Source organism: Thermobia domestica, chromosome 11, assembly GCF_964235325.1.
Source record: "Thermobia domestica chromosome 11, izTheDome1.hap1.1, whole genome shotgun sequence".
Classification (NCBI taxonomy): domain Eukaryota; kingdom Metazoa; phylum Arthropoda; class Insecta; order Zygentoma; family Lepismatidae; genus Thermobia; species Thermobia domestica.
In genome coordinates this window covers 57,744,837-57,889,015 of record NC_137464.1, presented here as the reverse complement: position 1 = coordinate 57,889,015, position 144,179 = coordinate 57,744,837, and the positions used below count along the sequence as shown (strand labels likewise).

The following is a 144,179-nucleotide window of genomic DNA, read 5'->3' as shown; positions in this document are numbered from 1 at the left end:
CAAAATATAAACGTAAGCAATACGTTGTACCACGTGTTTGGTCTTTTGGCCCAATTTATCCTCTTGGATGAGATTCTATTACCTTATATGGTTATATGGTTATGTATAGGGGTCTATTCCCTATCATAAGACATAGGTACATTTGTGCACTCCTTTAAAATTTTTGGGAGGGGTACTTTGGCCCACCCCTTAAATTTTGGAAATTGCTCATTTTATATATTTGGTATTATAGTACCGGACCTTAACATGTATTATTATGATAAATTTGGGTGTTCCACCTCGTTCCCTTTTAGGGGTACGAAATTGCCAAATTTTAGTACAACCATGTGTTTGGTTTTTCGACCTAATTTATTTCCTTGGATGAGGTCCTATTACCTTATATGATTATATGGTCATGTATAGGGGTCCATTACCTATCATAAGACATAGGTACATTTGTGCACTCCTTTAAATTTTTGGGAGGGGTACCTTGGCCCACCCCTTTAATTTTAGAAATTGCCCAATTTAAACATTTGGTATTATAGTACTGGACCCTAACATGTATTATGATAAATTTGGGTGGTCCACCTCGTTCCCTTCTAGGGGTACAAAATTGTCAAAATATAAACGTAAGCATTACGTTGTACCACGTGTTTGGTCTTTTGGCCCAATTTATCCTCTTGGATGAGGTATTATTACCGTATATGTTTATATGGTCATGTATATAGGTTCATTTCATATCATAAGACATGAGTACATTGATGCACCCTTTAAAATTTGGGATGGGTATCTTGACTCATCCATTCAGTTTTAGAAATTGCTTAATATAAGCATTTGGTATCTTCGTACAGGTCTTCAATATGTACCACTATAAATTTGGATGGTCCACATCGTTCCCTTTCATGGGTAAAGAACTACCAAAAATCAAATTTCGGAGGTTATTGACCCCTATTTAATACGTTATATGGTTTATTACATCTATATGTTTATGTTCCCTTTTAAATTTGGGAATTATCAAATAACATAATTTGGTAAACGTTTTCTAGGACCCATTGGTGTTCCTCTTATGACCAAATATTCAAAATTTAAAGGTTATTGACCGGCTTTATTATTGAATAAGTACAGGATTTATTACTTTTTCATAAGACACAGGTGTATTTGTGTACCAATCTTAAATTTTGGGAGGGGGTACATTTCTTATTGTCATATCAATAATTGGTAATTGTTCTTTGGGTAAATCATTATGATCACGTGATCAGTTATTGACCTATGATAGGATTAGGAGTCCAGGACATTGGTACATTTAAACTTTGAAGGATAATTTGAGAATGCGTCATTGGTATTGATTATTACAGCCAAATATAAACGTAAGCAATACGATGTACCACGTGATTGACCTTGATGAAGTAGTGTACAGGGATACATAGCTAACCTTATTGAATCTTATGACTCATAGTCTTAAGGGAATACATGCTACAACACTGGTAAAGTTATTGTTGATGCAATTTGATTGGTTGATCACTATCTTTCGTGCAATCTGATTGGCTGATCACTATCTTTCGTGCAATCTGATTGGTTGATGATTTTCAAATCTTTGCTGCATTCAGTTTTAAGTTTTGTTTAACATTTAAAAATCTTGGTTTCGTTCAACATTTTGCACTCACTGATAAATATGATGAAAACCGTTTATTTGTTAATCGAATAGTTAGAAACCGGATAAAGTTTGACGGTTAACCGTGAAACGTAAATTTTTTTTTAGTTTGAAAATTTTTCGTTTGAAAATTTTTGTTTGAAACTTTGGTTTGAATTTTTTTTAGTTTAAAAATTTTTGTTTCGAAATTTGTTTCAAAATTTTTTGTTTGAAATTTTTTGGTTTGAAAATTTTTGTTGCAAAATTTTGTTTGAAAATTTTTTGTTTAAAACTTTTTGTTCGAAATTTTTGTTTTGAAATTTTTCGTTTCCAATTTTTTTTGTTTAAAATTTTTTTGGTTTCAAATTTTTAAGTTTGTGCACTTATTAGTGAAGAACCGGAACTGCTTAGAAGAAAATTTGGTTTGAAATTTTTTTGTTTGAAAATTTTTGTTTCGAAAGTTTTGTTTCAAAAATTTTGTTTCAAAGTTTGGTTTGACATTTTTAAAAGTTTGTGCACTCATTAGTAAAGAACCGGAACTGTTTAAAACAAAAACCTCTGGTAACACTGTTTATTATGATGCAATAGTACACGTCAGAACATGGGGTTGTACTTGAAATGAAAAAACACAATTCATTGAAATGGATCATTTTATTACACTCCACATACATCCATACCAGATAGTGGTTCTGGATATTGTCGATACAATGTATTTTGAACTTCTTGCACTAGTTTGTCTTTAGCATGTAATTTTAATTCCAGTTGAAGTCTTTTAAGGTCTAATGCAATATCAATTGGTGGAAACTCAATGTCCATTTGATCACAAATAAACTGTTTATCAATACAGTTATGCACCCACGAACGATGTTGACAACCATCACAATATCTAGATACATGTTGTACAATATGCATCACACATTTTTCAAAATAGTACTTTTTCAGGAATATACTTGTTTTGTTGCACACTTCCACTGCATGTTTCACACACGGAAATACGCTGATGAATTTGTTCCATTCTGTTTCCATTAGATACACCATATTGCGAGGGACATGGAATGTACTCTTTTTACGTAACAGCACCATCTTCTCTTCGAGGACTGTACGCAGCACCACTTCATGATTTGAGCCTAATGATTTGACTATGGTCACATTTAGCTCATCATGAAAATAATCGTTCATTTGGTCGATTCGTGAACATAATATTTGCCATTCTTCACAGGTCAGTTGTACACCAAATTGTTCTGCTTTGCCCAATCGTATTACTGGTTCAAATGTTCTAGCACTGATACCAATCATCACATGTTTTGTTTGAAATATATTTATTGGATAATAGCTTGCGAAGATGAACTCTTTATCGTTAGAAGTACACATCTTTCCTCCTGAAAAGCACTTGCTCAAATGATTTCGTGGGATGACACTGTATTTGCTGGTTTATAGTTATTTGCTGACGTCATTGGAAAGGAATGTGCTGACGTTTGAATTCATGATTTCATCACAGTTGCTGACGTCATGCCGCCCAACCAAATTCATACAACTATGTCTGACGTCAAAGGAATGTGCTGACGTTTGAATTCATGATTTCATCACAATGGCTGACGAATCTGGCTGTGTACTAAATTCAAGTTGATGACTTCGACCCAAGAATCCTTTGTAACATAAAGATACAGATCCAGTATTTAAGAAACGTAGCAGTTCTTCTTGTTTTGATGCTTCCATGGGTAAATATCTTGCTGGTAAAATTATATTCTTATCATTTTCAAGCTTCACTACGATTCTTAATCCAAACTTTGTAGGGATCATTTGGCTAGCTAAGATTCTATAAGGTACATTCTGTTGTAAATCAGTAATCTTGGTAAATGATTTCATCACATCACGTGTGTTTAGAAACTGCAGACAAGTAGCCATGATGACGTTATCATGAATACTAACGCGAACGATACTTATATATGATGCAAAACTGATGACGTTGCATTATCATGTTCTGACGTGTACTATTGCACCATAATGTTGCCAGAGGTTTTTGTTCTAAACAGTTCCGGTTAGTGCATAACTGTATTGATAAACAGTTTATTTGTGATCAAATGGACATTGAGTTTCCACCAATTGATATTGCATTAGACCTTAAAAGACTTCAACTGGAATTAAAATTACATGCTAAAGACAAACTAGTGCAAGAAGTTCAAAATACATTGTATCGACAATATCCAGAACCACTATCTGGTATGGATGTATGTGGAGTGTAATAAAATGATCCATTTCAATGAATTGTGTTTTTTCATTTCAAGTACAACCCCATGTTCTGACGTGTACTATTGCATCATAATAAACAGTGTTACCAGAGGTTTTTGTTTTAAACAGTTCCGGTTCTTTACTAATGAGTGCACAAACTTTTAAAAATGTCAAACCAAACTTTGAAACAAAATTTTTGAAACAAAACTTTCGAAACAAAAATTTTCAAACAAAAAAATTTCAAACCAAATTTTCTTCTAAGCAGTTCCGGTTCTTCACTAATAAGTGCACAAACTTAAAAATTTGAAACCAAAAAAATTTTAAACAAAAAAAAATTGGAAACGAAAAATTTCAAAACAAAAATTTCGAACAAAAAGTTTTAAACAAAAAATTTTCAAACAAAATTTTGCAACAAAAATTTTCAAACCAAAAAATTTCAAACAAAAAATTTTGAAACAAATTTCGAAACAAAAATTTTTAAACTAAAAAAATTCAAACCAAAGTTTCAAACAAAAATTTTCAAACGAAAAATTTTCAAACTAAAAAAAAATTTACGTTTCACGGTTAACCGTCAAACTTTATCCGGTTTCTAACTATTCGATTAACAAATAAACGGTTTTCATCATATTTATCAGTGAGTGCAAAATGTTGAACGAAACCAAGATTTTTAAATGTTAAACAAAACTTAAAACTGAATGCAGCAAAGATTTGAAAATCATCAACCAATCAGATTGCACGAAAGATAGTGATCAGCCAATCAGATTGCACGAAAGATAGTGATCAACCAATCAAATTGCATCAACAATAACTTTACCAGTGTTGTAGCATGTATTCCCTTAAGACTATGAGTCATAAGATTCAATAAGGTTAGCTATGTATCCCTGTACACTACTTCATCAAGGTCAATCACGTGGTACATCGTATTGCTTACGTTTATATTTGGCTGTAATAATCAATACCAATGACGCATTCTCAAATTATCCTTCAAAGTTTAAATGTACCAATGTCCTGGACTCCTAATCCTATCATAGGTCAATAACTGATCACGTGATCATAATGATTTACCCAAAGAACAATTACCAATTATTGATATGACAATAAGAAATGTACCCCCTCCCAAAATTTAAGATTGGTACACAAATACACCTGTGTCTTATGAAAAAGTAATAAATCCTGTACTTATTCAATAATAAAGCCGGTCAATAACCTTTAAATTTTGAATATTTGGTCATAAGAGGAACACCAATGGGTCCTAGAAAACGTTTACCAAATTATGTTATTTGATAATTCCCAAATTTAAAAGGGAACATAAACATATAGATGTAATAAACCATATAACGTATTAAATAGGGGTCAATAACCTCCGAAATTTGATTTTTGGTAGTTCTTTACCCATGAAAGGGAACGATGTGGACCATCCAAATTTATAGTGGTACATATTGAAGACCTGTACGAAGATACCAAATGCTTATATTAAGCAATTTCTAAAACTGAATGGATGAGTCAAGATACCCATCCCAAATTTTAAAGGGTGCATCAATGTACTCATGTCTTATGATATGAAATGAACCTATATACATGACCATATAAACATATACGGTAATAATACCTCATCCAAGAGGATAAATTGGGCCAAAAGACCAAACACGTGGTACAACGTAATGCTTACGTTTATATTTTGACAATTTTGTACCCCTAGAAGGGAACGAGGTGGACCACCCAAATTTATCATAATACATGTTAGGGTCCAGTACTATAATACCAAATGTTTAAATTGGGCAATTTCTAAAATTAAAGGGGTGGGCCAAGGTACCCCTCCCAAAAATTTAAAGGAGTGCACAAATGTACCTATGTCTTATGATAGGTAATGGACCCCTATACATGACCATATAATCATATAAGGTAATAGGACCTCATCCAAGGAAATAAATTAGGTCGAAAAACCAAACACATGGTTGTACTAAAATTTGGCAATTTCGTACCCCTAAAAGGGAACGAGGTGGAACACCCAAATTTATCATAATAATACATGTTAAGGTCCGGTACTATAATACCAAATATATAAAATGAGCAATTTCCAAAATTTAAGGGGTGGGCCAAAGTACCCCTCCCAAAAATTTTAAAGGAGTGCACAAATGTACCTATGTCTTATGATAGGGAATAGACCCCTATACATAACCATATAACCATATAAGGTAATAGAATCTCATCCAAGAGGATAAATTGGGCCAAAAGACCAAACACGTGGTACAACGTATTGCTTACGTTTATATTTTGACAATTTTGTACCCCTAAAAGGGAACGAGGTGGACCATCCAAATTTATCATAATAATACATGTTAAGGTCCGGTACTATAATACCAAATGTTTAAATTGGGCAATTTCCAAAATTTAAGGGGTGGGCCAAAGTACCTCTCCCAAATTTTTAAAGGAGTGCACAAATATACCCATATCTTATGAAAGGTACTGGACCCCTATACATGACCATATAACTATATAGGATAATAACACCTCATCAAAGGGGATAAAATCGACCAAAAACCAAACACGTGGTATAACGTATTGCTTACGTTTAAATTTTTGGCAATTTTGTACCCCTAGAAGGAAACAAGGTGGACCGCCCAAATTTATCACGATACATATTAGGGTCCTGTGCTATAATACCCAATGTTTAAATTGGTCAATTTCCAAAATTTAAGGGGTGGGCCAAGGTACCCCTCCCAAATTTTTCAAGGAGTGCACAAATATACCCATATCTTATGAAAGGTAATGGACCACTGTATACGCCCATATAACTATATAAGGTAATAACACATCATCCAAGGGGATAAATTAGGTCAAAAAACCCCGAAATTTGAATTTTTGGCAATTTTTTACCCATGAAAGGGAACGACATAGACACCCAATACTGATAGAGGTACATACTATGGTCCTACCCTACCATACCAAATTTTTAGATTTGGCAATTTCCAAAATTTAAGGGGTGGGCCAAGGTACACCTCCCAAATTTTTCCAGGGGTGCATTAATATACCTATGTCTTATGAAAGGGAATGGACCCCTATACATGACCATATAATCATATAAGGTAATAGGACCTCATCCAAGGAGATAAATTAGGTCGAAAACCAAACACGTGGTATAACGTATTGCTTACGTTTATATTTTTGGCAATTTTGTACCCCTAGAAGGAAACGAGGTGGACCACCCAAATTTATCATGATACATATTAGGGTCCTGTACTATAATACCCAATGTTGAAATTGGGCAATTTCCAAAATTTAAGGGGTGGGCCAAGGTACCCCTCCCAAATTTTTCAAGGGGTGCATTAATATACCCATGTCTTATGAAAGGTAATGGACCCCTGTATACGCCCATATAACTATATACGGTAATAATACATCATCAAAGGGGATAAATTAGGTCAAAAACCCCCGAAATTTGAATTTTTGGCAATTTTTTACCCATGAAAGGGAACGACATAGACACCCAATACTGATAGAGGTACATACTGTGGTCCTAGGCTACCATACCAAATTTTTAGATTTGACAATTTCCAAAATTTAAGGGGGGTGGTCCTATGTACCCCTGCCAAAATTTAGGGGGTGGGCCAAGGTACCCCTGCCAAAATTTAGAGGGGGTGGTCCTAGGTACCCCTCGGTCATTGACCCTGGGCCAAGGTCATTGACCTTTGACCCCGGTCATAAAAGAGAGTGAGGATGAGTCATTCGGGCCAACGCGGGTCCCTACTACTACGACATATGGGCGAGAATTATCGTGCAACGTAAAGATCAGCAATGTATGTTGATCACTGTTATGCTTACAGACATGTTTTCATGCAGTTCAGTGCTATAACGATCTCATTCATGATTTCACCTCACCTGAGAAAGACATCATGGATCACTCCAACCATAGATCACACACTAGCAATAACATTTTTTGCAAGTTTAGTAATCTGTCCTGGACGTTGATCACGATTAAGATTTTATCCTGACTATTTGCAATTGTCGTTGAAAATTCATTTTTCATCTGAAGTGGCAATCCCATGCATGTTGGCCAATTGTTGGTAGGTGCCCATGGCAAGGCTGTGTCACTGGAAGAGAATGTGAAAAACCAATAGCGAATGGTGCGCCCATTTGCCATTTCTGCCCTAAATGGACTATTCATGTGTTTTGCGGGTTGCTGTATAGAATGTGCTAGTTTGAATTCGTTAAAGAAAAAAACATTCGCAAGGGCACTCCAGCCTGTCTGCTGTACTTGTACAGAGTGTGTCGCGTTAGACTGTGACCTTAGAGTATCTCTGTATTGAATTGCTGACATGAGTTTCCTAGCAAACGTCAAAGTAAACATCTCATTCGCACCAATCTAATAGTCTAGTAGAAGTTATTGTTGTGTTAGTAATAATAGGAATAGTAATGTCAAACTTGTTATAACTATCTATCAAACTGATTTGAATGTAGCCACATATTATAAATAAAGGGAATATTACCGTTGGATATTTTTTACTGATAGGCAGTTGAGTAGCGTAGGTATAAGAAGTGGTAGCATCCAGGGAACACGTGTCGGCACCTTCAAAACCAAGATTTGGACAAGCATTCTTATCTTGTCCTCCAAATGACACTCTTCTGCTTCCGAGTATTCCTGTTACTATAGCGGTTACACCCTGAACTTCCTCTTCTGTAAAATATGAAGGGTTAAATTAATTTATGCTAAACATTAATGGGAATAAGTACAGTATTAGCATAAATGATTTATAGACTAATACGTATTTAGGTCTCCAGCTCTCACAACAAGTGGTTTTATTCCTGTAACGGGATACCAAGAACGCAACGTGACTGAAAGAATGTTGCATTGACAGGAGCTTGTTATTGAATATAAGGAACGAACTGGATTGCCGTTTGGACGTACTGTATGTCATGTGATCAAAGGCGCACATATTGAATACCTGTAGTATCTACCTGATACTTGATGAGAGCATGTATTTTGTTTTCATGTGTCGTCCATCTTTGTGATACATACTTTCTAAATACACAGTGTTTTGTAAAATGATGAATCATTTACTCTAAACTTATAAATATAATGCATGGTGGCAACATAGAAAAAAATAATTATCATGAAGAGTTGTTTAATTCGGTACTTAGGATGAGTGGAAGAAGAAAATCAGTGTCTGCTTTTGAGGGAGGTAACATCGGTAAAAATTTAAATTTTTTTTGTTACAAACTGAAGAAGAAAGCTTTATAAAATTTCAAAAACCTGTATAGAAGAAACAGTGCATTATGTTAGCTTTCTTTCCTTAGTTTCTAGCATCAAAATTTAATGATTTTGAGTTTTGACGTCCCGTTCAGCAGCGAGGCTATATGAGACGTGGACCTACTGATTAACGTGGAATCTGAACCACATGAGCTCCGCCGGGAATCGAACAAAGGTTTCCCGTGCCAAAGTTATGAGGTAAAGAGACATGAATTTTTTACGCCCCATTTACACGCATGTAAAAGTGAATATTTTTTAAAACATAATAAGTTATTTACAATATCTGGATATTAATTTTTTAAGCACTAAAAGGAGCTTCAGGTAGAGATCTTAAATACGAAGTATGTCTAAAATGACAAAAGTACACTTGAATCCTTGGCACCACATATATACAAGGGGGGTAATTTTCAGGAATATATTATTTTTTCAAAGTTTTATAATGTTCAAACAATTTGTTCTTCAACTAAAGCCTCTTATCACACAATAAATAAATAAATAAAATGTATAGATTAAAGGTTATTTTGCATCACTATTACTAGAAGTCTTCGGAGTCAAGAGCTACAAACTCCAATCAGTATTCACTTCTCCAGACGATACCATAACTAATTTTTCCGACCCTTTCTTTCCTTTACGATATCCCAACAATCCATCACACATGTCATAGCCCTTTAATCTTTTTCTTTCTCCCCAAAATGACGTTTATGAAATTTTGTGAGCATTATCTAAATACCTTTGCCAACTTCGTAATGCTCCTAAGACACAAGGTTCTACCATACACGAGATTATCGTGCTTCTAGCGCGCAGAAAGTTAATTGTTATCCAGTGTATTAGGGTTAACCAAAGAGCAAAACAGTTTACATATATGATTTTTTTTTATCATGTCATCTATTCCCTTCCCTTCTCTCTTGGTGACTAAAGAACTTAAAAGATTTGATATGCTTGCTGCACAATAGTCATCTGCCATTTCTCTGATCCCTCGATAATTCGAAAGAAGTGAATTCTTTTTTTTCTCCTTCATTGGCTACTCTCAGCGGTGACTGAACAGCCTTTAATGTTCCATGTTCATCTATAAGTTATGCCTTTTGAAGCGTGCACTGTGGGAAGAATCAACCGTCATTCTTGACAGTTATTTAAATTGTCCTATGTATAGTTTGCTTAAGGTTATTCATTACGTCCAAATAGTTTGTGTCTAAAACGGTAGATGGCGCCACCGTCACCAATGTTAACATATACAACTAATAAAATTAAAATAATCAAAAATAAAATGAACAATTCAAAAATTAAGCAAAAACGGATATAATCTGGTTAATGGACGTTACAAAATCTAGGGAATGGTACGTGTCGATTTCACTTATTGTTATTAGTTTGATTGTTAGAGGCCACCATTGTTAAGTAAACAATCAACTTTATCTGCCGTACTTTCTACCAAAAACTGACCAAACTTTACACACCCATTTAAGATTGAAATATCTAGAGAATGGTACGTGTCGATTTCACATATTGTTGTTAGTTTCATTGTTGAAGACCACCATTGTTAAATAAACAATCAACTTTATGTGCCACACTTTCTAAAACAAACTGACCAAACTTGGCACACCCATCCGATTAGCACAGAGACATCTAGCGAATGGTACCTGTCGATTTCACATATTGTAGTTAGTTTCATTGTTCGAGGAAACCACTGTTGAACAAACAATTGCTGGATTTTTCCATTGTTAAATAAACAATCAACTTTATCTGCCATACTTTATACTACAAACTAACCAAACTTGGCACACTCATTTACAATTGAGACATCTATGGAACCGTACGTGTCGATTTCACTTATTGTTCTTAGTTTCATTGTTGGAGGCCACCATTGTTAAATAAAGAATCAACTTTATTTGCTATATTTTGTACCAGAAACTGACCAAACTTTGCACACCCATTTAAAGTTGAAATATCTAGGGAATGCTATGTGTCGATTTCACATATTGTTGTTAGTTTCATTGTTGTAAGACACCATTGTTAAATACATAATCGTTGGATTTCTTCATTATTGAACAAACAATCAACTTTATCTGCCATATTTTCTACCACAAACTGACCAAACTTGCACACTCATTTAAGATTGAAATATCTAGGGAAAGATATGTGTCGATTTCTCATATTGTTGTTAGTTTCATTGTTGTAAGACACCATTGTTAAATACATAATCGTTGGATTTCTTCATTATTAAACAACAATCAACTTTATCTGCCATATTTTCTACCACAAACTGACCAAACTTGCACAATCATTTACGATTGAGATGTCGATGGAACGGTACGTGCCGATTTCACTTATTGTTGTTAGTTTCATTCTTAGAGGCCACCATTGTTAAAAAAACAATCAACATTAATGGCCATACGTTCTACCAGAAACTGACCAAACTTTGCACACCCATTTAAAGTTGAAATATCTAGGGAATGCTATGTGTCGATTTCACATATTGTTGTTAGTTTCATTGTTGTAAGACAGCATTGTTAAATACATAATCGTTGGATTTCTTCATTATTAAACAACAATCAACTTTATCTGCCATATTTTCTACCACAAACTGACCAAACTTGCACAATCATTTACGATTGAGTTGTCGATGGAACGGTACGTGCCGATTTTACTTATTGTTGTTACTTTCATTCTTAGAGGCCATCTTGTTAAAAAAACAATCAACTTTGTCTCCCACATTTTCTACCAGAAAGTAACCAAACTTTGCACACGCATTTAAGATTGAAATATCTAGGGAATGCTATGTGTCGATTTCACATATTGTTGTTAGTTTCATTGTTGTAAGACACCATTGTTAAATACATAATCGTTGGATTTCTTCATTATTAAACAACAATCAACTTTTTCTGCCACACTTTCTACCACAAACTAACCAAAATTTGCAGAATCAATTAAGATTAAGATATCTATCGAATAGTATGGGTCGATTTTACATATTGTTGTTAGTTTCTTTGTTAGAGGCCACCATTGTTAAACAAACAATCAACATTAATGGCCATACGTTCTACCAGAAACTGACCAAACTTTGCACACCCATTTAAAGTTGAAATATCTATGGAATGCTATGTGTCGATTTCACATATTGTTGTTAGTTTCATTGTTGTAAGACACCATTGTTAAATACATAATCGTTGGATTTCTTCATTATTGAACAAACAATCAACTTTATCTGCCATATTTTCTACCACAAACTGACCAAACTTGCACACTCATTTACGATTGAGATATCAATGGAATGGTTCGTGCCGATTGCACATATTGTTGTTAGTTTCATTGTTAGAGGACATCATTTTAAGTAAAGAATCAACTTTTTCTGCCGTACTTTCTACCACAAACTGACCAAACTTTATACATCCATTTAAGATTGAGATATCTAAAGAATGGTACGTGTCGATTCCACATATTCTTGTTAGTTTCAATACTGAAGGCCTACATTGTTAAGTAAACAGTCAACTTTATCTAACACAATTTCTAACACAAACTGATCAAACTTGGCACACCCATCGAATTACCACAGAGATATCTACTGAATGGTACCAATCGATTTCACATGTTGTTAGTTTCACTGTTCGAGGCTACCATTTTAAAACAATCGTTGGATTTCTCCATTACTAAATAAACAATCAACTTTATCTGCCATACTTTATAGTACAAACTAACCAAACATGGTATACTAATTTATGATTGAGATATCTATGGAATGGTGCGTGTCGATTTCATTTATTGTTGTTAGTTTTATTGTTAGATACCGCCATTTTAAAATAAACAATCAACTATATCTTCCATACTTTCTACCAGAAACTGACCAAATTTTGCATACCCCTTGAAAGTTGAAATATCTACGAAATGCTATGTGTCGATTTCACATGTTGTTAGTTTCATTATTGATGGCCACCATTGTTAAATACAGAATGGTTGGATTTCTCCAGTGTTAAGTATACAGTCAACTTTTGTCTGCCATATTTTCTACCACAAACTAACCAAACGTGGCACACTCATTTACGATTGAGATATCAATGAAATGGTTCGTGCCGATTTCACATATTGTTGTTAGTTTCATTGTTAGAGGCCATCGTTGTTAAGTAAACAATCAACTTATCTTTCGTACTTTCTACGATAAAATGAAGAAACTTTGCACACCTATTTAAGATTGCAGTATCTAGGGAATGGTACGTGTGGATTTCACATATTGTTGTTAGTTTCATTGTTGAAGGCCACTATTCTTAAATAAACAATCTACTTTATCTGCCATACTTTCTAAAACAAACTGACCAAATTTGGCACACCCATCGAATTTGCACAGAGATATCTACTTAATGATACTAGTCGATTTCACATATTGGTTGTTTCATTGTTCGAGGCCACCAATATTAAATAAACAATCGTTGGATTTCTCCATGGTTAAATAAACAATCAACTTTATCTGCCATACTTTCAACCACAAACTAACCAAACTTGGCATACTCATTTACGATTGAGGTATCTATGGAATGGTACGTGTCGATTTCACTTATTGTTGCTACTTTCATTGTTGGAGGCCAGCTTTGTTAAATGAACAATCAACTATATGTGCCATACTTTCTACCAGAAATTGGCCAAACCTTGCACACACACTTAAGATTGAAATATCTAGGGAAATATATGTGTCGATTTCTCATATTATTGTTAGTTTCATTGTAAAGATCACCATTGTTAAATAAACATTCGTTGGATTTCTCCATTGTTAAATAAACGATCAACTTTATCTGCCATACTTTCTACCACAAACTAAGCAAACTTTGCACACTCATGAACGATTGAAACATCTATGGAATGGTATGTGTCGATTTCACATATTGTTGTTCTTTCATTGTTGAAGGACACCATTGTTAAATAAACAATCGTTGAATTTCTAAATTTTTACCTAAACAATCAACTTTATCTTACACTCTTTCTACCACAACTAACCAAATTTGGCGCACTCATTTACAATTGAGACGTCTATGGAACGATACGTGTCGATTTCACTTATTGCTGTTAATTTCATTGTTAGAGGCCACCATTATTAAATAAAGAATCAACTTCATCTGCCATACTTTCTAGCAGAAACTGACCAAACCTTACACACTCATTTAAGATTGAAATATCTAGGGAAAGATATGTGTCGATTTCTCATATTGTTGTTAGTTTCATTATTGAACACCACCATTGTTAAATACACAATCCTTGGATTTCTGCATTGTGAAATAAACGATCAACTTTATCTGCCATACTTTCTACCACAGACTAACCAAAGTTTGCACACCCATTTAAGATTGAAATATGTAGGAAATAGTACGTGTTGATTTCACATATTGTTCTTAGTTTCATTGTTGGAGGCCACCATTGTTAAATAAAGAATCAACTTTATTTGCTATATTTTGTACCAGAAACTGACCAAACTTGGCACACCCATCGGATTACCACTGAGATATCTAGGGAATGGTACTTGTCGATTTCACATATTATTGTTAGTTTTATCGTTTAAGGCCACCATTGTTCAATAAATACGTGTTGGATTTCTCCATTGTTAAATAAACAATCAACTTTATCTGCCATACTTTTTAACACAGATTAACCAAACTTAGCACACTCCTTTACGATTTAGATATCTATGAAATGGTACTTATCGTTTTCACTTGTTGTTATTAGTTTCATTGTTAGAGGCCACCATTGTTAAATAAACAATAAACTTTATCTGTCATACTTTCTACCAGAAACTGACCAAACTTTGCGTACCTATGTAAGATTGAAATATACATCCTATGGTTCATGTCGATTTCACATATTGTTTTAGTTACGTTGTTGGAGACTACCATTGTTAAATAAACGATTCACTTTATTTTCCATACTTTTTACCAGAAGCTGACCAAACTTGACATATTTACGATTCAGATATCTAGAGAATGGTACATGTCGATTTCTCATATTGTTGTTAGTTTCATTGTTGGAGGCCTCCATTTTTAAATAAACAGTAAACTATTTTCCATACTTGCTACCAGAAACTAAGCAAACTTTGCTTACCTATTTACGATTGAAATATATATGGAATGATACATGTCGATTATCAAGGGCTAACAAGCCCTAGCCAAATTGTGTGTAATACATCAGTATGCGTTGGGATCAAACGATAATTATTCGTGATCAAACGAGCTGGACAAATTCCGATTGAATTTGTTTTCATGGTGGCTGTGGTGGAGGGGCTAACAGGTCATCGGTAAATGTTATTGTTCGGAAAATGGAATAGTGAAAAAAAAATAAACATATTTCATTCAGAACTTTGTTGCGCTTGTTTTATAACCAGTGTGAACTAGTTGTGTGCCTCCAGATTTTTTTGTCTCAGGTGGAGCGGAATGGCCCCCTACAGCGTTCCTAGAATTACACTCTAAAAGCCCACAGTGTTCCTAGAATTGCACTCTAAAAGCCCCTCCCATACAACTGACCTGTGCTTCCCAGCAGACACCTCACATTTGAACTCTGTTGAAATTCTATGTAAGTTTGTCGGCTGTACGTACAAATTCAGAGAATAAACATGTATTAGGGAATGAGAAGTTCTCGAAATAAAGTTGCAAGCTGAATATTTTTTCGCGACATAAGTGAAGAGTAATTATATACCCCTTGAAGAGTACCCTGGAGAGTAAGAAAGCTCTAAGCAAAATAATCATTGAAATGAAATGAAATGAAATCTTTGAGTTTTACGTCCCACGGTTATGCCGGTTAGGCTAAAGGAGACGGTGATGATGAGTAATGAATGAAATGGTGGAATGAAGAAAGTGGGAGGAAACGGGAGAACCCCGAGAAAACCCACGCACACGGTGTTTGTAAAATAATCATTGAATAAATAGCAATGTAATCACAGTAATGTGTATATATGGCATGTTGTATTTCTACCAGATTGTCAGAGCACTAATTCTCTCATTTTTTGATGTGAGCGATCTCGCTATCGAATTTCCAGAAGAACATTTTTAAAAAAAGTTGTATTTAGGTCTATTTCATTTTAAACAAACGAAATACGTTGCGTAAAAGAACTTTCCATGTTAAAATATTTGATGGATAAAGTAGTTTGTGTGGGATTTGATTGTTATTGCATGTATCTATTGCATGCTGAATAGGTAGCTGGGAAAGCAGCCAGGAGATTCATTCTGACGGTTGGAAGCCCGTGAAAATACAGAGCAACAGTTACTCCAAGGGAGTAGATAATAGATAAAAATTCTTAAAACTACCATGGGGGGGAGAGCCGAAAGAGGGTATAGTGTGAAATTTTGGGCCGGAACTAGGGAAGTTCCGCCAGAAACGCAGGATCACCTGTATACAGCTCTTATTGTTGAGACACTAACATTTTTCAATTACTCGTATACGGAAGATAAACATTACGAAACTATTTTTATTTATTTATTTATTTACTTATTCCTCGGGGGGTAGTCTATCTCAGAAGATTACGATTAGCATAATTCTATGTTTCAGGAGTGCGCTTCGAACCCACCCCCCAGAGGCGGTTTTTTGGGCGGGCGAACTATACCTTGTCCGCAGGTCCACACATTAATTAAAGTATATGTAACACACATGTACGTGTGTGTGTGTATATATATATATATATATATATATATATATATATATATATATATATATATATATATATATATATATATGTATGTATGTATATATGTATGCTAAATGTAAAATATTTTTGAACCAATGTTTCCAATCCAAATAATAGAGCCCCACGGCTCCAACTCGCCAAGGGCTCCATAAGAACAAATTCCGACTGTGTCACCTTCTACACATCAGTGGCTATGCCCATAGTATATTCTATGATAACAATTGACTGAATGTGCTTTTCAAGTTTCACTTTCTTGGAAAGAGAATGCGTAAGACTCTCTTAGTGTTCCAACGAGACGAGACAGGACTCTTTGAAGCGAGACACGATACAATACGAAACGTTTTGTGAAATGTCTCGTCTCGTGTCTCGAAAAATACAAACGCAGTTTCTGAATTTGCTTAAAAATTTATTAACTCGGAATAAATTATTTGCCTTCGAAATGTATACCATCTTTTATTATTTCAAATGATCGAAATGATTCAATGTTTCAAATCCTACAAAGAACAGGGGATACCTAAAGAATTTTTTTAAAAATGATTCTTACAAACAGCTTTCACTTCCATTTTTCAATCGATTCAAGTTTAATTATTTTGTGATAGTGCTCCAGATTCAAATACAAATGTAAAGCGTTCATTGAGATCAGTGTTTCAGAAGATTTTATTCCGGGGGCTGGTGGAGATATCTACGTATAAAAATCCTGTTATAGAAGTACAAGTAGAAGTGGCAATTTTATCAGTAACTAACTATTGTTTCATGGTCTTTCTCGTTCCGAACCAAGACAGAAACGTGTCAGCCTTTCTCGATACTGAGTTTTGAAAAGATGCTGATTTGACAACAAAATTGATCTTTTTTATTGTTTTATGATGTTATTCGAAGCTAAACAATTTTTTAAATGGGAAAGTTACATAGGCCTCCTTATTTGTTGAAGTGGCGCCAGGGGTTCTGAAAAAAGGATATCAGAATAAATGGGGAAATCTTGCCTTTCGACTGTACTGACGGTATTGACAAATGTTCCTATCGAAGTAATTACTGGTTCAGTCGAATCTAAGCAGTCGTTGCTGGAAGATTGCAGTCGTGTTGTGTGTTTTGCTATCAAACAAAACTTGGTTAAAAGTTGTAATTTTATCCACTTGGTATAACAGCTCTTTTTGTGGGCTTCAGCCTTTCTGGTGTTGCCACGAGACGAGACAGAACCATTCGATACGAGACGAGACGGGCACATCTTTTCTAGACGAGACGACACAGCCAGAAGTCTCATCTTGTCTCGTGGCAACACTAGACTCTCTAGATATATCAGTAAAAGGAATGACAACGTTCCTCACGGAGCACGTGTTAGCTCTCAGCCTCTTTCTTTCACTGATGTTTGTTTACATAGTAGATGAATATATAGAGAGTAACAAAATAGTGAGATATGCAGATTCTCCTGAAACCACATTAAAATTGTAGCAGTATTTGGAGCTTGTTATAAATGGATTTACCGGGAACTAAAATAATTCTGGGAATTGATCATATAGTATTGATATAAAAAACATGGAAACAAGTAAAGACAAAGAACTGAAATCGTGAATTTGTTTTCAAAATACAGAAATCTCGAAGGAATATCTGTTTAGCCGACTTTAATGGTAAACGAATTTTGAATAAATTTGCATTCCCTGAATTCTTATACATAAAAAATAGAAATCTTTCTTTTAGCGTACGAATGAGAGGCTTTAGGAAATTAGGCCAAGATAATTAAAATGATACTGTCCTTTACAAAATTTAAGGGGAAGACCATGATCGAAAAAGCATCAGTCAAACTATAAAGGTCAATGGTAGCTTTTGTCATTTCTTACGACCACTATATGTACCTTATTACGAAAAATTTATTCGTATTATAAAACCGCTATCGTTCAATAAATGTCAAATTTAATAGATCTTGAGAGATGAAATTGTCATTACCTCTGTCGCATAATATATTCTAGCTTTGGGACCCATGTCATTATATGACTTTCACGATAAGTGACAAGAAGAATATAAATCCCAAGTTCAAAACGTAAGGAAAGAAACCGGCTGTTCGCCCTTCAAATTATGAAAAATGTACCAAAATGGTTGAAATTATGGTTTTGTATTTCTTTACAAGAAAGAAGAATAAAAATAAAAATTGGGGCAATTATGTATGTATAAGGCCACTATCTTCTTCAAGTTACTAAACTAACTTCAAGTGTTTCAACCATTTTTGACACATATCTCGAAAACTTTTAGTGATATTAGAGGCAAGAATACGTGGTTGGAGATGAGCTTTTTAATTATGTCACAATACTTTTGAACTTTACCTTATGAGAAATGGCATATTCCAAAAATAATTCAGTACCACCCTAACCTGAATTTTACCAAAAGATTAGCGAAAGTGACACGGTGTGCGTCGTCCAGGGTTTAATTCCCGGTGTGGCACTCAAATATTGCTGTGTTGACCAAACATCGAGAGAAAAGTTGGGAAACTAAAAGATAGCGGACTTCAATCTAGACAGCCGGCTACGTTGGGTGTAGTTGTGCTGACCACTAACATAAGCCCGCTGCAGACTCAGATCACAAGGGACTGTTGCGCCAGGAGTTTATATATATATATATATATATATATATATATATATATATATATATATATATATATATATATTGGTGTTATTATTTTACCTTACCTCTCAGTAGCGTAAGTAAGGACGAATGGGCCTCCCCGCAAAAATGTTAAACGGACCCCCTCTATCCACATCCATGAGTCACGTAAAATTTACAGAGAACAGTTTTGACTTTCTATGTTCTATCTAGTGAGTCACAACTTGCTCATATGCAAAAAAATGCACATTATTATTATTATTATTATTATTATTATTATTATTATTATTATTATATTGTACTATAGTTTTCGTCTATTCTGCTGTACCACCCTCGAGAGTGTACGACATCCGAGATTTTTAATGAGGTGTAGTCGCCCCACTTTTTGTTGTTTGGTTCGATGCTGGTTTCACTGTCCTTTTCCCACCTTTGAAATACATAAGCACGGCAGATCGCGAAAACTCGACAAGTCGCGCTGTTTCCGAAATGAAGCTTCCAGCCATTTACTCACCCTGATATATCGTCGTCCTTCCCCATTCAAGACACAAGCACCACACTGACTAATCGAGTGAGATTCTTGTCACGTTTGGCGCGCGGTTGTGTTATGCCTTGTAGCTCTTATCTCTGCACAATGATTTCGTTCAAAAAGTAGCGAGTGGTCATAATGTTTTCGCTGGTCAGTATAAGTTTTGTTGGCATTTAATTTACTAAATAATCACTCAGATGTTACCGTCTTCACAGGTAAAAATGAGATATAGTTGGAACATCACATAATTTTTAACATCCTAACATTATAAAGTTTAACTTCAAACTGAAATGGGCCTCTTTCTGTTCTGGGCCTCTCAATGTTGCGGGCCCTGCAGGCCCTTTAGTTGCGCCACAGCATTCTCTCTACTCAGAAGGATAGGGACAAATAGAAAAGTCAAAATTCATTCTGTCCGTTTTTCAAGCATCATACACTTCAGAAAAAAAAATCATATAATACTGATATGTAAGAAAATATTAGTATTGTTTGTTTTCTGTATACAAAGAACCATTTAGGTTTTTTATCTCATATTCTGGTAATAATCGAAAAAGAAAAAAGAAAAGAGCTTCATGTGATAAACGGACGAAAGAAAATTTGTCAACGCGATGCGAATGGCGTTCTCTGCAACCTAATTCATGTTTTTCGTACAAAAACTCTATTCCTACCTGCAAAAAGAAAAGATTTCTGTTACCCGTCAATGGTTGAGATTTTGCCCTGCGGCTGAACAACACGGCTTGTAAAAATAGACTCTGACTGACTGCAGGTGCACGAAGGAAAAAAAAACTGTTGGATTCCTCTCCCCGGCCACTTCAATTGTGGATATCCTGGACACATTTAAACTGAGCGGTACGATCTTCCAGTTCTTCCCAGTAGAGGTGCCAGCAGTGATTGATAAATGAAAAAGTGAGCATCTGGTGGCGAAAAGGCGAAGTGCTCGGACAAGGGGGTGGGCACAGTAACCTTAAGTTAGTATGTTGATATATTGTGCGGAGAATTTTGATCTGTCTCTCAATCATTTAAGTCGTCCTATGGCCTGATGTATAATGTAGAGGTGGCTGTTTACAACGGTGGGGTGCTGACTGCCACAGCCAATTATTGGTGCTGATTGCCATAACTGGCGCTGATTGCCAATATCAAGGTGCTGACTGCCACGATGGCGTGCTGACTGCCACGAGCCTGAGAGAAAGTTTCTAGACGTAACATTACCGGACGCCAAGAAGCATGAAAGAAACTAGATGAACCTTAGGCTAGTTTTAGACGGAAGCATTTATCGTAGCATTTCTCGTAGCAGATGTGCTGCCAAAAATTTCATATAATATTCTATGGCATCAAAAGTATATGGTGCTTTTAAACGGTAGCATTTTGATAAGCATCTGTCGTGACGTAGCAAACAAATCACTGGAGAAGAGTGCAATTATGGCTCGGAAATTAAGCGTGAGGTAGCTAAAGCTATAGTAATTGTAACAACAGTTCTCGCCGGTCATATTACAAAATGAAAATCACAAAGAAATATGTGGGCAAAGAGCATCCCTACTCCAACTCATTTTTCTTTACTAGAATTCAATTTCCCACACAAAACAAAGAGCATGGATATTTGGCACAAAATCTTTTGCTTCTTTTTAACACACCACGGCGCTGCAATCGGACCAGAAATCCTGGAGAAAATGCTACGAAATAGAGCAGGTTATATCGACAAGAAATGCCATAGGATATGCCATGGCATGGGAAATGCTATAGCATTTGCTACTTTACACGGTAGGATATCGATGATACGATTTTTGCTACGATAAATGCTTCCGTCTAAAGCTAGCCTTAGGATTGTGTTGTTCAGACCAACACCTAACAAAGGTAAACAGGTCTCTGTATGTACACTCATGTCCAAAATTATTGTTACATGATTATAAATATGTTGTTCTAGTAATATAATTTGATAACGAAATCGCCCAGTATTTCTTATAATATTAGCATGTGTATAATCGGCAAAGACAAGTATGTGGTAAATTTCATGTCAAAAGAGCAGTAAATAAGAACAATAAAACGAAAATAAAATTTTCTTGTCCATTTAGTTACATTTTATTTTACTCATTATGATTTTCGTATTTATAATTCTTTTCCTATGAAATTTACCACAAATATACATTTCCTGATTATACACATAATATAAGTATTAAAAGTACTCTGCAAAATTATCAAATTATATTCTTACAAGAAGACAGTTATAGATATGCGACAATGATTTTGGACATGAGAGTACTTTCAGTTTTGTCAGGGAGCGGTGCGTACAAAATTGGTACGATTTATGTATTCTCATTTGAACTCCCTATGTCAGCATGAACTGTGTACAGCTGCGCAAATTGTTTAAAGCAGCTCTTGAAAGTTCCATCAAAAAAGCACTGCTGGCTGTCCCTCACAAGGGAAGTTCAGGAGAAAGCACTCGCCTGCAGAGAAACTAAGCATGTCATTTGAAGCCCCAATTCATGCTGATTACAACAAGCTAATAAAATTCCTGTACGGTTGAGAACGGTTCGAGATATTCAACTTGGAAGTTTATATGAGAAAATGAGGATATGCGCATTTATACGCGTTAAGTACAATCACATACGAATTGAAAGCTATCGGAAGTAACAGAAAAAAAGTGTTTCGCAATAACTAACGGGTTTGTTAGATACAATTAGTCATTACATTGTTCACAATAATCATAGGTTAGAGATGAAAATTGATCACTGTTGTTCTTCTGTTTTATGAAGAAATGACGCAGGCAAAAGACTCCCTTACACCATGAACATTTTATATGTGCAATTGTGTTGCATCCGTCAAGAGAACAGTTCGCAGAACCAAAGCAAAAAGCAAATTCGACAAGTGATTCAAAAGTTATAGGCCTATAATTTGTTCGTAACCTGCCTTGCAGAACGCAAACTGAAACAATCCAATGTATCGCGGTGATCGGATGATTCATATGGACACGAACTTTATTTGATTGTTTCGTTGGTACATTATAACGTCCAGATGAAGAAGATTCATACTATGTACAAATCTAATGCCATAATCTTTGATTGATCGGAATCAAAGCACATCAAATGGTTACACAAATCGTGTGCAATTCTTTGGTATCTTCTCAACCATTAGGTCTTTGCCATCCGTCATGCAACTTGTAATGGACAATTTGTCTGTGAATGGACCCCAGTGATCAAGCAATAGCAAGTTCAAACCATCAGGCTTCGCCATGGGTGAGAATACTTAACGCATTGAAACGTGCATCCACTCATTTTCTCATATAAATTTCCAAGCTGAATATCTCGAACAGTTCTCAACGTACAAGAGTTTTATTACCTGTTGTAATCAGCATGAATTGGTCCTTCAAATGAAATGCTTATTTCTCTGCAGGCGAGTGCTTCTCCCAAACTTCCCTTGTCAGCTGGCTTCAGACCATCATATCCATTAAATAATACAATAAAACAATTAATATAAACAATGAAATGTGCAAATTGTACATATAACAGAAAATATAATCCCTTTATAAACATCCAAGTGTATGTCGTTCCACTTAGTGAGCAACTTTGTAGTTTATAGGATGCCACATAGATTTGCTGTGATGATTACTAAATTAATCCCTACTAAATTAATTAATAATCATAAATTTAGTATGAGGGATTAATTCCTCTCTTTCCAAATACAGTTTCTCCCAGGCTCGTGGCAGTCAGCACGTCGTCGTGGCAGTCAGCACCTTCATATTAGCAATCAGCGACAGTCGTGGCAATCAGCACCAATAATTGACTGTGGCAATCAGCACCTATCCGCTTACAACCAGAGTTGGAAGAGGGAAAGTAGGTTGAGCGAAAAGGAAAATGGAATAGGATGAAATGGAATGTGTTGGGATTGTTCGATTAGCCATGAATCCACGACTAATGTGCGGGGTGCGAGAGTGAATCGAGCGATTCTAAAACCGTTAATATAAGGAAATAAAGAAATTATGTGGGTATAACAAGTCGGAATACAAAAGAGATACGAAAACCTTTAGTTATTTGCGAGTTTAAGTCACCAAACAGAAAACAATGTGACACAAAATCAAGAAAATAATGTTCCACCGAAAACGTAACTGCCCAGAAATGGCATCCATTCCGCTGCAATGCAGATGATCGCCATATCGATGTACACATTCAGTAATTCTCTTGCTAAGGTCACCCTTTACTCTTTGCAGCATATCTAGGGGAATTCTTGAAACTTCGTGAATGCGACGTTAACTGAAACAAGAAAACTCGATCTTTGGAAAACAAATCATTGTGATAATTTTCTTTCGTAGTGCAATACTGTTTCTTTATTATTATTGTTTTGTACAACACTGTTTTGTGTTCCGTGATTTAAATTCACAAATAAATAAATACTTTCATGTCTAGTTTGTATTCCAACTTTTTTGCACTCAAACAAATTTCATCATTTCCTCGTAATAATGTTTTTTTTAAAAAATCGCCCGGTTCACTGCCGCACACTGTACCTGCAAAACCATCGTCCGCACATTATGCGGACCATCGTTTTGCGTGTCACTACTATCTTCTATCACCGTTAAGTATGTTGTCTTTTCCTTTCCCTATGTACGTATCTTACTGAGAATAAGAGCACCAAACTGTGACGTCACAGACCATTGAGTTGGAAATGGCTGCTCTATGCCTGAACTTACACGAAGCATATAATCACCTTCCTTCACTGGCAGGTAATATGGTCCCCCTTTCCAATTACATACTCACCTTAGTACGAGTACGTTTTGAAGCGCAAACTGTACAGAAAATCGTCACCCTTCACTAGTAGTCACTACCTGAATGCAAAATATGTCATTATTTTAAGTCGCAAGTAAAATTTGAGTATATTATCGTTATAGTTTATAGAGAAAATTACTGACGTTCCAAATGAATGTAAACTTTAATCTAAATGTACCGGTCGAAGTGAACCACTTTCATTTACTATTGTCAGATTACACTTCAGGTGGCATATAATGAAATATGCAGAGTAACAAAAGTAAAGATAATATTTTGGAATTACAAATTTTAAGAGACATAAAAAAATGTTGTAATTGTGTCTGATTTTTAAAACTTTTTATATGATTATACAAGTACGTACCCAATGTAAAGCTGAATGATAAACTGGCGTTTTTTCCTTTAATAAGCTTACAACGCGGAGTAGTACAGCCCTCTACGTCCACAGATGACGGTTTAGGTATTCCAGATCCTATAATATAGAAAAAAAATATATAAAATATTATGCTTAGCATTTCTTCATAAATTTTCGTGCATATCAAGAAAATGTGGCTACCCCAGCGTGAATTTATAAGTCAAGTTCTCAAACTTCTGTGCAAAATAAATCCAAATTAATTAGAAATTTTTGTGGGTTTCTTTCTCGTTGGAAAAAATATGTCTGATTGTTGTATTACAATTCATCTTTAAAACGGTAAATTATTTATGTGCAATGCAAGGAAAGTGACATAAAAATCTAAATGACATTTTGTGAGTTCCTTGAAGGTAGGATCTCTTCCATTACGAAAATAAAGACTCTCTTGCAATTTTTGTAACACATATTGACTGATTAATTAATTCGTATTATCTTAGTTAATAGTATTACACTAATTATATGTTTTAGTGCACGAGTATTAGCAAAATTTGCCTACTGCTCTTTTTTTTAAGAAGTAATTTGATTAAAATTAACAAAACTTCATCAGATGAAAGAGCATATTAAGAATTCATTCAAGAGCCCTATTTGTTGGAACAGAAAAACTTTATGATGGTAGATTTATGTAACCGTAAAAGTTCTGTAATTAATGCACATCCAGGAATAAATCGACTAAAAAGCACATAAAGGAAGTAAATGCAGACTATTTATTTTCAAAAATAATTGTAACAGTTTTATTTTCGAGTATTTTTCTAAATATTCGCAACATTGAAAACATTTACGCAATACAAAGATTTATATTTTCTCCCAATTTTTCAAATTTTTCTACTAAGAAACAGGTTCAAAATTTTCGGAAATTTTACTAGTCACGACACACTGTAAAAACTATTGACTTCATTTGATTTTGAATTTAACATCCCTTTCAGCTGCGAGGCTATATGAAACGTGCACTTCAGCTCAAATGTGAGATCCGAACAACATGAGATCCCGCCGGGATTCGAACCCAGCTCTCCCATTCCAAAGGCACGTACGTTAGCCGCTTATCCATAGAGAGAGCTCACTATTGCTAGTATTGTATTGCATACAGTATATGCTTAATTGAGTTACCTTGGAAAACAGAAGTTATTTTTACAATATGACTCATTATAGTTTCCTAATCGATCTAATATTATTTTTTTTACATAAGTGTCAACTAATCTATAGTTCTTTCTGTTGTCTAAAAGTAATAAGTGGATTATTTTGGATATATTCATGTTGATACTAACCACATTCACGAACATCAACTGCCGCTGAGCAGACCAAAACAGCCATAAAAATGAAGAATTCCATGTCCGATTTTTTTTGAAAATCTTCTAACTGTACATCTACAAGGAAGAAAAACGTAAAAATTAAGAGTGTAGAAGAGGTGTAAGAGTAGCGCAGAGATCTCATTTCTTTAAACTCAACCTATTTTAAAATGCGTATGATACGAGGGTCACTACGAAAGTTTTGAAATACGCATTCTTGTGGCACAGTATTTGAATTCCAACAATTGCGTTCGGTAGTGGTATCCAGAGCGAAGAAGCGAAGCAAGTTTCAACTCGCCTCGCTTATCGGCGTGGCCGTATCGCCTTCACTTGTTTGTAGATGTGAGCAGTATTCGGCTGTCTAGAATAGAGCTCGAAAGGGAACATTTTCGGGCAATGATCCTTTACGATTTCAAAAGTGGTGTGAACGAGACACAAAGCCTTGACCGTTTGCAGGGGGCATTTGGCAACCTTGCTCCTTCCCGTGCTAGAATTTTTCGGTGGTTTGGTGATTCAGAAGAGACCGGACATCGCTTAAAGATGAAGAGAGAGCTGGACGTCCGGCAACAGCTGTGTCAGATGAAAACATTGCCGCTGTGGAAAAAATGATTCGAGAAAATCCTCGAACAACTTTCAAGGACATTGAATCTACAGTGAACATTGGATTGCCAGCAGTAACAAAAAATCTTCATGATCATCTTCGGCTCAGTAAAGGTTTCATCTCGTTGGGTGCCTCACACTTTGACTGAACAGCAGAAAGAAGCACATGTGTGTGGAATGGTGTGAAGAAATGCTTACAAGATTTGATGGAGGCAATTCTCGACACGTTTCTGACATTGTTACTGGTGATGAGACTTGGATCTATCAATTTGACCCTGAAAATAAACGCCAGTCTACAGTTTGGATCTTTCCAGATGAAACTCCACCCACGTAAGTGAAGCGACCGCGAAGTGTGGGGAAGAAGATGGTCGCAACTTTCTTCTCCAAATCTGGCCATGTTGCAACTGTTTCACTTGAAGAACAAAGGATTGTTATTGCTCAGTGGTACACCACTGTTTGCCTAACAAAAGTGTTCCAGAAGCTTCGGGAACGGCGTCCAAGAACTGGATTGCGTGGGATCCTGCTTCATCATGACAACGCGTCCACACACACGGCCAACATCACAGTTTTTAGTTTTTAGAATCTACGTAGGTCAAACTTATGACTCATCCGCCGTATAGCCCTGACCTGGCCCCGTGTGATTTTTTTTCTGTTCCCCAGGATCAAAGATCGCATGCGTGGGAAGAGATTTTTCAGCCCTGAAGAAGCTGTAGTGGCTTACGAGAATGAACTTTCGACACTTGAAAAAAAAAAGACTGACAACACTGCTTCCAAAAGTGGTTTTCGAGGATGCAAAAGTGTGTACAGTGTAATGGTGAATACTTTGAGAAAATGTAAGTGTTAAATTGATTTTAAGTATGTAAGTTATTTCACATCTCAAAACTTTCGTAGTGACCCTCGTATACGTAGATACGAGGGATGTTCAATAATGAATCATTTTATTTATGTGCAGTAAATCTGTTGAAAAAATATAACGCTATATTATCTGTGTAGTGCAAGACAATATGTACGCATGGTAAAATTTACACCCCTAGCACATCATTTGTGGTTACACTGAATTTCTCAAGCCGTTTCATATTTACTACGAGATCCAAGAGGGTCATTTGAGGGGGTGAGTCGCTTCCTGGAAGATTAATATAAACTCATATCTTCCCTGCCGGAAGCTCCTATAACCAATAATAGTATATAAACAACACAACAGCAACTTTTCAAAACAAACGCATAAACTTGTCTGATAGGTAATATATAATGTCGCCATACACACTAGAAGTGTGCGACGGATTTTCTTTTGAAGAAGTATTGACAGGTCATTTTGTAATTCATCTGAATCTAAATTTCTGGCATCATAAGTTCTATTTACATTCTATTTCTATCATTTAACCATATAACTTTCATTACACTAAACAACTTGCTCAGCACTTGAATTACTGACTGATAGACTATAGTGAGAATATACTGCATTATTTTGAACAGGTTGGGTGCATCTACTTTCCAGGGGCGGATCCAGGACCGACTTCTGGGGGGGGGGCGATGGGTTGTCATAATGCAACTTTTAAGGGCTCCAAACTCTGGGATAGATTTTATTTATATATATATAAATTAAGAAAGTTTCCTCTTCTGGGGGGGGACGATCGCCCCGATCGCCCCCTCTGGATCCGCCCCTGCTACTTTCTCGAAAAATGCACTCCATAATTTATAATTCTTATTATTTTTCTATAAAGTGTTTAGTTAAAGGAATATCATATGACAGCCTTTTAGAAAAGGACATTTTTAGATTTTATAAAAATATATATATATATTACTCGTCAAACATTTTAATTGATAAAGAAAAAATATTTATACAACTAAACTTCTGCAATACCAATTACGGAAAAATTGTTTCTTTCCTTTGCGCAAAAGGCTGTTGTATATCGTATTTTCTTCGAAATTAAACATCCCAACAATATTAACATCAATAATTATCAGTATTTACAAATAGATATTAGATTGGTGCGAGTAAAATGTCTATGTTGAAGTCTAGTACTAATCTCATTTCAGCAACACAATATAGGAATAGTGTTAAGGTCATGTGTCTAACGTGACAAAGTCTGTACACATACAGTAAACAGACTGAGGTACCCAGTCAGCAGATAGTGTATTCTTGAACATAGTCGTGTGGAAGTGTACCATTCGCCATTGATTTGTAAAATTTCGTTCCGGTGACACACATCATTCCAAAATAAATCCCGTGAGCATAAATTAATATTATGTTCGGATGAGCTTCTCAGGATTATCTTGGAAGAAGTACGCCCTTGAAAAAGTTAGTTTCATTGCAGACGAGTTAGGCATACTACTATCACTCAGTGCTCCATTCAATTGTTAATGTGTGTTCATTTCTGGTGTATGCTGTCCTTGGTTCGATCCCAGCTCGTGCCAAGTGAACTTTGGGGTGAACAAACACCGTGTGCGTGAGTTTCCTCGGGTTTCTTTCGTTTCCTCCCACTTTCTTCATTTCACCATTTCATTCATTTATCATCGTCACTGTCTCCTTTAGCCTTGCCGGCATAAGCGTGGGACGTAAAACTTTAAGATTTCCGTTTCAATTGTTAATGTGAAAAAAATTGGATGCACGAGAGTCACATGAGTTCACAAGAATCGTCGTTTAGACGTGTGCAGTTCTCTGAGTTAAAAATTACCGGGAAAGTTTCCTGAATCGAAATATGGATCTACAATGAAAATTGTAAACGGTCCATATAGTGTTTGGATCTTGATCAAAATCCAGGACGACTTCGAAACCAAACTTGCATTGGTGTTGCTTGTATGGTGGTTTATGATGGGAGTGAAGCATAATATCTTTCGCATCAATACAAATCGTTGTAGTGCTGAGACCTTGTATTTCAAAGTTGTCTGCAAGCGTCCAGCAATAATCAACAATCATTTTGTCTTCGTGTTGCTCGATAATGCTCGTTAACGTGTTGCGTAAGGGACAGCGTATGCTCTGCATAAATTGTAATAAGAAACCCTTCCTCACTCACCATGTACCCCAACATTTCTTTTACTATCACCTTGCTGGGCATCTTGATCTCTTGTAAGGAAAGAAGACCTTTCCTGATAATCGGACGGTGCAACGTACGGTTTAGAATTTCATTGTATGGCACACTCCAGAATTCTTTCGCCACAGAATCCATAGTTGGCTGAGAGTAATGACAAAAGTGTGTAGTTGCAGATGGAGATTATTTAAATTAACCAGATATCGCAGATGTCTTTATCTTCTTTTCTTTTCTTTTAAATACTTCAGAAATGATGCACTTGGGGCGGACACTTAATAATAATGATGCATTTGCGGCAATTTAATACTTTTAGGGCTAAGTAAAGAAACCGCGTCCACGTAAAAGATGTTTTAAAAAAGACGTTTGTTAACAATTAGCATATTATAGATTTCAAAACAGAAAACTCCCTGTATAGTTTATTTCCACTCTCCCACATTTATCAAATCATTAAAAGAAAACAATGTTATGTTTGCCCAATAATTCAACCGTAACAATGAAAAAGATGTGAAACTAATCTTTTGTTACAATGAGAATATACGTAATACTTAAAAATACAAGTGTAAATTACTATATGCACTATAGAGTATAAATGATAAAGATAGTTTATTATTTAGTAACGCAAATTTAGTCCGTAGGCTTTTCGATCCGTAGAATGTACTTCGAGTTGGCGCCTGGAGATCTGACAACCTTACTGACACATCGTTGCACTAAGTCCCATTGGTCTATACATTTCAAATTACTCCCTAAAATGAACTTTGACAACTATCCCCAATGTTTTTTTATTTCATATGGGAGTGGAGTCCCCCTCCCGCACTTCATAAACTGCACCCCAAAAGCTAAGATAAATTTTATTACTATTACATGCTGCTCTTGTGCAGGGAACATCCTATAACAAATTGCACTCCCCTCATATTATGATCTTCGTAATCTGGAATGAAGCTCTACATTGAGTCAAATTTCGATTATTTTTTTTTTTACTGAAAATGGACAGAGAAGGAAGTGGAAAAGATTAAAAATCGCGTTAAATTAATCGTACATTATGACCAAGATTTTCAAATACTATTTTATGTCAGCGAATAGAAGCTAACATAAGATAATTAGGCTTACCAGAAGAGAAAAAGAGCAGGTAGATGTTGACCTATACCATACTTCAGCTGTACTTGTACTAGACAGTTTTTATTTTATGTTGCATCAGCGGAAAAGTTACTTCCAACTAGATGAACAGGTGACGTGACTTTTTCCGTCATATGTCGTGAGAAAAATAAATAATAATAATACTAATAATAAAATCGCAAGGCTAATTCTTGGAACATCACGTATGAAATTACATGTAGACGAAACTAGTTGACATTCCATGATTATATCAAAGATCAGGACTGATTTCCGAGTTACAATGGACTTCGGAAGTGTCATTGTCTAAGGTTCGCTGTATTTCTTTTTATATCAAGTAATATTCGTGTGTTCTTCACATAATATATTGGTTTTGTTAAAAATAAACAATGTGAATACATACAAACTAATAGTGATATAGGACTTAGCAACAAATTTGACTTTTAGACGAAAAAAAAAATATATCACTGGTGCATGGAAGTTCTACAGCTGATGTGCACAATAATCATTTCCGCTCCATACGTTAATAATACTAATAGTAATTTCTATGGACAGCTCATAGACAACAATACACGCCTTTCTTGAAACGATTATATAATACTTTAGGTCGGAGACGGGCGCAAGTTGAAATTTAGTATGTAGACTGAGTAAGACGTGTAGAATCGAATGACGTCAATTTTGAAGTCAAAATATCAAAAGTCCTATAACCCATGTCCGACCGCTTACTCGATGTGATGAACAGTGTTTTTTTTTTTTTTTTTTTTGGATCAAAAGATCCAATATATTTCAATCAAAAATTTTGTTGAACGCCTTATATCTGGAAAACTACATATAGTGTAACCAAATTCAAACTATTAGTTAACTCAGTATGATGTGCTTATTCCATAGAAAATACAGAAACTCGATTTAGGGCCGTTCAAGAATTTTGTGGTTCCTGATCCCAAGACTAATTATTGGAGAAGATCACAATCATCTTTTGATGCATTTTTTTGATCATTCCTAAAATTCTTGTTTCTTTATCTTGTTTCCAGATATTCCTATATTCATCTTAAATAGGTGTAAGACTTTGTCACTCTTTTCAGTATTTCATATATTGAATGTAGTACAACCAATATCGATTGATTCCTTATTTCTGTATTATTTAACACGCTGACTGCCGCATGATCCACTGGCGGGTCAACATAGTTTCGTTCGAGAGGTCGCGTGACCCATTGGTAGATCACTTGACTTCTATGTTTATTGGCACGTACTACTGGTCGTTTATCTTTTCTGCAGTTTTTTAAAGTAATATTTTATTTCCACCGCCCTGTAAATCAGTCTCTCAGTTGGTTTACGAGTTAAACATGCATTTCTTTGTCGATCTTAACATAAATAAACACTCTAAGGCAGTGGTTTCAAACTTGTTGTTACCGCGACCCATATTTACATATTAAAACTATTTTGTGGCCCACCTATTTTTATTTAAATGCACATCGTGGTAAATTCCAAACCAATTAAATTTTGTAAGTCATATTTCTAATTTTTCCCATAGAAAGGTAACTCAGAGCTAACAATATTCCCAACGCAATGCCCTGCCCTGTGACAGATTTTGACTCACCCATTCTCTTTCCATCCTAATCCAGCATCTCTACTGATTTTACTGTACAATCACGAAATAAAATATTCTTCCGTTGATAAAATTTCTTTTCCTAATAACTCAACAAAAAATAACCTATTAGAGTACCGCTTTTGACAAGTTATTAAGTTATAACTAATCTAAGCATTATTAAGTTATAACTAATCTAAGTTATAACTAATCTAAGAAAATTTGTCAATTGTCAAATACTTTCTTTCCCATGTGTACAACAAGGCAGGGCTCTGAGCAATCACTTACTCTTCACCTTATTAACAAACGCTTCGAAATTTCATTTCCTGAATGGTACTTACTTTATAACATATGTTTCTGCATCAAAATAAAATTTTTATACTTATAATATCTCGCGACCCACAAAAGCATGGCCCGCGACCCACACTTTGAGAAACACTGCTCTAAGGTACTGTGGAAGAACCAACTATAAATCAATAATTTATAATGTATAAATCGTAAACTAATTGCATAATTGCGGTTTGCCCATGCAATTCATCCTTGTCAACAGTCACCATTTAAAATACATGTCGATAATCAACATATAATTGTACTAACGTCAATTACCTTCTTCGCTGGGTTAATTAAATAAGAAAACCTAGTAATATGTTCCCTTAGTCAATCACTTTTTACTATTACTAAAGTTATCTCTGATATCGGTCATTTTCGATAATTTTTAAACATCTTCCCCCTCCCCCAAGTTGTCGGGCTGAATTTGGATTTAAACTGTATCTGAATTATCACTGCTCATCCCCGAAAACTATGGATTCGACACTACCTAATATCGGTCATTTTCGATCATTTTTAATATCTCTCCCACCTCCCCTAATCTGCACCGTCAAAGTGAAATGATAAAAGCCATCCCAGGTTAGAACGTCACCGATGTTGAAAATTTGATCGAGATCAGTCGGGTGGTTCAAGAGTTATTAAGTCACAAACATAGTCACTTTCATTTTTGTATAGAGTAATTCAGGGGGAAGTGACCATAGGAGTGAAGTGAATAGAGTTAAGGTTAATGATATGTAGCAACAAAGTATGATCGGCGTTGACCTTGCAAAGCCCCTGTATGTTCATTATTGAGTCTGGGGTTAACGAAGAAGGTAGTGTACAGAGGAAAGAAGCGAACTATCGAATGTAGCGAGCACGGACATCAGGGAAGTTGAGTAGATTTGTAGCCTTTCTTGTTGCTATTGTAATAAGGAACAGTAAGAAACTAGGGCAATTCTTTCCTAAAGTAATCATATTGTACCCAATACTTCCACAGCAGCATAAGTCGATTATTAGGTACGCATGTATATAGATGTGCCTCAATATATTGCGAACATAAAGCTACAAAACATGTTTTGAATAAAAGATGACGATGTGGGGTGAAATGACTAACTTATTTTGGGGTGATATGAACAGTCCTATTAATTATGCCATATTGTGTATATTTATGCCCCTCCGAATATTAACACATACCGAACACTACTTCCCCAGAACATTTTTTTCTGAAAGAAACACTGCTACAAAACACAGTCTCGTATTGGAGAAACCTGGGTTCAAGACCTATTGGGAACAAATATTGTGCTCTTTCTTGTAAGGTCAGACAACTCAATGTCCTGAGACGGTGCTTTGGACACGACGTCAGGTTGGTATGTCTATTTGTTTCTCAAGAATTTCTACAGCAATAACTTATGTACCTTTATTTATTTATTTATTTATTTATTGTCAACACAACAGGCTATAGCCCAATTACAGTGTTGTAAATTACGCAATTACATGTTCGTAACTCTTGATAACATAACTTGAGTTCACAACTCTTGAACACTCATGATAATGGCATTCCGAAATTTCTTAGGCGACATATTACATATATCAAATTCATTGTTATTTGTACACATTCTATTATACAAAGCTGTTGTCCTCCAGATTGGTGATTTCATCATTATATTAGTTCTTGATTTTTTGCAGTAATAAAGACCAGTGTTTCTACGTACTTTTAATGTGGGGACATGAAAATTCAATAAAGAAACTAAATCAGGACAATCCAAAATATTTTGCGTTACTTTTTGAATGAATAATAAATCAATCATATGTCGCCTTTGTTCTAGTGTAGGAAGATTAAAGTTAGCAAGTATAGTTTTACAGCTGTCAAATGTAGGATAAATGTGAGTTTCTTTATATGTTAGAAACTAAAAAAAATTGTTTGTATTCTTTCTAATTGCTTGCAATGTTTTATGTGAGTTGGATTCCAAATAGGAGAGGCATACTCTAACTTTGAGCGAACATATGCATTGTACAACCTCTGTAATGTTGGACAGTTCTTAATTTTTTTTCCCCGTTCTAATTATGAATCCCTATAGCTTGAGTGCTTCACTTGTTATATTTACAATATGATTGTCAAACGTTAACTTAGAATCAAACGTAACACCAGGATCTTTAACTGAATCATGCCTATTTACTATGTATTTATTAATTTCATAATTAAAGTGACGAGGTGATTTGCTCCTAGTGAATGATAATATTTTGCACTTGCTTGCATTGACCCCAAGTTGATTCGAAGAGCACCAGTTACCAATATGATCTAGACCTTCCTGCAGCTTTATGTTGTCGTCCACAGAATTGATTTTAGCATATATTTTTAGATCATCGGCATATAGTAATTTTTCATGGTCAGGAATACAGTTAGGTAAATCATTAATAAACAAGAGAAATAATAATGGTCCTAAATCATGTAAGTGTTCTTCATTAGCTGTATACCCACTATATAGCGATTTATATCTTCTTATTTACATTATGTCGAGGACACTTCTTCTCACCACTTCACCCCATATGTATATTCACTTCACCCCCACGTGTAGGGTGAAGTGAATAATTTAAATTGTATGATTCATTTCTTTCTGTGCACGTTACTTCAGACATGATATGAACCATACTTGTATTTTCAGAATGCAGAAGGTCTGTTCTATTCATATATAATTGTCAATCAACCGTGCTACCATTTCTGTGTAAGATATTTTCAATTTCATGCTTACAAATATTTTCAATTTCATGATAAATAAGAAAAGAAACAAGCACTATTTTTTTTCTTTTCTTAATGGCTATGTTTCATATTGTGTAATATTCAATGGAATAAATTAGAAAATTTCAAATTTGCCTTTTTCAAAGTATAGTACCAGACCTCACTTATGAAAAACTCTTATGAAAAAATAGGCCTAATTGTAACAATGAATCAGAGTGGATTGAAAAATCAGAGTGGTAATCTGCCTAATAAAAAACATTATCTTTCCTATTACCGATCAATATTTTTTTTTTAAATATAACACTACTTGTATAAACCTCCTATTTTCTAGTGACAACAATTTAAATTTATTTAGAAAGCACTTCGTAAGAAATATAGTGTGTTTGGAAACCAAATATTTTATAGGCAGTATATTTCAATAATTTATTTTGAACTTTCTTTATTTGTTGTACTTTGACGCTGATAAAAAGGATCTCAAACTGTAGATGCATATTCTAATTTTGATCGTACAAATGCATTATACAGAACGATCATATAGTTCTAGTATTTTTAAAATAATGACTAGACCTCTTTATAAAACTGAGCATTTTAACCCTTTGGGGATTTTATGGTACAATTTGTACCATACGCGTTTTTCATGGTACATTGCGTTATTTCTCTTCTATTTGAGCTTTTTCGTCTGTTTTTTTTTGTTTGTTTTTTTGTTTTTCAAGTCCAGAGGCATTGTAGAAGACATTACGTATGGTTTCAGACCTTCCTGCGTCCAGACATAGGAGGTGATGACGTCATAAGTCTAAAATTTATTTTTTCATTTATTAAGCCTATGTTCAATATTTTTTGGCGGGCTTATTTTTGCACGTAGAAGATTGAAATTTTGCACAAACATTCAGTCTACCGAGTAGTATTTAACAGATTTTTTCAGATTTCTGCGTTAAAACAGGGAGGTCCAGAGGGGCTAAAAGTTGAAAAAAGGGAAATTTAGACCAAAAAATCCCGTTACCCAAAATTTCCGTTTTTCAGGATTTTCCCGCCTCACATACATGATGGGGACACGTGAGTCATACCGTCTGAAAGGCTGTTCCATTCTGAAGAGAATGACGGTCGAATTATTATTCTAGGGTAATTAGGGACGTTTCAGTGAATTTTTATCAAAATATACTTCTGTATAGGGTAATATGGGGCATTGTAGGTATATATATATATATATATATATATATATATATATATATATATATATATATATATATATATATATTATGGCGGGCTTATTTTTGCACCTAGAAAATTGAAATTGTGCACAAACATTCAGTCCACCGAGTAGTATTTAACAGATTTTTTCAGATTTCTGCGTTAAAACAGGGGGGTCCAGAGGGGCTAAAAGTTGAAAAAAGGGAAATTTAAACCAAAAAATCCCGTTCTTCGGGAATTTCCCGCCTTAGATACATGATGGAGACATGTGAATGGTACCGCCTGAAAGGCAGTTCTATTCTGAAGAGAATGATGGGCGAAACATGACCCTAGGGTAATTAGGGATGTCTCAGGAATTTATTTCCCTGAGATCATAGTGTTTTGTGGTAATTTGGGGCATTGTGGGAATTCTTGATAAAATTTCTCCCGCCCTTAGTATTCAAGATAGAAACTTGAAATTTGGCACACACATTCAGTATACCAAGTACTATTTATCAGATTTTTTAGATGGCTACGTTCACACATGGCCGTTCCAGGGGGGGCCAAAGTGCGAGAAAAAAATTCCCTCCGAAATTTTCCCTTTGACATCATTTTTCCCGCTTTTGGTATATGGTATGAGCATGCAAGTGGTACCATTTGAAAGCCAGCTTTATTCTGAAGAGAATGAGGTATGAACCATGATCCTAGGATAAATAGTGACGATGCAGTAGCTGCTTGACTGAAAGTCTTAAAAAATAGCCCAAAAAGCCGGAATCCGGAAAGGGTTAAAAGCTTCATTAGTTATCATATTTATATGATGTTTGAATTTTAAATTCATGTCTAACCAAACTCCTAGATTTCTTATAATTTCTTTTCTTTTCAACCTCTGATTTCCTATAGTATATTCAAACAATATTTGTTTTTTGTTGAGTGTATAAGTCATTATATAACATTTAGAAATATTTAGTTGGAATTTGTTTTCATACACCTCTCATTTTGTCTATTTATATCCGAGTATAACGTATTACGATCCCTCTCGGTTTGGATTTCATTATCGTTTTGATGTCATCTGCAAATATCAGACATGATGTATGTTTAAAAGCTTCTGGTAGATCATTAAATATTATCAGAAGAAATAAAGGACCTAAATTCGATCCTTGAGGTATCCCAGAATATACCGAATATTGCTTGGATTTAATATTATTAAAGATGACATATTGCATGCTTTCAGTTAAATATGAATAAAACTAGTTAATTAAATCCCTCGATATATCAAACATTCTCAGCTTTCTATGAAATACACCATGACCTACCAAATCAAAAGCTTATTTAAAGTCTGTATATATTACATCTTGCATTCCCTACCTAGATATTAAAAGAGCCATTAATTACTTGATTCATAATCAACAAATTTGAAGCACTTAAAAAGGACTCGGGCGATTTTCTTCATATTTCATAATTGAATATTTTAATTTATAATGTTGCGTAAATTATTTCTTACAAAAAAAAATAATCAAAAGGATTTACTTTACTCTTGAGAATTAGTTTCTTAAGTTTTGTAAAATACGACTCAAATGTTTTTGTTGTTATTTATAAACAAATTTTTCATTGATACCCCTAACAAATACCACAAGTCATTTTTTATAGAAAAATTTACAAAGGGTATTTTACCTTTGGGGATGAGTTTAATTTTGGGCGAAGTTTTATTAAAACTCCTTATGATTTTGTTCGTATTCCAAAACATGTTGCAGTACAACATAATTTAGTTTTAAAAAATTGAAGTGAGAAAGTTCAGTATAGTGGCCCGTTCCTTTCATTATGTTGAAATTCGAACTCGATCGTAGACTATAGGATTATTGACAATAGGACTAGATCGTAGACTACTTGGTATTGATGCTTACAAGTAGGTTATTTCGTCCATTATAACTACTCGTACATTTTCAGCTCCTGATATCCAAGTGCAAGTTGTGTTTCCTATTTCATAACAGTATTTTATATTCACAAAGTTTGATAATCGCAGATTCATTCCTCGTAAAGGCGAATAAAGTTATGATTTATTACTAACATTTATTTGGATTTACTAATATTTAAGGGCTACAGTAAATCCACTCATTGACAGACTTGCTGGCTCATTCATCAACAAATCTGCAAAACTATTAGATGTGGAACTTCCAAATTTTGAACAAATATTAACCTTGATCTATAGGCTGCAAATAAAGCTAGGTTTTGTGAGTTGCAAATGCTAAGGGGAATGGGGTAGAGGTTAAAGTAATTTTGACGTTCGCCAGATCTCCAAAACTATAAGCCGTAGAACTTTAAAATTTTGCATAGATTATCGTTGCACTCTGGGCTACAAAGAAAACAAGATATCCTAAGAGGGGTTTTGCGTATCCTAAGAGGGGATGGGGACTTATTTAAAATAGATTGTTTTGAGGTTTCCAAGGTCTCTGAAACTATCAGGCGTAGAATATTGAAATTTTGTATAAATATTCTCCTTGCAGCGTAGGTTGCAAATAAGACTAGGTTTTGGAAATTGTATATCCTAAGGAGGGAATGGGAAGCTTAAATATTTCCTTTTGGCTTCAATTAAGACGAGGTTATATTGTAAGAGGGTATAGGGGCTTAAATAGGTTCTTTTGGGTTTGCATTATTTTCCTAAAATATAAAGTGTATTTTAGGAATCTTGTATAGATATTTTCCTTGCACCCTAAGCTACAAATAAGACGAAGTTTTAAGAATTGAATATTTTAAGAAGAGATAGGGGGTTAAATAGATTTTCGGATAGGTTGTCAGATCTGCGAAACTATCAGACACATAACCTTGAAATTTTGCATATATGTTCTTCTTAAACCCTAGGTTGAAGATATGGTGAAGCTTTGGAAGGGGAGATTAAATACATTCTTTTGGGGATTCGCAAGATTTCTGAAACTACAAGGCACAGATCCTTGAAATGTATAAATATTCTCCTTGGACCCTAGGGTATACATAACCCGAGATTTTGGGAATTGCATATGCTAAGAGAAAATGAGGGAGGGGTAAGTAGATTTTCTTTCTTTGGCATTTGCAATACCACCAAAACTACTAGACGTAGATTCTTTAAGTACTCCATAAATGCTCTTGAATTCTAATGTTGTAATGTTTGCAATATGTCTGCGCAGTGAATGGCTGTTTTTGAATGTAAATAATAAAATTCAGCCGAAATATATTTGTGACTTCAACAACTGGAGCCAATGTCTAAACACAAATTGGTGTTGCATCGTATTCACATTTATTTATAACATTTCAGCTACTGTCTATCATCTTCATTAATGTAGAAAGCTTTACCACGACATTAATATATTGAACTGCATTCATCACGATATTATCTAGTTTTAAAAATATATTAGCTAAGGAAATGTTTTGTTTATGAGATCATCATGCTTTCCATAATAAATAAAATTACAACATTAAAGTTTTGATAAAATTAATTTTATTTCAAATTTTACAATAGCAAAAATAAAAGAAAACAATTGAAGAGGTTAGAAACATTTTGAATTTTCTTAAAATGTATTCACAAAGGTCGAGATTGTTTTCACAAATAGTTCCTGAAGTTGCAAATGGTTGACCGATAAATTTCATCTAAATTAGTTGTTATGCCCTCACTATTCTCACTGGTATTATCATACAGATGAATGGTTTGTTATCCTGGTTCAAAAGCTTCCATTCTACTTTCAGAGGAAGCTGAAATGAGAAGGAAAAAAAATTCAAGCACAACAGCTAAATTCAAAAACAAGAATATCTTTTTATTAGTGATTATCATATTAAGAGTCTTCGTCCAGGTGAAATTAAAATACTGCTAATTTTACAGTAATTATGTGATATCTTCAAATAGATAAAAGATATTTGAAATATGGAAGAAGAGCGCCCTAGACAATATTATTTTGCGTGAGGTACTATTTTAAATTATAAGTCTACCAACTTTTATACCTCTAACCTCAAAAGATTTCGAAATAAAGCCACATTATTTTAACAATTGAACCCCGACTCTTTTGTCTTTCCGACTTTTTCTACCTTTCTTTCAAAAAATAATTTAAAATTATAATTATTTTAAATGAAAAATCTAAATTGAAAATTTCTTGTTCCTAACCTTTACGAAGTTCAGGATATAGCCATCCAGTTATAACAATTGTAACTCCACCCTTTTTATCCGCTTTTTCCCCTTCTAGGTTCAATATCAAAAAACGATGAAACCTGTGTGTAATTATTTTAAATTTGAAGTCCAAATAACTAATTTCATGTTTCTAATCTTAAAGAGATTCCAAGATATGGATATTTTAAGAAAATAATTTCCAACTCTTTTTCCTCAACTTCTCCGTCAAATTTCAAAAAATCATTTCTTAATACGACCTTATATCACAAATCTTATACCATGTCCAAATTTTATCCTGGGCGTTGATCAGTTAGACAAGGCTTCTTCTTCTTCTTACATATGTAGATCACATGTTTTCAGTGAAAATTTATTCTTAAAAACTCATATGTTTAGAGAACATAGTGTGTACTTTGTTGGAGATTTGAGATTTGCTCGAATAGTCAGGAATTGAAGTTACTCGGAAGAAAGAGAGCACAGTACTAGTAGTTGGCTCATATTTATTGTCAAGATGAGCATTTTATTAGCACTTATACAGTATATTAGAATTTTCTCCAGATTTTTTTTTTTTTTGTCTTGTTTTCTGCGCTGCCAAAATGGAATTGCTACCTTTTTCTCTTAGTGTATTCGCTGCTGGATTCAGGACGAAGGCGGTGGGTGCAAACGCTCCCCCCCAAAACCAATCTATCTTTTCATAGACCTATATATATATATATATATATATATATAATACTTTTCAAAGACGTATAAATTTATTGTGATTTAATGTAAGCTCCTTATTTCAAAACTAAAATAATCACCCAGGAGGCAATCCCCTCTCCCCTTCTGAATTCGCTAATGAATGAGAATTTAGTGATCACACGTGTAACAAGAATATTTGATTTTTATCAATAAATGGCTTTGACCTAAATAAGTTACGACCTTTTCAAGATCTTTTAAATATATCATGTTAGAATATAATACAAATTGTGGATGTTTATTATGAGAAAAGTTGATGGTATGCAGTCACAAAAAACAAAATCCTGGTAAATGGGAAGTTACGTAATGCATCTCATTCATTCGGAAACAAAAATTGTAAAAACATAAATATTTGCACAGAAACTGAGATTATGTCGTAGATTTAATGCACGTCTAACCGGCTGTTCATGTGTATTCATATGTAAATTTAATGGAAGTTATCATGTCAAATGTTAACTAAAATATTTAGCATTCAATGTTTTCTACACGGCGTTTCAAAAATGTGTCTCAGTATTTTGGAAACAGGTTCCTGACATTAAACTGGGAAAAAAGTTCATATGAACCTGTGCTCAAAAGTGGATAGTTTCGGAGTTATAGAGTGAGACGTGAAACAAGTGAACTTTAAAGGTCGATAGTTCCACTAATATAGCATCGATCGTAGTCGGGTCAAGACATCACAGAGGAAATAGTATGTAAACTACCCAAATATCCATGTTTAAGGATGCTCCAGTACTTGCACACCAATTTTTAGAGAGGTAGGTGGAGAGTGATAAAGTGGATAGTTTCAAATATCTAGGATCAGTATTAACAGAGGAAAATCATATTCACGAAGAAATTAAATGTCGACTAAAACCAGGGGATTCGTGTTACTACTCGGTTCAAAATCTCTTGTCGTCGCGAATTCTATCGAGGAATTTGAAGCTTAAAATATACAAAAACGATAATCATGCCTGTTGTTCTGTATGGTTGCGAAACATGGTCACTTACTCTGAGGGAAGAACATAGACTGAAAGTATTTGAGAACAAGATCCTGAGACGAATATTCGGATCCAAGAGGAACGGGAATGGGGAATGGCGGAAACTTCATAACGAGGAACTACATAATTTATACGGTTTACCCAACATTGTTAGGATCGTCAAGTCTAGGAGGCTTAGGTGGGCGGGTCATGTAGCTAGAATGGAAGAAAGTAGAAACGCTTTCAAAGTCTTGACTGGAAGACCAATCGGAAAACGACCATTAGGAAGACCTAGGCGCAGATGAGAGGACAATATTAAGATTGATCTCGCAGAGATTAGAATACAAAGTAGAAACTGAATGCAGTTAGCTAAGGATAGAAGTCAGTGGAGAGCTTTTGTAAACGCGGCATTGAACCTCCGGGTTCCATAGGCCATAGAGTTAGTTAGTTTTAGGTGGACAGTGATCAAGTACTCCCAAACAGCCTCTCTAAAAAATGATTGTGCAAGTACAGGAGGTTCTGAAAGGTGGATATTTGGATAGTTCACATATTAGTTCCTCAGTGATGTCTTGATCCGACTACGATCGATCCTATGTTAGTGGAACTATCGATCTTTAAAGTTCATTTTTCCAGTTTTTGACAGCCTATAATAAAGAAAATATGCACTTCCGACTCTAAGTCCATATGAACTTTTTTTTTCTTATTTTAATCTGAGGAATCTATTCCCAAAATATCGTAACCAATTTTTGTAACACCCTGTATATCTCCTGATGTTAGGTATGGCATGTCCATCTACAATACTCATCTTATGAAAACTTCTAATGCAAATACACACATCACTGTTAATAGAGAAAGCAACCCCTTTTTTCAAGGAGTAAAAAGTGTTTGAAAGAAACAAACAACAGTATCACGTACACACCACGTGAAAAAGTTTGGTTTGCATGGCGTGATATTTTGATAATTAACATTGAAGCCGAAAGTAGTAGACCCAGAGAAAAAAAAAACCTCACTCAGAATGGATAGCCTGGAAAACTACCCTCGTGAACCTTCCCCCCCCACACACACACACCTCTCGGTACAAACGATTTCCGCATATCAATAAAAAGTACTTCGTTTGTACCAATTTGTACCGGAAATATTTTTGTTTGTACTGTACTGCAGTATGACAAATTAAGAAAACAAAGTGCGGGGCCAAGTTCACGCAGCCCCCCCACAATGTCCTAGGATCGATTTAATTGGCTCATTTGAAAGACCTTTGTTTGTACCGGATTGTACTGTAATTTGCTCCTCCCCCCACACTGCAATTTCTCATACTGCAGTACAGTGCAAACAAAAATATTTGCGGTACAAACCGGTACAAACGTAGTACTTTTTATCGATATGCGGAAATCGTTTGTACCGAGAGGTGGAGGGGGGCAGGTTTACAAGGGTTAGAAAACCTGTAAATCAAATTATTTACAAGAAAATTCTTTAATGAGGAGCGCATCTTTATACATTTTCCGCCAACGACTCTAAATTTCGGTGAGCGTATATAGATGTACTTGATAAAAAGAATATTCTTTTTTGGGTGAATGCGTCTATAGATTCAATTCTTTCGAATAAGTCTTCCCCATGATTCTACCATCTAGTTCTTTTTTTTTTTTTTTTTTTTGAACTTGATTTACGTAGAGGTTCCAAAATCGTGAATCAGATGATTACCGAAGTAAATTAATGAAATGAAAATGGGGAAGGAAACGAAAGAACCTCGGAAAAATTCAAAAACACGTCCAGCACAAAGTCACATGCATTGCGATCGAACTAGGGATCCCTTGCTTCAGAGATGAAAACTCAACCACTGACCCACCATGTCCTCATATGCAAGAAGATGATGGGCTGAACATGTATACTAATTCGATGAGTCTTCTGGGGCTGTAGTGGTACTAAGTTAAATTTACTTTAATAATAGTAATAATAATAATAATATCATTTCTGAACACATTAAGCATTACTATTATTATTTTAATATTAGCATCAAATTATTTTACACTTAGTAACATCCTATAATCTATCAAACTGATTCATTGTAACTATAGGCTACGTTATAAATAAAGAGAACATTACCGATGGGTTTCTTTTGCTGACGGGCAATTGAGTTTCATAGGTATAAGTGGTAGTGGAGTCTAAAGAGCAGGTGTCAGCATCTTCAAAACCAAGATTTGGACATGCGTTCTTATCTTGACCTCCGAATGGCACTCTTAGACTTCCCAGCACTCCTATTACTTCTGTGGTTACATTGTGAACTTCCTCGTCTGCACCTATAAAATAAATTGAATAATTGTTTTTTCGTGAAATATACTATATATTAAAAATAGAATATATATAAACAAACCCACGTACTCTTCTAATATAAGTTACTACATGAAGCAGACGACAGGAATCATCGTCATCACTTGGTCAAATGATAGAAGAGGAACACCAGCGCCACCATTATTCAGAAGAAGGTGTAAAACTCTATGCATCGCGTCAGTCGAGATTAATTTCCGCTGGTCAACTCCCCTCTATTAACTTGCCCAGAGCTCTGAGAGATCCTAAACTAAACAAGCATCCTAGCTTGCTTGGAGTTTTGACGCCTCCTTCTCACTCAGCTTGCCTGGAGCTTTGTGAAAGCTCAAACACTCTCCTATCTTGCATGGAGCTCTGAGAGCTTACAAATTGCAACCATCTAGCTTGAGAGGAGCTCTGTGGTTTCCTTTCTCGCATCCAACCTCTCTTTGCTTGTGTGGGGTACTGAGAATCCTAACCCACTTCCACTCAGCTTGCCTGGAGCTTTGTGGAAGCTCAACCACTCTCCTAGCTTGCATGGAGCTCTGAGAGCTTACAAATTGCAACCATCTAGCTTGAGAGGAGCTCTGTGGTTTCCTTTCTCGCCTCTAACCTCTCTTTGCTTGTCTGGAGTACTGAGAATCCTAACCCACTTCCACTCAGCTTGCCTGGAGCTTTGTAGAAGCTCAACCACTCTCTTAGTTTGCATGGAGCTCTGAGAGCTTACAAATCGCAACCATCTAGCTTGAGAGGAGTTCTGTGGTTTCCTTTCTCGCCTCCAACCTCTCTTTGCTTGTCTGGAGTACTGAGAATCCTAACCCACTTCCACACAGCTTGCCTGGAGCTTTGTGGGGATCTTTCCCTTGGCTGCCTACGCCTTGGGACACCTGTTTAGCCTACTTAGACGATTTTGTAATGGTCTTAGGACCACACTTATAATGATTCTATGTTATATTATTTTGTAACATAAACTTTTATAATGAAAGGCTTGAGAGAAATCCGAATCCTGTGTGTAAATTGCTCTACTTCTTACTTTAACAAAGTAATTTTACAGTATAATGCAGAAAAATATTTGGTCTAGGAATTAATTCGTGCGGGTGGACAAGAGATGGCGCAACGAACGGAGCGTCCCACAGTTCCGTGTATTCACACATGTGTTGCAAACCCCTGTCATCGCGTATCGTTCGTAGTATAGGGCAGTGGATTAAAGCGTCAACAACATCAGTTTGTAGTTAAGTGAACATGGCGCAATTTGTGCCTGATAAAGTGTTTTTGCGGGGTGTCCTGCTGCATTACTTTAACATGCAGAAAAGTGCGACTGAAAGTCATCGTATTTTGGTGGAAGTGTATGGTGACCATGCTCTAGCTGAGCGAACGTGTCAGAAGTGGTTTGCACGGTTTAGAAGTGGTGATTTCGGCTTGGCAGACCAAGAGCGAGCTGGACAACCAAAAAAATTTCAAGACGAAGAATTGACAGCATTGCTCGAGCAGGATTCGTGTCAAACGCAGGAACAACTTGCAGCAGCATTAGGCGTTGATCAAACAACAGTCTCCAAACGCTTGAAAGCCATGGGAATGATTCAAAAGATGTCACATTGGGTTCCACATGAATTGAAAGACAGAGACGTTGAAAGACGAAAAACCATTTGCGAATTGCTGCTTCAACGACAGAGCAGAAAGGGGTTTCTGCATCGAATTATTACGGGTGATGAGAAGTGGATCAAATTACGAGAACCCTAAACGAAAAAAGGCCTGGGTGAAACCAGGTGAACCAGGTCCATCACAACCAAAACGAGATATTCACTGTGCAAAGGTTATGCTGTGCATATGGTGGGATATGAAAGGTGTGGTGTACTATGAGCTGCTGCAACCGGGTGAAACTATGAATGGAGAACGTTATCGACGACAATTAATACGTTTGAAGCAAGCTCTGGCCAGAACACGACCAGAATGGGAGAACAGACATGATAAACTTATTGTTCAACATGATAACGCTCGCCCACATGTCGCAAAACCGGTCAAAACCTATTTAGAAAATGTCGGATGGGAAGTTTTACCCCACCCGCCGTATTCACCAGACGTTGCTCCTTCGGACTACTACTTGTTCGATTGCATGAACAACGATTTGATTGGACAGCGGTTTACTTCTTCAGAAGATATCGAAACATGGGTCTCTGACTGGATCGCTTCCAAGGATGAGGACTTCTTTCGCCACGGAATCCGTACATTGCCTGACAGATGGGCGAAAGTGGTGGCTAGCGATGGACAATATTTTTCTTAAGGTATTTATGTATTTTGTGTTTGTACTACAGCTTCAATGTGTGCGTACCAATCGCACGAATTAATTCCTAGACCAAATAAGTAAAATGTTAAGTTGTAGAAGATATTATTCTGTGAACATAATATGTCGTGAAAAATCATATTTCAGAATGAGCACATATAAAAGCAAAACTAGCTATGTTTATGTATTACTGTTCAGTTTTAGCTTTAACCAACGATTGGTATTGTGCAATGGTCTTCCCTGACAAATTTACAGCACACTTCGTTCACAAAGAATAAATTTCAAATTACCATATTGGCCTTAATTAAGCAGCTGGGATTTGAGTTTAATGTCTCATTCAGCAACGAGGCTATATGAGACGTGGACCTACAGCTTAACGTGGGATCCAAACCACATGAGCTCCCACTAAAATCGAACAAAAGGCTCATACGGTAACCATATAGGCACTTGGGAGCTCTGGTATGAATTAAATACCATTTCGAATATTATAAGACTTCAAGTTTCTGAGACGATTTCAACAGGAAAATATTATATAATGGAAAACTTGCAGATGTAAAGTATTTCTTAAGATTTAAATCCCAGGAATTGTTGCATCTTCTTTTCTGGTGGTTATCACTCCGTATTCGGTACTCTGGTGATGCACTGAGATTAGTTTAAATACACCGTACAAATGTACTGAAAATATATTATTAGCAAATTGTATGTGTCAATCAGACAGAACTATAATATGACGCTTTATCATTTCATTAGTTACCAATTTCTTGTATAAGTCTGACTTCGACTAGTCACAGTCGGCATAGTACAGTCTGCACGGTATGAAGTAAACATTTTTGTTTAAATGTAAAGAGCTAGGCCATGATTATATTACGAGTTTATTCGTGACGAAAATATTTTTATACTAAAAATATCATACTATAATCGGACCAACACCGTGTGCTTGTTAGAAACAGCAGTATCCCCTCCTGTCCCCCAGAGGAGCACGTGTTGCCGATCTGTTTGGTTACCTACTTATTCCCGGGATATTTGTCCGTGCTTTATCCGCAATACCGATATTGTTGTCAACTTGACGTCACATTAGAAGCCAAAGTTTTATGTGGACGTATTACAAGGTCTTTCTAGAAAGTAATAAGACTTGTAGTCACGCGGCGCTCCGGTTGCCAGCAGCGCGTTCCCGATAAGGGAATTTGTAGTGGGGATCTAAGCTTAGCAACGCACTGGACATCAGCTGCATCCGAGCTCTGATGCAGTAAGGATCACACGTGGCGCAAAAGCTGTTTTTGAGTTTTGGTCACGACAGAAAACGGAGCATTCGCAAGAAAGTTTGCTTTCACCTGGGCAAAAATGCTTCTGAGACGCTTGCCTTGGTCAAAAAGGCTTACAGAGAAACGCCCTGTCAAGGGGTTCAGGTTTTCCGGTGCTTCAGTAAGTTCAAGAACGGAAGGGAGATCATTGAAGACATGGAGCGACCTGGACGTGATTTGGACAAAAAATGTGGCCAAAGTGAAAAATCTCCTGAATTCTGACCTTAGTTGAGTGTAAGGTTAATCGCCGAAGGCCTCAACATGTGCAAAACAACGGTTCACAGAATTATTTCTGAAAATCTACCATGACAAAAACTTGAAAATAGCTTTTGCGCCACGCGTGATCATTAATGCATCAGAGCTCGGACGCGACTGATGTCCAGTGCGTTGCTTAGCTTAGACCTCCACTACAAATTCGTTTGTCGAGGAGCGCGCTGATGGCGACTGGAGCGCCACACGACGACCAGTCTCATTACTTTCTGAACAGACCCTGTATATCAACATTTCTCTTTTAAGAACTTGCGAAGACTGTATTATTACTTACTTGCTTCTTTGTAGTTTACATCGAAGACAAACACCATTCCAGTATGTATTACGAGTAGCGACGGCGTTAGCTTTACGTTGGAGGGGCAGAGACTTTTTGTGGGGCAGCAGGATAGTTCTATACATCATGTTTGGGAGTATAGCCTAAAGGTCAGGGTTAGCTTCGAAAGGTTCCCTATCCCCTTTTCCCCTTCTGACATCATCATCGGTTACGAGGTTCGTAAGTCTGCCCGTGACTATTGACTGGACCATACAGTAATATAATAGTGGTGCTGCCATCTACCGTCTCGAGCCATTTAACTCACATTTAATCACGTAACTCAAACAAGGATGTACTTAACGTACGCGTCTTCGACGCAGGAGACTCGAGTTCGATTCCCTCCAGGAGCTCATGTGATTGCGGTCCAATATTATACTATAGGTTCACGTCTCCGATAACCTCGGTGTTGAAAGAGACGGTAAACTCCAACAAACCAATAAGCAAGTAGTGGCATTGAAAGTTGAAAGAAGAAATCGGTCGGTTTAATTTAATAAAGAAGTGTTTTCCATATATTGATTTTTATATTAATGAATTTCATGTAAAAGAAAGAATAATACTCTATTAATTTAAGTTGAGCATACAATTTAATGCTGTTCAAGTTGCCATTACGTAGATTTTTGCGCTACCTATGTAGTAATTTAGCTTGATCTAATAAGTAATAAAGAGACTGATTTTAAAATCCCATTTTAGCAATTAATAATTTAATAACTAATTTAGTGGAAACTAGCAGCGTTCACCCTGCTTCGCTGGGGTCACCCCGGAACGCAATAAACTTTGTTACTTAGATAATTTTTACTTTTTCGCTTTCAAGTGATATGATAAAAACCATAGAAGATTGCAGTAAATGTTAACATTATATCGCCTGTCATTTATGTTAACCCGCCGAGTGACACGGTCATGTGGGTTGCATATAAATACGGTTAGATTTAGCTATGATGAACTAACAAAGGATTTGTACGTTATGGACACTTGAATGGTCAATTATCTCAAGACACTGGTAATTGAAAATTAAAGTGATATGATAAAAACCATCTAGGGTCCAAATCTTAATAACCCCCCAAAAATTAAAGAAATTGGTTCAGCCGTATTAGCGTGATGAGCTAACAAAGGATTTGTACGTTCTCTTTTATATATATAGATATAAAATCTACGTATATTTTTAACTTTTACTTTGCTTTCCATTTTTACGTTTAAACCTTTTGCTAAAAAGTACAATAATTTCTTTACGGAAAATCCATTTAATATAAAATACATACTTAATATTTACGAGTTAGACTGTTACAATTACAATGGAATTTGATGTAAATTCATGTATGTGGACTTGTTTTTATTGAAATAAATTCATCTTTTGTGTACAACAAAATGTAAAATGGTTTTATTCTCTTTCTAAAACAGGAAAATTACATTAGTTCTAGCTTCCATTGTAATGCACAGGTATTATCATCTCCTTTAGCTTAGATACAAATTGGTATAGCGCTGTTGAGCAAGGCTAACATTCTAAAATAGATAAACAATGCAAGAAAAAATAATAAATCTTAAAGGTATGAGTATAAATTAAAATAAATAAATAAATAAGCTTTAATGGGCTAGTTTTGTGTTTAATTTGATACATTGGCATGCGGTCGTACTTACCCAATGTAAAATTGAATGACATTGTCACATTTTTGCCTTTGACAAGTTTGCATGGCGGACCGGTGCAGCCTTGTATGGCCACATATGAAGGTTTAGCTATTCCAGGTTCTATGAATAAACAAACAATAAAAATATTAGATGAAAGATTGATAGCATTTCTTCGAAAATCATTACGTACATATATTATAGAAATTATGTACAATGATAATGTTTAGGCTGTTAAAAAAATCATCTATTACTATTTCGATTACCAATATTTGAAACGCAGAAACTACACCATGTAGTATTTTCAAGGTGATATTAACCGTAGAAAGACCAGGGGAGGGGGTAAATTTTGCCTCGAGAGATCTTTTTTATTTGGTTTATATGGATTAAAATGTATTCACGATTCTCTGTTTTCTTGTTATTATTTCTTTTGATGAAAGGTACATTTTCGCTTTTTTCAACTGGAATATACTGCGTTGTTTTTGTAATAATAATAATAATAATAATAATAATAATAATAATAATAATAATAATAATAATAATAATAATAATAATAATAATAATAATAATAATAATAATTCATGTTGAGCTGGCCGACTTGACCCTCCCCCCTTGGTCATAGGTGCTACCCATCTTTGTTTTCCCGAAAACTACTTTCATTTGTATTTTTACTTTTATAACTTCTATTACTTTTTAAAAATGTTAGTTTTCTCCTTTACATAAACACTTCGGCTTTCACGGGACTTGGCGAGTGTTAGTTATAATATTAACTGTATTGTATTATAAGAAATTTAGTATAATATATATGCAGTTTTACGCACTGTATTTAGCCTGTTTTTGACAAATAAAAAAGCAAAATTCCTTGAAAAGTTTCTTTTTTGAAATTTAGTTAAATACGTTAACTCAAATTGAACAAATATAATCGGAAAGTTACTTAAAATCAGCGGGGGCAAATTTGACCCCCCATCCCCTTTTGGTCCTTCACGTAGCAGACGCAAAAATAGTCTTTCTAGGGTTAAATCATTAAATAAACCAGCTAGTAACAAACATTTTTTTTGAAATCCATAAATGTAACGTTGACGTTTATGAAGTCTTGTCGGGTCCTGAGGTCTTTGTCTATAAATCTGCATAGAAAAAAATATTTATTTATTTGGAAATTAATAGGAATTAATGTACATCCTAAAAAATTCAAGAGTTAACTAGTGCAGAAGCAGAAGTCCAAGAGTCCGTTATAATCATGTGCGAAATTAACCAACACATTTTCGGAATTTATGGCAAAAGTAGAATATCTTATTAATTTTTATCCTTACACTTTCCTTAACATGCCATATCCTGAGGAGGAAACGAACTCAAATATTTTTCGTAAATCTATCTCCGTGCAAAAACGTCCAATTGCGCTCATACACGATATATTAGCATTTGATATTTGGGCATGGAAAACGTTAATAACATTGCTAAAAAACATTCAAAAATCGCGACGACATACTGATATCGACAATATATAAAGAGGGGTCACTACTACATAAAGCTCAAAAGATATCCCAAAAATAGAGTATCGTATGGGCTATAGTCACTACACTATGACTAAAATAGTATCGAAGGGTAGGTGTAGTCAATTCAAATTCCTTTCATTAAAAACTATTTAGCCGTGCAAAAACAGAGCATTTCAGCTAGTTATTTATAATAATGTGTTATTTAATTAGGATTATGGCGCAGGTTTCGTTTGAAGTTCACTTACAATCAGTGGTGCTATTCTAACTTTTAACAACCGGTTATATATATATATATATATATATATATATATATATATATATATATATAGAGAGAGAGAGAGAGAGAGAGAGAGTATTTGAATAGATATGTCTCTTAGGAAACAAACCATATAAGGTAGACAAAAGCAAAATTTTTAATGGATAGCAAAAGTGACAAGTAGAAAGCATCCTAATACAAGGTGATGGGATGAAATTAAGTAGTACTGCGAATATCTTGGAAACGAATTATCCAAGATAAATCGTTCCAGCAATGGATCAGCAATTGTTGATAATGGTATGTATGCGTTTCAGATAGGAGTAACCGTTACCACTACAATCATGTGATCCCAGTTCTCATTTTTTATATCTGAGCATTTCAAATTGAGAAATAAACTTATACCTTGTTCTGAGAGATCATTTGACCCTCTAACTGTAAGAATTTGTAAAAGTAAAGGTAGTTAAACTAAAATTTACTGTTCCTAGGTATAACTGGCTAAGCTTTTCTGTTATGTCTGACAAGTAAGGGACCATATGGTTGTCGCGCAAATCAGATGCAGACATACGCCATCTGATTGAGCATGAAAAGATATGGAGAACACGAAAATTTAAGGTGCTAAGGGCCATAGGGAGCGGAGCGAGGAAAGAGGAAACATTGAATGTCGGCAAAATTAAAGAAAGTTAGGAATGACGGGAAAAGATAATTTCGTGCAAACAGGAAAAGAAAGTCAACCCAAAGAAAGCAACAAAACATAACAAGGGCATCAAGGACGAAGAAAGATCATATTAGGGTTGCCATCCGGACCGCAGTGTTGCCAGCGCTGCATAACATTGATATGGAAGATGTAGCACAGTATAGCAATTCATGCACAAGGAAAACTATTAGTAACACAAAAGACAATTCAATAGACTCTGTACACGTGCGTAAAATGGTTTAACGTAGTCGTGGGTGAATATTACACCCGCGTGAATACAAATGGATGAAAATAGGGAACAGTGCGCACCATTTCTGGTTTAATTGCAGATGACGTGAAGATCAGGAATGAATGCGTGGTCAACACACAAACATTTCTCGCAGTGAGCACAGCGGATGAAAGCAAGCTGGTCACACGCGTCTCTGCAGCATTCCTCTGTGAGTCCTTTTTCAAAGTAATATGCGGAAGGTGTTTCAAACTGTCCAGGATGTTCATTGGAGTAGCCACATTTGAAAAATGCAAAGCGTATCATCTTTTGGAATCAATAGCAAACCTCCATGGGTTCATCCAGTCCAGGTACCTTCAGATCAAAACCTGCCTTCGGGCAGAACACCGGTCATCATCATCATCATGGAACGATACTCCCAAACACTTTCGTTTCTGTGTTATCATGTGTACCCCCTTCACTTTCATGTCTATATTTGTCCACCCTCATGTACATTATTCACTCACGACTATCATTAAACCTTTTTACGCACGTGTACAACGTCTATTCAATTGTCTTTTGTGTTACTAGTATCTTTCCTTGTACATGAATTTCTATACTGTGCTATACCTTCCATATCAATGTTATGCAGCGCTGACAACACTGCGGTCCGGATGGCAACCCTGATTATGATCTTTCTTCTTCCTTGATGCCCTTGTTATGTTTAGTTTCGAACTTTTGGTTGACTTTCTTTCCCTCTTTGCAAGAACTTAACTTTTCCCGTCATTCCTGACTTTCTTCAATTTTGCCGACATTCAATGTTTCCTCTTTCCTCGCTGCTCCCCTATGGCCCTTAGCACCTTAAATGTCTGTGTTCTCCATATCTTTTCATGCTCAATCAGATGGCGTAAGTCTGCATCTGATTTGCGCGACAACCATATGGTCCCTTACTTGTGAGTATAACAAACAGTTCTGCAAAGTCGAAATATTTTTAAACCGGTTCTAGCAAACCGACGCGAACCGGCTGAATAGCACCACTCCTTACAATTGCTTTGGGAATTGCATATGACATGATGCTATATTACATGCATATTGTGTGTTTTCTCACGGAGAAATACATAGTAATAACATATTATTTATGTTATTTTATGTATCTTGTTACTCTACACTGAGAAAAAAAAATGTAGGTGGCATACTTAAAAACGTAGGTTACATTCGTAATTCCTGTAGTTTCTGGACTTAACGTACAACCGTATATAACATCCTGCAACAAACGTATAGCTGAAAAAGTATGTATTATACGTACTGTCTGCATAAGTGCAATGACGTCATTCGTGTGACGTCATCTACAGTAACAAGTATATACGGAGGTGATATCTAGCTTTGTGACGTCAGGACCATATACAGCATATTAGTTAACAATGATGACACACACTGACTCTCAGGACGAAGCATAATTTCAAGAAGTATGTATTATACGCTGTGTACCTATGTTTCTTGCGTTCAACCCCGAGACAGCATCTATATTGTACTTATGCCCCATACGTACGACTAGATACAGTATACGTATTGTACGTATGTATTATACAGATTTTCCTTATGTCGCACACAGCTTGTTCAGATACAGCATACAGAATATCCGTATGCACCATACAGAGTGCACATATGTAGCTTACAGACTGTCTGCATGCAGCATATAAATGATACGTACGTCGCGTACAGGTTGGCCGTATGTAATGTATGGATTGGGTGTATGTAGCTTATAGGTTGTTTGTATGAAGTATATGGATTTTACGTATGTCGCATACGTATTGCCTTTTTGTAATATACGGATTGGACGTATGCAGTATATAGATTATACGTATGTTTCTTGCGTTCAACCCCGAGACAGCATCTATATTATACTTATGTCCCGTACGCATGACTAGATACAGTATACGTATTGTACGTATGTATTATACAGATTTTCCTTATGTCGCACACAGCTTATCCGTATGCACCATACAGAGTGCACATATGTAGCTTACAGACTGTTTGCATGCAGCATATAGATTATACTTATGTCGCGTACAGGTTGGCCATATGTTATGTATGGATTGGATGTATGTAGCTAATTGGTTGTCTATATGAAATATACGGATTTTACCTGTATCGCATACGTATTGCCTTCTTGTAATATATGGATTGGACATTTTTAGGATCTAGATTGTGCGTATAGTGCACCATTATTAAAGAGCTGCAACATACTGCAAAATGCATGATACATTCTTACTGTAATGTTGTCAAATATTGTTTTACACTGCATGAAAACAAAAATAGCTTAAAATATGGTTGATCTCCTTTGTGCCAATAATAATAAAATTAACAATACTACACTTTTCAAATTTTAGTTTGGAGCAGTGAAACTGTCCAAGGAAATGTATTTGCCTGCAGGGTGTCCTATAAGTATGGACTTCCTGCTAATTCGTTGGAAAGCTACTGCGAAGCCAAGTGTTGAAAAGTGACGAGCGTTAATTTTAGAAATATTCGCAGAAAGGCGGTTAACCATGTTAAACTAATTTAGTTTTCATACAGAGTAAATCAATATGTGACAATATTAGACCTACTGTAAAAATTTATCATACGTTTTGCAGTAAGTTAGTTGCACCACTTCAATAATAATGCAAAATTCACAACAATGTATAATTCTATATTCAAACTCAAACAAGATTTACGTACAATCATTTATTAAGCTGCTGTTATCCATTGCTTATACTATATAGAGACGACTTCCATATCTTCTTTTCCATAATAGTATCTTCCAAAATACAGAAGTTATTGCCACAAGAAGCCTGAATAGAATTTTTCAGAAAACTTCTCTGTACATTTTAACAGATAAGTTATTTTTTTTAAATATAGATATAATTAAAAATATGAGAGCCACATAACGACATCCCACACCTTAACACTGTGCACCTGTTCAACGTGGCGAAGCAAAATACAGGCGTCATCCAGCTTAGTGCCACGGGCGAGAGAAGTGAATGCGGGCATTGTGATACTGCATACAGAAGCAGGATTCTTTTGGAAAGAAAATATCCAATCTCTTCATAATCAACTCTATTCTAGTATCCCATACCTACGCTCTGTAATCACTCACGCCACACCACCTTTCGCTTACCATTTAAATATGACTGACTGGTTTTCACTTGCTGTCACTATATGACATAACTGGTACTTCTTCGTGGCACTTATACTAATGAACTGTAACCTTCCATGCTCCACGCACTGTAAATTTGGACTTCCAACGATGTCGTCTTAGTGTTGCACTTTTAATGGAGAACAGTAACTTTCTCATACATCCTTAAAGAGTGATGATTCTTAAAGTTACGTGTAAGATACAAGTGTACAGCATATATACGCAAGAATTTAAAACTTACATCAAACTGCATCTTCAAAGTACGAAATAAAGTACAGATTTCAGCAGTAAATGCAACATTGAATTCAGCCAAATGATAAATAGAAAACTCATGCACACTCAGCATTGTTCGTTGTGGATACTGCCTATGACTCAGACAATTGTATCTCATTTCGTGTCGTTTTTCTCACTTGTTTAATACCAAGTACCATGCATAACAGAACGCACGTTAGTCATCAGGCTGCATGAGTGAAATCCTTAAACGCTCCTACTGACCTGCGATGATGGCAGCACTAGAAAAGTTACAAAGTTATGAAACGAACATGGAACACCTGATACAAAGTATAGCGATGTGCAAAGTACCCCATTCTCATGACTTGGATAAAGGATAATTCTGGATGTTGATTTGTTCAGAAAGTAAACGATAATTCTTTATTATTTATTTATATTGTATTATACATTTTGTTACAAATCTTTCCAGTTTACACAACTTTACCGTTAAGATTATTACCAATTTTACAAAGAATCTAACAAAATCTCGTTTCCTTGGGACATTTACATTACTTCAAAAATTAGATCTGAACACATTGCCCCTACCTGGAATTCGAAAATAATTCACATCTGGTGCCAACAAAACAAAAATAACTTAGACATTGACAAACTACACAAGCCAAAATACATTTTCAAATATCCTTGTCCTAAAATTCAAGTATTATACCTGCAAAAGAGTTTCCAAAAAAGATAACCAGGTAAAGAACAAATTAAAGAAATTGTTTATTTCCACAATAATCAGTACTGTGAACAAAGTTTTTTTTTTTTTAATAGGCAGCAAATACAGGGACAATGATTAAAAGGAATCAAAAAACTAAATTAAATCACTGAATAATTTCCAGCAATTGTTCTCTAAATAATGCAAAACTTAATAGATGTTAAAGTAAGAATTCGGTAACCGTAATAAAAATGGTGCTGACTACATATCTAGAGGAAGAATATATTTAACTAAAGTAATATGCAGACACAAGGTAAGCCACTTTTCTTACATATGTGCCCTATAACTTCTACAAGTAGATATGTTTCACTACCTTGTTATTTCTTTTTTCAATAGTTTACCTAATATCGTGTGTTTTGGATTCCATCTTAAGTGCGGTCTATTCCAAGTACCATCGTTCCTATTAGTTACTTAAAAATGAACGGTAACTTTATTCGTTTTGTTCATTATGGTATGTAAACTAGTTTATAGGCGATCTAACAGTTACATAGAGACTATGATCGGACATAACTGTAAATGTGTTTGGTATGTACGTCATCAGATCACTATAACGAAGCCAAACAGATTCATTCTTTTTTGAAACTTTATATGCAAAGAAGTGTAGGTCAAAATCATTAGTTTCGAACAAAGAACATAATAAAAATATTCTTTCATCGTCAGTAACCCATATATCCGTTATTTGGGCAAATATAGGTAAACAGTTTTCAGTGCACAGATCAACAGTAACAACAGAAGAAACATCTAATTTAACACCTTTAATTCTTACCCAGGCTACAGAATATATCACCGGATTCGATGTCAGAAAAAAACTTTTGTTTCAGCAAACTAGTGATGATAGTTTCCACTTTTCGCTTTTTTCCACAAATGAAAGAGCACACAGGTTTATTTTTTAAAATCATGTCGTTCAATATTAGTTGGTTTTTCATTGCAATTGTTTTGCATATGTTCACACGGCTCGAAGACGCCCTGGCAGCAATTTTAGAAATTTTATGTTTGGCCTCAAACCTCATTGTCCACACTTGGGTCAAAGGTCCAAACTTAAGAAGCATACTAGGATAGTGTAAAAGAAAATGGAATTTTGGTTTTAGCGAACTTTTAGTAAGGTTGCAATATGTCTCATTAAGATCTGCTATTAAATATGTCAGTTGCTCAGACGTATCATTATAAACCCTCTTATTTAACAATCTATCCAAAATTCTACGTAACGCTGTATACAAATTACACACTTCATTTTTTCTTGGAACATAATAGCCAAAAAGTAAACCAAAATACCTAACTAATGTAACCATTTCAGAAGCAGACGTTCTAAGTTTCAAGTTGGATCCTTCCACTGTTAATGCATTCACAGGTTTGGACGAAGAATCCGGACCGTAATCAAAATTAAACAATCGAGCTTGTACAATATTCAATGGAACTAGTTTCGTCTCTTGAACTAAATAAGTAATAACAAAATTCATTACGTAACGACAACAACCTTCTAAGTAGTCATGTAAAATATCTACTCCTACATTATCAAAAAGTTTAAATCCATTTAAATTAAGGAAAACACATTTCTCCTTGATACCTGTTCTCGACGTATCATTTAAGAGTAAATGTTGCTCATAATTTTCTATGCTCCTCAATGACGTTTTATCTTCATACAACATACTTTGCATCTGCTGTTTGCTACAAGTACAGATTCTACAGTAATAATTTGCCACAAAGTTCTCCACAAAACCCAATATGCCATTTAAGGCTAAATTATCGCCACATAAACACACAACATGAAACTTAATAGCTCCGCTGAAAACATCGGTGGCCACTGATACACCCGTATGGTTTAATTCATTGAGTATTTCAATTATTTTTTGGAAAACTATGTTGTTTCCAAATTTGTTCCTGTCAGATGAATGGAACAATGCGAGAAGGAAAATGTGATTCAAAAGGGAAGCGTAGTGAGTGGGGAGACAGGGCAACGACAAGTAAATTGCACCTAATTTATGAATAGTAGCATGACTACCAAGAGGATTCCCAATCTCAAAATCGTCGAAATACAGTATCATGGGAAGGTGAAGGTAATTTTCTTCACTTGTGTTCAGTACATCTTTCCAAATTTTCGCCTGCACAATGTTTTCTAAACAGATTGCATCATTTTCTAAATACTTTAAATATTGTAAGGTTTCAAATAAGACTTTATTAATTGAAAAAAATTTTTGAAGAACAACATTGATAGGTATAAGCTGCATTGTACAAGGTATAGATACAAAACCGACACCATCTCCTGAACGTTTGGACTCCATACGTTGCCCAATTGTAATTTCTATGGGAGCAATGTACGTTTCCAAACGTTCAAAGAATTGAAGACGTTTATATTCTGAACGAAGATCCGTTACACATGCAGCATGTGATGACAACACTTTTTCGAAGCATTCTTGAATGTATCTTGGAACATTATCTCTACCAACCATATTATAAAATTCGGTTTCAAGAATATTTTTTGAGGCATGTAAAAAATTATTCAAGTTTTCCACAATGAACTGAATTGTAGAACGAGGAATAAGTGGCATTGCATGCAGTGATGATACAAATTGTGCTATAGCGTTTTCTTTGGTTATTTCATGAACAAAATCTTGCGTGGGTGTAGAAGGGGTATCAGAAAGTACAATATTTAGGTTTGATTGGGAATCAATGACTGATGGGGACGAAGTACATGTTGAATGGACTCTAACTAAGTGTCTTTTAAGAGTAACTCCCGATGAAAAGAGGCGAAAGCACCTTCTTTCACCGCAACGGAAATCCCTCGTACCAGTAGTTAACTTCCTGCAGTAAATTCTCATGTGCTTTATTAAGTTAGATACTATAGGGAATTTCTTCGCACATCCGTAACACGTATACCTTTTATGTAATAGTTAAGAGGCAAAGATCCGCTAGTAAGTTCCTCACTGCTTGATTTATACGATCGAATTTTGTTTCTATGTTGTAAAATCCTCTCTGTATGACGAGCCAAATATCTGATGCTTCTTCTGGGTATTGAGCACCAACGGACTGAAAAATTTTGAAAGCAACATCTACAGCTTGGATTACACTGTGCATGGAATAATATGTGTTATCCACTACAACATACACTCCCTTCACTTCCGTAAGATTGTCACCAACAAATAACACAAGGGGCTGGAAAGACCGTCCAAGACGTTGGAGTTTGTTCCTTCGGGATTCAACGCACACCTGTACGTCATCTCCTGATGCAACTTGAGTTATGAATCCATCTCTTATTTCTGAGCGCGATGGTTTCCATGTTGTAAATCCTCTCTTCCGTCTGCAGGGCGGAATTCCAATTATGTAAGGAATTAACAAAAGGGCCACTAGACTCCTTGAGTCAGAATCTTGATCTGAAAAGAACAACAGTAGTTATAATCGGGTCGTTCAGTGTGAAAGTAAACTAGAGCTAAATTATAATCGACACTTCTGAGTATTTCAGTTACCGGTAACTGACAAACATTGGTGATAACTAAGAGGGAACTAATTGAAAGAATTAAATAAAATCACTATTGAATGATGCGAAGAATAATTTCAGAAATACGAAGATAAGCGACCAGCCGATATTTACTGATAACACCAGTCATAGTAAAGAAAAATTACACGCTATTATGGTTGGATGTCGAAACATTTTCTCATTTTATTTTTTACCTACTATGACTAATATGGTTTTATTATTCAATGATTTCAAGCCAAGAGTTCCAATGAGTTATCTTAACACTTAATTAACAACTAGCTTCAAAATATATACCAGTGTATTGTTTAGGTCGAACTAAATCCTAGTATTATTTGACAATATTCCTTAGTCTATGAACATGTATGTGAAACTAAGCTATTTTATTGTAAAAGTGAAGGTTCACTAGTTTTCTGTTTAATTTCAGTTCTCAGTCTCTTGATTGCATTACGAATTCAGCACATGCTAAATAGCTCATTATGAACATATGTCATCCCTAGTTTTAGCTTCTAAAATCCATTCAATATCCAAGTTAGTACTTTCTAAATATATATAATTGTCCTTATTTTCTACTCTGCTGATCATGATCGTAAGTTTTCATATATGTTTTATTTACATTTTTGTTTAATGTTACACGGTAATGTTCATTAGGGTAAAAGACAGAACGACGGTAAACTAAAGTGAATGTTAAACTAAACTTTTTTGTGTGCTCTCACTGGGAATTGAACTCGAGACCACGTGCATCAAAGACGCACACACTAGTCACTAGATCAACGGAGAGGCTCTCGCCAAATGGCTTTGTGGTGAACAGTGTGCGTGGGTTTTCTCGACTTCTTAAACAATTTTACCATTTTGTTCACCACCATTAGCACAGTCTCCTTTAGCCTTGGTGCATAACGTCGAAGCCAATATCAACAGTACTGCTTCAATCAACGAAATTTCATCTGGCATCCAAAGCCTTCCTTAGAATAGAAATAATGTGACAACGAATTTAATATAAGTTCCGTAATACAACAGAACGATTAAACAAATGCCATACAAATATGGAGCAGAAACATAAGTGTACATGATAAGGAATAATAACTTTCGCATTTTGTTTTAATTTAAGATGAAACTTCATTCCTTTTCAAAGAATGATAGTTACTGGTCTAGTTGGAAAACTAGTTTATACCGCTGTGGGCCTACCAGTACCTTACCCACTCTGTCTAAGAGAGGAATAATTTTTAAACTCTTGTAAAGTACCCAGAAACAAATATATTTCGTGCTTAGGGAGCCTTTCATGGAAGCCTTTGAACAAAAATAAATAAATAAAAATAAATAAAAATAAAAAATACAAAATATTACCTACTTGTGATATGACCCACTTAAGCTGTATTAGAAATATGTAGTGTTAGGACAGAGTGGGTCCAGGTAACATGATTGTCTATGCTCGAAACGCAACTTTCAGAGATACTTCAAAATTCAAAGTAAAATTGAATTTGCATTACCTCTAATTTGTCCTATGTAATTTGAAATTTGATGCTTTAATTCTGGATCCCTGGAAGTCTTTATGCGTTCTTCAGCGATATTGATTATTCTATCTCGTACTGCCACTATAGTACTGAAGAAACAGTTGTCCTTCTCTGGATAGAGGTACGAAAAATCGTGTAACAGCTGAAAAGAAAATTGTAAACATTAAAACACCAATGGAGCAAAAAAAAAAAAAAAAAAAAAAAAAAGTACATATGTTCAACCAACAGCGATACATACACGTACCAGTTGGACAGTCTTACGATTAATTTTTGCAGCTATTTCACAAATATTTTTGTTTATTATTGTTAATCAATATGAGATTGAAGGTAATATTTTGCAAGAAATTAATACTGTAAGAAATCCACCCACAGGTGCAATGTTGTAAGCCACAAACTTACCCGGGGATCAAACTAAGAACCCATGCACAAGAGTTAAGTACTACTGAGCCACCTAACCTAGCAACAAAACAAGTTTTAGTCTCAAGACCTGTAAAGTATTACAATCATTGAACATCTTAAAACTATTTTATTTACCTTGATTTGCAATGACTTAATGCACTGACTATGGTTTAATTCACTTATTTCATATGTAATTAGCATAATATTTTCTATCGTTTTATGGTTTTATTGTATTCTATAGGTTTATATTCGTATCATTGAATTACACGACCAAGAGTTGTATTATTGATTTTAGTTCTAAGCACGTTATTAAAGATTATTATTATTATTATTATTAAAAAAATTGAGTCACACATTTATAAATTATTTATGTCAATTAAAATGTATTAAAATATATTATGGCACAAGTACATGGATTTTAGTTCTGTGTGTATGAAGTTATACTTCAGAACACATAAAATAAATATACTTTTGTTATAATAAGTTAATAAATAATTCTAGTTATACCTCCAATGTGACATTTGTGTCTGTTTCACTGGTTCGTGGAGGAATAGTTGTTAATGCAAGTCATTTCTTCATTGAATGGTTGAAGTCTCCTTTTTTGACGCTTTAATTTCAGGCTACGTCTAAAACTACAACTCTCACAAATACAATGGAATTGGAAATGAACTCTAAGTAATTTCAGTAGAGAAGAATGTTTCAAATTTCACTAATAGCTGAGAGAGGTTATTTTCATAATATCCTTGCAGGAAGCATTAGCAACGTTACGGATATTGTAAATGGGTTCTTGGCCTCTGTGATAATTTGACTACCTTATCACTAAATTCCGGAACACTTTGCGAAAGACATAGTATTACAGTCATGCAAGTTGTTTTAATCCAACAACTTTCGAAAAAAAATTACAGGAAATTAAATACTGTACAAGTATATGAGGAAGCATCAACAAGTTCGTACAATCACCTAGAATGACGAACAACAACCCCCCTTGGACATGCATTTTATAGTTACGTCCACGTATGTGAACCATGAACATGGACTAGTTACAACTTTTTCCAGATAAACCTCTGAATGTGCGATGATTGGCAAGCTTGAAGCATGAAGCGTCATTAAATTCCTCCATCTGCAGGGGAAATCACGAAAGTAGATTCATGAAGAGAAGTCTGAGGATGAAACCCCATCCTATGAAAGGATCCAAGTGGAAACCAATTCCAAACTTACAAATGACCACCGCGGACGTCTGTAGATCTGGAAGAATCTTTCATGAATGATGTCGCCTTGATAGAGAAAGTTGAGATAATGGAAGACAGGAGGATTACCATTGAAAATGTTCTGTGTGCATAGATATGGATATGGGTCTACCTGAAATAATACTCACAACCAGCTGCATTTTCAGGAAGTGTCAATACGATGAGTGCCACGACTGCTCATTCCAGAAGGGATCGCGACGACGCTGCAAGGAAATGTTGCATCGCTGTGAGATGAAGAGGACCTTCTAGGCAGACTAATGACAACTGACGAACGCTAGGTTTATTTTTATGATCCATAAGCAAAGGAAATGAGCAAACAATGGAAACACCCCTCCTTCCAACCCTTAAAAAGACAACACAGAAGTCGGCCGCCAAAGTGATGCTTTTAGTTTTCTGAGACTGAAGGGGTCATCACGAAGATTACCTACGACAGAAACTAACTATTACCTATTATTCCCATCTCCTGACTAAGTCACGAGAGGAATTGAAGAAACGTCGTGGAGTGGCCACACAAGGGGTTCTACTGTTGGCAGACAATGTACGAGCTCGTGTCCATGAAGGCAGTGGAATTAGGATATGAAAGGTTGACCCACCAAAGTGACCTTTCTCTTCTCACAAATGAAGCATCCACTCAGAGAATGTTATTTTGACAGTAGGAAAGACGTTATTTCTGAGGAACTATGGTTTCAAAGCCAAACTGCAGACTTTTACAAAACAGGCTTACGGAAAGTGCAGAACCGCTGGCAAAAATGTGTCGCTAGGCACAGTGACTATGTAGAAAGGTACTAATACCATCCTTGTTGCAGTTCTCCTGAGAACTTTGACACCCCCTCGGCACGCAGAAACAGGGATAAAGAGTTCAATAATGTCTTACAATAGGTAAACGTTTACGTGACAGTTTTCACCTTGACAAGGCACATTGGTGTGCCGCGACACACTAGTTGCTGAACACTGCTCTAGAAGAATTTAGAATCGTACAATCATCGTATTTTGATAAACATCTTAAATGCTGAGAGTTGGGGACACCCAATATTGATTAATTTCTCATATATAAACGTACAACACTTACTAATTGAAATCCTTGAGGTTGTTTTAGAGCAGGATATTTGTTAAAATAGTCCACGACAGTTCCTGCACCATCTTCGACTTCCCGCATGCGATTGAGGACTGTGTCGTTCCAATTTATTTCAACTAGTGCCCATGGATCGATACTGTTCTGAAGCCACTGAACTTTTTCATCCACAATTGGCTCATCTAGAAAAGAAAATACACAGTATAAATGACTAAAATATAAAGATAAGGAACTGTACGGTCTACTGGAGTTGACTTTGGTATTTCAAATATTTCCAGTATTCTGACCGAAAAATGTTTAGAAAACTATGGTGAACCAAAACAACGTGAGTGCCACATACGACTGTATGCTATGGTATTGAATGGCCTGTAAAATGTTACACAAGCAGTCTTCTGTATGCTAATAGAAAAATCAAACTAGTGGACTAAAACAACAACCAGAAGAGTTTTCTGGACCTTTTTTTCCACTCAGAATGCCTTTCAATCCACTTTTTTGGTGTGTTGGTCCTCCACTCCTCACAGCAAACTTTTCTCAGCTAGTTCACCGTATTACATATTTTTACAGTCTCATTACATTTGTACAGAAACAGTCAAGACCAACTAATTACAAATATCAGAGTAACGTGTTTAATGTTCACATTTAGGTGTGCTACTGTCTTGATACTGCAAAAATATTACATGAACGTAACTATATATAAAATTTCTATATACTAACTATATACTATTTGCTTTCTCGAACTAGCTAGGTTTCTGATTAGGTTACCAGTTATCTCTATCACTACCTACACCCAGATGAAGGGGCTGCCATCTTGAAGCGTCTCAAAAGGAATTTTCCAATATTACACAATTTTCAATATATTTTCAGTATTTTCGTTATCGATATAAATTTCCAGTTGCTTTCCAGTATTGCAAGTATCAGTTAACACCCTGTATACTGTAGCTCGAAACCTGAAGAGGCCGCAGTGGCTCAGGGGTAGAGCATTCATCTTCTGTGCGTGAGTCCCAAGTTCAACCAAGCTCGCGCCTAGTGGGCTTTGTGTTGAACAAACACTGAAGAGTTCTCCAGCTTCCTGCCACTTTCTTCACTTCATTTCATTCATTCTTATTAGTGCAGTCTCTCTTAGCCTATGACAACTGTGGAACGTAAAAAAAAGATTTCTGTTTTGAAGATTGCAGCCAAAAACTGAGCTGAACAACGAATTCTCTCAACCATCCGAAAAGCCTCATTAAACATCTTAGTACTACTAATTAAGCAGACGTTTATATCAGTTATGTCAAGTTTACAGAAAAGTACTGAAGTTAACATGTTTTCTATCAGGTATGCCGCAAAGCCCAGCGGCATATTATGTTGTACCTCTAAACAATGAACAGGGAAAAACCTATAGCACAAGTGAAGAACTAATCGATACTACTAACTACGTTCTAAATCCTGCCATTTAAATTATAAAAATGATTTTAGTCATTAACACAATGTTTATTGTGTGTGCTGTTATGCTAAAAAACACCATTTCTTACTTTCGAAAAATATTGTTTTTCCTGTAATTGATTAGTAGTGATTAGTTAAAAGTGTAAAGCGAAATCCAGTAACTATTTATTGATCGAGTGATCCATATCTAGTCATATTTTCAGGTAGAGTGACATGCAAAGTTAGATGCCAAATCCGCCTGACATTGCTATTACAAGTTTATCAATCACTGATTAGAGCTGAATTTTAATAAAGCATATTTCCCTACACCTGTAGATAATACGAAGTTTTAAAACTAATTTTATCGCACATCATTAGTTTAGATACGCCAGTAAAAGTAGTTTATGCAATAATTCACCTGAGTAGGCTTCACGGTATAAAAACCAGTAATACTGTACAGTACCCGTGGGTAAGAAGTTTGCGTACGTGCCTCTGGCGTGGGAAATCCGGGTTCGATTTCTGGCGGAAGTTCGGATCCTACTTTAAACTGTAGGTCCAAGTCTCATATAGCCCCGCAGCTTAACGGTACGCTAAACTAAAATAAAACCAAACAGCTCCAACTATACCTGGTTTGCACGTTCTATGATTTATCATAGAAGTCATTTATTCTTTAATATTTTAATGATTGGTGTAATATCATTAAGTACTCACTGCATGCAATTTAATAACATTTAGAATAAGTTCGCGTTTCTAATGTCTTGTTACCATGGGAAGATAATAGCTTAGTCATTTCGTTCAGTATGTATTCGTTGACAGAAAATAAGAGTATGTAAATCTAGTACCCAAAACCCATGCCCTTTTAAACTACAAGCTCTGTATGAGCCCTTTCCAGGACTAATTATTATTTGTCATTATATACTTGCTTTCATGTAACAAATTACTTTACATACTATCTAAACTACATACTAGCATGAAACGAAAGCTAGTAAATGTAAGATCTATATACCTTCATTTTCTTCCTCTACTGTTAGTACTGAAGATAAATTCGAAGACGTAGAACGCCTTGATGGACAACTCTGAGGTGAGGTGGGATCTTTTAACTCCCGAAGTTTCCTTCTCCGTGTAATGTAAGCTTCGTATAATATTCCGCTAGCATTTCTCTTCGTCTGATATCGTGTTGCAGGTAGCGACGCTGTATAATAAAGAGATGCAGCTTCCTTAGGAAATAGGTCTACAATTTGCTTTGCCAAGGTTGTGAAGTCAAACATCTGGATTTTTCTGTATGGGTTTTCAAAAAGGATGTGCTTAATCAAAAGCCGTCCTACTTCTTTTCGTTGACTTCCGCGCAACAATCCATTGTTTTGTGTTGATGAATTTATTATTGCCTTTCCATCAAGTGTTTCGTTCAGAACATTAAAGACCTGAAACAAAAGATCCGAAAACATTTTCAGTGTGCACTCAGTGGATGTGCTTAAGGAAACAAAGTATTTGAGATTAAATAGACAATATGTTCATTTCTTCATATACAGTATGAGAACAGGAAGGTCGTCCTGTTCTTTCCTAATCTCAAGACCACAGACCTTTCTAGCACTTATTATTATTATTATTATTATTATTATTATTTTGTTTTTAGCAATGTATCGTCTTTTTCCCTTCAAATGGTGAAGCAACATTTGCACAGAAGGAATGTCTTGACATCCTTCCTCTGTTTTTTCTGTATTTTAAGACGACAGAATGGCAAGATGGTGCACTGCTAAGTTACATGGTTGCTACTCTCAATTTTTCTACTGATCGTGGTCATATGTGGCACCAATTGAGTGATGCCATTGGGGAGAAGTATGAATGAAATGAACTATGAGTCGTAACATTCACTTGTAAACTCATTACGTTACCTGAAACAAACCCCAGATATCAAGAATATGTATATGAAGGGAGGAAGCAAGTCTCAGAAAATGTCCTAGATACGAAAGCTGTACATTTAAAAAATAAATAAAAGAAGTTAAATGCTCGGCATTGGTAAGTGTAATTTATAAGTGTAGAGTGAGGGTAAATAATAGTATACAAAGACAAACCTTTGATAGGATAATGTAACTAAAGTGAACATAATATGAGTGAAGAATGTGGAGGGACACACCATAAACTTACATAATATAAATGAAAAGCATAAAGAATTTAATTACCATTAGTAAAAGTATGAATTAAAATGTGTATCCCAATATCCATTTACTTTTGAAACTTGTAACAGATTTTTTGTTTATCCAATCCTATTTACTATGATAAATATAGCAACAATAAGCAAAATAGTAAGGGAAATATCGATGGTATTGATACTTACATATAAAGGGTCAAAAGGCTTCCAACAATTTCCATATATCTGGGATTGACTTCCATCTAAATTGGAGGGGGCTTTATTTACACCCTCGTTATGTCCTTCTGCTTCGTAAGTATCTTCAATTTGTCGTCTTTCTACAAGGTCGTTGTCTGTTGCACTTTTAGCTCCTGTAGCTCTTAGAACAGCATCAGATATATCCACTAAGCAGTCTCCATCATTATAGGAATGAACAGAAACCTTAAGGAAATTAAACATTTCCATGTTCAATAACAGATCTACGTTAATGAAAAGATTTCATTTATTATTGATTATACTTCAGGTACACACAACTTCAACTCTGATCTTAACATCATACAAGCAACCTAACATTACCTATACAAAACCCTTAGATGTGGGCCTCAGTTCACAATACGCTGCCTGAAGCTGCTGTGACCAGTAACCAGACGAGAAACCTCAGTGTCGTCTGGAATTAAAGTTTCCCTTTATTTCCGAAAATGAACTGAAATCTAAGTTTTACGTCCCACGATTATGCCGGCTAGACTAAAGGAGACTGATGAGAGATGAGTGAAATGGTGGAATGAAGAAGTTGGGAGGAAACTATAGAACCCCGAGAAAACACACGAGCACGATGTTTGTCCACGACAAAGTCCACACGGCGCGAGCTGGGATCGAACCAGGGTCCTCAAGCACCGGAGGTGAACGCTCTACCACTGAGCCACCGCGCCCCCTTTATTTCTGAGATCCGGGAAGCTGCTGTGACTGCCCCAGTTACCTATCGCCTCTGATTACTTATCCATTAATTTGTATGGTTTAGTTTAATTTGATTTTGTTTCCAGTTTAGCGTCTCTTTCAGCAGCGAGGTTATATGAGATGTGGACCTACATCTTAACATGGAATCTGAACCACATACGCTCCTGTCGTTACATCGTCAGTGTGCACAGAAAAACAGAACAAAACTATTTCCTACGGCTTTCATTGATGAAAATAGCAGTCAAATGACTATCTTTATTTTTCTTTTATTGTCTTGCATGGCGGTGTGGACAATCTTACTGATGGTGGATAATAGGGATATTAATAACTGTCCACCCAGAGCGAAGTGTAAATGACGTATATGAAAAATCTAGATTCCGTTTAAGGAAATTATACAAATGTAAGGTATGTTGCAAAATTATGCAGAAGATGCAAACATGTTATGTAACTTTAGAAAACTTATGTCATGGATGGAATACACGATATGTAGAGATGGACAAGGAGAATATATATACAGATAGTTCACTCATTTCACGGCTAGGCAAACTGAAAAAAACAGCCAAAATACGATAATGACTATAGCAAAATGAAACGAACGCAATACAAATGCCAGTTCTATGAGCAATTGCGTAACACCATCTTGAACACCCGATCAAACATGCTGTCTAGCAGCGTTACATCAATTTGATTTCATGCAGCGATGATGGCATCCTGCAATTCGCAAACACTGTTGTACTGGGTACCGTTGGCGTATACTGAGCGACACATTTCCCATAGGTTATCCATCGCTTTTATGTCTGTGGAATTGGAAGGCCAAGCAAGGACAATCACGTCTTTCTCACGAAACCAATCCCTGGTGGTTCCAGCAACGTGGGCAGTAGCATTGTCCTGTTGGAAGATCCACTCGGGACCAGCAATTCGCGCGACAAATGGCAACAAATTGTCTGCAAGTACTGTTTGGTACGTGGTTGATGTCAGAATTTTAGAATATGCGAAGTTTGTAGTACCATAATAACCAAAGTCCTCCCATATTACAGACTCATCCGTACTGTCGCTTAGAGAACATTTGTTCCTCCTTCCGCAGTAGTACAGTCAGCCATCGGAACAACCCAAATTACATTTATTTTTGTCACTGAAGATGACACGACGCCAATTCTGCTTCCAGGTCACATGTGTTTTGGTCCAGACCAGCAGTCGCTCCTTGTGATGCACCGTGGGTCGTGGCTGACGCTTGTGTTTCTTATATCAGAGATGATTGCAGCATTTCACAGCTCTTGATAGGGCAGATTTATGTACATGAATGTTAGGGTCTCTTGCCAACTGTGTAAGAGATATTCCACCACAACTTAGCTTTCAAACAACTTGTCTTTCCTGTTGTGGAGTTAGTGTATGCGGCCTTCCTGATTAGTTCCTTACTCCATACCGCATCCCAAGTTTAAGAAAATTGTTCACGACACAAGCAGTCCGTCCACTTCGACATGCAATTTCATTAACATACCTTCTTTATGTGCCACTATTTGCCCCTTTTCGCACTCAGACAATACTTTGTTACGGTCCATTACGCTTCTTACTCGCCACCTCACACAAGCGTCCTCGTCGTAGCACTCACTACCTTAACTTCTATCACTCGTTTGCTAAACATCTCGCATTCTCGTCCAACGCCCTCTATGTTCCGTAGCAGCGACCAAACTACGTGATATGCTAAACATGTCTGCGTTCGTATCATTTTACAACATTTCTCTTGGGCTATTATTCATTTTCGTTTCGCCCTGTCGTCTATACGTATCTATTCCTGCAATACCTGTTTTCGTGTAACAAATACAACAGTGTCACTTATTATACCTCTCATTTTCAGTTTCCTTTATGATCATATAATATGACGATATCTTGTACGGATCGTGTCATTTTGCAACGCACCTTACAATATACAAAATATAAATCTAAAGATGGTATAAGATTTAATCCTAATTACTATTGTTAGTATCATTGAAATTATAATTATATAGTACTAATATTACGTCAACTTAGTATACTGACCATAGATCCGGTTGTTAAACTATTTGAATGGCTCCACTGTGCAAAAGTTTGAGAAAGCTTAAACTAAGTCTAAATGGCTGTTAAGATGTTATTTAAAGTGTTAGGTCCTCTTTTCAAGTAAAATTGCTAACGTTTTTCAATCACTTATTCAAAATACATACACTTCCCACCGAAGAGTTATCAGTAGCATTCGATGGGTTAACCCACGCCTTCCACTTCTCCCGAAACTTAGCTCTCAATCCAACAAGGGGTATCAACTGATTCAAATCACTTTCTGTTAACAGCCGCAAAGCGGGTACATCGACGAGATTTTCTATTTAAAAAAATGAAATTAAATTTACATTTAGTCATACATACAATCAAAACAAACTAAAGTACACACACACACACATCTATTTATCTTTTATATATATATATATATATATATATATATATATATATATATATATATATATATATATCGGGTGTTCTAAAAATAGAGCCCACGGAACACAGAGCATTACTCTACAAGTCAAAGTAAAGCACAAAATATATATATTTGTATACTTTTGGAGTTATCGTCTGGAGTCACACATTGCACTATGTGCCAACGTCGCAAATAAAAAAAAACTAATTAGATCTATCCAGGGGCGGATCCAGGGGGCAATCGCCCCCCCCCAGAAGAGGAAAATTTCTTATTTTATATATATAAATAAAAATCATCCCAAAGTTTGGAGCCCTTAAAAGTAGCAGTATGACAATCCACCGCCCTCCTCAGAAGTCGGTCCTGGATCCGCCCCTGGATCTATCAATCTATCAAATAGTTATATCGATTCTTTCCAGATGGCAGCTAAAGTCGATATTGACACTAGTATCACTTATTAGTGTAGTAATCGATTCAACTGCTTGTATTCATAGTGTAATGCTAATGGCTCCAAGTTAATCTGCGACGTTGCCACATTGTGAAATTTTGATCCCCATAGCGGCTGAAGGAGGCCCCGCAGGGCATTTCATCATACAACATTTTCGCTTTATTTTGATCTGTAGGAGAGTGATCTGTGGTCCGTTGGCGCCATGTATAGAACACCCGAGATCTTATATTACATATATATATATATATATATATATATATATATATATATATATATATATATATATATATATATATATATATATATATATATATATATATATATATAACCTTCTTTTTATACTGTTATTGCTATTTCACTTTTTTGAACATTCAGTTTGTTTCCTGCAAGTTCAAAACAATTTGTAATTTATCTTTAGATATTACCTACAAGTTAATAGCGCAGAACATGTTTAGTAATATACTCACAAGCAGCAAAATTAATCCTGTTCATTTAATCACAAAAATAACCAATATAAAGGACGAATAGAAAACTGGAAGCAAGGTACCAGTGAGCAGAAAATTAGTTTTTTTTTTTTTTTTTTTTGGTATAACGTTCCAAGATTGTGCTCTTTAGACTAAAGGATGCGGATGATTAATTGTAAAGTCAAAGTAGTGAATGATCAAGGAGTGAATTATTGTGAAATAAAATTATTTGCTTTCCCAACAAAAATAGATTCTACATTGCCCACGTACACTAAAGGGAAACGCACTGGCCAGTAGACCAGAACGGGGGGTGTGGTTCAGTGAATATTGACATTATTCCTACGAATTCCTCAGTATTTGACATTCCTACGAATACAGCGTTTTGTGCACAACAATTGTCCCGGAACTCATATAAAGCGTATCACTTTTATTAGGGTGTCTGCATGCAACGATTTGATTGTTTAACTTCATTGGCGTAGTCCTTAAAGTAAAATGTATGAACATTTATGTTAATAGGATACAATGATGCATTCTATTTCAGAAAGAAAATAGCCAAATATTAAAAGCGGAAAGGCAAAAAAAGGTTAATCCAAGTCGGAGTAAACGAAACTAACGCTCTATGACGTAACATGGGAATCCTGAAATTCTTCACACCACACTTTCAACAATTTTAAAACAAATATATAAGGTACCATCTCTACTTCTAATTTACATGTTAAAAATTAAACAAAAATCAAAAACTCACAATACTCTACATAAATCCGGAAAACCCTCATGCTACACATGCGCACTGAAAATGCTCTGAAGCAATGACAAATGAGGTGTACGTGAGTGGTTTATGCTTACGCCACCACCACAGAAAACACGTATCATACATTAATATTACGTCAATCAACTGCAATAAAAAAATCTCATTACACAAGATAGGTTAGTTTGCAGTTCAGCATCCCTTTCAGCACAGACGGCATATGAGACGAACTTAACTGCTTAACGTCAGATCCTAACCATAAGACTTTCCACCGATAATTGAACTCAGGTCTTCTACAGCTAAGGTGCGGGCACTAATAGTATGGTGACGAGGAAGTTATACACAAGCGTGTTAACTCTACAATACCAATCAAAACCAGCCGTACTGTAAGTATGCGCTATCTGAAGATCAAACGTTTAGTGGAGCAGAAGAAATAATACAAATATATTATGTAAAGCAGGGCAAAGAGTTTTCTGGCCGTTTCTGATTTGTTAGTTGTATATTTCTTCGAGACATCTGGAACAAAGTTATAAAGAAACACCACTCAAAGTAATAGAACACAAAGAACCATTGTGGTTTCAGACTGCTTAAACTATCATTTATTAACACCATAACTAATTAATGTTGAATATCTTCACAAGAGTAAGTTCACAAAAGAGACTAATAAAACGTAAGATTATCAGTTTAACGTCTCACAGTTATACCAGGTAGGCTAAAGAAAACTGACGCTGACAACAAATGAAATAGTGAAAAAGAAAGTGGGAGGAAACTGAGAAAACCTACTCAAATGATGTTTGTCCAACACAAAGCCCACTTGACGTGAGCTGGGATCAAGCCAAGAATCCAAGCGTCAGAGAGCGCTCTACTACAGCTCCGCGGCACCCAAAACTGAAAACACAGGACAGTACATTTACTTAGAGTAACTGCTAGTCTATTTACTAATTATCTACACTAATGAAATTCACACATATCATGGAACTACTTATTTCACATCCCTCCAAAACCATCCCAATTACAAATTAGGCTTGCTTTGTCCACATGTTCGAAGTGTAGGCGGCTGAGCACGAAAGTAGGTAAGCAGCATACAGATCTACGAACTTATTTTATAACTACAGAGAAAATTCATGGAAACAAAAAGAAAATTGTTTTACGTACTGCTATTCTATGTAGGCTGAAGTTCACAAATGATTAATGAAAACCTCGAGGAACTCCACGGACAATATTGTCCACAACAAACTCGTGACGTTGGATAGAACCAGAATCACTCGCAACAGAGGTAAAAGCACTACCACTAAATAGGTAAGATAAGCTAGTGAATTATAAATAAGCCTTTATAGTGATCAAAGAAAGGCTGCGTTGTTTTTCTTGAGGTAACTCCCGTTTCCTCTCCCTTCATTATTCCCCTATTATCCATCTCACCATTCATTCATTAACATCGATCCTAATCGCAGGATATCAAACTCCCTGCAAATAATTAAAAACAATATTCTCGGGCAAATATTCTGGTAAAAGTAGCTATCAGTTTTCTAGAATATACGAAACGAATTTCATACAGAATTTCCCCACTTTCTTAGCTAGGATGGTAAGGAAGTCTTGTACTAAAACTCCGAGGAATGGACTGTCGCATGTACAGTACAATGTTCGAAAGTAATAACATTCGATTTTGTGCGAAGGTGTGTGAACAACTTTTATATTAGTAGCTGTATTATTATTCTGCACCGACTGTCTTACCAGCAGGAAGTTAATTCTACAATGGTATTCCTTACCCAAATGACATAGCTATGTTTCTTAATATTCTGTGCTAATTTTCATAGTGTACAAAATCATGAGATTAGGGATTGATTTTAAACACAATAGTAATAAATAATGATAGTAATTAATAAAACAAAATATCTAATTTGCGTACCTTGAAACGTGGAAAGTAACGATTGTAATCCCCAGCTTTCCAATAGAGCTTTGATTTCTCCACAGGAAGATTTGTCCATCTCTTTCTTCTCAAGCAATAATGGGATTATAATAATGAGTTGCAGTATAATACAAACCCACTAAGTTAATCATGAAGATAAAAGAATTTGTATTAAATATTAAATTGAATAAAATAGAATTCATTAGTTACAGACAAAGTTGTATCGAAAATCCCGTAAGTCAGAATCTGCTTGTATTAAATGGTAAATTTAAACGAACTACATTATACTACAGTAATAGTGACATCAAATATGTCATAAGATAACGAGTTCAGTAAAAGTATATATAGGGGGATAGGGGTATAACTGGAATTAGAGAAATCCATCTGTACATTTTAAAAATATATACAGGGTGTATCAGAAGCCCTCTACCACTCTAACCTACATGGATGAAGGTTTATTGAATGTGAGTTGGGCGATACACTCTAGACCCAGTGAAATACTTGAGAGTACAGGGTGAGGCATAAGTCTTAACACCCCTGTAGCACAGGAACGACTTGGCGTTCACACTTGATTCATGGTATTGTTCGTGTGGGAAATGGACCATAGTGCATGACATGTTGCCCTGGCGGCCATCTTGAAAGCCGCTATCTTGGATCCAACTGGATTTTTAAATGGGAAAGGGGACATGGGTATTGGCACGATCTCAATCTCAGCGAAACAGTGGTGCAGTCCATTTTCACTTACCGTTATTGATTAAGAAGTTATTGCGTCACAAAGGGTGCAAATTTGGCATTACAGCATATTTTTATCTGTTGTTCCAGGTGATGGAAGATGTCGCTAACAATTCCAGAACGAATCGAGACCGTGGAGAAGAGTTGTGGACGATCTGCCAGGGTGAATGTGGCTGAGTTTAATGCATCCCACCGAAAGGGGATAACATCTCATACGTAACAGTATTCAAGTTGTTTAAGTTCCATGAGACGGGCTCTGTGATCGACAAGGATCGTCGTATGGCATCTATAACAGGAATCAGTGATCCGTGCTACGATTGCTGCGTGTGAACAAGTGGCACCCATACAAGCAACAATTCCAGCAGCGGTTAACAGAGGGATCCGAACAGACTGATGCCGTTTGCTGAATGGGCCACAGAAAGGTATGATGAGGACCCCATGTTCCCACAACGTGTTCTTTTCAGTGATGCATTATTTTTCGTTCAAGAAGAGGTCAATGAACAAAAGCATAGATACTAGAGTGACCCAGATTGACACCAAGACAGCAAAGAGATTGGTGGGGAAATGGCTATGGTGTGATGTGGAATCTGGGGGACGCATTATTGGACCGTACTTCATCCACGACACCCTGACTAGTGAGAAATATCGTGATCTGCTCGAGAATGAGGTTTTCCCTGCTCTCTTGAAGGAGGATTGATTTCCCCTCCTTTTCCCAGCAAGACGGGGCTACACCTCGCTATGCGTTATGTTCACGCCAATTGTTCGATAGACATTTTTCGGGACATTGGATAGGGCGACGGGAACCGATAGAGCGGCCACCACGATCTCCAGATCTTGCGCCGCTAGACTTCTTCCTTTGGGACCATCTGAAGAACCTGGTTTACCAAGAACCCATCCGTGATATCCACTATGTGATGCAGCGCCTTCTGTAATGTTGTGAAACCGTCGATCCGGACATGCTGTTGCGAGTCAATAAGGATTGGCAGATGCGTCTTGCAGTGCCTTGCTCAAGAAGGACAGCACATAGAGCACATGTTGTAATGCCAAATTTTCCCCCTTTGTGACGCAATAACTTCAAGAACGATAGGTGAAAATAAACTACACGACTGTTTTCCTGAGATCGAGCTCGTATCAAATGATACCCCACATGCCCCCTTCCCATTTAAAAATCCAAAATTGGATCCAAGATGGCCGCCAGGGCAACAATGTCATGCAATATGGTCAATTACCCACCCGAACAACGTATACCATGAACCAAGTGTGAACGCCAACCGTTCGTGTGCTACAGCGGTGTTACCGCCTTATGTCTCGCCCTGTATATCATGCAGACGATCGCCATCTTGGATTCGCTACTTGAATTCCATAGAACATGAATTGATCAACGTAGGCCAGTTGAATGGCCTGCCCAATTATCAGACCTAACGCCACTTCATTTCTACCTTTGGGGATATGTTAAGTCTATGGTTTGTGCTGTAGACATTTGCAATCTTTGTCATCTGGAACAACGTATCGCAAATTTTACTCGATATTCTGCTTCGTGTCCCAGCAATTGCTCAGCGTGGACATGTGGAACAGGTAAACATATCTTTCAGTTGTCAATAACTTTTCACCAAATTAAGTTATATGAAATTTGATTGCATACTTGACAATCCATACACAATTCTAACTCATGGTCATGTACAGTATCACATTATCCACCTATTGTTAATAATAACACTTTTGAAATCTGGATAGCGGAACAAGATAGCGGCCGCGGCCGTCCGCATGACATACTTCTAAAAGTGTTCCCCTGGACTTAATGTGTATCGCCCATTCCACATTCAATGAAATTATATCCTTATAGATTTTAAAAAGGATGGTAAACTTTTAATACATCCTGTATATTATACAAAATAGTTCTATCAATAGTAAAGTCAAAAACACGTCATATGATTCGATGTTTCGAAGTAAACCTAATTGGTCCTTCTGAGAAGGACACTTCACTTTTTAAAGTTTAGTATCTTCTTCAGTAGCAAGGGTATATGAGACATGAACCTAGGAATGATAGAACCCGAATCACAATTTTATGTATACTCTACCAGCGAGAATCAAAGCTGTCACCAAGTGTACATACGCGGGCGCAATAGCCGTTAAACCAGTAGATAGTGCTATGTGAGGTACCAAAGCCTCAGATGCATATCCGCAGTGATTTACAGTTCATTTTGAATAACGGAAATGGTCTATTAAACGCCATCTTTACACGAGGCTGGATCGAGCCATAGATGGAGTGGGTCAGTGAGTCGTCGGTCAAGTGGGTGAAGATTTGTGAGTAGATTAGTAGGTCGTGGGTCATCAGGACGTGACCCACTGTGACCCACCACCCACCGTGACCCACCATTATCTTCCTTTTTCATTAGTTTCTATTTATTACCTGAGGTAAGTATATCTAAGTGAAAATGAACTTCAGCCACGTTTGGATATTGATATTTGTAATTGTAATAATAGCAATAGGATTTACTACTTGACATTCGAGACTAGCTGTGCGATTTTAGAAGAGCTGACTATTGGAATAAATATATTTTTAATCACCTGTAATATATGAATTATATACAAATTGAACATCTCAGGAGCCGTTGAACTTACTGAGAGCTGAAATTCAGTATATTAACTATTAAACAGAGCGTGTCCTAGCATCTATTGAAATTCTCTTTTAATGGGGATCGGCTACTATAGGTAGGAAATTCGTAGTGGGTTGATATGTAAAAATAATCGAAAACGATCGATATTAGTTGAGAAATAAATTGAGAAACTATTGAAAAACAAAAACTGCAGCGCTCCGCAATCGATATCCATTGCTTTCTATTATACTAATTGCTGAAGCTTATGTTTATTATATTGAGCGTTCAGAGCACTAGGCAATCGAACCATAAAATTGAGAAAACTAGACAATTTTTTTACTTTAAGCTTAATTACATGGAAATTTTAAATTTGTACGGCATGCTTAATTATATGGAAAATTTTACTCTGTTTCGTATTTTCCTTTACGTTGGTTTACTTTACCTTGATTTAAGATAACTTTCATTCTATTTTTCACTGAAAAGTATCTAATTCAACAAAGAAATAATTGTATATGATAAATTGAAATTCACCGTATGACCAACACTTCACAATTTTATATCATAAAGGTCTGGTCCATCGGTATTGTAACAGAGCGATACTTCAACGATTGACCAAACAAACTCGTAGAAATTCAAACTTCGATTAGTGAATTTCAAAGGCTTATTTTATTACAAGTGTAATCTTAGTAAAGTCTATGGAAACGAGACTGTGGATTATGAGGCAGAGTTGATGACAATGGGTTTTGGTGAGTGGTTGATCAGAGTGGGTCACGATGGGTGGTGGGTCAACTTTTCATTGACGCACACAATCTCTGGATCGAGCCACTCTTACCACGCACCAACGAGTTCTGTCAGTTTTCGAACGCCTTAATACTCGTATAAGAAAATTTCTATTTTCAAACAGGGTATTGGTAAACTTGACAGGCGAATAGCCTGGCTAACTATAAATTAGATAGCTATGTTGGAATGAATTTGAGCGTGAATTAAAACATGTGTATTTTCACTTTAGGGCGCAACAATGGGCAAGTTAAGCAAGAAGCATGGTATTGTATTTTCTTCCTTTTTACATACATTTAGCACTGTATTCTAATGCATCTGAAGTGGACAGATCTTTATATATAGGCTAAACATAAAAGTAAAAGAAATAGCAATAATGTAAATTACACACACAAGGTTAAATTTAGTTACATTTTGCATATTATATCTTAAATTTTGTATGATACCGTCATTAAAATAGTTAAGAGTAATTTTTATTACTTTGCAGTGTACGTAGAAACCATTTTATTATATATATATATATATATATATATATATATATATATATATATATATATATATATATATATATATATATATACAGATGGTGATCAGAAAAATGGAAACACCTGTAGTTGGCAACACGTCAGGCGCAGTGGAACAGCAGTGTCCAGTGGCTGCAGCAGACGGAGGTAGTGTAAAATGGGAGACCTCTCAGATTTTCAAAGAAGGCAAATTGTTGGTGCGCGGTTATGTGGAGTGAGAGTGACGGCAGTGGCTACTGTGTTAGGTGTGTCGCGTGGGACAGTGTCGAAGGTGATAACGGCCTACACAACACGGAAAAACCACATCGGGGAAGCGGAACAGTGGGCGGAAGAAAATCATGAGTGACAGGTCACGCCGGGTATTAAAGCGCATTGTCACGCAGAACTGTCTTGTGACTGCGGAGCAAGTGACGGAGGAACTCAATCAGCACCTCCCCCACCCTGTTTCGACAATCCCAGTCCGCGGCGAATTACATGACATGAACTTACGGGGTCGTGTTGCACGGGCCAAACCGCTCATCAGGGACCATAACGCTTTCGCACGCCGCAAATGGTGCAGTGACCATGCAACTTGGACCGTTGAGGACTGCAAACGTGTGATATAGTCGGATGAGTCATCCTTCACCCTATTCCCAACCATGGGCCGTGTTTGTGTGTGGAGAACGCCCAAAGAAGCTTATGATCTGCAGTGTCTCCGCCCAACTGTGAAACATGGCGGCGGCTCGGTGATACTGTGGGCCGCCATATCATGGTTTTCATTGGGCCACTGGTCACACTTAGCGGACGAATCACTGTCAACTATCATGTCGCAATTTTAGGAGACCACTTGCATCCTATGGTCCGGATGTTGTTCCCGGACAATGACGCCATCTTCCAGGATGATAATGCACCCATTCACACAGCTGGCGTTGTTGCAGCGTGGTTTGAGGAACATCGGGATGAAGTTCAACGCCTCCCCTGGCCCGCCCAATCCCCAGATCTCAACATAATTGAACATCTGTGGTCCGTCTTGGAAACACGACTCCGGCGACGATTTCCACCTCCATCTCCTATCACAGAACTGGCCGACGCCCTGCACGAGGAATGGTGTAAAATTCCACTTGCTATCATTCACGACCTCTGCCTCCATCCCACGTCGCATCAAGGCTGTTCTGAAGGTGAAAGGTGGCCCGACACCATATTAATCTGGTAAGTTGCAATTTCGTTGAGGTGTTTCAATTTTTCTGATCACCATCTGTATACTGTAGTGCTAAAGAAAAGTAATGGCACTGATTTACTGTAGATCATGTATGATCTGTCAGGAAAGTAAATGTACACCTGTTTTACGAGTCTGGCATTCCTGCTCTCCATCCGTGGAGAGTATGAGAATTAAATCAATCAAATGTTTACTGAGGGGCAAAAAGAAAAGTTTAATCTGAATAAGACATTGCAGAGGGACACAAGCTGTGAATACGAATGGTGCATAATGTAAATAAAGAACGACACCGAAAGAGAAAGCCAGAAACAGCTGTTGAACTTAGAAAAAAGAGTAAAAATTGTTGAAGTGGGAACATAAAACACAAATACAACAAATACGCCGAAAACTAAACGTTCACCATGCTATGATGTTGGTGTAGTGGCTAAGGTGCTGGCTTACAAATGCAAAGGTCGCCAGTTCGAATCTTCGGTGGGGACGTTTTTAAAAATTTTTGTTTATAATACATGCAGCTCATGAGAGATGGTAAAAGAGATCGTATTTAGTCTTTCGTAGCAATTATTATTGGTAAGGTTTAGTACTGATAATACTTTTTGTCTTTGCGTATTGCTTTTATTCTTTTCTTCATTTCAAAAGAGAAAAATATCCGAACAAATGCCACCAAAATTCCTCATATTTTGAATGTAAACGCTATTTGCAATTAGTAAAGAATAAAAATTGAACGTTCCGATGTAGCTGCAAAAAGTAAAAAGAAAAACATGGAAGTAAACCATACTCATGGTTATTAAAAATACAATTTCTACATGCCTTACACCTCCCGACCACGTTTCTACGTTAGCAAATAAGAGGTTTGTGTTTAGGTCAGACTGGTCAATACGTTTTGCAAAGGGGCCCGGTTTAGCTCTGACGCACCACAGGTGCGAGAAGGGAGCAAAACACTTTTTCTCTCTCCCTCTGTGTGTCTGTTTATCTATCTATCTGTATATATATAACGCTATTTGTGAATGCCGTAACCACCCTAATTTTCAGCGGATTGAGATGAAACTTGGCACAAACATTAATTGTTGAAATATCTTCAGTTCGTTAACCAGAATAATCAGACGAAAATGTTCAAAATGGCGGCCCTTTAAACTCTTAAAAACTTCAAAGGGAACCAAATTTCCCCCATAAATGGGTATTCAGAAAGTTTGAATAACTTTTCCTCTTTTACTGAAATATTTGTGTGCAGAGACTTATTGAAATATTGGACCCGATTCATCGCATAAAGAATGTTCACGCCCTTTCGCTACGGTCAGGCTTTTTTTTTTTTTGCAGGAGGGGGTTATTTTCGTATCGGAACAAGATGATTGCTAGTGATGATATGAAATTACACATTGAAAGTGAAGTAACTTGTGAAACGTGTTATTTGAAAAAATAATATAATAAATGTGCTTTCTTCTAACACAGAGAGAGCGTGAATGGCGAGGAGTGTTATTTGGTTTGCTTTTTAGTAACACATTGCATTGCAAATAAAGGTAGGCAACATTAGTAGTAAGTAAAACAATAATAATAATAATAATAATAATAATAATAATAATAATAATAATTATAATAATAATAATAGGTGTTGTTTGTGGCAAGGCAATATCTTCCTCAATTCTTCTTCAAACGTAATGATTGTAACGCCATATCTCCCTTACAAACAAAATATCGAGAGAACGGGAAACTGTTGAGTGATGGGAGCAACGTTGGACAGTATGCACTCATAGTAATCAGAAAAATAAGCGACTTCAACGAAAAATGAACGAAGAGTCATTGCCGTGGGTAGTCATGGAGCCAAGCAGAGCCCTCTTTAGGCAAAATGACGATAACTTATATCGAGAGAACAGGAGGTGATAGTGAGATGGGACCAACGTTGGACACCGTGGACCCATAAGGCGCATCGAAAAAATTAGGGGGGCGGGCGCCAGCCAGCCTTACTTATTTCCACATAATAATATAAAATTATATTGTCGAAATACACGAGTTAGCTAGTAATATTTCATATTATTATTATTATTATTATTATTATTATTATCGACAGCGTCTTTTCATTACGTGTGCATGTTTGACATGAAGCCAAAGAGAAGATCCATCATTCGTAGAAAGAATAAGAATAGCCAGTTACTTTAATTGTGAACGACGGCGAAAAATACGAAAAGAGACAACCTTAGCGAAAAGAAACAATACTTTCTCTCAAATGGATAAAAAAAAATCAAGCCGAGATAGATTCGAACTTCCATGGACGGCGCGAACAGCCAGTTCATTGTCCACTTTTTTTTTTTAACTGACTCACCGAATGTGTCTTAGTAACTTACTTATTGCTAATTTTACTTGCTTCACTCGTTTAACTTGCTTTTTCTAATAACTTATAACAACAGGGACACGAACACAGAAACATCGAGGACAGTTAAAAATCATAAATGCTCTCCCGCCGGGAATCGAACCCGGGACACCATGCACCAAAGGCGCACGTGCTAGCCACTAGACCAGCTGGCAGGGCAATGCTCACTCTCTGTGTTGTTAGGGATTACGACCACTGTATTGCCAGCTATCACTTCTGTGGGTTGTATACTATGATCACATGTTTCTTCTTTGCTGGAAGAGTTAAACCTACATTCTATGTAATACATGAGGTATTTAGACCTACATGCTCTTCATATAATGTAATAAAAGTGTCATGCTGGGAATAAGAAAAAGAACATTCCTTGGACAAAACGGAAACTATTGGCATCTGAAATATTTATCTACGAGGCATGCGCAGTAGTATATTTCAGAATAGTTACTGTTTAGTTCAGTAAACGAAGAAAGGGGTATAAAAAAGCAAATATGTCGAGTCAACAAGATCGACCAGAGTTGACAGAGGCGGAGTAGTAATACAACGACTTCGTTAAATTGATAATTGGTTCTTTATTCTGTAGTAGATCGTATCACAACTTTACGGGAGAGCAGAGAAAGACTTACTAACGCTGTCCTATAGTATGCATTAGTAACACGATCATACAGACACAAATGGATGTAACTGTGAGTACTACAACTTGGATTTAACGAAAGCCGTTTAGATATTTAGTGGTTTGCAGGGTTGTATAAGACACAGAAAGTTAAGACACAATACAATTCTTCATACCTCAGCTTCCAGTAACTACATACATGCAATTTCAGGATAGATACTGAAACTGCTGTCGGATTTTAATACATGACGTATTGCAGGATACAAAATGCTTTGCATTACTTGTTTGTTTGTAGACAGCTACTAGCTTAGTGTTCCGAAAGGTTGTGTATAAACTAGGGATAGTCGATTCCAGAATTACTTTCCGGACTCCCGAAAGTAAAACCGGACAAATTCCGGAATTCGGAAAATTCCGATTTTGGAATAATTCCGGAATTCGGAAAAATCCGGAATTTAGAAATTTCTGATTTCTTTAATATTCCGGAATTCGGAAACATCCGATTTTTTTCGAAATCCGGAGTCTTTTTCAATTCCGGAATTTTCTAAATTCCGGATTGTTTCCGAGTTCCGAAATTATTCTGAATTCCGATGTTTAACTGAATTTCATAATTTTCCGAAATCCGGAAAATGAAAGTTCCGCTTCCGAAAAATGAAATTATTTTGGTTAATATGAATCATGGTGGAAATAAATCTTTGACCAGGTAATGGCGACTTCTTTGAAAGAAATGGGGTGTATGAGAATTCAATCTGTCATATTTATAGTTTCGTGTGGAGAAAAAACAAACTTGTGAACCAGCGGTTTAAGAACAACTCAAGTTATTAATGTAAACTTTTCCGACTTCATAAAAGAAATACGAAAGAAATTTTGAATCGAAGAAATATAGCATACAAGTTTGCAAGCGGAGACAAAGAAACCTGAAGAAACCAGACTAAAGACGAATCGTTTACCGCGTAGCGATCGCGGTTGAGTGGTCAAGATGCTTGTGCGAATGCACATTGTAATGTTTTTTTTTTTACTTTAGGATTTTGATGGCGATTGATCAGCGATAACATATGTTTTATTATATTCAGATATTTGAATACTCGGATGCAATATTTGAACTACCAAATCTTCAGGAATAATAATAATAATAATAATAATAATAATAATAATAATAATAATAATAATAATTATTATTATTATTATTATTACTATTATTATCTCGTAGAAGATTAAAAGCTAGGAGCTAATTATCGCTCAGGTCATACCATTACAAGCAGAAGCGTGACATTTGGAAAGAATATTTCGGTTTGGTTTAATGTTGCTCACGAGAAGAGAACTTTCTCATCTCGTTTCTAAAACAAATAAAATAACATGAGAATTAACATTTTACATTCGAGACGGGTCAAGACCAACTCAACATTCTCGTCTCTCTTTGGAGATGAGAATCGAGACGAGACGAAAAGTATCGTAAACATTTCCCGTCTTGTCTCGATTCTCGAAATAGTGTATGTCCATTCTTTAAGTAACAATTGCTCTGTAGACTGAATCTCATAGGCTATTTCGTTACATAATATTTCAGAGCTCATTGAATTATGCTATGTGTAGGTATTTTGTAGCAAAGCTTTTATATTTACCTCTGCCTATCCTAAAAATTAGTTTATTATATGCCTTACTGTTGCGTGATATTCAGTTATATTTATTACAGTTACTTTCCTTAAAACATACAGTAGAATACTTTCTACATGAAACTTCAATGGAACGTTGTAGTTTAAAATGTTGGTAGTTGCAGAGGTGTGTCTTGAAGCAGTAGCGTAGCCAGGATGTGTGTTTGGGGGGGGGCAAGTGCTGTTACAGGCACATATAGAAAAATTACAAACAAAAAATATATAAACATAAAAATATATAAAAAATACAATCATCAAAGTACCAAAGTACATTATCGGACCTCTTTGGGGGGGCCGGTCCCTCCGGGCTCCCTTCCCTACGCCACTGTCTTGAAGGTACGGAACCCTTTCCCCGAAATCTCTACTTTTAAGTAAGTTTTGCCAAATTTCAACGGCAAGTTTAAAACTTTTATTATTATTATTATTATTATTATTATTATTATTATTATTATATCAACACCGTGTATAATCTTTAAAAGATATACGGTTTGTATCTGAATAGTAAAAGCTAATTGACTGTCGATCTCGGTCGTCGAGAAGTCTTCAGGAGGGAAGGACATCGGTCACGTTCTGGGTTTGAGTTCCGAAGGGGTAAGTTTTCGGGCTCGAGCTAAAAATTGTTAAGAGTTATAGGCTTCAGCCAAACATGTTCAAAACAGCTGGGACCTGGTTTAGGCTTCTCAACGGCTCGAGCGGCTCGGCTTACAGCTCATTTACTATCGAACCGAACCAAGAAGTGAGCCGAGCCAACAGCTCACCCAACCGAGCCGATTTCAGCCATCGGCTTAGTTGAGCTGAATCGAAACGTGCCGATGGACTAATTTCAACCCAGCTGGCTTGAACCGGTTCACATGAGCCGAGTAGGGTACCCATCCCAACCGAGAAAGCTCGAGCCATCGGCTCAATTGAGCTGAGTCGATGGCTCGTTCCAACTGAGCCGGATCGGGTCATCGGCTCATCCCAACCGAGCCGACTCGAGATGTTCGCTCAGTTGATACGAGCAGAGCCGGTTGATATCGCTACCCGAGTTGGTCTTCTGCTTGGGCTCAAAAATTCGACAGTCCAGGTCTCAGCCTTGATTTTAAGAACAACAGTATATACTTATATTGGTGATTACGACATTTGAGGCTGTCTCGTAATAATAATAAAAAAAACTTGTCTTCTCGTTATCTAGACGAGACGAGATACACAAAAATTGCCCCACGAGATGCACTAAAATTACGAGACGAGACGCACCCCTGTCGTGAGCAGCACTAAAAAGTATTCCATATTAGTGCTTACATTTCTCATGGCTTTCGCTTTCCAGTCTAATCAGGCCATTATTTAAAAAAGTTAAAACGAGCTGAACGAGCGAGCGAGCCATTATCAAACTCGACTCAACTCGAAACTCGCCCTGGAAAACAGCTCGACCTTGATCGCTACGCGGTAAACGATTCGTCTTTAGTCTGGTTACGTTAGGTTTCTTTGTCTCCGCTTGCAAACTTGTATGTTATATTTCTTCGATTCAAAATGTCTTTCGTATTTCTTTTATGATGTCCGAAAAGTTTTCATTAATAACTTGAGTTTTCCTTAAACCGTTGGTTCACAAGTTTGTATTTTCTCCACACGAAACTACAAATATGACAGATTGAATTCTCATACTCTCTATTTCTTTCAAAGCAGTCGCCATTACCTGGTCAAAGACTTATTTCCACCATGATTCATATTAACCAAAATAAATTCATTTTTTGGAAGCGGAACTTTCACTTTCCGGATTTCGGAAAATTATGGAATTCAGTTAAACTCCATAATTCAGAAGCATTCCGGAACTTGGGAAGAATCCGGAATTTAGATAATTCCGGAATTGAGAAAAATTCCGGATTTCGAAAAAAATCCGGATTGTTCCGAATTCCGGAATGTAAACGAAATCAGAAATTTCTAAATTCGGGATTTTTCCGAATTCCGGAATTATTCCAAAATCGGAATTTTCCGAATTCCGGAATTATTCCAAAATCGGAATTTTCCGAATTCCGGAATTTATCCGGTTTTACTTTCGGGAGTACGGAAAGTAATATTCCGTAATTGGCTATCTCTAGTTCATACACAACCTTTCAGAACACTAAGCTAGTAGCTGTCTACAAACAAACAAGTAATGCAAAGCATTTCGTATCCTGCAATACGTCATGTATTAAAATCCGACAGCAGTTTCAGTATCTATCCTGAAATTGCATGTATCTAGTTACTGGAAGCTGAGGTATGAAGAATTGTATTGTGTCTTAACTTTTTGTGTCTTATACAACCCTGCAAACCACTGAATATCTAAACGGCTTTCGTTAAATCCAAGTTGTAGTACTCACAGTTACATCCATTTGTGTCTGTATGATCGTGTTACTAATGCATACTATAGGACAGCGTTAGTAAGTCTTTCTCTGCTCTCCCGTAAAGTTGTGATACGATCTACTACAGAATAAAGAACCAATTATCAATTTAACGAAGTCGTTGTATTACTACTCCGCCTCTGTCAACTCTGGTCGATCTCGTTGACTCGACATATTTGCTTTTTTATACCCCTTTCTTCGTTTACTGAACTAAACAGTAACTATTCTGAAATATACTACTGCGCATGCCTCGTAGATAAATATTTCAGATGCCAATAGTTTCCGTTTTGTCCAAGGAATGTTCTTTTTCTTATTCCCAGCATGACACTTTTATTACATTATATGAAGAGCATGTAGGTCTAAATACCTCATGTATTACATAGAATGTAGGTTTAACTCTTCCAGCAAAGAAGAAACATGTGATCATAGTATACAACCCACAAAAGTGATAGCTGGCAATACAGTGGTCGTAATCCCTAACAACACAGAGAGTGAGCATTGCCCTGCCCGCTGGTCTAGTGGCTAGCACGTGCGCCTTTGGTGCATGATGTCCCGGGTTCGATTCCCGGCGGGAGAATATTTATGATTTTTAACTGTCCTCGATGTTTCTGTGTTCGTGTCCCTGTCGTTATAAGTTATTAGAAAAAGCAAGTTAAACGAGTGAAGCAAGTAAAATTAGCAATAAGTAAGTTACTAAAACACATTCGGTGAGTCAGTTAAAAAAAAAGTGGACAATGAACTGGCTGTTCGCGCCGTCCATGGAAGTTCGAATCTATCTCGGCTTGATTTTTTTATCCATTTGAGAGAAAGTATTGTTTCTTTTCGCTAAGGTTGTCTCTTTTCGTATTTTTCGCCGTCGTTCACAATTAAAGTAACTGGCTATTCTTATTCTTTCTACGAATGATGGATCTTCTCTTTGGCTTCATGTCAAACATGCACACGTAATGAAAAGACGCTGTCGATGATAATAATAATAATAATAATAATAATAATAATAATAATAATAATAATAATAATAATAATAATAATATGAAATATTACTAGCTAACTCGTGTGTGTATTTCGACAATATAATTTTATATTATTATGTGGAAATAAGTAAGGCTGGCTGGCGCCCGCCCCCCTAATTTTTTCGATGCGCCTTATGGGTCCACGGTGTCCAACGTTGGTCCCATCTCACTATCACCTCCTGTTCTCTCGATATAAGTTATCGTCATTTTGCCTAAAGAGGGCTCTGCTTGGCTCCATGACTACCCACGGCAATGACTCTTCGTTCATTTTTCGTTGAAGTCGCTTATTTTTCTGATTACTATGAGTGCATACTGTCCAACGTTGCTCCCATCACTCAACAGTTTCCCGTTCTCTCGATATAAATTGCTAATATTTTGTTTGTAAGGGAGATATGGCGTTACAATCATTACGTTTGAAGAAGAGTTGAGTTGATTTTAGTTTAGCGTCCCTTTCAGCAGCGAGGCTATATGAGACGTGGACCTACTGATTAACGTGGAATCCGAACCACATGAACTCCCGCCGGGAATCGAACCCGGGTCTCCCACGCCAAAGGCGCGTACGCTAACCGCTTAGCCACGGAGGAGCTCTACGTTTGAAGAAGAATTGAGGAAGATATTGGCTTGCCACAAACAACACCTATTATTATTATTATTATTATTATTATTATTATTATTATTATTATTATTATTATTGTTTTACTTACTACTAATGTTGCCTACCTTTATTTGCAATGCAATGTGTTACTAAAAAGCAAACCAAATAACACTCCTCGCCATTCACGCTCTCTCTGTGTTAGAGGAAAGCACATTTATTATATTATTCTTTCAAATAACACGTTTCACAAGTTAATTCACTTTCAATGTGTAATTTCATATCATCACTAGCAATCATCTTGTTCCGATACGAAAATAACCCCCTCCTGCAAAAAAAAAAAAAAAGCCTGACCGTATCGAAAGAGCGTGAACATTCTTTATGCGATGAATTGGGTCCAATATTTCAATAAGTCTCTGCACACAAATATTTCAGTAAAAGAGGAAAAGTTATTCAGACTTTCTGAATACCCATTTATGGGGGAAATTTGGTTCCCTTTGAAGTTTTTAAGAGTTTAAAGGGCCGCCATTTTGAACATTTTCGTCTGATTATTCTGGTTAACGAACTGAAGATATTTCAACAATTAATGTTTGCGCCAAGTTTCATCTCAATCCGCTGAAAATTAGGATGGTTACGGCATTCGCAAATAGCGTTATATATATACAGATAGATAGATAAACAAACACACAGAGGGAGAGAGAAAAAGTGTTTTGCTCCCTTCTCGCACCTGTGGTGCGTCAGAGCTAAACCGGGCCCCTTTGCAAAACGTATTGACCAGCCTGACCTAAACACAAACCTCTTACTTGCTAACGTAGAAACGTGGTCGGGAGGTGTAAGGCATGTAGAAATTGTATTTTTAATAACCATGAGTATGGTTTACTTCCATGTTTTTCTTTTTACTTTTTGCAGCTACATCGGAACGTTCAATTTTTATTCTTTACTAATTGCAAATAGCGTTTACATTCAAAATATGAGGAATTTTGGTGGCATTTGTTCGGATATTTTTCTCTTTTGAAATGAAGAAAAGAATAAAAGCAATACGCAAAGACAAAAAGTATTATCAGTACTAAACCTTACCAATAATAATTGCTACGAAAGACTAAATACGATCTCTTTTACCATCTCTCATGAGCTGCATGTATTATAAACAAAAATTTTTAAAAATGTCCCCACCGAAGATTCGAACTGGCGACCTTTGCATTTGTAAGCCAGCACCTTAGCCACTACACCAACATCATAGCATGGTGAACGTTTAGTTTTCGGCGTATTTGTTGTATTTGTGCTTTATGTTCCCACTTCAACAATTTTTACTCTTTTTTCTAAATTTAACAGCTGTTTCTGGCTTTCTCTTTCGGTGCCGTCCTTTATTTACATTATGCACTATTCGTATTCACAGCTTGTGTCCCTCTGCAATGTCTTATTCAGATTAAACTTTTCTTTTTGCCCCTCAGTAAACATTTGATTGATTTAATTCTCATACTCTCCACGGATGGAGAGCAGGAATGCCAGACTCGAAAAACAGGTGTACATTTACTTTCCTGACAGATCATACAATCTTAATGTAATTAGCAATTCATATTCCCTTACCGACCCACCAATATTCGCTGTTCATTTGTTTTCCCTGGTTTTCGAAGTCGTGAGCTGATATAGGACTTACAAATAGGTGTATTTCATTTGATTTATAAATATTATAATCAGAAAGGATCGGAATATATGATTAAGTTGTTGAAAAGGGAAACTCAAATAGCAAATAAAGATAAGAGAGAATCTTAGTTACATGAAAAGTGAAACATACACCAACCTATGCTTTATCTAGCGTAGGTATTGTTCGGAACCAAAAATGTGGATTTCATATCCATGCAATTAGGTTGAGAGTGGAAGCGATGAAATTACTTGACGCATCCATTAAGATTTCGGAAAGTGCACACTCCTGCGCCGTAGGCGCAAACTCCACGAGCTAATTTTCTGCCTTCGCTCTCTACAATGACCGAAGAGTAACTAAGCTAATCCTCATCCCAACATACCTACTATTTAGTGAGAGGTTACTAATTAGTAAGATTTAAGACATTAAGTGGTGATTTATGCTGAGAAAATTTTATAGTCATATCTCGCATGCCTCCCCTCAGCTTCATCTACACACATATTGCAAACGGAATACAGTAGACTCAAGAATATCCGGGCTAATGTGGCGGAAGGGCAGGCCGGATAACAAAAAAAGCCGGATAGGCCGGAGTACAGTCTACATGAAGCATACCCCAAGAACAATTGACGTATACAGTACCGTACAGTTATAAGCAGGTATAACTGAAGCGTACTGTATTGAGGTCCGTTACATATTGACGAAACAATGAACAAGGAGCAGAACGCTACTCTTTTCCTGTCACAACTTGTATTTTGCACATGACACGTAGGAGGATCGTAGCAAACGCCTGCTTCCAATGCCTTGGCAATGTTGCCAATGCAACGCCTTGCCTTCCTCAATTACGATACAAGAAAACTAGGCTGGATAGTACGGAAGTCGAATAGTCGTGAGCCGGATACTTATGAGTCTACTGCACATGTGAACTTCCTTAATTGGCATAGTTCGTTAAGTCAGTGGTTTTAACCAGTGTATCCCGAAACTTTAGACATCACGAAGCATTTAGTTAAAATCTATTTGGAGACATTACCAGTTAACGCCTCCAGAAGCATCAACACTTAAGATTTTAGTACTACATAGTCGGTACTTTATAGAAACTTATAGGCTTACACTAATATAGTCTATATTATTAATACAAAATATGCATTTATTCCGTTAACTCCGTGCCGTGTTTCTGACAATGAATTACGGATAGGTTAGGCTAGTTCAAGTTTGGTTTGGTTTAGTTTACTTAGTATGCCTACCTTGGTTTGATGAGACTGGGCTTATCGGAAATTAACCTAAAAACAAATATATCGTGATGTCGTTGGAGTTTAGTCAAGAAGGTTGCGAACCATTACCTTAAGTAAGCAAAACTTGTAATCGGTTGTGGGAATAGGACACGGTGACGAATTAATTAGATTTCGGAACGAAAATAATCAAAATTAAAAACTGAAAGAAAAAAATCTCAAAGTCGCGAAGTAAATAAATACACAAGATTGTTGCATCTTGATGATGTAATCCCTCACATTCAGGGACGTAATGAATCTCACACTCAGGGTGGAGTGTATACCTACTAAAAAATTTTTAGCATTGCGTCACTGATTACGATTTCATTTCAACGATTTCCTACAAAACATACTTTATACTCTATTATCTCAATATTCAAAAAAAAATTTTTAATCTGCCTTTTAAAACTAAAATACGTAAATATTAAAAACTCAATTCTGTAAATATATAAGGTAAGTTGGCGAGTGAGATCGGGGTTCGCTTTCTGGTGGGAACAAATGTGATTCAGATTTCATGTTAAAACTGTAGGTCCATATTTCATATAGCCTCGCTGCTAGAACGGACGCTAAACTAAATAAATTCAGAAAATTCTTCTACTACTTTGTGGCATAAAAAAGAGAAAACTATGCTCGTAACATAACCTTAAATGAAATATAAGGGAATGATTTATACTAGCGTCATCACAGAGAAAACGCAACCTTCCCAGATGACCTAATGGGTAGCACATGTGACGTTGCACGTGATCCCTGCTTCGATCACTTTCACAATCACTCACTTTCATTAATCATCCGTCACCTTTAGTCTAAAGTGCATAATCCTGGGACATTAAGATAAAAATGATTTAACAAAATACATATAGTGTACATTATAATTACATTACATTACCAATCTTTCGCAATTAATAAACCACAAGTCATTACACAAGCGTTGTTAGTAGTAAGTTTAGCGTCCAATTCAGGTCCGAGGCTATCTGAGACTTGGTTCTAGAGCTTTAACGTGGAATACGCATCACATGAGCTTCCACAAGATCCGAATGAACGGAGAGGGATGAGGAAGATTTCCCCTCTCCAAGTAATTTAATATTGTTCACTCTAAAGATAAACCGTATATAACTCTCAATCTTTGCCGTTACAGGGTACTAGTTTGAAGTGAGGTGATCCTGAACAAAAATTGACCTGATAGAGCATTTTCGTATTATGATTTATTACGATATTCGGCAAGGGTAAACACAGCAACAATGTGTTCGTCAGATAACTGCTACTTTTCCTGATGAAACCCCATCTCAGACAATTTACAGGTGGTTTCAGGAATTCACGTGTGGCCAGCTCAGCCTGACTGATCGGGATTGTGCAGGTCATTGTGCCAAAAAACGTTGCTGCTGTTCGTGAAATTATGAACACTGATCGGCATGTGACTTATCGCGAAATTCAGGAAATCTTAGGCATTGTTATGAGCCAAATACAAATAATATTGCACTATTATTTACGTGTGAAAAAACTTTGCACTCGTTGGATTCCACACAATTTAAGTCGCGCACAAAAGACGCCCGTGTGAAGTGGTGCAAAGTTATAACGAATCGGTTCAAGTCTGGATCATCTCGGTGTTTAACATTGGAGCAGGTGATGAAATTTGGATTTATACGTAAGAACCGGAAACAAAGCTGTGTGGGTGTTCCGCGAGAACCTAAACCAATCAAACTTGTTCAAGCACACTGTGCCTCCAAACAAACGATTGCATAAATTTCTGATAAATCAGGGCATATCGCAACTGTCCCACTGGAGAATCGCAGAACAGTCAATGCAGAATGGTACACAACCATATGCCTATCAGAAGTACTGAATGTGAGCAAACAGTTCAACCGCCGTATCATTCTGCATCACAACTATACCAGCTCGCACACAGCAGCTACCACAAGTGATTTTCTGGACCAGGAAAGCGAAGTCATGACATCCGGCTTATTTCCCTGATTTAGTTCCCAGTGATTTCTTTTTGTTCCCAACAATAAAGAACATGTTGCGTGAGAAGCGCTTTTGCACCTCCAGAAGAAGCCATCGAGGCATACAAACTGCAGGTTTCACAGATACCAACCTCGGAGTGGCATACCTGTTTCAAGATTTGGTTTTATTGCATAAAAATGCACTGCTACTCAGGGGGAATACTTTCATAAAAAAAAAAAAAAATTGCACTTTTATGTTCTTGTGTTCTATCATTTTCCCGAAACTTTCAGTGCAACCCTCGTATTGCATCACAGATATAAATAGCTTTGATTGTATATCTAGAAAAGTCACTCTCGTAAGAAGCTTCATTTGAACCCTTCGAGTTACTGCACCTCCCACCTGGATACAGCAGGGTAAACGTACAGTCTCAAGCAGGCCCGAAACCAGCCAAATATGTTTGGAGGGACCATGAATATATGGGGGGGGGGGGGTAAGTCATCAAAACTTACCTTACAAATATCTAAATTGTGTTTTCCGTATTGAGGTCTGGAGGGGCCACGAAAAGTTTAGGGGGCCAGTTGCCCGCTAGCCCCCCTCTAGTTGCGGGCCTGGTCTAAAAACAAAACACTAGAATGTGCGCAACTGGGGATCAAAACACATTAAACGGAATAGGAGAAATAATTCAAGTGAATCAACGCTTAGCATAGCGAGTTTTTGCATATTAGTTGCTTTGTTAATACCTAATTCCTTCTAGAAATTGTGAAACAAAACTATGAAGAAAAAATAACCGAATGAATCTCAAGGAACCGGAATAATTTTCGACTGATTAAACTAGTTATAAATTCTATAACTTACTGTTCCGTTGAAGTTCTCAACTCCAGCAAGTAGCCCTACACAAAAGCCAAACTAGGGAATTAAAAATTAGTTTTCTTTTTTCATGTCGCACAGCTACGACTTTAGGCCAAAAGAGACTGATGATTGATAGAAGTAAACGCGTTTGTGGAAGTAACTTAATTTGTTTCCACCCTCCCACCGAGAATTGAACGAGGGGCCACGTTCCCCAAGGCCACACGGAAATCACTAGACCAGCGGGGAAGACTACTAAAAATACAATGTAACAATATATTTAATGTAAAGTAGAAATCAAATTAGTGTAAAGAATTGAGAAGGAATATTATTCTAAATGCCAACAGGGTATATAATTAGTATGCTATTTAACGCAGTTCATCTGAAATGGTGAGCTGTACACACCAATATCACGGAACGATTTTTATGACAGTGCCCTTAAACTATACCAACTAGAGAATTAGACCCAATTATCTTCGTGACATTAGGGAATGCAGGCAGGCGCATTAGCCCAGGTTGGGCATAGCTATAAAGAAAACACATGGAAACAAAGTAAAACATCTTTCAGTTTTACGTCCCGCTTGTAACCAGTGTGTTCTAGAAGGTAAAAACTGGGGGGATGCCCCGGGCTAGATCCGCCACTGCTTGTAACGTAATAAAATGTAATAATACAAGTAGTTGATTGATCAGATCTGGTTATACCGTGAACCACCACTCGTAAAACAACGAAAATACAATTACCAACTGCAACTATGTGGTCTTCACGTTGCTGTTAGTAACCACATTATATCTTTACTATTACTTATCGATAATAACTGAATGTAACATGCTCTGTCTCATAACATCTATAGCATCTGTCCAAGTTAAAATTCAGTTGTTTTAAGTTTTTACCAGCCACAGAATATGAACCCAGTCCAATCCTACAAATGAAATCTTTAAGTTTTACGTCCCACGGTTATGCCGGTTAGGCTAAAGGAGACGGTGATAATGAGAGATGAGTGAAATGGTGGAATGAAGAAAGTGGGAAGAAACGGGAGAACCCCGAGAAAATCCACGAGCACGGTGTTTGTCCACCACAAGGTTCACTTGGCGGGGGGTGGGATCGAACCCGGGACCCCAAGCACCAGAGGTGAACGCTCTACCACTGAGCCACCGCGCCCCCTCCAATCCTACGAGTCTCACTGTGAAAGGTGAAATTAAAACTGCCTGGCATTCGAACCCACGTCAGGCATTTGTTTTAATGTCCGTTGCAGACTCTCGTGGCGGCTTGCGTGCATACCCATGGCTTTCAACTATGGTTTAATAATCAAATCAAGTGCGAAGACAAATACAAATCGCAAACACGCCAACTCTCCATATCAAGTTAACGCAGATGGGAAGGGAGGAATGTATACCTAAATTCCAAATTTCTGTATCCAAAATGATGAAAACATGTTTTAATTTTGAAAATTACGTTTTCTAGACCAAATATGAACTAACCAGAGATTTCAAGGAACCAGTTCGTCATAAGCTAGAACCATCGCACATCACTAACTATTCAAAATTATATTACTAATTTCTAGTATTTCAAACTACTAAGGCAAGGGAATGAGTTAATTTTTGTGGAAGCTAATTTGAGCTCACTTTACTTTCATATATACATACCAATAAGCTAAAAGTTTCAAGAAGGCCTGAAGATGGTCGAAAAGGGTTCTCAAGCCCTCCCCCCTGGCCTACATCTTAGCTACGGACATGACCGTGTTATACTACTCTATGTGAAGATACGTTCCTCTAACATAGGACATTTTTTTCGATTACTTACGTAAAGAAAAAATATTTTATGCAACCTATATACACCTTTGAGTAATTTCAAAATGCTCCAAGATTTCAAATGACTTAATCCAAGAAGTTATGAAATGAGAGCTCGGACCACGGTGACTCAGTGGTAGAGTGGTCACTTCTGACGTCAGGGATTCCTCCCTGTTCAATCCTTGTTCCAAGGTTAAGTTCCATAAACTCCGTCGGTCCAGACCTACTATGTAAGTGAACGGGCAAAAATGCACTTTAAACAGAACATACATTGGAACCAATACTAAACAAAGCCCTGCGGGGTGTGTAACCCCGTTCGCTTGCTGTCACTCGCTTAGTTATATTTTGCTTAGTAACACTGGAGATCTTATATTTGCAGGATTGGGGTAGAAACTAAAAGATACCCAAAATCACTTGTTCTGCTCAAAGTGCACTCTTACCAGTGAACGAAAATTAAGCAAACCTAACCAAAATATATTTATACGTAATTATGCCAGTTTTTTTTTTTTTCATTTTTAATAGAACCACTGAATCGTAATAAAATAATCACCCTGGCTACTACTAACTAATCTTGACTCGCTATCGCTCACTTGGCATTACTATGTGAATTCGAATATTGAGCTTTGATAAAGAAAGTAACCATCCTGGGTACCAACTCTCGTTACTTATATGTGCGGACCAGCATTCTAGAACCTTCCCCGTAATTACTGTCAAAGTTGAAAAGCTGTTGGGGCTTAACGGAATAAATACACTATTCCCAAGTGCTTTGTGATGAACAAACACCATGCCCCTTTTTTCCTCAGAGTTCTCTCGTTTCCTCCCACTTTCGTTATTCCATCATAATCATTCATTTCATAATCAGTCTCCCTCAGCCCCAGTGCATAATCGTGGGACATTAAACGGATATAGTATACATGAAGCTGCATCAGTTCCCGAAGGAGCAGGACGCTCATACTTTTAGGGATTATTCATTATGTACGAACTCACAAAGGGGGTAACAAAGCGACTTTTATTTACTTATCGACTGATACGAAAATAAAAATGAACGTACCTGTACTTTATATCTGCATGTGTAGTGCCCTTATACTTTATCTATGACTATGTGTGTGGGGGGGAGGGGGCGTTTAACGCATATCGTATGTCTTGCGCACATGGACACTTCTCACTATTGCACTACGAAGAAAATTTATGATATTTCATGTAGAAGTGGTAATAGAACACAGAAGAAACGCAGATAAGGGGGTTCTCATGTATACTATTACCCATTAAACTTTTTTTTTTTTTAAATGAAAGATTAACATAGTCTACACAAACTGCTACTTCTACAAACATACCTTCATACATTTACGTAAATAAAAAAACAAACGAGCTTACGGAATCTCGCAGCACTGAGGTGAAAGTAAAACAAAACTAATTGAAATGTAAAATAGTAGATCTTCTAGTGCAGGAAAACCAACTTACTTGAAATCCTAGGTGAGTGACCACGATCAAAAACGCTTCCACTCTCCTTCTTATACTAATTTTGCACATCAAATGTCAAGCCAAGACGAAGCTAAGTCACTTCTATGCTACTGAATTCTGGGTAATACAAACATAATGACAACCCGCCCGCTAATGCTACCAATGAAAAAGATCCACCAGTTAGTAACCCCTACGGGCAATTTTACTATTGGACAATGGAAATAAAAAAAATGCTTTTTACGTCAAGCAACTGATAGCAGACACTGATATATTATTTGTTTTTTCTGTTGTTTTTTTTTAAACCTTTCAATACCCACGTATTTTTTCTGTAGTGGGACTGGGTTGTCAGTACACAAGATATACATGGAAAGATACAACACCGAGACTACATTAGACGTAGATCCGTAGCTTTAATTCAAACCACATTAGAGAGCACGGTGGCTTAGTGGTAGATCGCTTGTCTCTGTGGCGAGAGGTCCCTTGTTCGATCCTCGACCAAGTAAGTTTGTGGTGGGCAACATCGTGTGCGTGGGTTTTCTCGGGGTACTCCTTTTCCTCCAACATTCTCATTCCATCAATTCTTCCATCATTCACTTGCTTTGTTCATCGTCTCCCTTACCTTAGCGGACATAAGTACGGGACGTTAAACTGAAAGATTTCATTTCAATTCATTTCATTTCATTTTTCAAACCACAGTACCTACCATCGAGAATCAAACCTGGTCCTCTGCATAGGCAGCGAAGTTCTAACTACTTGGCCACGAGGAATCCCATCGATGTATGTTTGGTTTGGTCAACAACATATTTTCCTCTTTTACTTCTTTCTTTAGTGGTTGAATAATAATAATAATAATAATAATAATAATAATAATAATAATAATAATAATAATAATAATAATGAGTTCCTTCGTGGTTAAGCGGTTAGCGTACGCGCCTTTGGCGTGAGAAACCCGGATTCGATTCCTGCCGGGAGCTCATGTGGTTCGGATTCCACGATAATCAGTAGGTCCCGTCTCATATAGTCTCGCTGCTAAAAGGGACGCTAAACTCAAAATCAACTCAACTCAATAATAGTAATAACATACATCCAGAAATGCTTTAACGGTGGCTGCAAATCGGATGATTAATATGTATACTTCATGTGCATAAAACAAAACCTAATAGATGACTAGTTAGCTTCCATGGGCACGTTGTACGTTACAGAAGGATCAATATTATAAACGTAATTTGGAAGATGGTATAAATATAAAGAAGAAGGCAACAATGTAAGCCTGGTATCTTATGCGTTCATCACAGGGATGATACTGCATTGTAATATACATGGAATATAGGAATAGTCTATAGTTGTTTTGAGACATCGGAGAACACCAGTATGTGACGTAAAATAAAGTGATAAACAATTCCGCTTTTTTCGCCTGTGATCAGTACTCCAACTAAGATTTTTTTAAAGAAAAAAAGATACATTGGTACGATGGCGTCAACTGCCGTGTCCCCGTACGAATCCTTCCATTTAACACAATGCTTCTTAACGAGTGCCGGGTACTAAGAGTTGTTCGAGACAGTTGTTCCAAAGCTAACGGTGGCGGCGACTGTTTTAGAGGAAGCAACTACAGTTGCCCCGTACAAAAGCTCCAATTTAAGCAATACTTCACAAGCAGTGACATAGCTCGGTGGTTGCGTGTTAAAAGGACATTAGAAGAACTAAAACGCTAAAATGACGTAATCGAATTTTCCGAAGAAAAAAAATAAATTTCGATGATTTTTTCCAAACCAAACTTTGACTTTCCGCTGAATAAAATGAAATCTTTAAGTTTAACGCCCCACGGATATGCCGGTTAGGCTAAAGGAGACGGTAATAATGAGAAATGAGTGAAATGGTGAAATGAAGAAAGTGGGAGGAAACGGGAGAACAACGAGAAAACCCAAGAGCACGGTGTTTGTCCACCACAAAGTCCACACGGCGCGAGCTGAGATCGAACCAGGGTCCCCAAGCACCGGAGGTGAACACTCTACCACTGATCCCTCCTCCCCGCTGAATAAAGTCGAAGTCACTACTCCAAAAATGAAATTAAATGAAATCTCTAAGTTTTACATCCCACGGTTATGCTGGCTAGGCTAAAGGAGACAGTGATGATGAGAGATGAGTGAAATGGTGGAATGAAGAAAGTGGGAGGAAACGGGAGAACCCCGAGAAAAAACATGAACACATTTGTCCACCACAAAGCTCACTTGGCGCGAGTTGGGATCGAACCAAAGACCCCATGCACCAGAGGTAAACGCCCTACCACTAACCCATCATGGCCTCTATTAATAAAATTGCAAACCTTTATTCATGTTATAAGTGTACAGCATACAGTACATATATACATTGTATTATTTATACCTTTTATAAACCATGAGTTGTGAATAATGCCACGGACCTTCTAACGTCGTAAATATATTTCACGTGAATTAATTTTCTATATTGAAAGTATTTATGACGAAAACCTATCAACATAATATTTTCAGATTTGAAACGTCCAAAACTGGAATGTTACGCGCTTAAAAGTAGGTCAGATAAGCTAGCAAATTTGCATGCATAGTAAAACTAAGTAAAGTTGACTGATAATAATTTCCGCCCCATCACATTTGGTGCTTTAACTCTCTGTGCTACTCGCCTGTTTTCACAAATTGATTCCCTCTCTTCACAGTGTTTCACGAAACAAATCTTGGACTCGGTAGAATTCTCACCTCTGACGCGTTGGGTCCATGGGTCGATTCCAGCTACTGTCAAGTGAGCTTATGGTGGGCAAACACTGTGTGCGTGATTACTCTTTAAGATTCTCCCGTTCCATCCCACTTTCTTTTTGCAACCAATATCACCTATCTCATCATCACCTTGGTGGATAATCGCAGGACGTTAAAAAAAAGCTTTTGTGAAAATATTCTAGCAAAAATGGCTAACAGTCTTTTAGACTACACGAAGTCGCTATTCGCGCTGAAAGCGGTTTCTAAGCAAACATGTTATGAAGTTATGAGATTTACTGTGTTATGTTATAGTAAATCTCCTCCGAGGAAGGGACCGTCTAAAAAGAAATAAATAAACACAACATTTACTTTGTGCACCTTGAAATGTAGAAAAAGTTTATACGCGCCAATGTTCAAAGAATTCTCAAAATTCAGATTCGCCCATTCCTTTCTTCTTAACTAACGGGTTACAATAGGAAGATTTGCAACCAGAAGTCACGTTAACATGTTAGTAATTTATTAAGCTTAAAGCGAGTTATACTAAAGTAATCGGTAATTAAAGTAATATTTAAGTAATGTTATACTTAACTATTGTACTTACTCAGGCTCTTGTTTCCTTCCTTTGTTCTTTTTACCTGTAAACAAATCTCGTTCAGTAAATGACTCTTCTTCTTCTTCTTGTTCTTCTTCACCAATTTAATGCCCGAGGCAACAAATATCGTTGGATAGTTAGTAAATATATGAAGCGTATAATAAATTAATAAGATCGTGTTACGTAGTAAAGTATTAAAAGTATAAGGTAGAAGATATAAAATGAGGGGTGTTACAACCTCCACACCGTGACACGATATGCATAAACCGACTCGCAAGAAAACGACAGTTGTTCTTTGTTCAATGACGTCACTCATGATGAAAGAAAGAACTGTCCATGGGTGGTCAGAATCTCACATACAGATGGATGTATGAAATATATAGCTGACGTATATAATATACGTATACATATGTAATATACGGAAGTTTGTTCGATGTCAGACATCCTGCAGCGACATGATGTAATATCTAAGTGAGAAAAAGGCAGTAGTTATGTAGTATATGGATAACGTATGCTCCATACAGATTTCCGTACTAAACGTAAGGATTCCATATATTTGTACAACATACCGCTGTCCGGATAACGGATTTTTCTCAGTGCAAGAACACCGATTTCTCTGTAAATGGGGCGGGGGAGGGCATTCAGATGCAGAAGGTATATATATATCAGGATTTTAAGACAAATTGCACTCTAATTATGCCAAATATTGTATATTCATAAATACAATAGGGGGGCCCGGGCCCCCACAGGATCGGCGCCCTTGAAGAAAACCCGCATCTTTTCATCATTACGTAGTCCACCACCCCGAATTTCGGTTGATTCTCCTTAAAAAAAATGTTGTGCTAATCACTACATTTTCTTTCATAAACTTATAATGCTTTTTGTAATCTCCATTTCCAACATTTCTATGCAGTTTATAAGTTTTTCTACGTAGTAAAACAATCATATACTCTGCCATATTTCTCACGGAGTCACCTATTTAGCTTGCTCCACAAATTTGAAGAAGTTACTAGCATCACAGAGGAGTCTTTGATTTTTATTGATATCAAACGCGTAGTAGTTACTCGGCTCGAGAACAGAGGTGTGGTTACTTCAAAAGGGCGGGGCTTCTCCGAGGTCAGCCGAGACGACTAGTGCTCAGTTCTCTTTTTATTGATACCAATGCGAGTAACTACTTCAAAATTGGGCGTAATGAGTAACTTCTCCGTTTTATTGATATCACCCATTGTTTAGTTTACATCTACAACTTTTACAATGCTTATAGACAATGAATTTCTCGATTATTTCTTATAGCGACTTTTCACCCAAAATTGGAGTCGTCACCTCTCGTTTCGCAAACTTATTGCCAACATTTTAGAAACTGGTTGCGGGGAGAGCTACAATGGATGATTCAAGTTATTTCGTCGCTTCCGCTGTGAACCTAAGTACAAGATTCCAAAAGTCACATTTTTTTGGTTCCAAACAATATGTCTGCTGGGTGAAAGCATAGACTGGAATGTGTTGCCTTTCCTACCTTATCTTTAATCCCATAGTAGCTCCTTTCCCAAAGTTAAAAAAATGCAATTCTTCCTTTCTTAATAGTACTTATGACCCAAAGTATTACGTAAGCATTGTATGTTACTTATGTAGCTCACAGAGCCGCAGCTATGGGCGAGCAAGCAAAGCACGTGTCCCGGGCGCGTGGTTGGAGGGGCGCCTGAAAGAGAGGTTATATATTAGTACTTTTCCTGGCGGTATTTAATACTTTTCATCAGAGTGCGAAATCATGAAATCAAAGTGAGAGGAAAAAATGAAATGAAATCTTTGAGTTTTACGTCCCACGGTTATGCCGGTTAGGCTAAAGGAGACGGTGATTATGAGAAATGAATGAAATGGTGGAATGAAGTAAGTGGGAGGAAATGGGAGAACCCCGAGAAAATCCACGCACACGGTGTTTGTCCACCACAAGGTTCACTTGGCGGGGCTAGGATCGAATCCGTGATCCCAAGCACCAGAGGTGAACGCTCTACCACTGAGCCACCGCGGCCCTAAAAGTGAGAGGAGACTGGAGGAGTGAAGAGAGAGAGAGAGAGACAGAGAGAGAGAGAAGAAAACGCTCGCACTTTTACACTTCAAAGTAAATTAAGTCATTTATTTTTTCTGTCCCCCTCCTCCCCCTCCCCTAAGTTCTGTCAAAGTAAATAGCTAAAAACACTCCCAGGCCAGAACCGCATCTACGTTGGAAATTTGATCGAGATCGGTCGGTCGGTGCAAGAGATTAAGAAAAAATGAAATGAAACCTTTGAGTTTTACGTCCCACAGTTATGCCGGTTAGGCTAAGGGAGACTCTGATGATGAGCAATGAATTAAATGGTGGAATGAAGTAAGTGGGAGGAAATGGGAGAACCCCGAGAAAACCCACGCACACGGTGTTTGTCCACCACAAGGTTCACTTGGCGGGGCTAGGATCGAATCCGGGACCCCAAGCACCAGAGGTGAACGCTCTACCACTGAGCCACCGCGGCCCCGGCCGGGAATCGAACCCGGGTGTCCCACGCCAAAGGCGTGTTCATTAACCACTTAGCCACGAGGGAGCTCATCTGTGAGGCAGTGTAAACCCCCCAAAAAAGAAAGAAAATAAACGCACACTGGATGTTTGCGCAATTGAGGATCAAAACATTCTCAATGGAGTATGAGAAATAGTAAACGTCAATCAATGTGTGCTTTTGCTTATTCATTACTTCGTTAATACTTAATTCCTTCTAGAAATAGTGAAACAATACTATGAAGAAACACTAATTAAACTAATAACAATTACGTTGTATTTCTTACCATACCGTTTTTACCACCCATAGAATTTCAATCTAGCACTATACTGCATTAGTCACGCCGTAACGAAAGCTGAAATTCAAAGACCTGGCACTCGTTAACTGTTGAAGCTGTGTTGTAGCTACCTGTATATCACGCGGCCTGCGTTGGTACTCCTCAACATAAATACGTCACAGCCCAAAGCCAGGAAACATCACAAACACAAGACAGGGGCACAAGCAGTGCCTGACACTTCACGAACTCAAACCCACCAAGACTCAACTCAACATGACCTTCAATTACGTTCTAGAAACCAAACCAGTGCTAAGGCACAAACTCACCAACTTCCTATATGAAAACACAAGAAAAAAATCTAACGTTTTGGTTCCAAAGTGATGACATAACAATAATACTAAAAAGGTTTTAATTTTCAGTAACCCAAACATTAATTAACTAGGGAACATAACAAAGCAAAAATAAATAAATAAAAATAAATTAAATTAAGAAATAAAAACCTGACAAGTAAGCTCTCCCTGACTACTTTTTTTTTTTAAATTTCAGTGAGGCTGTAAAATATGTCAATATCTTCGTTATATATATATATATATATATATATATATATATATATATATATATATATTTCATTGTAAACAAGTTCTTTAAACAAAAGAAAGCTCTGAGAGCGCTTACCTCTGACGCGGTAGGTCCCTGGTTCGATTCCTGCTCCCGACAAATAGGCTTTTGGTGAACACTGTAGTTGTGGTTATTCTTAAGACTTTCCAGTTTCCTTACATTTTCTTGATTCCACCATTATCATGTATCTCATCGTCACCTTCTCTCTTACATTGATGTACAATCATGGGGCGTTAAACTAAAAGAAAAAAAAATCTTGCAAATATCCTAGTAAAAATGAGTTTTCTAAACTACACTAGTGGCCCCGCGTAGCGTATTCGCTAACGCTCTCGCCTTCGGTGCGAACGGTCCCGGGTTCGATCCCGGTGGGGGAACTCGGTCGAAAAAGTATCAAAAGATTTTAAGTCCAGCCATCCTGAATGAGGTTTCCTTGGCTTTTCCTCATTCACAGCAGGCAAATGCCGGAGTGGTACCTAACATATAGGTCCCAGGCCGTTTTCTTCCTTTAGTTATGCAATTATGTTAAGCAGCCCTGTAGTAAAACTGCTCCAAGTAATAAATCGTCACATATAAAACGGAATGAATAAACACATAACATTCATTTTGCTACCTTGAAATGTAAAATGTTTCAAAACATTAATATTCAAAGATTTCTCAAAATTCAGATTCACCCATTCCATTGTCCTCAATCATTAACGAGTTTTACAATAGTAAGAATTGTATTCATAAACTACATTACTTACTTAGTACTATATTAAAGCAAGTTACACTAAAAGAATATATAATTAATGGAATATTTAACTAAAGTAATAGTTAACTAGTGTACTTACCCAAGCACTTGTTTCCTTCCTCTCTTCTTTTCCGTTTGTAAACAACCTCGTTTCGCAAGCAAAAGACGGTAGTTCAATGACGTCAGCCATGGCGAAAGAAAGAGGTGTCTATAGGCGGCCTGGATCTCACACACAGATGGACGTATTTAACATATAGCTGAAGTATTTAACATACGTATACGTATGTAAAATACGGAAGATTGTTAGATGTCAGACATCCTCCAGCGACATGATGTAATATCTAAGCGGGTAAAAGGCAGTACCTATGTAGTATATGGATAAAGTACGCTCCGTACAGATTTCCTTAGTAAACATAACGAATCCTTGTATTTGTACAATATACCGCTGTCCGGATAATGGATTTTTCTCAGTGTAGTTATAGATACGACGCCTGTACAAACCTTGGGTACCGATTAAGAATGCGGGGCCAAATTGATGTGACAATGAAACAAAAATCAATTGTTCAAAGAGTACATTCCCTTCACTCATTATCTTCTAATTTGTTCTAGATTCTTGGCACCTGCCCACCAATTGCACACGCGGCCCTTACCGAAACTAGGAGATCACAAGCTATGCCCTGTCCCGAACGGAATAGATACAAAATATTGTTTGTAGACTACGTAGTACAAGTTGGTGCTGGTTTATCTCAATTATCTTACTTTATGAATGTACCAACCTTCGCTTTGCGCCAGTTCTCTACGGACAAATCCCTGCGCCAACATACCAGCTTCACTCTGCTTTCATCGGAATAAACAGAAATCTTACTTGGTACGGCCACCTATCACAGGGGGTACCTGTTTATCGCAATTGTCTTAACTTCACGCGTATGTATATCGCATTGCTTCTGCCTCTCTATGGACACAACCCAGCAGCAAACTCTGCCCTAAATGAAATAAGTAGAAATTTTGCTTGTAATGAGCACATAGCACAGGTTGGTGCGTGTTTGTCTCAATTGTCTTACTCTATGCATGCACCAACCTTCGCTTCACGCCTGCTCTATACGAAAACATCCTTGCTATGCCCATCAATTTCACTTTGACCTGAATGAAATAAACAGAAATCTTGCTTGTAGTTGAAATCTAGATTTAAAGCATTCTGGTCATGATTTTAATTGTTTCAATGGCATGTACGCTTTCAGGTATTTTTTTTATATCACCTAAATGTCTAGGTACATGTTTACAGCAGGGATATCCAAACCCTATCCACGAGGGTCTAGGGGTCAGTGCTCCCTTAAATTTTTACTGCACCACTAAAATTTTCACGGTAAGCTTACAAGTGAACTATAATGCGGACCTCCTAACTTCTACACACACACACCCCTACATTTTGGGGTTGGCTACGGGCCTGGGGGTATCCAAAATGTTTAGCCTAAGGGCAACACTAACTTCTCTTCTAAGTCACAATGGCTTAAATCTGACTAGCTCATAATACCAACATACTGTAGTACCAGCGTCATCTTGTAGGGAGCGGCGAAATTACGTAAAATTTCACTTATGCATGGTTAGTCAAAGTATACATCACCATTTTGTAGCGAGTAGCAGAAGTAGAGCATGTTCTAGAAAAGCTCTGCTGCGTGATCACTTGTTCGGAAGATTCGAATATTTCCGAAGATATTCTACGCACCAAGGATCCATGGAGGTAACTAGGGTGTTTAACTGAAAGTAGATAAAGCCAGTGTATTCTCATTATTCAGAACCCGTGCTTGTAATGGTACTTATTAGCATTATTTTAATTTGAAGTCAAGTAATAGGAATAAGGTAATGTGTGTAATTTTGCAATGAAACAGTACCAGTCTCCAAAGAATACAATATAAAACGTCAATATAAGGCTAAACATCCTCAGAATTACTCCAAATTTGCAGGAAATTTACGGTTAGATAAATATTAACCTTCGAAACGCGAGTGGACACTCGCTCATTGTCGCCACCCTTAGCAGTGGTGCCAGAAACATCAAAATTGGAGGGAGGAGAAATCTGGTTGCATTCTCTTCTCTTATGACAGCAGATTTCAGTCTAAGTAGAGACTCTGAACATATCGCAAGATGAGAGATGGGAACATGCAATGAACCCAAGAACATCGTCGAATATAATCATTTTGGTGTCCTGTATTCTTATGTGCGGAGACATATTGTTGAATGGTATACCAACCCCCAATTTTTGAACGCGGTAAACTCACGGTCAACGTTATTATGACACTGTATTGTTTATCCATGTGTGCCTCTCCAGAGGTGTATTTGCCCCCACCTTCTTTCTTTCTCGACAATAAAGAAGAACCCAGCATCGAAAACTCCAGGTTTCGGAGCTCTTGGAATGAGAAAATATTGGGTAAATGGACTATCCTGCCCGTCCCTTCCACTTGATTCCCACTGAGCACAATTGCTATCCTATGACGAGACATCTTGAGCACGTCCAGACACACTAAGGATCATGCAGCAGTTGCCGACAACGCTGCTGCAGTAATGAAGTTCCATACAACTCATTACCAACTTTGTAAGCTGCACGGGAGCATGTATCTCTATCCATGGTGATCACTAGGGGGCGTAAAAAGTTCATGACTTAAAAATTCTGAAAAATGGCCTAAAAATTGTGAAAAGGACGATAACTTTAAAAGAATACAACAAACCAAGCCCGAAACCAGCCACAGAAGTTGGGGGGGGGGGGCATTAATATGTTAAGTGGGCAAAGTCATTAAAACTACTCCTACAAATATCTAAATTGTGTTTCTGTATTAATCATAGCATTTTGTATTGAGGTCTAGAGGGGTTACGAAAAGTTTAGGGGAGCAAGGCCCCCTAGTCCTCCTCTGATTACAGGCCTACAACAAAAGCACCAAATGATAGGTATCACGTCTGCGACACCAGAAGAAAATAAGGTAGCTTCTTCAGTTTAAATATGTAAGTTTGATTTCAAATGAAAATAATAAAATAAAATAGAAATTTTTATGATTTAATGAGTAAGACACATACAGCAAATTATAGCGTAAAATGCACGAATTTCCCGCATCTCAGCCTACTGTGTAGCATGTTGTGTTTGCATGTCCAACGCGTTACTGCAAAGATAAAGGAATAATACCTCTACGTTAATCGCGTAATTATTGTTTAGAATTAAAAAAATGTATTTAGAAAATCGGAAAGTGAAAATCAGGGATACATTCGAGGAGAGGGGATTTTCTAGACACGCTGCCTCTTCCGCCAAGATACAGACACTCGATAAAGTAACAAATTTAAAGTCAAAAGTGATTTTAAAGTAATATACAAATACAAATCAATTTTACAAAATATATAATTAAAATGAAAACTCCGTGTTTTTCCCATTAACCTTACATATGGTTGCAGTACACTACCGTTGTCCTCACAACATATAAACAAAGACTGTAGTTCAGATCCTCTTTCTTTTGCTTCTAAATTGTTATGAGAAAAATATCTTTACTTTGGTATAAAGTCTGGAGCATATCGCCAAAATCAAAAGAATGACAAAATAATAATAATAATTGCCGAAATATACCAAAAATGACGAAACTTAGAAAATATTACATAAAACTGGTCTAAAATCTTAAAATTAGCAAAATACCCCAAAAATGCACTTCAAATTCAACACGTTTTGTTGCAAAACGAACACCATCATATTATGTGTATTTGATGAACATTATGTCCGCAATACCAGGGGGGGAAAAAAGGATGACATTTTAACAACTTTCGCTCCATAGTATTCGCACATCCTTCTAAAGATCATTTCGCTGCTTCTGTAATGTCAGGAGGGCATCATAAATCGCACTGCTTTCAGTGTAAGTTATTATCTCTGTATAAAAGTGCAATTTTTGTTCTTCTAATTGCATGTTTCTCTTTGTATCATAATACACGAAACTTACTTTCGACCTAAAGTTTTGTACACCAGTGTATTAAAGTGTCTATGACACTTTCTTATGGAGTCTTCATCGGAACAAGCAATAGCAAGTTCATTTCGTAGTCGAGAAAAATAATAAAATTGTCCAAATAGGCTATTTTAACAAGTAAAATTATTTCGAGGAAACAACGACGAAAACAGCTTGGGTAGAACAATAAAGTAAATGTTACTAAAATCAGAAAACCTGCCCTTTATTTTTACCAAATACATGCAAAGTATAAACTATATCAATGATTTCACAGCAAATTCTTTTTCAAAAATTTTTCTTATTTTCATACACATTTTCAATTTAGACTTTTCTACTGCAGTGAGATGGTTAATGACAAGTGTCTTCATTACAGACTTCTTACCATCACGGGCGTCTGGAGAAAGGAGACAGACGGCTTGGGCTCCCCCTGGCTCAAGAAAATGAATACGTAATATAGCAAACCATATATACTAATTCCCGGAAGTAATATAGCAGCCATGGAGGTGCCTCCTAGAAACTTTTCTTCGGGCGCCCCTGCTTAGATGTGCGTAATCAAGTTCTATCAAAATCATTTCTTATTTATTTACTTTTTTTAAAACTTTGGTCTTCTTCTGACAGTACCCTATCTTCGATATTTTCTTTTGTAATTCTTCAAAAATCATGTTGACACCATTTTATACGCATTAAACACCGATGCTTTTTTTTTTTATTATTTATATTACAACACTCTTACTTTGTAAATTATTATTTTGATATTCGGAATTTTGGCTTAGAATCAGTATGCAAAGGATGGTTTAAAAACTGAAAAGAGAGCGAAAGTCAGTTTTTTTTTAAAAAAAAATCCTTTTCTCATGTTAAAATACCATTTACATATTTCTTTTAATAGCAATTAAATATTTTTTCTCATTTTGGTGTTTGATGAAATGCACATTTTGTATTATTATACAGTTCGTTAAACGAAGATATAGACATTCTGAAGTACTTGAAAAATTTTCTTGCATCTTTTCTCAGTTCAGGAAACAGACTCTGTTACAACGATAACCTGTATTTACGTTGTTTATTTCATTTAATATGTAGGGTAAATGTGCTTTAACGTATGCACTCTCTATACGATAGAAATAGAATAAGAAAATAATATCATGACATGAATAATTTTATTTTCTAGATGTTATATTGTCAGTCAATAGACATCAATGTTTGTTGATTCGTTGTTAAGGACAACAGTACGGTTACTATAATAACAGTTCCGTTTCCACACTTGTTTATCTATGTTTGTTAAAAATATAATGCAAGAGGACACCATGTTATTATGCAAAAGTGTGTTGAATCGTTGTGAAACAAATAACAAGTATTCTGAAATATAGTGAATTTAAATGATTGCAAATAGTGTGTAGGCCCTAATCAATATATAGTTATCGTAGTAAGTAGCAGTCATATTTTTATATATGAGTTATACTCCAAAAGTAACACCGAACTGAGGCAAAATATATCATTCGTTATACTATAAAATGAACTCTTCAAGTCTTGATCGATTTATAGGATGAATCAACATTGTTGTGTATCTTCTTTTCCTTTTTTTTTTTCTTTCTTGCAATTTATCGCCAAGATAAGGCTGCAGCTTGTACTGGTTTTAGCATGGCAGCCATTTTGATATCATGATCTTTTATCGGCTCGGGAGTATTCAATGCCTTCACACTACACCTTCACATGAGCGGCTCACAAGATGAGCGCAGTGATGCCAACCTGAAACATTATGAAATCCCATGTCGAGAGGCAAAAAGTCCCATTTTACTTATGAAGTTCCCCACGTTATACTAATTAAAAGTATACTATAATATTAAAAATTAAATTTCTCTGTGTTAGTCACTTCTTACAATATCTAAATGAATAAGCCATAAATTTCGATCTTCTCGAAAAATCCCATATATGCTGGTTTTTATCCCTTTCCAAGAAAATAAGGTAAAAAATTCCACAATATGGAATTTTTTCCACAGGTTGGCATTACTGGATGAGCGCAGTTACTGCAAATGAAAAGTTACCCACTAGAAAAAAGAAGAAAAGAAAAGAAAAAGAAGTCAGTAACTCCAAGACAATGAAGAATATTGACAATTATACAGATGAGCTGAGCACGTCTCTGCTGGAAGTTTTCCCACACTTTTAGTAAACAAAGTGAAAAAAGTTCAAACAAAGGATAATAAAATCATCTCGGCTTCACGGCAGTTGGAGCCCATTTCAGCAACAACGCTACTTCAGTCCAACTGACCATGAATTCTTCAATCTATTAATATATTTCGGCTGAGGATCTCAACTGGCTTAGAATATTTCGTCTTACCAAGGAACACCTGCTGCAATTTGCTAGCCAATTCAACCTACATGAAATTAACAAATAGAGAGTATGGGCATAGGCGCCCCAAGGAAGGGCAACAGGGGCGGATCCAGGATATGATCAAGGAAGGGGCTAAACCATATTTTGCCGTTTTATCCAGTGTAAAGCAGGATTGAAGTCCATTTTATCCAGTGTATACCTGAGCGTCAAGGGGGGGCTATAGCCCCTCCTTGGATCCGTCACTGAAGGGCAGGGTGACCCCCTCGGCTCACGAAAATGTATAAGTACTTACGTAATATACCAAACCACGTATATTAAATGCCAGAAATACCAGACGTAATATATGAAACATGGAGATGGGATCCCTTGAAAATTATCTTCGGACGCCCCTGAGTATGAGCCCTATTCCATATTAGCTTTCGGAAAAATTACGAAGTGAAACGCAATGCAAAACATATGCAAAAATAAAAAATAATTGGTATGCCTGCGCAGACTTTGAGTTACGTTGACGCAAACCGTTACTGTGCCCCTAAATCAGTAATATCTGCAGATACAATTAAATGAGTAAAAATTTGCTTTCAAGCCTGTTCGAATAATCCTTGAGTGACTTCACAAATTGAACAACCATAATTCTGGGGCTGCATTCCATACCGGGTTAGGACAACCCAATGTAGAACCTATGTTTTAGTTTGTGATAATAAATATAATAGTTATAATTTATTTTTGTATGTTTTGCATTGCGTTACGCTCTGCAATTTTCACGCAGATTGATATAAGGTTGGTCTATACGAAAACCTATTCATGGTATTTTAAAAATACAATTTAGCTTACATTCTAAATTTTATGTTCCAAATTCTTTTAAGCGATTAGTTAAATTCAGACAATTGGATACACTTCAGCGGCGTACGCAACGGAGGATCCAAGCTTTAAAGTTTCCTTATGGAAGATATATATGGAGGAATAAAAGTGGATCTGAAAATGAAGGCGAACGCATGACGTTACTCCGTCCCCGGTACCTAACTTTGCCCATTGTATTTTTTTAGGAAGTGCGATAACGGCGTCCCCCCGCGTTCCCCCACACTTTTACCCAAATATATAGACTATATACTTGTCTCCTGTAGGGATTGAATGCTTGAACCCTCCAGGATGAAATTTTGCGTACGCCTCTGATAAGTGTATACTACAAATATGTTACAAGAATTCAAAGTGTGGTGCAGCAACAACAGCTCACAAATCACTCTTACATTAAGCATATCTCTCAATCACGAATTCCTGTAACTGCTTGTGTGCTTAATTTTTGACTTCATGTAAAGATTTATGTGTTTAATCTAATATTTTTCTCTTATCTAAAAGCAAGTGATACATTATTTGACCATTCATGATAGTACTAACCGCATTCATGAACTTCAACTGCCGTTGTGCACATTACAACTGCCATGAAAATGAACAACTTCATGCTTCTGCACTTTTGCATCTGCAAAGAAAATAATTACAGAAGATAAATAGTTAAAACCCCAAATGTCTAATTTTTCTTAGTTCAATCTAATTGTCAATCAGGGTGGAACGAAGAGTTTTCCATATCACTCCCGCCAAAAATTTTCGAAGGACATCTTAGTAATGTAAACATAAATATAACGAAAATTTAAATTCAAGGATGAGTTATAAACCTTGCAATATTTCCACAAGCCAAATAACGGGCGCGTTTATGTCATAAGAGAAAGATCAAACCGGCTCACGACTCATTTATCTGCTTTTGATTTCCAGCCATTTAGAAAATCAGTATTTATTTTCGCGTTTCTAAATGGCTGCAAACGGAAAGCTACTAGGTGACTCGTGATAACGGTACCTCACGCAAAATAATATTGTCTAGGGCACTCTTGTTCCATATTTCAATTATATTTTATCTATTTGAAGATATCACATAATTACTGCAAAATTAGCGGTATTTTAATTTCGCAGTGATTCGGACTCTTAACACGGGTATACCACTCAGTGATGCTAGTTCGAGGGAAATTTCCCACGGTGTACGGAAATTTAGCAAAGAATTTTTTAAGGAGGGAAAAAGAGAGATTTTACGAATATGAGATAAAATGTAGGGAAATTTTGTTTTTCAAGAAATGTTATATTACTAAACATTGCGGTAGTATGACAAAGGACGGTGACATACTTTCCAAAATCCCACACACAAAGTGTCAAACTATTTTTATTTTCCACAAGCCTTCCGCGGACTAGCTTCAGGATGTCAATATACAAGATATCATTGAAGTAATAACAGAAGATCAAAAGCACAAATGTATGTTGTAGAAATATGGCCACAGTATAATAATCTATAGCTACGGTACGCAATAATGCTCTCTTTAAACAATGATATACATAGTGAACAAAAATTAGGGAAATTTTATTTTATAAAGGGAATTTTTTAGCATACCTGAGGGAAATTTTAACGTGAGGACCTAGCATCACTGATACCACTTCGTCAGTATCTTAGTGTTTACGACGAGTGCTCACCAACATCTGATACATGCTCTGTTACTCTGTTTTCCAACTCGGTCATAGCATTGCGGCAAGAAACCAAAAACTTTTTGTCAAGCGAAAAATGAAGGTGCAGTGGACCAGAGCACAATAACTTGATGGTTCCAGTAATTTCGTGCGAGTTATAAAAATGTTGAAGATCAGCCAAGGTTTGTCCGCAAGTCGCACCAAGGTAACAGTTTCTGAGGTCATACAACACATTATTGAGGAAACTGCGCTCACCACCACACGACGATTGTCAAACCACTCGAGATGTCCTAGTCCACTATAGTACGATACCTTCATGAACTCAGGAAAACCATCGGTAGCTGCCGCGTTGTGCCACATGAGTTGACCCAGCTCAGGCCCAGAGGAGAGTGGATATATGCCGACAGCTGATGCAAAATCCATGTGATGTATCCTTTCCTGAAACAGACTGTCACACGTGACGAAAGGCGGGTTATTTTCCAAAATTCGAATGTGCATAAACAGTGAATGAGAAAGGGCCAACTTCCAGAATCGATCCTGAAATAGGACCGCTTCGAGCATAAAGTCATTCTTTATATGTGGTGGAAGTACGAGGGAGTAATTCGCTTCGAGTTCTTCCTAACAGTCGTACTATCAATGCCAATCTTTGTTCCAAACAGTTGAAGCAGATGCTTGCTACACTATGTCAAAATATTCTGCATTGGTGAACCCAAAGCACGCCCTGTTGCAACAGGATAACGTTAAAATACTCGTACACTCGGCTTAAAAATGAAAAAAAAAAAAAAAGGACAGGAACTTGACGGCATGTAGCTGGCATTACAGCTGCATGTAATGCTGACATTGCCTCTTCGAACTACTACCTGATTCGGTCCATGACATATTTCCTGAAATCACGTTGCTTCACCATCAGGAGGTGGAAACAGCAGTGAGTGACTTCTTTGTTTCTAAGGACAAGACATGGTAGTATTGACACGAAATCTAAGAACTGGCAGGAAGATGGCTGAAGATAATTCAACACACAGTTTGAATTTTAGCCTCCTTTCATTATAGAGTCTACTAAATACGTGATGTACAAGAATATTGCAAGGCTTATGAGTTATCCTTGTATATGCCTGCTCAAGGGAAAAAAAAACTAATTCAGTTTAATTGTAAAGGACTAGATGTTCAACTTTTTATTCGTGACTCTCATGTAACAAGATGAAGCAAGGATGTTATAAAATAGAGGATCTGCCTATATGTATCTTGTTATTATATATTCACTATTAAATTAATGAAGCCAAGAAACGACCAAACATCCGCAAGTCTGATTGGCTACTCTTGTTTTCGCCGTCATCCGATTTGCTACTTTCGTTTCCGCCATGTATGTTGACTCAAAACATTGCGATTTTATTGGGCAGAGTGGGCAGAGTAGAGGTGGCGAAACTGTGACGTATGGCTTCAAAGATTTTGTCGTAAGGGCAGATCATCTATTTTATAAGATCCTTGAGATGAAGTTTTATTCTCTAGCACACAGACACGTACAAATAAAAATAAATGCCTGTTTTAATTCGAATGATAGAAACTCGCTTTTTTTCTCGCCTTAATTATTGATTCAAGTCCCGTCTGTGGTTTGGCAAGTATGTTTCCAGTTGTATTCTGTTTTTATAGCCTAATTGTTTAGTAAATAATAAAATCCTCATTATTGCTATTTTCATTTTAAATTAACACGAAAATAAACATTTGCTACAGTTTCTTTTACTGATTTTTACTACATCGGAATTGCCAACCCAGACAGGAGAAAATTCGCTGAAGCGAAACATGATATATCCTTGGGGAGTTGAGAGTATAAATAGCGTGATGGTGATGACGTAAATCCGTGGCTCATTGCATATATTCTCCCGAGAAAGGAATATTTATTTTTAAAATCACGTCTACTAAATATCACTGACGTACAATAATTTTCCTGTGGAGACTCTGGAGTATTAAATGTTGTTTTTGTTACATTTTTACTTTTGAGCGACGACGGGTGAAAAAAAAAAGTATGGTGGTGATCGTGAAAAAAAAATGAATTTGATATTTCAACGGATTAGCATATTTTATGGCCTCATGTACTGAGAAAGTGATCTATAAATGTTTGTCTGTCCGTCAGTGACGTAGCAACAGAGTAGGCATGGTAGACATTGCCTACGGGTGCAGGGCGTTTCGGTATATTAGGGGGCGCCCCAGGCTTTTATAAAGAAGTAAAGAAGAAAGAAGTAAATTATATAAATGGAGTCCCAAGTTTTCGCGGTCTTCATTTCTGAACATGGCAAGAATAAAATTTTCTGCTCACTTCGCTCGCAGTTTATTTCATTTGCGTATCAAATTATTGGCATTACTGTAAACTCGTCGAGGCTATAGCACTATATGATTAAGAAATTAATCCTCCGATATTAATACGATATCAGTCCTATATTACATATACTGAGCTTATTAACTTCAAATAAAATTACCTTGTCCGACAGGCTTTCAACAATAATGACAAATTCTATGATGTATAAAATCTGGATTAAAATGAGTTAAAACGTATAGCAATGATTGTGAGGCACAGCACAATTGTCACCTACCGTGGCTATACAGAACCAAGCACAAGCACCAAGGATCGGGCAAACCGGGTAACTGCCCGGGACGCCAGTATCAAGGGGGAGGCAAACGAACACCTTAAATTAAATTTTTGAACGTATTTTCTAGTATCACTGTAATAAAATGGAAAATATAGGCTAGGACTAGGTGGAGGTCGCCAAAAAGACACTATGGCTGGGTCAAAATTTTTGCCTTTTTCCGCTCCTGATACTGACTAAGATGACGTAATGTTAAATGAATGAGGATACGAACCTATTTTGGCTCTAATCTGAACATTATTGGAGAATAATAATTAGCTTACCTTTTTACCTAATACCGATTGTAATATTAGAATGCATGGAATGAACAGGACACCCTATCCAGTTTACTTTTAAAAGACATACCAAAACGATATAAAATGGAAAAAATAAAATAAAATAAACGGTCCATAGGTACTCTCCCACTGATAATTTTCGGTTTATTGTTATTTCTGCGCATATGCATAAGTTATAGATGGTCATGTATGGGACCTACTCGATGAGTGAGGGGGCGCCATTAGGGATTTTGCCTAGGGGCGCCAAAGGCGATTGTTACGCCACTGCTGTCCGTTCATTCTGATGAATGTACACTTGCCTAGAGGTCGTATCGTTCAATGTATTTATTTGTAAGATTCTCTCTCTCTCTCTCTTTCTTCCTCTTTCTTTCTTTCTTTGTTTTTCTCAACGAACTTAAAAAATTTGTTTCTAGATTTTCTCTCTCTCTCTCTCTCTCTCTCTCTCTCTCTCTAATTCTCTCTGTGTGTGTGTGTGTAAGTGTTTGTGTGTTATTTATGAATTTTTCATTTTTGAGCGCTCCATTCGACAGAGCATCAAAAACTATATGAAAGAAGTGATGGAATTTTACGCGTCACTCTTACCGTTCCCGAGATATTGGCCAAGAAAGTTCTGATTTCGGGATATTTAAGGAACCATATCTCGGGAACCGCAAGTCATAGAGAGACGATATTTTGCGAATTTTTCAGTTTTGAGCTCTCCATTTCGAGCATGTGTCTTCGCCACACAACATATTGTAAAACGTTTTAACAGTACTCTTAAACAAAACATGTAGAAAAACTTTAGTAGGGTCTACTCTAGGAAATTATAAATGGACAAATATGTATTTTCTTAAAATTTTCTTTCAATTCCCCAGAGTAAGATTAGTTTACTAAAGGGGAAAGATTGCGATTTTCTCATTAAAGGCTCCAGATAGTTTGTTCATAGTCCATATATCAATATATCATTGACAACGTTACACTATTGTATGTCTTTTCTCTGGAAAAATCCAGAAGGAGTACTTTATTCTTCGGTATAAAATTTATTATTATTATTATTATTATTATTATTATTATTATTATTATTATTATTATTATTATTATTATTATTATTATTATTATTATTATCCCTATAATGTTTGTAAATTACTTCCAATGAAAAAAATCACAAAGCGTAGTTTACTTTTAAGGGTGACCGTTCTTCGGGCAGAGAGTTTTCCGAAAATGCCATATAATTTTGCTCATATTTCAAAAATAAATAAATAAATAAATAAATAAAATAAAAATAAATAAATAAATTTCAGTAATTACTGTTGCATATCGTGAATTATTTTAAGAAATCGAAACGAGAATGTTTAGGTGATGATATGAATCTCTTATTATTGAAAGTTTTAGTTTATTTCCTAGAGTAACAGAGATGGCATGATATCACAAACTTGAAGCATTTTTCTTTTGCCCCATCTCAGCATGTGCTGGACACTATGTTGGGTTAATACAAACATTATATACTTCCGTAAGAAACTAAATGATTTACCAATATTTTCTTTCTTTAATAGATACATAATTTAAAGAAAAACAAACATACATTGACAGTGCCAAGCCTGTTTGTATTGCGTTGCAATATAGGTGTTTTCAAAAAAAAAATCCTGACAATGAATTGAAAGTATAGAAAAATAAACTATCTCTAAATCGTTTCATAAATTCTTCATCATTAAGCTTTCTTCGTAGTGGAATCAGTTTGATTACTAAGCATTCGTATGATAAATTGCTTTTCCCTCAGTAGCAATAATTCCACAAAAGGAATCAATGCCTATTGAGAATCTTTCCTTTGCAAAATCGAATATAAGGCTTATTATCACATGAATTTTAAAGAATTCTGTATCACTTTTAATCTGTATAATGCATGACATGCTTATGTACATCATTAAATTATATTTAAAAATTAATGTATAGACCTACATGTTTTCGCAAAGCTTATTTTTCAATTTATACGGTATACGTAATTAAACAGGGTATTAAATACACCTAACTAATAGTCGGTATGTCCAGCTTTGCCACGGATAACAGCGGCGACGCGTCTTGGTATGGAAGCAATGAGGTCTTGGTAAGTCGCTAGAGGGAGTTGGCACCACATTTGCACACACAGGTCACCTAATTCCCGTAAATTCCGGGGAGGATGCGATTAGCTCTGACGGCACGTTCAATCAATCTCAGAGGTGTTCGATTGGGTTCAGATCCAGCGAGTTGAGAGGCCAGCACATCAATTGGAACTCACCACTGTGTTCTCCGAACCAATCCATCACACTTCTGGCCTTGTGACATTGCGCATTATCTTGTAAAAAATGCCACTGTTGTTGGGAAACATCGTCGTTATGAAGGGGTGTACGTGGTCTGCAACCAGTGTACGATACGCCTCGGTCATCATGGTGCCTTGCACGAGCTCCACTGGACCCATTGATGCCCACGTGAATGTTCCCCAGAGCATAATTGAGCCGCCGCCAGCTTGTCTTCGTCCCGCAGTACAGGTGTCAAGGAGCTGTTCCCCTGGAAGACAATGGATTTGCCCCCTCCCGTGGACATGATGAGTAAGGTATCGGGATTCATCAGACCATGCAACTCTCTGCGACTGCGCCAAGGTCCAGTGGCGATGGTCACGTGCCCATTTCAGTCCTAGTTGCCGATATCATCGTGTTAACATTGGCACATGGATGGGTCGTTGGCTGCGTAGACTCATTGTTATGGGTGTTCGATGTACTGTATGTTCAGACACACTTGTACTCTGCCCAGCATTAAAGTCTGATGTTAATTCCACTACAGTTCGCCGTCTATCCTATTTTACCAGTCTGTCCAAACTACGATATCCGACATCTGTAATGAGGGGGCCGCCCAAACCCTCGACTTTTGGACGTCGTTTCTCCTTGGTTTTGCCACTTGTTGAAGACACTCACTACAGCACTCCTCGAACACCCGACAAGTCGTGCTGTTTCCGAAATGCTCGTGCCAAGCCTCCGTCCCATTACAATCTGCCCTCGGTCAAACGCAGATAGATCGTGCGCCTTCCCCATTCTACACACGGCCAGCACGCTCACTGATACTACATGTACCAAACGTGTGTCTGGGGACGCGGTGACTCAGTGGTAGAGCGCTCGGCTCCGTGCAAGGACCTGGCTCAATTCGAGAGTAAGTGGGTTTTGTGGTGGACAAACACCATAAGCATGTATTTTCTCGAGGTTTTCCCGTTTCCTCCCACTTTTTTCATTCTACTATTTCGTTCATTATTAACATCACCGTCTCCCTTGGCCTCTGTGCATAATCATTAGTCGTTAAAAGAAAAAATCATATAGAGGAGGGTTACCAAAGAGCACGCACGCCCTAAGAGCGCGCAGTGCCAATTACACTGAAGTGGTAATACACAAAATTATTATTGCTACGCTATTTGATGCGTCTTTGTGTGAGAGTTGATACGAAGAAAAGGGAAGTTAATTTATCGCTGCAAACAGAAAATACAGATAAAAATAACTTTTTTGAATTCTTGATATAATATTTTAGTACTTTTAGTTAAGATTTTTTTGTTATATAATAGCTAACTCCAGTACCCTTGTTGCATGGTAGAAAACATGAATAAAAATAGAATTGTTTACCATGGTTTTGTTTCGAGGGTCTTGCATGTGCAGCCACTTGGATGAATTTTACTCGAGTTGACTGTTGTTTCCCAAAGAGTGCGCGTTCGTGAGTTACCAAAGAGAGTGTGTGGGTAACGGCATTCATATTACAAACAATGTGGTTATTCTTATCAGTTACTCTCGGAGTGTAATGGGGTGTTTGAATGGATTGTAGAATTATTTGCAATTGTTTGTCTTCGATACAAGCACCAACAGAAAAGTGCAATCATCTATAAGAGGAAACAATCATCTATAAGAAGTATTTTAAATTTACAGAATTTCGTAAATTACAATGATGATGATGATGTGGTGTTCTGCCCGAAGGCAGGCCTTTGGTCCATGGTAGTTTGCCATTGCCTTTCATGGTATGATGACATCGTCCTAAGAAGTGAGGAAATGATCAAAATGAAGCTTCAGGAAGTGTTCTGGAAGAAGGTGCTGAGCGAAACATGGCTTCGATTAAAATTGTAATGAAACCACAAACTAAGAATTAAAAAAAAAGACATACACTAAAGGTGTTGTTCAGGATTTTTTTCCAGTTGGTGGGATAATGTGATGAAACCACGAAGTATAAATTAAAAAAAAAAAACATTAATTTTACTAATAAAATCATAATTTGTGACTGAAACTGAACAAAGATTTTCTGTAATATTTTAAATTTCGTGTATGTTCATAATATAGTTTTTAAAACCACATGGACGTGTAATCAAGAAATTGTTGGAAGCAAAACCAAAATAGTTTAGAATCACCTGTAGTTAAATAACGTGATATTTATTAGTAATAATTAACATTTTGAATAAAATTACGAACAATTGAAAGCAAACCTTAAGGTAAATTAAAGTTTAAAATACTTTTTATTTTAACACCGTTAGATAACAACAAAATTTTTCGGAAAATGTCATTTTTTTTTTTCAAATTCAAGTCTTATAATTTCATTACACCATGGAGAAATTGAAACGTCTTAGACCTACAGAAGCCGCAACTTCAAGCACGTCTGTTCATCCGAAATGCATCATTCCTCTTCCGCAATAAATGAAAAAAATGCGACAAATTGCACGCACCAAACGTCGATCTGAAATTTTTACTATTTCTCCATTTCACAAGTTTCTTCAGAGCAAACGAGTCAAAGGAAATGTTAAGGGAGTCAAGAGAAAACTCTTTGATCAGCCCGATGAATCATCCACTTCAACAGAGAATACTGCAGCTGAGATCAACCGAAACTTCATGCGAAGTGTGTCACGAATTGAATGAAGAACCAATTGGCGAAGACTGGATTCAGTGCATTAATTGTAAACGATGGTGACATGAGCAGTGTTCGTCTTACGAAGCGGGTTTGGGTTTCAAGTATGATAGGTGTTGAGTGCGCACTCTTAGGGACCGCAAAACGCACTCTCTGGCACACTGGTCCTTAAGAGTACGCATTTGATTTTTTTTAACTTTTTAACGTATATCCCCATTTCTACATCTAGTAGTAAACTTTTCTATTTCTTACAATGTAGCCTAAACTTCAATGAAAATTTTGTACAATTTATATAATTTTTGCTTCATTATTTTCGGAGCTCTTTGGTAACCTTCCTCTACCATATACAGTACAACCCCTCAAATCCGAACCCCGGAAATCCGAAAACCCGGTAAATCCGAACACGTTCTCAGGAAAGAAAATAACTACAGCTGGAAAATGAAAAAAAAAAGATTTAATCACTCAAATTAAGTTTTTTTTTTTTAAGGTTTTAACATATTTAGACTTAATGCTTATTCAAAACGTTATAAAATACAGTTAAGTTTAGATAAAATACTTACTAAACTTACGTATTTCAAAAAATCCAAAACAATGAAATCATTTTATGTTAACTGGATTACGATTCATACGAAAAATAACAAAACAAGATTAAACAAACACTGATTCTTCACTTGAAGTCAGTTATCTTTAACTGTCGAAGATTAGAAAATCTTCCCGCGGAGGCAATTCCAAGCCAGCGTCGCATGAACATCACGTCGTTTGGAGTGGCTGACGGGTGTTGTTCCAATGATTTTGGACATGAGTGTACACCCACCAGTCAAGGTCACTGCCCTTTCGACCACGGCCACCCTGTCTAACCTCAGTCGTTGTTTTACCGCCAATTCAGTGACGAAATAAGTACGTAATATTATTTCCCGGGTAATCCGAACTCCCCGAAATCCGAACAGGCTTTAGCCCCAATTAGTTCGGATTTGAGGGGTTGTACTGTAGTATTTTTGTATATCAGGACAAACAGGGTGCGAAATTCTTCCCACTAGTATTTCTGGAATAAAATAACCCCACTAATCTGTAACTAGCAATGAACGAAGTGACACTATTGTTAGAAGTGTGCAAGTTAATTATAGTATTTTACACTCAATTAACATGTATTTCAAGTGTAATTAGTAAGTGAACTAGTGATATGGAAAAAACAAACAGAAAACAACTAGAGTTAATTATCGTAGCGGTGTCCTTAATTTCTCCTAATTTAATAACTTATGCGTTATTAAACTAGTAATACGTTAAAAAAATTGAGTTCACTCACTGAGAATCGAATCTGAGACTATGTGCATCAAAGACGCATGGGCTAGCCACCACACTAGCGAAGAGGGCTTTCCACTAATTCTAATACGCATTTACAAGCAGAGTATATGTTATTTTAATAATGCATTCAAAAAGTTCTGATTTCACACTAAACTGTTAGTCCACCCCTCATACATAGTACTTAATGAAGAAAATATTACATTACTGGCAGTGGCGGATCTAGAAGGTAAAAATGGGGGGCTATGATAAGTATATCAAGAGTTTACACAAATCACTTTAATTTGAAATCCGTTTACGCACTTCGTTAACAAAAACTAGGAATATCTAATGTTTCAAACACTTTCCGATAAAGAATAAAAGGCAACGCTTACCATACACTTTCAGAAATACATTTTTTCTTATATGTAAACACTTTTGAAATACATTTATTTCTTCATTTATATTTTTCTAACTCAAAAAACTGGGAGGCCTAGACCCCTCCGGCCCTGGGCTCGATCCGCTACTGACTACTGACATTTTGTAATCATGGATATAAATAAAATATTTCACATTACCTTTATAATTGATAACAAATTTACGTAACACTATGAGAAAATAAGAAGAGATGTATAAGTAAATACCTATTCTAAAAGGAAACAAAATTATTTTCACTCACCAGCAGAAAAAAAAAATTATGACTGTGAAAAAGCAATTCTTGAAGGAGAGTTCTGGTACTACTTATCTATCTCTTTGTGTGTTGTCAGCAATTAAGATTCTTGAATCGACTAACAAATGCCTAAAGAACGTCAAGGAAAACTGCCCACCCTGGGAAGCCCAGAAGAAAGACAATAACGTCAGAAGGTGGAAAGAAAAGAAATATCTTCCGTGTATTTTTTTCAACAAATTTATTTGAGGATAATTTTTAGTCTGGTAGTAAAACCAGTCTCTGGAAAAGTGAGAAACGAAAAAGAGAGGTAAGGGGGGTACATGTAATGCGTCAATGTTGGATGTTCTAATAAAGGTTCTTTTTTTTATAGGCTATTTTTGTTTACAATGAGTATCATTATATATTATGAAAAGTACACAGCACACACACACACAATACATTGGATGAGAAAAACAATGGTAGAGAGAAGAACGAAAAAGAGTAAGACGCAAGTCAAGGGCATTACCTTGACCTCAGGAACTAACCTTTATTTGCTGAAGAATCATCCTCTACCATTAATTTCCCATGTCAATAATTATATGGGACTTGGAATGTGTGCAAAATAAAAATTAATACTATAGGAAAACAAAAGTTCTGAAGCCTTTAAGTAACTATATACATGCAATGATACACGTTTTTGCAATATCAAATGCAAATAAGTCAAAACACTAAATAAAATAAAAAATCCTACAATTACGTAAGATATTACTTCCTTGGAACAAATTCCAAGCAAAATTCTTGGTTGGTTGTTTAGCGAGGTTGTTATAGGATGTAGACTTACAGCTCAACGTGGGATCCCAACCACATGAGCTCTCGCTAACGCTTGATTCTTATGAAAACGGAAGTTTGGTGTTTGAATGTAACTGAAACCAATTTATTGAAATAGTTTCGATATTGAGTAAGAATTTGGTTGCAATAAAAGAAATACAATGTAAGACAAATCATCTATTTAAGCCTTTTGCGAGCAACAACATTAACAGTTGGGGCCGCAATGGCTCAGTGATAGAGCGTTTACCTCTGATGCGTGGGGTCGTTGGTTTGATCCCAGCTGGTGTCAAGTGGGCTTTGTGCCGGACAAACACCGTGTACGTGGGTTTTCTCGGGGTTCTCATGGGTTATGTGGGACAAATTTTGAGAGTGGGTCGTGAATCAATATTTCGTAACACACTGCGACCTACCACCCACCATAACAAACTGACCCATTGTGACCCATTGACCCATAATTACCCACTCCGACCCACCATTCATCATCACAAACTGTGTTTTGCTTGTCACTGTAAAACAGAGACCCTACTAACACAAATCGCACACCCGGTGGGAAACTGTTACAAGTCAAAAATACACATTTGTGGGAAAATTACTTTTAAAGTGTGTTATTCTTTCAAAATCGCTCCCTGGAATACTGGTATTTCTGCCATCTAGGAGTTAATTTACTTAGTTACGTTTATGCAAAAATACCATTAGGTAAAGCTCGCATCTCTCTATTCTCTTTTGAGCGACGATAACTCAAAAATGTCATTTTTTGAGTTGTAACACCGGTTGTGCGAAATACTCGATCGTGAAGTTATTACGGGTATAATTTTAACAAAGGATTGCTTGATTTGTGATCACAGTAAACCTTTCTACCATTAGAGTTTCAAATTCCCTTCTGAGCAGAGGGGCAACTAAATGGAAGAGAAGACGGAATCCTGGTGCCGAGTTGGTCAGGGGGTTAACAGAAGCAGTGCTAAATTAAAAGGTTGAAACATCAAGAAAAATCATATAATACAACTTGTGAAGGTTTTTCTCCTTCGACACCATAAAAAGTCTGTGTTCCTTGTATTAAGGAATATTAATTGACGTCTGTAGTGATTATCCAAGTAGCAAGAAAGCTTTCAACCAGTTGGCACGTGATTGGCTTTTGGCTTTCTATGCTTGCACCTGAAACGCATGCTTTCGTACAATCTGCCTTTCGTTGTACTTACAAGCGATGCTTTAAACCCTTCGCAGAGCGTCATAGCATCACTGACCGTTCATTGGCTATTGACTTGCCTCCAGAGTAAAACGCTTGTGTCAAACTTGAATGGAACACTGAATACAAGGTTGTCCCCATTAACTTCGTTACTGGAATCCAGCTTGCACTTTCTAATCCAGACAGATGCAAGCTTGCAGACTTCCAATGCAAGCTCCCAGCAAGCTGTTTGCAAGTTGTCGCTGCTGACTTGCTACTATATTTGTATGAGACGCTATAGTTATAGTTTTTTCATGCATGGAATTTTTTTTTTTTAATGTTAATCCTCCATTCATCTCTCCACTACCTTTTTGAACCATAGAGAAAACTGATCATCCTGTTCCTGGTTTACAAGCTTAGTACTCCTTCCTAACTACTATAAATAAGTAGGGTAGAATGAGCATTCCAGTAGAACAAGATAATGTATAGTACGACAAGAAAATATATTACGCATTTCATTTATTCATTCATCTTTTTTAAATCTACGGATTTATTGTAAATGCATTATTATTAAATGATGCAGTATAATATAGGTACCGGTACCTGTTCTTATTGAGAACAGACTCACATCTCGATTTGATTTTCAAGTTAGCGAACCTTTAAGCAGCGAGGCTATATAAGACGTGGACTTGCAGCTTAACGAGGATCGGAACCATATGATGTCCCGCTGGGAATCGAACCCAGGTCTTTCACGCCAAAATTGTGTGCGCTAATCACTTAGCCAAGAAGGAGCTCAGGACTCACTTCTCAAAGTAATTTATATGACAATACAATATATATATATATATATATATATATTAGTATCCTAGTTGCTGGTAATTGTACATGCTATTATACTACAGCTACAAATAAGTACTTTCTGCATCAAATCCCTTTAAAAATAATCATATCCTATTACATCCTTTCATTTTATCTACTATTTACTCTGTATATTAGAAATCGGTCACCCCACACCACTGCTACAACTGTTCTTATCTTAATGCTACAAGAATCGTATTACAGAGGTTGTTCAGCCTACGTTTGGCCGATTTCGTTCCTTCCCCCTCCCGGGCAGAATGGACTCACCCGACCTGGTTCATGGCGTCCTGCAGCAATGTGCAGTGGCTTCCTGGGATCGGAGTTGTTTTTCCGCGCGGACGACAATAACGTACAAAACAGGACCATTGTTGTGAGTGTTGTCTTAAATTTGTTTCCAAGTGTGTGGGTTTCCGCTCTGCGACCAGAATGCCGCCCAAACTAAGCCGCTTTTGCGAAGGCTATGTTGCAGCTCTCTATGACGCCCACTTTAGTGTTTCTGTCATTACAAACAGTGCAAGAAGAATGGTTGCAACATCAGTTTAAGTTGAATAAAAAATGTTATTAAAAAGTACAAGGGCAACGAAACTCCACCATATGGATCACCAACGAAGTTGCCTAGAAAGCGGGAATGCACCAAGGCCACCTCCACCATGCAGAGGAAACTTCGCAAAATGGCAATGCAAGAAAATATGCCAACACAAAGGTATATGGCTAATCGTCTTGGCGTGTCTTTGGGGACTGTGAGCCGGACGATACACCATCAACTCAAGCTGGAAAAAAGTCATGAAAGCTCGCGGCCATCTTCTCACGGATGCCCACCAAAAGGAACGAAAGTGTAAAGCCCGGAAGCTGTACGAACGGCATCTGGCAAAACAAAGGTGGATGTACGTCGTAATGCTCGATAAAGCATGGATTTACCTTTCCGACTGCGGCAAACCGAGAGCCATCATGTACCAAGAGAAAGGCGCCAAGAACTTCTGAAGGTGGGTCCATATCTGTAAAGAATCCTTCTCAAAAGGTTTCATAGTCACTACTGGCTACTATTACCAAGGTAAACTGAAGATTCGTAGGGTGGCGAAGAACTGCAAAATATATTCGCAGTATTTTCAGGAGCAGATCATGCGGCCGATCTACGAGCATGAGATTCGAACAATGTACGGAAATGACGCCAATCTGGTGCGCATTTACATGGATAAGGCCTCATCACATACCTCACGATCGTTCCTCTCATTCTACAGGGAAATGGAGGAGGCAAGTGGTATACAGGTGATACCTTTCAATGAGGTACCTGTTAAATCTCCAGATGCAAGTCCTATGGACTATTGTGGATTTGGATTGCTGAAGCGGGCTTTGGGAAAACGGCGTGTGACAACTGTGGAAGGACTTTGGAAAGCTGTGCAAAGGGAATGGGACAAGATTCCCCTCCCAGTTCTTCAGGGAAGCCTATTACAGGGGAAATTACTCTGTCGGGCTATTATTAGGAACCAAGGGAAACACATCGAGCACATGGATTCTTCTAAATTTTTAGGTAAGTCGAAATTGGCCAAATGTAGACTGAACAACCTCTGTACATAGCGCTTTACTTCCTTACTATATTTCTACAAGGGAAATGCTTTTGTGGTCACCGCGGTGGTTTGAAGCTGAAGAAAACTGTAGCGAATAGAGGCAGACAGATGGTTAGGCTGCCGAAAGACCATAATAAACAAGATAAGTGCTCGAGAATTTTTATTGTGACCTAGGCGTCGATTCTCAAACTTAGGCATCATAATAATAGAATTTCATGCATAGACCTTCATAATTTATTTTTGGTTTAACTTATTTAGGAGCCAGACTTCTATTTTCGCTTTGACTACCTGGCGTCCAGGATTTTTCGAGCTTGAACAAGAAGAATATTGACAGAAATTCATTATGTGTTACTTATGTCGTTATGTTGAAGCTTCAGCTTTTTCTTTTCAATAACCTCACACGAAATAGTGTTCTAAGTATACAAACATAACTTTATTTATATTCTTTCTCCCCTTCAGATAGGACCGTTTCCACGTGAAGCTGCCCCCTAAAATTTTAATGGTAGGCTTGCAAATAAACTATAATATGGTGATGAACTATAATAAGGTTGGATTAGCCGCACTAACTTCTACCGCCCCCCCCTACATTTTTTGGTTGGCTACAAGACTGCCCTCAGCTCTGAGATGGTTAATGTTTGGTATACGGTGGTAGATTTGCAGAAGATTATATCTAGAAAGTATTGCATTTTATGTTCTGAGATCCACAGTGCTGAATTAGAATTTAAGCTTCATCGGAAATGTCAGTGTTCATCTCAGCAACCCTGAAAACTATGGGTTCGACACTAAGATCGATAATTTTTAATATATATCTTCACTTCCTTCCTCCAAGTTGCACCTTCAAAGTGAAATGATAAAACCATTTCAGGCCCGAACCTCATCTATGTTGAAAGTTTTTGTCAAGATCAGTCTGGTGGTTTAAGTGTTGTTAAGTTACAAATATAGTTACCTTCATTTATATATATATATAATTACATTCTTTCATTTCTAGTCTAGTTAGTTACATTCTAGTATACTTTCATTTATATATATTTATAAAAAAACTCAGCTATTGCTTCTGCACTATTTCAATGGTTTGTTCTTTAATACATCCCTTCCTGAACAATGGTTGCGGAATTGATTAAACGTAATGTTCTTGTATTAAATAAATTTATTTTAAATATATCTTTCTCATTAATTTCAATTAAGTTGCTTTTCAAAGATCCTCTAAAATTTCAGTGACGCACTATGGGCTATAAGCCATTAACTTCTATGGCCACCCTTCTACAAACTACAGACTTAAATATTCGATAAAGCATTTCAGTAGTAAGTAGTTACACAATACCAATATGAACGTATTTAATTCCAACGGTAACAACTATGTTAGTAACACTAAAATTATTATTAATAATGATAACGAGTAAGAGTAGTTAATTACGAGTATGACAAATATTTGCTACAGAAAGACTTCTGTACAAGAAATATATATGTAAAAATAATTTACTTCAAAACAACACAAGGAAAACAAAATTTATGACGTACATAACTAATACACAATATTATGTTACTAATATGAGGTCAATGGTGTGGAAATAGAGAAAAACAGACATTATGAAAGATCTGGGAATCACATTTGGTAGGAAGTTAAAATTTTGTCAACATAGAAATATATCATGGAAAGAGCAAGAAAGGACAATAGGCTTTATTTATTTATTTATTATTTCAGAACGATAGAATATGTATTTATACAAATAACTTGTAAGAACTAAGGTTCTGTAATTTGAAACAGTATATCTAAAACTTTGACTAACAGATTGACAGTATTCTTCTTACGGACGCGATGGTAGCGCCACAAGAGATTTTTAGGACTTCTGCAGTTTACGACTTCTGCCGTTTAGGACTTGTGCCGCGAAATGATTTTTAGGACTTCTGCCGTTTAGGACTTCTGCATTTTAGGACTTGTGCCGCGAAATAATTTTTTAGGACTTGTGCATTTTAGGTCTAATGCCGTTTAGGTCTTGTGCCTTTTAGGATTTCTGCCGTTTAGGACTTCTGCCGCGTCCCCTGCTAGTCGACACAAAGCATTGCCAATTCTAGTAAACGTATTTGTCAGAAATGTCATTTTAGTGAAGTTGACCCCGACAAAAGAAGCAGGAAAATAACTTTTCAAAAAGTTTAATAGCCCATATTTCGGAAACTATAATAGCCCAAACGCTAAAAGTTGCTGACCTAATCAGCCCAAACGAAGTACTATCCAGCCCAATAAAAATCTCATCTGGACCAATCACTTAGGGGCTAATGTGAAGTTGGTCCCCAAACTTTGTGAAGCTCTAATTCTGTTTCAAATACAGCCCAAATCTTGAAACTTCCAAAACTGCTAGTCGACACAAAGTACTGCCAATTCTAGTAAACGTATTTGTCAGAAATGTCATATTAGTGAAGTTGGCCCCGACAAAAGAAGCAGGAAAATCACTTTTCAAAGAGTTTAATAGAACATATTTCGGAAACTATAATAGCCCAAACACTAAAAGTTGCTGATCCAATCAACCCAAACGAAGTACTATCCAGCCCAATAAAAATCTCGTCTGGCCCAAACACTTGGGGGTCTAACGTGAAGTTGGCCCCTCAAATTTTGTGAGGCTGTAGCTTTGTTTTTCAGAGTATCCTTAACGCTAAAAGTTGCCAGCCCAAACAGCCCAAATGAAGTACTTTCTGGCCCAATAAAGATTTCGTGTAGCCCAAACTTTTGGGGGGCCAATTTCACATAGGCATGGACTGGGAATGTTTCTTTTTCCTAATGGCACACCGACAAATGTAGCAGATTTATGGTGCAAAGCAATAACCATTACGAAGTCTGCTGGCGCTTTCGTTCTGAAAGAATTGCCTCAATTTGTACTGATTATGTACAGCTTGTCAATTAGCAATGCAGTAGCTGAAAGTGTTTTCGAGAGTAACTGTAACGAAAGCAAGACTGCGAGACAGAATGGGGCTAACTTCTTTCTTCGATTCTACTAGTTAAAATGATGTTTGAAGATCGAAATATATATATGCTCATATAACTTCACACCATCAGCAAAAATACTCAGATTTAAGGAGTATGTTTAGTACAAGGGGTCCAGAAGCACGTAAAAAACACAAAATTTACAGAAGAAATGAATGATGCAAGTACTTAGACGTAACATAACGTAACCAAATCTAACCTAACATAAACTAACTTAAGCTAACCTAAACTTACCTAATATTATAGAAATAAGCGAAATTCTATCATTTTTTGGAAAATTATGCGGGACACCTACACTAATTTAACATACACTAGCCTAACCTATACTATACTAAACTAACCTAAGCTAGCCTAAACTAACCTAAGCTAGCCTAAACTAACATAACCTACTCTAAACTAACCGAATGTGAACAGAAATTACCAAAATTATAACATTTTTTAGAGAAAAGAGCTGGACCCCTTCTGCTAAACATAGGCTAGATTTAATTCGTCAGTCTATTACAAAGAACCTTCCAAAAATGAAGATAAGGAGACTACAGACATTGTTTTCTGCTAGACAATTTTAAGTAAAGAGTAAGTTATAAATAATGTTGTACTTATTATATTAATAATTGATCTTACGATATATAAAATATTGTTGGGTTAGACAAAAAATGAATATAAATTAAGCTTATAACTTAGCACTCATCAGCATGTGATTTTTCTTCCGAGTGACCTGATTATGTATTCATTAAATTTATATTTTTTACTTATTGATCAAGAATTGTTCAATGCAAATACGACTGTAATGTAGTGAAAAATAGATATCGGTGATAATTAGCATTAAATTTTATGCTTACTCTACCTAAATTATACATATCTTATCCCAACCAAACCTAACCATAAAGTGAAATTACCCTATGTTGTCTAAGCAGACGTAACCATACAAAATATAATCTAACCTAACCTAAATAAATGTAAAATGTAGTATAAATTTACGTTAATTAACTTATATAATTGAAAACAAAATCTGAGGTCGTTACATCTCTAAGTTCAAAACTAATGAGTCTCTTCTTTAAAAAAAAAACAAAAAAAAAAAAAAAACGTTTCGACAAGAGAGAAAACACCGTATGTGCTCCCCCCCATGTATATAAAATTAGTAAAACCACAAAGCTGCAATGTAATTTATTTTTATGTTTGGGCTACAAGTAGTTCAAATCCGCTACTTTTGAAGCTTAACTACGCTACTTTTCAATCTTCCAATCTTGTGGCAACACTGGACTAACAGGAAAAGGGAAGGAATAAAGGATTGGGTAACAGGGTAAGTACGTTTGCACACGGCAACGATAATATCGGCGGAACCACCGATAATGTCGGCGGTGAAATCGACTTCAATGTATTCAAATCGTAGCTTGCACACGCCACCGATATTATCGGCCGATCCTCCGACACGCAGATGCTGTCGGCCAAGCCCCCGATAATGTCGGCGGTACCGCCGACACCGATTTTGTCGGGGGCAATGTTTTCTTGTGATTGGATGCACACGCTACCGATAATGTCGGCCGGTCAGCGGGTTAGATGAAGGGAGTTCTTAAGTTGACATAACCACAGCAACAGGACATGACGTCACTTAATGTCGTCACTACCCTGGAGCACTTAATGCGCAGTGTATCCAGAAGCAAGGCAGCTCTGTTGACAGTATTACTGCTGAGATAATATGCCAAGGTAGATTATAATTTAAGACATACCTGGAATTTGTTCCTGTACTGGTGGACAATAAAAAGCACATTATGTTGTTAAAGCGGTTGTGTGAGTTGCGTTTTATATTCAACAAACGAACAAGATAATACACAAACAATGCACTGAATAATGCGTAAATAATTGCGGCTTGTCCCATCAAAGGCGGGAAGAACGCCGGGATTTTTTAAAAAATCTCATTTCGTGCTGCGCACTGATACATGTATCAAGATTGAAATTTCAGATTTCCTCAGTTATGTTCTATTTTATAAGTGTACTGCATTCATGGTATATCAATTTATTTTAGCACCAAATGAACTCTTGTAGGTTTAGTAAGTGTTTTGGAGTGGCAGAAACGGGATTAAGAATACGTGGACATTTTTAAAATTACAATTTACAGGTAAAAGGTGTTAATTCAGAACAAAAGACAAATGTTTAGGGAATTTATTTATGAAGGCGTAGAATATGTAAGTCATCTGTGAACATAGATACAGCAATAGGATGTTGCTTTAATTCTATGAAACTCTCCATAAGGGCGTTATTCCAGGGCTGCAAACTAATGTACAAGGGACTTGAAATATGACTATTTCGCTGCCTGAACCTACCCTAACCTAACCCGAACTACTGCTACTCTACTACTACTAGTATACTATCATTACTACTACTACTCAACTACTGCCATTACTGCCTTACTATACTGCTACTACCAGGGCCGAAACCAGCTACAAAGGTTTGGGAGGACCGTGAATATGTTACGGGGAGCCAAGTCTTTAAAATTATCTTATAAATATCTAAATTGTGTTTTTTGTATTAATAATAAAATTTTGTATTGAAGTCTGAAGAGGCCACAAAAAGTTTAGAGGGACCTGGCCCCCCTCTGGTTGCGGGTCTGGCTACTACTAAACTACTACTCTACTACTACTGCCTTACTACTACTATACTATCATTACTACTATTACTAAGTGTGCACCCATAAATTTAAAAAAATGTAATTTTTGAACAATTATCACTTGTAGCGCCCCTGCATTTTACCTGTTCCTGGTGGATCACTGGCATGCGCCAACACATGTACAGTCTAGTAGGCGTGACGATATTATTTTCATCGAGAAATGTGGGTTTCAAACTAATATGAATTTGTCCACGTATTATTGATCTGAACTGCGGAAACTGCTCTATCCCAATTTAAGGATGCACATTAACACTGATATAATAAAGTACTTATGCAGCCTATACCTAAGCTACACGAGGTTTACGTTTACGCACCCACCGTTTCAACTTTTGAAGTATTTCGTTTTATTAGCTTATCGACGTCGACCATACCCTAGACGCCGCATGGACAAAGTCGCACATAGTACGAACTATTCGCAAAATCAAAGTAGGCGAATCACTTATCGACAATTTTCGCATTTATTACTGCCTTAAAATGGGGAGGTCCTTAAGTGACATGAATTCCCGCCTATATCTGTGTGCGTTGTGGATTACACGCACAACATTTAATGGATTTATCAAGAAATACTTAACCCACAGGTTCAGCACCCACATAACTGTATTACTTATGAACAAGGGCGCCCATCAAGGGGGGCAAGGTGGGGCGCTCGCCCCCTAAGAGGAAATTGTACTTGGGAATACTGAAAACCCAATAGAATTTTTACATTACTTACAGCAAAATTTGAAACTATATTTGAAACGTCGCTTATACTTGCCCCCTTGGAAACCACAACATGGGCACCCTTGCTTATGAACTGCACACTAACAAAAATCCGTTCTCCGGACAGGGTATATTGTACAAATATACAAAATCCTCTTGCTTACTACAGATATCAGTATGGAGCATATGCTACATACGCACTGCCCTTAGATGTTACATCATGCCATTGCAGGATGTCTGACATCTAACAGTTTTCCGTATATCACCTATGTTACATTCTGCAGCTATATACTATTCTATTCTACTATGGACATTCTGCGTCGATTTGTATGTGAGATACTGACCGCCTATATTGTTTCATACGGAAAGTACGTATAGATGGAACACTGATACGGAAAGTAAGTATTATAAAACATGCGTTTCCAGTTATACAGGAATTACGCATGTAACCTACCGTTTTGAGTACGCTACCTACATTTTTTTTCTCAGTATGTGCTTTGAAAACTAGCCATATGTCGGATTACTGGGAGAAAGCATTTTTTGTTGAAAATCATTGCTGTTTTCTTAAACGTTTTTGAGGTTAATCTACCTAAAGCCAAACATACCACTAACTAAAGAGTTTCAGACAGTATTGCTGAGCATGAGTAGTCGCTAATGCTCTCGCCTTTGGTCCTGGGCTCGATTTTGGGCAGGGTCAGTCGGTCGAAAAGGTGTAACAGCTTTCTCAGGCTAGCTATCCTAAATGAGGTTTTTCCTGGGATTTCCTCATTCACACCAGGTAAATGCCGGGATGGTATCTAATTTACAGGCCTCAGGCCGCTTCTTTCCTTATCCGTTCCTTATATCCCTCCCCCGTACCGTGATTGTGTGCTCGCCGAGGATGTCATCCCTCCAACCTGACGTGCTTAAGGCCATAGATGCCGGTAATGGCCATGACTTGTATCAATAAATAAATAAATAGTGACAAGCGAGCGCTAGCAAGCGAAGTCGGGTTAGAACGCCGCAATGCACGTTATATTAGTCCATTCTAATTAATAGCAAATAGTAATTGCAAAATTTTCCATTCAGCACACGGCATTTCCAGTCTACTCAGTTCACAAATTACTCACATATCAATATCAATTATCTTTCCGCAACATGAACTCATTCCACCTATAAACATTGTGTTTTTACGTAGATTTGGTCCCCCATAATCCTGCAGAACCCAAGAAATATATTACATACTTCTTTCGTAAATTTTGCAAATTCAAAGTCATAAAATAGGACAGCACCATCGTTTTCTACATACAGTAAACGTTATATAATTTTTAAAAAATTATAGTACAGTCCTCTTTCACACGCAGTCATTCATTTTAATCATAAATTACTGTTTTTATGTTTATGTATTCTACACCTGCATCTATTTATCCAGCGCCGTAACTTAGATTGTTTTCTTGGGAGGGGGGTAAGCATTAATACGCGTATTTGGTGCTCCTAGAAAAAAGTTGCTTGTCTAACCTTGGGCTCCCTCTTTCCATCTTTCTCTTACTCTTTATGTGCCCGGGTCGTTAGTTACACTTTTGATCCCGTTCCATACATGACAAATGAATTAAGGGGGCAATATTGACAAATATCAAAGCCATACGAAGACACATTACTTCTAGGGTCCCTAATAGAAACTTTTTTATTGAAATGGGCCCACGACTCATTTTTGCTTTATTTACCTTTTATGTGTTGTTTTGTTTATGTAATATAGTGGACATATTCGATGCTTCATTTATAATTTCATTTACGTATCGTATACGGAGTAAGAAAATGTCTTAAAATGGGTCCCCTCGAACGGCGGGGAGCTTCCTTGGGGAAGCATTTGCCCTCTCCCTCCTCAAATTACGGCCCTGTCACTTATCACATACTAGGCTGGTAGCCAGCCCAAAAATCTAAGGAAAGCCCGGTAGAAGTTTGGGAGGGAGTCCCGATCCAAACGTATTATAGTTAATCATCATATTATAGCTCAGCGTACAAATTTTCGACTAGAAATTGGCGACTAGAAATTTAGAGCTGGCGACCAGTGTTCAGTAGAAATAGTTTCCGCCTGAACTCACAGGGCAGCGCATTTTCTGTTTCGTAAGAAAATAATTGTCACTGAGTGAGAGAAACACGAAATGTGAAGTCTTTCTTTGTCAAACCAAAGGTCGTTTGGGGTGGGGGGACATCTCAATTTGTACGTGAGAGATACTGGCGACCATTATTTTTGGATTGGCAAGTGCGTCTGACTTTGAAATTTTGCACCCTGTTATAGTTCATTTGCAAGCGTACTGTGAAAATTTTAGGGGACCAGTACCGTAAAAATTTAGAGAGGCCCGCACCCCTAGATAAGGGCCTGTCACATATTAATATGATTAGACCTATCATTAATTTTTATGTCAATTATATATTGTGGATCTCCAAATTTTTTGTGGCAACAAATCTTTCACGGAGCACATCATCAAATATCGCGTGTGGAAATGCTATGTTTTCATACAAATATACAAATATCTTTTTAAGTATATTACTTCATTAACAGAAAATCATTTTTAAACATATTTTCTTTACCGGTCTGTTACTCTAGTATAAAATTAATAAGTTGACACCAAATCAGTTGCAAACACTGCTCAACATACTATCACATTTAGTGACGTCATATTGCATGGTGCTCAATGAAGAGAGTAAGTGACAAGGCGCTGTGTATTTTTGTTTCGTTTCTTGTCTTTGGAATTTTGTTGTTTCATTTTTTTCTATTACAATTGTATATTATTATTATTATTATTATCTTGTTCTATAAACAACTTCGGAACAGCTTATTGTTTTTTTACAGTCTCTGTTTTGGAGTAGCTAATTCCCTTTATTAAATAAATATAAAATGTAGGAAGTCTGAAGAGTACTGGTTTCCCTCTAAATAGCTATTACCAAATAGAATATAGGAAATTTAGATAACCAATTTCTTGATTATTTTCCACTCCTTTTTTATTTTTGTTCTTTCTCTCTCTCACACACACACTCTTTGATGGTATATTTTTTAATCTATTAATGCTTTTAAATTTTAATACATTCTGGAAATTAATTTAAGCGTAATTTTCAAACTTTGATACACTGTGAACATAAGCATATGGAAAAAATCCTGATTATTATTACTTTCTTTTATTTTCATCAGAATTGTGTGCAAATCGCTTTTTCCGGTTCCACTCAATAAGCAATGATTGAATAGAATATTTATTGACAAGTCAAAGTAGAATTATTATTATTTTGAAACGAAACCAGCACAATGAAACACTCTTTCCAAAGCTCCAAGGACAAGTTACTCATTTGGCATTTTCTTGATTGTGATCTCAATAATAGGGATGTGACTTCATGCTTCACTTGTTGCATATTTTTTCTCTCATTTCCAAAACTATCCCAAATTCCCCTTTTTAAAAATAATTTGTGGAATGGCAATTGAAAACAAAGACCAAAGCTATGTATCCAAGTTTTTCCTCTCCCCTTTGAACCGGGATCGACCCCCTGATAGAGTTCTGCAGTTTAGCTACAGTGACTGAATGAAAAGATTGTGTATTATTGCATTCGTATCTTTCTAGTTTTGCTTAGATTTTTAGAGATGGCAGGAATTTTTCCATTTGATATTTTAATAATCCTTATTGAACTTGTGGAATGTAAACCTTGCATATGGGATAAGATAACAGACTCTTTCAAGGACAGAATTGAAAAGCAAAAATCATGGCGAAAAGTTTATGCAAGCCTTGCCCAGGATTTTGAGTTCATGGACAAAAAGAAACGAGAAACGACAGGTATGTATGCAACAGCGCAAATCTGTCTTCAACATTGGCGGGGGGGGGGGGGGACGGGTAAGATCGTTCACATAATATATATATAGCGATGTTCAAACTATTTCTGTAGTCGAGAAACAATGATGTGGAGGATCAGGGGAACAGAGTTGTCTTCAACATTGGGAGGCGGACAGATTTGAGGCTTATTCTGAGTGGACATTAATTTCATCTCACTTTCCTTTCTGGCGATCGGACACAATCAAATTTCTCTCCCCAAAAACACATTTCAAATCAGATTATTGGGGGGGGGGACAATCTCCCGAGTTCCAAGATTGAAGGGGACATGTCCCCTTCATCCCCTCGGGATTTGCGCCAGTGTATGTATGGAGCAATGTAAAACAGAATTACTAATTCGAATCTTATCATTTAATCTACTATGACATTAATGTTAATTGCATGGAAAACAAAATAATATACATACAATATGTAACAGTGTTCCAACAAAAATTAAAACTAATATAGTTTGCAATGTACAGCAGCATCAATTCTCATCGAAACGAAAATAATATGTTTACAGCATCTATTTAAAACGGCACTGTTAAATCTAAACATGTTTAGGCATAGGGCTATTTTTTCTAAGTTTTGTACCGTCCTCCACACCTCTTCAGAACAGTTTTTGTAGTCAAATTATTTTTTCCCAAAAATTATTATTTTTTATTTGTTTTCATATATGGAGAAGATTTTTTGTGTGTTGCTTACTTCGCTCACAGGCAACGATATTGTCGGGGCTTCCACCGATATTGTCGGCGACGTGTGCAAAGTACGCCGACACCGACACCGATATTATCGGGGCTTCCACCGATATTATCGTTGCCGTGTGCAAACGCACTAAGGGTTGAAGCTGTCTGGGGATCTGTTAGGTACAATCCGCGGCAAAAAACCTGCAACATGAGCATATAAGTTTTTTGTGAAATGACGAAGTCTTTTGCTCCAAAATAAGTATGCACGGGAGAAGGCCGAGGTTAATCCTGGCGTGATTCGTTCCACTTAGAAGTTATGTTCATTCCCTGTGCTATTAGGCGTAGTTTCACAATAAACTTACATCCTCATGTTGCAGGTTTTTTGCCGCGGATTGTACCAACCCAGCATTTGCCTGGTGTGAATTAGGGATGGCCACAAAGTTCCGGTTCCGGCGGAACCGGTTCTCGGAGATCCGATTTTCAGAACCGGTTCTGGAACCGGTTCCAGACCTGGATCCGAAAACCCGGTTCCAGAACCGGATCTTTGGAACCGGTTCCAGACCTGGATCCGAAAACCCGGTTCCAGAACCGGATCTTTGGAACCGGTTCCAGATCTGGATCTGAAAACCCGGTTCCAGAACCGGATCTTAGGAACCGGTTCTAGACCTGGATCCGAAAGCCCCCAAAGACCCGTAAAGGTGGCACAAAGTTCACCTTCAAAAAATGCAAAGAGGACCATGCGCTTGTGCCTTCCCCGCCCAGACCTGCTTGTGCCCCCCCCAAAAAAAAATGTTGGTCCACCAGTGGGTGTTTAGCCAAATGAGTTTGCCAGTTTGCGTGTTTAACCAATGAGTTTGTCAGTTACCCAGTTTATTTAGCCAAATGAGACAAGCGACCGCCGCCTGGGCGCCTGCCTGTCGCTTCCACTATTTCATCTAGCACACTGTTCACAGCCTGCTCGGGTTTAGCGCAGGGATGGTCACAAAGTTTCGGTTCCAGCGGAACCGGTTCCGCGAAGAACCGGTTCCAGACCTGGATCCGAAGAACCGGTTCTAGACCTGGATCCGAAGAACCGGTTCCAGACCTGGATCCGAAAAACCGGTTCTGGAACCGGATCTTCTAGAACCGGATCCGTTCAGACCCGAAAATCGGTTCCATCAGGAACCGGTTCTGGCCATCCCTAGTGTGAATGAGGAAAACCTTACTCAAAATGGCTGGTCTAAAAAAAAAAAAAAAAAAACTTGTAGAGTGTCCCCATGGGAAATCGTACCCAGGACCGTTCGTACCAAAGACGAGAACGTTAAAGACTACGCAACGCGATGCAGGATCAAAAATGATATAGGGTGAATGTGCCAGTACTCAGCCTCCTAACTCAAATTTTAAGTTCGAATGTCATTTTTTATTTTAATTTTTAACAGAATGAGACTTCTTCATGATATATGCATTCATTATTTAGTCTAGTTTACAATGAAAGGAGTGTTTTTAATGCCATTATTAGGATTTTAACAATATTTATAAATTTCCTAAGAATGCCGAAAAATACCAGTACTCAGCCACTACATTCTAGAACTCAGCCATTAACGAACCTAAAGTCAGCCAACAAAATTTGAAACTAATGATAAAAACAGATGTAATATCATGGAGCGTTTTTTATTTTGCTACATGACACTACAAATATAACAGATTACATTATAATTGTCTAACAAAAAAACACATTATTTATTTCTCGGAAAAACAGGAACAAAATTGTATTGAGCGGACCCTTCGTAAAAATATAAGCAACCATGAAACTAAAACATTTCAAATAGAACTAAAGTTGTTAGATCATAGCCAAATTTTTTGACCAGTATATCAAAATATCATTGGATCACTCTAGTTAAAAGTTGGAAAACGCAAAAAGAAAAAAAAAATATGAAATAAAATTGAATTATGTCATCATAAAAATTCTACGAAATTAGGAATATTTCTCATAGAACTAGAGTAGAAATATGTCTCAGCCATCAGTTTACCACCATGTTTGAACACCTTTATTAAGTTAGAAAACGCAAATAAAGCATTTACTTCTCACAAATAATAATAATAATAATAATAATAATAATAATAATAATAATAATAATAATAATAATAATAATAATAATAATAATAATAATAAAATTGTAGTAGTTGTCTTTTCACAAAAATTCCAGGAAGTTAGAATTTTCTTTTTGCTCTTTCTTTCTTTTCTTTATTTCTTTTCTTTTTTTGTTTGGCTTTAATTGCTTCCTTTCGTTCTAAGATCTTGGTTATCATCATAGGCTATTTCTCCATTCATCTGACGATATGGCACTTGATAATTTATTTTGCTTCGTTGCCTCTTTGAAGTCTTCGCAATTGGTTCTGGCCAAAATAAATTATTTTCAAAATTTGGTGAGACTTGTCTACTCTTATTTGAACTTTTTTAGGGAGCTTTATCTATGACTGTCTATGACTTCTCAATATTATCGTTACCACTTTGAACTTGAAGTAATGTACCATCTTTCAAAACACCGTACCATCTTCCATTACATTATGGACCAATATTTCAGTACGATCTGCTTGACAAGGAAATAGAGAAGGAATATGCGAGGAAATCAGTCAGCCGATACACTGCAATCTTTTTCCAAACGTCTTTTCACTAAGCTATTTTTAATGTATTTAAAGTAGTCTACAGTATTTGCATTGAAAGGACACAAGCCACATTTCCTGAAACCATTTCTAATTGAATCGGAGAGAAAAGAACGGTTTACTGCTGTTGACAAGAGTGAAGAGAAATGAGATTTTGTTACACATTTATGTTTTTGGGTTGGCTTTGCCAGTCATGAACTGTCTTCTTCCATTCTATCTTGAGGGGTTTGAAGACACTAACATTTGCTGGCTGAAGAATGTGTATTGTATTAGATGGTAAGACATATAGAATTATTCAGTTTTCGATGCAAAACACATTAAGTTCCATAGTTGGATGTGTGCGATTCCCTTCAGCAAATAAAATTATTGGTCTTTTAACGTTATTTCTTCCAGCCATTTGTTTATACCATTTACAATATACTCATAAAAAGTATCAATCCTCATCCAGGCCTGTTTCTGATCTTCCCCAAAACCAGACGTTTAGCATACTTTCTATGATGTCACGCGGTGGTCTAACATACGGGAAAATAACCATTGGAAATACAGTTTCGCCGTTTGCAGAGAAAACTTGAGGAACAGTGATTGTTTCTTTGTCAATTGCACATCGAACTTCATAAACATTTTTCAAACCTTACGATGCGATAACTTTACCAGTTTCGAGGCAAAAGCTAAAACTAGTTTCACCACCATTAAAGATTCGGGTGGGATCTTGAAGAATATCGGATGCGTTAATGCTTTGGAGGTACTCCTCGAGTTCTTTAAACCACTTCCGAATAAATTCTTCGGTGACTGTTGCTCTTGCCTTCGGGAACTCTGCAAACTAATTCTGGGTTTCCTCGTAAGAACAATTTATACCATTTCTCTCCTAGATAGCTCTCTTTGAAACGTTTCTTTCTATTGTCACTTTTTACAATATTGTATACTGTATTCAATATATCCATTTTATTTTGCCCAAATCCAACTTTGGCTATTTTAGTGTGTGTCACGAGAAACATTGAATGTTCTGCTAGCTTCACGTAGTCATTCCATTTTCTACAGCCCTCAGTGCATTGTAGAGAGACTGTTCTAAGTACTGGTGAATTGACCACCGTTTTCATCTCTGAACTTCCATTTTTCTTCCTTTTTCATTCATTTATATTACTTCCATGAAATGAGTAAGTGGGAACCTGATTTTAGCAAATTTGGATGTTGATATTTAAAATTGCAGTAAAAT

The 144,179-nt window shown here is 36.7% G+C and overlaps 2 protein-coding genes across 7 annotated transcripts; both read right to left on the bottom strand.

Annotated features, from left to right (window-relative positions):
- Positions 1-40,335: 40,335 nt before the first annotated feature.
- LOC145663572 (NPC intracellular cholesterol transporter 2 homolog a-like) lies at positions 40,336-125,216 on the bottom strand. The gene is made up of 5 exons (XM_081729683.1): positions 125,081-125,216; positions 114,225-114,306; positions 50,745-50,852; positions 44,747-44,940; positions 40,336-40,546 (listed from the first exon to the last, which is right to left on the bottom strand). Exons 2-5 carry the CDS (start codon positions 114,304-114,306, stop codon positions 40,457-40,459), a joined length of 474 nt encoding a protein of 157 aa, XP_081585809.1. The 5' UTR covers positions 125,081-125,216; the 3' UTR covers positions 40,336-40,456.
- Positions 59,255-102,718, bottom strand: LOC145664081 (uncharacterized). Of its 6 annotated transcripts, none has more exons than XM_081730424.1 (8): positions 99,070-99,153; positions 75,731-75,815; positions 71,923-72,074; positions 68,978-69,211; positions 67,649-68,063; positions 65,236-65,420; positions 62,497-62,662; positions 59,255-60,908 (listed from the first exon to the last, which is right to left on the bottom strand). In XM_081730424.1, exons 1-8 carry the CDS (start codon positions 99,136-99,138, stop codon positions 60,418-60,420), a joined length of 1,797 nt encoding a protein of 598 aa, XP_081586550.1. In that variant the 5' UTR covers positions 99,139-99,153; the 3' UTR covers positions 59,255-60,417. The 6 variants fall into 6 exon arrangements, with proteins under 6 accessions (XP_081586550.1, XP_081586551.1, XP_081586549.1 ...); XM_081730425.1 differs by lacking the exon at positions 99,070-99,153 and adding an exon at positions 98,943-98,963; XM_081730423.1 differs by lacking the exons at positions 75,731-75,815; positions 99,070-99,153 and adding an exon at positions 102,397-102,718.
- Positions 125,217-144,179: the final 18,963 nt, after the last annotated feature.

What these genes read in the sequence shown, in the direction of transcription:
- LOC145664081 (XM_081730423.1), bottom strand. Translation starts at nt 102,703, where the DNA reads ATGAGTGACGTCATTGAACAAAGAACAACTGTCGTTTTCTTGCGAGTC. An exon ending in AGCCTTTTGACCCTTTATAT is followed by an intron (nt 68,064 to 68,977) that starts GTAAGTATCAAT and finishes CTTTTGTTTCAG; the next exon opens with GTCTTTAATGTTCTGAACGA. An exon ending in TTACATAGGACAAATTAGAG is followed by an intron (nt 60,909 to 62,496) that starts GTAATGCAAATT and finishes TGTTCTTTTCAG; the next exon opens with ATCAAGATTCTGACTCAAGG.
- LOC145663572 (XM_081729683.1), bottom strand. Translation starts at nt 114,306, where the DNA reads ATGCAAAAGTGCAGAAGCATGAAGTTGTTCATTTTCATGGCAGTTGTA. An exon ending in AGTTGAAGTTCATGAATGCG is followed by an intron (nt 50,853 to 114,224) that starts GTTAGTACTATC and finishes GTTTATTCATAG; the next exon opens with AACCTGGAATAGCTAAACCT. An exon ending in GTCATTCAATTTTACATTGG is followed by an intron (nt 44,941 to 50,744) that starts GTAAGTACGACC and finishes TTTATTTTATAG; the next exon opens with GTGCAGACGAGGAAGTTCAC.